The sequence below is a fragment of the Orussus abietinus genome, unplaced genomic scaffold (assembly GCF_000612105.2).
Source record: "Orussus abietinus isolate OABI.00-Male unplaced genomic scaffold, Oabi_2.0 scaffold121, whole genome shotgun sequence".
NCBI classification, from domain to species: Eukaryota; Metazoa; Arthropoda; class Insecta; order Hymenoptera; family Orussidae; genus Orussus; species Orussus abietinus.
This window is the reverse complement of record NW_019394278.1, coordinates 15,298-159,476: the sequence shown is the minus strand read 5'-3', so window position 1 is coordinate 159,476 and position 144,179 is coordinate 15,298. Positions and strand designations below refer to the sequence as shown.

The 144,179-nt window shown below is 40.2% G+C and overlaps 1 protein-coding gene across 2 annotated transcripts; it reads left to right on the top strand.

The window, feature by feature from the left end:
- The first annotated feature begins 32,508 nt into the window (after positions 1-32,508).
- Positions 32,509-113,949, top strand: LOC105703733 (mushroom body large-type Kenyon cell-specific protein 1). Of its 2 annotated transcripts, none has more exons than XM_012432333.1 (9): positions 32,509-32,715; positions 86,118-86,779; positions 87,268-87,579; positions 91,125-91,364; positions 93,387-93,466; positions 99,835-100,195; positions 108,234-108,474; positions 109,046-109,907; positions 110,056-113,949. In XM_012432333.1, the coding sequence occupies exons 1-9, from the start codon at positions 32,622-32,624 to the stop codon at positions 111,296-111,298; spliced, it is 4,095 nt and encodes a 1,364-aa protein (XP_012287756.1). In that variant the 5' UTR covers positions 32,509-32,621; the 3' UTR covers positions 111,299-113,949. The 2 variants fall into 2 exon arrangements, with proteins under 2 accessions (XP_012287756.1, XP_012287757.1); XM_012432334.2 differs by lacking the exon at positions 32,509-32,715 and adding an exon at positions 49,735-49,965.
- Positions 113,950-144,179: the final 30,230 nt, after the last annotated feature.

Genomic DNA, 144,179 nt, shown 5'->3' with positions numbered 1-144,179 from the left:
ATTGGGGAAGGTATTCCCCGCATTGGGTGTACCGATTCGTTTGAAATTTTACCACGGGAATATGAAGGGCCTAAAGTAGGTTCTAAAACTCAGGAAATTTCATTTTTCATGGAAAATTTATTTGTTTATTATGGACTAGGACCAATATGGCGTGGGCTGGGCACGTTTTCGGTGTTTTACGCTTCTTGAACAAATTTAACAAGTAAAATTTCCTTATGGGTGATGTCGCCTTCCAAAGAGCGTGGAGTTGATGATCCTTTTTGAAAATCGCATTGAAAATCCGTATTTTGCACGTGTACTTGATTGATACGTCGTGCCAATTTAAGAAGAAAATAACATTTCTACAATCACGAAAAAGTACGGTGTTGGACAGACCCAACGAGCAAAATTTCCTCATGGGCAATGTCGCTTGCCAAAGAGCGTGGAGATGATCCCTTTTGAAAATCGCATTAAAAAAACGTATCTGGCACATGATCCCGATTGACATGTGCCAATTTAGGAAGTAAATAACATTTCTACAATCACAAAAAAGTACGGTGTTGGACAGAACCAACGAGCAAAATTTCTTCATAGGCGATGTCGCTTGCCAAAGAGCGTGGAGATGATCCCTTTTGAAAATCGCATTAAAAAACCGTATCTCGCACATGATCCCGATTGACATGTGTCAATTTAAGAAGTAAATAACATTTCCACAATCACGAAAAGTACGGTGTTGGACAGACCCAACGAGGAAAATTTCCTCATGGGCGATGTCGCCTACCAAAGAGCGTGGAGATGATCCTTTTTGAAAATCGTATTGAAAATACGTATCTCGCACATGATCCCGATTGACATGTCGTGGCAATTTAAGAAGTAAATAACATTTCCACAATCACGAAAAGTACGGTGTTGGACAGACCCAACGAGGAAAATTTCCTCATGGGCGATGTCGCCTACCAAAGAGCGTGGAGATGATCCTTTTTGAAAATCGTATTGAAAATACGTATCTCGCACATGATCCCGATTGACATGTCGTGGCAATTTAAGAAGTAAATAACATTTCCACAATCACGAAAAGTACGGTGTTGGACAGACCCAACGAGGAAAATTTCCTCATGGGCGATGTCGCCTACCAAAGAGCGTGGAGATGATCCTTTTTGAAAATCGTATTGAAAATACGTATCTCGCACATGATCCCGATTGACATGTCGTGGCAATTTAAGAAGTAAATAACATTTCCACAATCACGAAAAGTACGGTGTTGGACAGACCCAACGAGGAAAATTTCCTCATGGGCGATGTCGCCTACCAAAGAGCGTGGAGATGATCCTTTTTGAAAATCGCATTGAAAATACGTATCTCGCACATGATCCCGATTGACATGTCGTGGCAATTTAAGAAGTAAATAACATTTCCACAATCACGAAAAGTACGGTGTTGGACAGACCCAACGAGGAAAATTTCCTCATGGGCGATGTCGCTTGCCAAAGAGCGTGGAGTTGATGATCCTTTTTGAAAATCGCATTGAAAATCCGTACCTTCCACCCGTCCTCGATTGACACGTCGTGCCAGTCCGAGGGGTGGATAACATTTTCGCGGGAGCGAAGGGGGAGGATGTAGGAGAACAAAACCAACGTCGGCGTCGGGCCGCGCAGGGCGGGCGGGCGCGGGGGCGGGTTGCTTTTCGACAAAGAGGGGTGGCGACGCTTTTTTATAATTGCGTTTTTAATTTGATGGATTCTTTGATGCATTTCGCCTGTGCTTTCGAGAGCGCGGGGGCTTTTCTGGCCGGGAGACGGCGACCACCCCCCGCGGGAGGACTTGGCCCTTTCTCTCTCCCTCTCGGCCTCTCTCCGTCTCTTGCCGGGTATTTTGGACGGGCACGTACCCTCTCTTTTCTATGGCAACCCTTTTCCAACCCCTTTACCCCGTCTCGGTCTCTCGCCCCTTTTTGCATTCCCGTAGTGCGTCACGCCGACGAGAGATCGACTCCTACGTGTCTGCTCTGCGTGACTAATTTCGCCCCCAAAGACGCATTTCCGCTTCCGCTGGCGCATAAACGACCGACAAGCTGCAAAAACCGACGCGGGGTTCGACAAATCGAATTTCCGAATTCCTCTTGGCAGTCCTGCAGTTCCTTCAATTCTCTGCGTACCGCGAGGTTGGAAATCAGCGCGACTGATTTCCTTCCAAAAAAGGATCTTTATCATCAGAATTTATAAGAAAATAAGCTAGATTTACCAAATCGAATTTTTTAATTTATTTGGCACCGTTGCAAGGATTCTTTCTTATGCAGCATGAGGTCAGAAATCGATACAACAGATTTCGTTCCAAAATCAGATTTTTATAATCGCCATCAAAGAAACTACTGATATCTTCCAAAAATCAAAAGTTAAGGTAACGATTTGAATTTTGGAATTTATTTGGCACTGTTGCAAGTATTATATCGTATGCAACAAGAGGTCAGAATTCGGTACGACAGATTCCGTTCCAAAATTTGATTTTTACAATCGCCATCAAAGTGATATTGCCGAAAAATCAAAATTTAATGTAACAATTTGAATTTTGAAATTTATTTGGCACTGTTGCAAGTATTCTTTCCTACGCAACTAGAGGTCAGAATTCGATACGACAGATTCCATTCCAAAATTTGATTTTTTAAAGCCTATCAAAGAAACTACCGATGTCGCACAAAAATCAAAATTGAATGAAACGAATCAAATTTTGAAATTTACTTGACACTGTTGCAAGTATTCTTTCCTACGCAACGAGAGGTCAGAAATCGATACTACAGATTTCGTTCCAAAATCAAAATTTTATAAACGCCATCAAACAAACTACTGATATCATCCAAAAATAAAAAATTAAGGTAACGATTTAAATTTTGCAATTTATTTGGGACTGTTGCAAGTATTCTTTTCCATGCAGCATGAGGTCAGAATTCGATAAGACAGATTTCGTTCCAGAATCAAAATTTTATAAACGCCATCAAAGAAACTACTGATATCGTTAAAAAATCAAAAGTTAAGGTAACTATTTTAATTTTGGAATTTATTAGGCACCGTTGCGAGTTTTCTTTCCTACGCAACGAGAGGTCAAAAATCGATGCGACAAATTCCCTTGTGACCCTTGCATATCGCCTTAAAATCGCCGGCAACCATTAAACATGACCAGATTGCCGAAAACCTGAATGTCCTCCATTTTCCATATAAAATAATAACTTTATCGCCCAGGCCCATAGTCATTCCGCTGTCCGGACTATTTCTGCGTCCTTTCAGAAAGGGCCGAAGTTATCGACATTCGAGACGCGGCTCTTATCCATTTAACGGGGCCCCATTTATCGCGAATGTCGCGATTGTCGTCTAACCCCATCCCCGGCTCTCTTGTACACGCGTGTACGCGTATACACGTACACGTAAAAGCAAAATCTAAATCTCGACGGACAGGACGCCGATGGCCGTCACCGGGGCTCTTGCAGATTTTATCGGCCGTAACCGCGCTCGGAATTGCGGGTTTCGAGGTTATGTCGACCCGCCGCGGAATTTCAAGGTGATCGAAAGTGTTAAAACTACGCTCGCACCGTAAACGTGTATACAAAGCGCGTATTCGCGTCACCCTGCCCAATGTTGCATTAAGGTTCCTCGTAAATAAAAGGCCGAGGACGGGGAAAAATTCCCGATTCGGAGAAACAATGGTCTACTAATGATCCGCCATTGTTGTAGTTTATTAAGCAGGGGTCAGATGGCGCGAAGAGCTTCCCACCCTTAGGCCGAGGGTTGCTCGAAAAAACTCTGCAAATCTCCCGGAAATTCCTACGACGGCGGACATCTTATTTGTTGTTAATCCCTTGCTTGAAAAATTTCCTCCGATTAGGCTGTTGCCATTAAAAAACAATGGAAAGTTTCGACAGGTTTCTATGTGATTTTCGAAGTCGATTTCAAGGTATAGAATTCCTTTAGATGGTTTTTCTTGTGGTGCTGTTCATTCCAAATTCTTTCTTATTTCTTGGTTATTTCCTTTAATATTGTTTTCCTATTTTAATTTTGGTAATTTTTCTGGTTGTATATTCATGTGATTTATTACATGCTATGAACTAATTGTATTTATTCCAATTAAAGTGATTGCTCATGAAATACTTGATAATCTTTTCATATGTACTAATTCTCCCTCTTTATTTTATTCATGTTATTATATTATATAAAATTACATTACATTATATAAAAATATATGTTTGTTGTAAATATGTTTATTAAGCATTTTAAGCATTTCCGCGAGCATCAGGGGAAACCCAAAACGAAAGACATATATCTTCCCGAAACACGAATTTTTGCTTAAAAAATTAAGCTTCTCCCTGTGTGATATCTCCTTAATCAGCTGTGATAACGTGACGTTTGCCCACGACTTTTGGCATGTATATATGCCACTTTGATATCACCTTAAGATGCATTTCCGCCAGCATCAGGGGAACCCAAAACGAAAGATACATCTTCCCGAAACACGAATTATTGCTTAAAAAATATGCTTTTCCCAGTTAATCATCTGTGATAACGAGACGTTTGTCCTGGTAAAAATCCGCGAGGGAGTCGATGGTCGAAAAAGAGAAGAGCAGGTCGAAGAGGAGAGACAGGAGGCGACGAATGGGCAACAGTATACACTCGACTGATGGCCCGGCAGAGGTCGCGCTTTAATTAAAAAATCACGCTAGACTATAAAACGCACGCGGTCTTTAACCCGGTTATCCGTTTTCGAGGGCCGGATTTCGCGCGTGAAACGAAGCGATTTTATTGCATTTTGTTACTCGACCCTCGCGCCCCTCGCCCCCGACTTCTGCCGCAGACCTGGGGGCGAAATTGCCCCGAAACGGCGAGCGAGCACCCGGCTATATGTACAGAGGCGTCCGAATGCGTGCAAACCTTGTCAAACCCGACCAGGGCGGTGCAAACGCGTGGCAAACGCGTGTACGCTGGTGTAAAAGCGTGAAAAAACGCGGCACTCCTCTATTTTGGTCTCTTTTTACGGATTACCAGATTCGATAGCTGGTCGCGTCGGCTAGTTGAAGATTTTGCAACAAAATTAAAATAATATATAAATAAAATGAAATATATGTATTTATGTATATAAGTAAAATGAAATTGGTCTGCACTGATAGGAACGTTTAGTTGCAGTTACTAAGAAAAATTATGTCAATTGATAATGGTAGATGAAATCATGGTTTACAGCTCCTACTCTCCAAACACGGTTACGTGACAATTACATTCGGTATTCTGTTCTTCAACATTGTGTACTTTGTTACATCTTGTGATTACTATAACTATATTAAGGTGATGGGAATTTGGCGTCAAAGAGTTCATGAAACTTTTCTCCAAACTGGGTGTATGGAATCGTCTCAAAACTTTACTGTATAAATATGGAGGGTCTAGGGAAGGGCCTGAAACTCGTGAAATTTCAGTTTTTTAAATTTCTTGATAGATATTTTTATGATTTGTTAGAAAAAATGAAGTTTTATGAGTGCCGGGACCTTCTTTATAGTCTCCGTAATCAGGTCCTAAAATATGAAACGATTCAGCACACTCAGTTCGGAGAAAAGTTTCATGAAGGATTGACTCTTCGGATGCCACTTTCACATCCCCTTAAGATTGTTAAAGATTTCGTTGACATGTTTTCTACTGTTCTTGCGAGAAAAGATCCGTTTTCACCGTGACTGGGAAAATTTAATTCATGTATTTCAATAAATAGTAGGTTTCTAGTGGTGGCAACAACAAATTTTACACTGTGTGGGTGAGGGTGGAGATGGGACTTTGAGAAGTTGACGGATCTCTGCTGGTCGTCTTGAAGTTGGAGGGTGCCAAGAATGAAGATGAGAGTGTTAGGGCGGTTTTCTCTACCGTGCATGAACTCTTTCGCATCTCATTCAGCGAAGGAAGTGTCGTCTGAAGTGTCTCTGACGTAGTGCACCCCTTTTCCGGTAGCAAAAAGCCCAAGACATTAAAATGGAACTTCAAAAAAATACCAACATTGTGCGGGTTGAAACGTTGATTGCGATGTTTTGCATCTAATCAATCCCGTTGGTATTTTTTCATCAGTGGCAACTACAAATTTTATTCTGTGTGGGTGAGGGTGTGGAGATGGGACATTGGTTGGAATAGAACAGGAGAAACGTGGGAAACGTAGCTGATGGGACTTTGAAAAGGTGACGGATCTCTTCTGGTCGTTTTGAAGTTGGAGGGTGCCAAGAATGAAGATGAGAGTGTTAGGGCGGTTTTCTCTACCGTGCATGAACTCTTTCGCATCTCATTCAGCGAAGGAAGTGTCGTCTGAAGTGTCTCTGACGTAGTGCACTCCTTTTCCGGTAGCAAAAAGCCCAAGACATTAAAATGGAACTTCAAAAAGACGCCAACGTTGTGCGGAATTGAAACGTCCATTGTGATGTTTTGCATCTAATCAATCCCGTTGGTATTTTTTTAGTAGTGGCAACTACAAATTTTACACTGTGTGCGTGAGGGTGGAGATGAAACTTTCGAAACGTAGCTGATGGGACTTTGAGAAGTTGACGGATCTCTACTGGTCGTCTTGAAGTTGGAGGGTGCCAAGAATGAAGATGAGAGTGTTAGGGCGGTTTTCTCTACCGTGCATGAACTCTTTCACATCTCATTCAGCGAAGGAAGTGTCGTCTGAAGTGTCTCTGACGTAGTGCACCCCTTTTCCGGTAGCAAAAAGCCCAAGACATTAAAATGGAACTTCAAAAAGACGCTAACATTGTGCGGAGTTGAAACATCCATTGCGATGTTTTGCGTCTAATCAGTCCCGTTTCTATTTTTCATAAAACGAAGAGAAACGTGGGAGAATGGGGATGATTGAAAAAGGGAATAGCTTTTGTTCCCCCCATGAGATCATTCAGCAAAAGAAATCCTGTCTAGAGTGTTGGGGATGTTGGATACTCCTTCGGCTCTCAGAAACTTAAAACTCCATCTTGAAGCAATGGCCTGCATTATAGGAAATGAGAACATCAGTCTCGATATTTCACAAAAGTGTAACAAATTCTAAAAAAGAGTCCTTCTTAGTAACGCAAAATTAGTAGTTACAGTGAGTACAGTAAAAGTATGAAGATGATGGCAGAAGGGTCTGCATGGTTTCCGTTCTTGGCACGTATATTCATTCTTAACAAGAGTTCTAACCAATTTTTGCAGAGGTAGTATAGCTCTTTTACTCTCGATATGAGACATTAGAACACAGCTTCAAGAAATCGGAATGAGAACGACAGGTTTAATAATTCACAAACGTGTAATTAGTCCCACCACTTCAGTCTAAGACCGGCGAAAATAACAAAAGGGTAAAGACGGTAGAATAAGGGTCTAATTAGTTTTCATTCCTGGTACGTGTTCATTCACGAAAAGAAGTCCTACCTACTTGTTAGGACCGTCGCGTATCACTTTTGCTCTCAACGGGAGACTTGAAAATCCAACTTGAAGAAACAATCACCTTCGCGGATAACGAGACCGTCAGTTTTAATAATCCGTAAACATCTAACTAGTCCCATCACTCCTTTCGCTAAAATCGGCAAAAATGACAGGAACAACAGAGGAAGGGTTCAGTTAGTTTCAAAAGGGTCTAGTTTGTTCCTGGCGCATGTTCATTCACTAAAAGAAGCACTATTGGCTGCGCCATGTATCTCTTTTGCTCTGAACACCAACATTGTGGAGATTGCGAACATCGGACTTAATAATTAGCCAAGGACTAACTAGTCCCACCACTCCTTTCGCTAAGACCGACGAAATGACAAAAACGACAGAGGAAGGGTTCAGTTAGTTTCAAAAGGGTCTAGTTTGTTCTTGGCGCGTGTTCATTCCCTAAACCAAGCTCTATTTGTCGACGACGTGACATATCTGTTTTGCTCTCAACACCAGACCGGAACATCCACCTTGACGAAATCACCAGCCTTGCGGAGAATGAGAACATAGGGTTTAATAATTCACCAAGGTCTAACTAGTCCCAACACTGCTGTTGCTAAGTCCGGGAAAAATGAGAAAAGGACGAAGACGGTAGCAAAAGGGTCCGGGTAGTTTTCGTTCCGGCCACGCGCTCATTCACCGTAGGAAGTGCCGTCTGAAGTGCTAGGGACGTTCCCCTTTATTGTCGGCAGGTGGCGCTCGGCGAGTCGGGAGGGCCGGGAGTCAGTCGGCGGAGTGGGACGGAGAGGGACGGAGCGAGGGAGCGGGCGAAAGGGAGAGTGAGAAGCAGGAGCCTAAATTTAGTAGACATTCAGACTATAGTTGAGCGGAGAGGAGCGCCGTGCTTCGGTTAGCGGTGGTTTAGGGTGGCAAAAGGAGGACACTAGTGGCGGCCGAGGTTTCCGAGAGGGAGGTCGGAGGTTGGAGGTGGTGGGTATGGTTGGAGGGGGTCTCCGGGGGTCTCCCGGGGGTGGGAACTGGGGGCGGATGAGGCGGTGGCATGGGGCAGAACGAACTGTTGCTTCACCGAGAGCATGCCGCAACCGGGCGTCTAACGCAGGATTTTCGAGAGCCTCCAAACAGGATTTAAACGTTTCCATGCTCCGCGAGTCTTTGACCCTCGGTTTTCTGCAATTTCCTCTTCTAAAGGCTCGAGAAGGGCCTCTCGCAGGCCGGAAACACTCTGTTCGGTGTTGATCCCGAGCTCTCGAACGCCTCTGGTTCTGGTGCTTTTCAGACCACGGGTCTGGGGAAACCGAGTTGTGTGGTGATTCTTCAACGTCTTGGTTAGAAATCATCTCAAAGTCCAGCAAAACATGACTGGTTTGGGATGGACCAAGTATTTGAGGATGATTGAATTAAGGTGATGTGAAAATGGCGTCGAAGAGGTTTTGTTTATAAAACTTCTCTCCCAACTCGGTTTACCAAATAGTTTGAAACGTTACAACGTGAATAAGGAGACTATAAGGAAGGTCCTGAAACTCACGAAATTTCATTTTTTATCAAAAATTTATTTATTTATCATGGAGTAGAACCAACATGACGTGGTCTGGGCACGTTTCCGATGTTTTACGCTTCTTGGAGGCTTAGAATTGAAAATGACATATTGAAATCACATATGGAACGCTTCAGTTTGTATAATTATCAACTTGAAAAGGAAGAAGTACCTTGATTCTGGAGAAACTGGAGCACGTCCGGTAATTAGGTGGTATTTCTGGCACAGATCACCCATGCACCAAGAGAATATCGATTAGAGTGAGTTGAAGATGGAAGTGGAAGGTGTTTGACCTAAAACTGATGATGAACAAAATTGGGGGAACATTTTATAGCGCTAGACCTAAGTCAAGGACCAAAGTACAATAGTTAATCAATCCGTAATACTTGATCTTACCCTGTAAGAACTGATAGGCAATGCTCAGGTTGTTATTCAGGTGCGCAATTCTTTTATTCCTTTTCCTTAACTCGTCTTTGGGAAAGGTCGAACATCCAGTTATCACTTAACACCTCCAATAGAAATCAGCTTTGCGGCTAGGAAATCTCGGCCAGGATGGGTTCCTATCTCCTGATGAAGATCCGGTATCATTTACCCAATACAGATGTGGAATGGAACTGGAGAAACGATTGCTTCTGTGTCAGGGTCGGGAGTCAGTTCTGGTACGGTAGGTCAGGGAACCAACCTCCAGTAAAAGGTGGAAAGAGAATGTTCCAATGGCGAGGAACGTAAACGCAACAAATTCTTACCAGCCGTCCCGATTAATCAAATGACATATAAAATTCTTCGCCAATGGTGAGGCGTAAGAGAAACAAAAGTTATTGGTTAGTTGTTGATCACCATAGGGACCCCACTCTTAGGACTCAATCCATACGTGACATATAATTGAAGCAGAAAATTCACTTTTATAGAAGTGCATGGAATGTATTAATTCACAAGAAACCCGTAACATCTCTATCACGAATCACCTCTAAATCCAGATAATCGGATAATGACGCTGATGTTAAGGTGATGTGAAACGCGACGAGGAACTTTTTTTAAGGGGGTTTCACTTCACCTTAAAGACTTAGAAACAGAATTAAGAACATGATATCCAGTAGCAACTCATTACCAGTGAATAGTTAATATCGCCCCTCCGATCTGAGATTAAAAAGTTCCATCAGCACAAAAGCTGGCAATACATATTGACTTGCTTTTTTATTAACTAGTAATAAGTAGCTGGTCAAAAATAGATTCACGACGCATCTTGATATCTGAGTTTCCAGAACCTCTTCGTCAAACTTCGCTACTAAGTATCCTTCAGTTTGTTTCCCGGAAACGCCGAGCTGGGAAATTTCCTGATCACTTAACACCGCTAGTGGAGACTGCCCCCTCAAGCTGGGTAATCTTGGATGGGTAGAGAAGGGATGGAAATCGGGGATGATCGACCTAAGCTGATGGAGAGTTGGGTTGAAAGGGGTGTTGGAGTGATGGCAACTGTTGCAAGCTGCAACTCAGGGCTGGGGGATATTACGATGTGGTTAGGCTGATGATAGCGTTGGAAAGTTCAGAATCTTCCTGAACAATTCCTTGCCAAAAATCATTTTTAGACCCTGTTGACTGATTACCATGGAATCAAATAGTTACCACTCTCAAGTGGAACCATCTCTGCTTACTCGCAGAGAGTGGTAACGATTTGATCCCAACTATCATTCTCGTTGCTGCACGAAAAAAAAATAAGTGTTAGGGAAACCACAATTGTGGTAATCGTAACCATATTACAAGGCATCGTATGGGACTACCTTGGGAGGAGGTTGCATTAATCAGCGTAACATAGTAAGGGTTACTCCATGATTTAGTCAATGTGATTAGGCTGATGATGGCGATGATAGTGATGGTGACGATGATGCTGATGATACTTACGATGTGGTTAGGCTGATGATAGCGTTGGAAAGTTTAAAATCTTCCTGAACAATTCCATGCCAAAAATCATTTTTAGACCCTGTAAACTGATTACTATGGAATCAAATAGTTACCACTCTCAAGTGTAACCGTTTCTGCTTAATCGCAGATAGTGGTAACGATTTGATCCCAACTATCATCCTTGTTGCCGCACGGAAAAAAATAATGGTTAGGGAAACCACAATTGTGGTAATCGTAACCCTATTACAAGGCATCGTATGGGACTACCTTGGGAGGAGGTTGCATTAATAAACTTAACATATTAAGGGTTACTTCACGATTTGGTCAATGTAACTACAAGGAACGAGTTGTTCCAACATTGTGCATAGTTGGGAATATCCACTTAAAAATTTACCGTCGACATAAAAGAAATTCAATTATTACGATTACGAACACTGTACTTACGTTTCTGTCAGTGTTCTCACACATTTCTACCTCAAGGAGTAAAATATCGTTTGATGCTCAACAATGTGGTTTCTTGACGATCACTTCACTTTTCCCTCTTCTTCGGGAATGGGTAGAGTCATTGTATCGTAAACATAAGGGATAGTAACGGGCCTTATATGCACCCGAGCAGTCTACATCGCCTGCGAGAAGTTTCGCCACCTGGCGGCGCTGTCGAAACTAATGGGGCCAAACCGTTGTTTTTGCAATCACATAGGCAAGTTTAGAATAACCTTGCAACGGATGTAACCTTACTATAATATGTGGTTACAGCTCCTAGATAAACCATCCATTTTGCTGTGCGTTATTGTAACCTCTTCGTGTAGTTAATATTAACATTGCAAATAATGGTCACTCTTGCACCTTTTAGACGCAACGCCATGGATACAATACTTATTCGCAAGATTAAATTTCCCATTCCATGTGGTCAATTTCACCACACAAGTGGTGGTTTCACTTCCCACAGTATTGTAACCATGTCTCTACAGTAATTGTTGGCAAATTATTTATTTACGTGCGTCTAACGCAGTAATAAAAGAGGAGACTCTCCAACGTGCTCGTATGATCTACGATTAGTTAATTGAAACAAAAATCATTTTTTAACCTCAGTTACGCGTTTCAGACTAGGATTACTTTGAACAAACGAAAGGGATAACAATTACGCTCTTTTTAAAATCACTACTGGATGTTTGCGAAGCTTCTCAATTTTTACTCACAACTGCCTCAGTGAAACTGTAATGGTAGTAATGTTCGCAATTGCTGTTGATCAGGTTCTTTTGGAATTCATTAAACTAAACGCATGCTGAGTGCGCAGACTTGTCGGCCTGTGAGACCTGAATGTAAAAATTGACAACTAGTACCAACTAGTTGCGAGTAGATGAACGTCTTTCTATCTTGATGACCTTTTGCTGGAAACTAGGAACGTTACACAATAATGTAATGGTGGCCATAGTCGTTGCTTCGCCGTGAAAACGTTTGCGAGACAAAATTTATAGCCGGACAATCAAGGACCAGTCACTTTTATGATATGTCACTGCGTAAAAAGAGGATTTCGTCGTTGTAGTAGATTCTGAAGACCCAGAAACAGGGAGTTGAACTGGGACAGCAAAATATTCAGTTCATCCAACAAAACTACTTAACTGGAGTGGCAAGTTTTCCTTTGCAGTTGCGCTGCTTACCTCAGCACATTTTGTTCATAAAGGAGCAGGTATTTTCCTGGGTTTGTTAGGTCTACTTGTTACTTTTATATTAGCCTATATGGGTTTTTCTTTTATACGGCTTATCGCATTTTCTAATACCGAGACCATTGAGCGGTATGTAAATTTAAAATTAATAAATCCCATTGTTCCCTTTAAATGGGCATCAGAATTAACTGCATGTACCACCAATTTTTTATTACTGACAAGGAATACATTTTAGGTGTACCTCACCGATTTTGGTAATTCCGTCGTATGACGGAAAATCGAAAAATATTAGAAAGTCATCTTTTTATATGTGCCTATTCATGAATTTAAGAAATGGAAACTACTCTCAAAGTTCAGCTCCAAAATTAATTTATTGTTGACGGAATTAGCTGGACAAAATCTGGACAAATCGTGAATCGGTACCCTTGTAGTCATCAACTCCAACGTCCAGAACCCAACCCAACCACCAGATTGCATCCAGACAGGAATCATTGCAAACTAAAAGCCGTACAAGTATCCAACTGTGGATATTAGGAATCAAGTTCACTCGAATGATACCAGTACTCTCAAAGTTGAGTCCCAAAATTCATTTATCGTAAACAGAATTAAATGCAATACATTTTTGGAACTGCTGCACAAAATCTGGACAAATCGTGAATCGGTACCCTTGTAGTCTTCAACTCCAACTTCTAGAACCCAACCCAACCACTAGATTGCATCCAGGCAGGAATCACCACAAACTAAAAGTCAACCAGCCGTACAAGTATTCAACTGCAGATATTAGCAATCAACTTCACTCGAATGATGCCAGTACTCTTAAAGTTGAGTCCCAAAATTCATTTATCGTAAACAGAATTAAATGCAATACATTTTTGGAACTGCTGCACAAAATCTGGACAAATCGTGAATCGGTACCCTTGTAGTCTTCAACTCCAACTTCTAGAACCCAACTCAACCACCAGATTGCATCCAGACAGGAATCATTACAAACTAAAAGCCGTACAAGTATTCAACTGCGGATATTAGGAATCAAGTTCACTCGAATGATGCCAGTACTCTCAAAGTTGAGCCCCAAAATTCATTTATCGTAAACAGAATTAAATGCAATTCATTTTTGGTACTGCTGGGCAAGATCTGGACAAATCGTGAATCGGTACCCTTGTAGTCTTCAACTCCAACTTCTAGAACCCAACCCAACCACTAGATTGCATCCAGGCAGGAATCACTACAAACTAAAAGTCAACCAGCCGTACAAGTATTCAACTGTGGATATTAGGAATCAAGTTCACTCGAATGATGCCAGTAGCCGGTTTGGGCTGTCGGCCTGCAAGTTTTCCAGCTCCCGCGAATAGCCGAGTTTGGACGTTGGTCAGTGGGGTTTATCCACGAAGCGAGAGTCCATGTTCGGATAGTCGGGCTTGGAATCTTGCAGCCGGTTTCGGATCGGCAAGTGCAAGTTTTTCCTAGGGCACTTATCGAGCTACCTTTTGCCAAAGGAACGCAGGCTGAGACATTCAGGGGCAAGGTTCGTCCTGTGTCAGGAAGATGCATTCGGCAGCCCAGCAAAGAGTTGGTGGCTGGCTAAAATCTAGACTGTAACTACGAGAGATCTGCTGGAAGTGTACCCACTGCATGAAACTCCCGTAATCTTGCTAGTCATGTGTATTCATGTACGCGAAGTCGTATGTAGACAGACATGTAATCACATATGGGTCATGGATGCGTGGCAACGTACGTGGAATCAATAGGACGCAGTGGAGAAGGGTTAGAGCTATACAGCCTATAAAGGTGTATACTCTAGACTCTAAGATCAAGAAGGGTGATTGGGATGCTTGGAAATGTTACTTCAAAGCATAGCTTCCTATTGTTCAGTGAAATATTAGGCTGTTCCAAACGTTCCGTTGTTTTCTGGCAACCTCTTTTTCCGTTTTACTGACTTGATTGACATTGCTTACATTACTAACTGATTAGTGGCTGACGTTACCCTACTAACTTTCAGTCCTCTGCTTGTGACGTGACCTCAAAGTTCACTTATAAAAGCGACAGAACATTTGGAACGACCAAATAACTGAAAGTACCCTGAAAAGAGGAGAACAAAAGACAAACACCAAATCTCCCTCGTACTTCATCCTTGGACCAGATAGGAACTACATGTAGATTGTGAATGACGTTCTTTTGTCAGAGCTTGTTCTTTCCAAAAGGGAGTGTAACCATTAATGGAACATTAAATCGTTCCCAAGAAGTTGTCATCGTCCAGTTTATCGCTCATCACCACGTCGTCCCTTTTTGATAGAAGAACACGGTTTCTAGACGGGAGAAAATTTAAGTGTTCCAAATTCTTATCGCGTCTCCTAGCTATCCTTGGTTCAACAATTTTTCTGCCCTCAATGCCTCCACCACGCTCATCCCGAGGACGATGAAATTACTTTCCTTGGCTCAATATGGCGTTATTGCCCGCCAGGACCTACTCGTGTCAACGGAGCCGCGTTTGGCGGAATTGCAATCAGATCTAAAAACGTGTCAACGGCCACGGTGATCTTGTACGGAAGGCTGTGCGTTCTTTCGCAACGGCTACGGGAAGGCGTAACACTGGCATCAACCACATAAAAACTCTACATATAGATGAATAACGTTCTTTTGTCAAGTCCCGTTCTTTTCGAAAAGGAATTAACCATTAATGGAACGCGTTATTGCCCGCCAGGACCTCCTCGTGTCAACGGAGCCGCATTTGGCGAAATTGCGATCAGATCCGAGATCGTTGTACCAACGCATACAAATTCTACATCCAGATCGTGAATTACGTTCTTTTGTCAGGTCTCGTTCTTTTCGAAAAAGAATTAACCATTAATGGAACGCGTTATTGCCCGCCAGGACCTCCTCGTGTCGACTGAGCCGCATTTGGCGGATTTGCGATCAGATCCGAGATCGTTGTATCAACGCATACAAACTCTACATACAGACGTTCTTTTGTCAAGCCTCGTTCTTTTCAAAAGGGAGTTAATCATTAATGAATCGCGTTATTGCCCGCCAGGACCTCCTCGTGTCGACGGAGCTACATTTGGCGGAATTGCGATCAGATCCGAGATCGTTGTATCAACGCATACAAATTCTACATCCAGATCGTGAATAACGTTCTTTTGTCAGGCCTCGTTCTTTTCGAAAGGAAGTTAACCATTAATGGAACGCGTTATTGCCCGCCAGGACCTCCTCGTGTCGACTGAGCCGCGTTTGGAGGATTTGCAATCAGATCTAAGAACGTTGTGTCAACGGCCACGGTGATCTTGTACGGAAGGCTGTGCGTTCTTTCGCAATGGCATCGGGAAGGGAACGGGAACGGCGTAACACTGACATCAACCGTTGGTCGGTCAACTGGCATCAACTAGGCTAGTCAGTTGCTGGAATCATGCGAGCGAGAAAGACCACGACCCTGATGGCGCTGCTTGCCTTTCGATCCCCTCCACTCGTTTCCATTCCCCTCCTCGTCTCTTGTTAGATTGCACTGGCCGATGCGTACAGAGCCAAGCAATGCACGCGACTCTCGGTGCAATCGATCTCTCGGTGCGCCTCGGCCCTCCCCACCGATCCATGGATCTGAACCAGCACTTTTCATAAGTTTGAGTTAAATGCAACGTTGTACGACGTTTGAGGACGACTATGTTTTTTCTGTGGTGCCTGGACATCAGCTTCAACAACATTTATTGGCAATAATCATGTTCTGTATCAAATTTTAAGTAGTTTGAGTTAAACGCAACGTTTTACGACGTTTAGGGACGACTATGCTTTTTCTGTGAGGTTCAGCTAAGCCAAAATGTTGATAACACCCTGACTTCATTGATTGTGGCCTTCGGTTCTTGTATCGGCTTTAACAACATTTATTGGCAACAATTATGTTTTGTATCAAATTTTAAGTAGTTTGAGTTAAATCCAAGGTTTTATACACGTGGAACGGAAAATCCGCGTAAATTGTGGGACGACTATTTTTTTTTCTGCGGGGCCTAGATAAGCCAAAATGTTGATAACACCCTGACTTCATTGATTGTGGCCTTCAGTTCTTGTATCGGCTTTAACAACTTTTTTTGGCAATAATCATGTTCTGTATCAAATTTTAAGTAGTTTGAGTTAAATGCAACGTTTTACGACGTTCAGGGACGACTATGATTTTTCTATGGTGCCTAGACATCAGCTTCAACAACATTTATTGGCAATAATCATGTTCTGTATCAAATTTTAAGTAGTTTGAGTTAAATGCAACGTTTCACGACGTTTAGAGACGACTATGCTTTTTCTGTTGGGCCCAGCTAAGCCAAAATGTTGATAACACCCTGACTTCATTGATTGTGCTCTTCAGTTCTTGTATCGACTTTAACAACATTTATTGGCAATAATCACGTTCTGTATCAAATTTTAAGTAGTTTGAGTTAAATGCAAGGTTTTATACACGTGGAACGGAAAATCCGCGTAAATTGAGGGATGACTGTGTTTTTTCTGTGGGGTCTAGATAAGCCAAAATGTTGATAACACCCTGACTTCATTGATTGTGGCCTTCAGTTCTTGTATCGGCTTTAACAACATTTATTGGCAATAATCATGTTCTGTATTAAATTTTAAGTAGTTTGAGTTAAATGCAACGTTTCACGACGTTTAGGAACGACTATGCTTTTTCTGTGGTGCCCAGCTAAGCCAAAATGTTGATAACACCCTGACTTCATTGATTGTGGCCTTCGGTTCTTTTATCGGCTTTAACAACATTTATTGGCAATAATAATGTTCTCTATCAAATTTTAAGTAATTTGAGTTAAATACAAGGTTTTACAACGTTTGGGAACGACTATGTTTTTTCTGTGGTGTCCAGCTAAGCCAAAATGTTGATAACACCCTGACTTCATTGATTGTGGCCTTCAGTTCTTGTATCGGCTTTAACAACATTTATTGGCAATAATCATGTTCTGTATCAAATTTGAAGTAATTTGAGTTAAATGCAAGGTTTTATACACGTGGAACGGAAAATCCGCGTAAATTGTGGGACGACTATGTTTTTTTCTGTGGGGCCTAGAAAAGCCAAAATGTTGATAACACCCTGACTTCATTGATTGTGGCCTTCGGTTCTTTTATCGGGTTTAACAACATTTATTGGCAATAATAATGTTCTCTATCAAATTTTAAGTAATTTGAGTTAAATACAAGGTTTTACGACGTTTGGGAACGACTATGCTTTTTCTGTGGGGTTCAGCTAAGCCAAAATGTTGATAACACCCTGACTTCATTGATTGTGGCCTTCAGTTCTTGTATCGGCTTTAACAACATTTATTGGTAATAATCATGTTCTGTATCAAATTTGAAGTAATTTGAGTTAAATGCAAGGTTTTATACACGTGGAACGGAAAATCTGCGTAAATTGTGGGACGACTATTTTTTTTCTGTGGGGCCTAGAAAAGCCAAAATGTTGATAACACCCTAACTTCATTGATTGTGGCCTTCAGTCTCTTCTAATGAAAAGTGTTCCGTAACTTGAGGAAGGTTAGGGAAGACTGCCGTCGTAATGCATAGTGTGTTAACACGTTATGAACACGGACTATTAACCCGTTATGACAGCATATAGGTTGTGAAGGGTGGAAAGGTGACTGTACACGTAATTGGAATACAGCTTGTAATGAAGAAGATAGATTGACAAGTGCAATAAATACACGATATTCGTCAAGTTGAATGGCGATGATTGTAATAGGGCATGCCTCTTTAGAACGACCATTACTGAACTAAAAAGCCCATTTGTTTCCAGAACCTGCTGTTGACGTAAATGAATTTGACAGACATACAGGTGCATTTGGCGTTATTGTCAGCGGTTGCATGATTTTCGTATAAGATGTAACTCATCTGCAATGCATTCGAAACATTCCGTATTATACAATATTAAGTACACAGTCCCATTCTTAAGATTTTCGAAACACTCTCTCGGTATTATTCGCAAGTACCTATTGTGGTATTATACGTCTGCAATCCATTGTTGGAGGTACATGACGATATATTATCTTCAGGCACTTGGGAAAGTTCCTAAACTTTGTGAAGAAGAAATCGGTGGAAGATGTTAATGATCAGTAAAGGTTTAATAAACTAGAAAAAAAGAATGGTATATAAACTAGTAATGTCTAGTTGAATGCATTGTTGCGGTGCGATCAAAGGCCGGGGTTGCAAAATATTAAAAAGTGATATTGTACCAAGGGGGTTTAATGGAAAGGTAGAAAAAATAATAGGTAAATTAGTGAGTGAATAAATCAGTAAATTAATATAAAATCTGTGAACTGTTTTATAGTCTTAGAGAGGCAGGGGGAATTGTCCTGAAATATATAAGACGTACACAGTTGAAAAAATGAGATAATTTTAAAACACTTTTGTTGAACGACATCTTGATATGGTGTACTAATTTTCTAAGACATTTTTATTAAAAATGTATAACTTACAAAATTTGGTGTATACATTCAGTAAATTCAGTACATTGGTGTCTGAATTTCCCAATACAATTTCCTGAAATTATAACGTGACGATATAAAATTGTAAATTTAGGAATCTATAATAAATATGTACTAATTCTCTGGTAAGACGTCGAATTTATAATTAGGGTATTCACTCAGAAAATCATGGATTTAAATGCTCAAATTCGTGGGGAGATCAGCTGGAAATCGCAAGCAGAAATCGCTGGAAATCTTTGGAAATCACCGAAACAATGTCACAATTTTAAGGCCGAACGTCACCAGTTATCTAATTACATTGTTATTTATCATATGAAACCAAAGGCAATCGGCTCTCAAAGAAGGTTTCCATTATCAATATGACACAAATATTTCTTCCTTGTCGAAATAACAAAAATGTTTCAGCACAGAAACGTTGCTGACCCATTTTCAGGTGTTCACCCCTCGGTCTATTCGTTATCAATATGACAAAAATGTTTCTTCCTTGACGAAATAGCAAAAATGTTTCTGCACAGAAACGTTGCTGGTCCATTTTCAGGTGTTCACCCCTCGGTCTTTTCGTTATCAATATGACAAAAGTGTTTCTTCCTCGTCGATGTAACAAAAATGTTTCAGCACAGAAACGTTGCTGACCCATTTTCAGGTGTTCATCTCTCGTCTTTTTTCGCTATCAACATGACAAAAATGCATCTTCCTCCTCGACATAACAAAACAGTCACTGCACAGAAATGTTGCTGGCCCATTTTCCGATCTTCACGTTTTTACCAACAAGTAAAATTTCTTACCAAGCCGAAGAATCCCTCTTCCGCGGGAAGCACCATTCCCAAATCGGGCGGCACCATCGGGACGACGCTACCTCCCCTCGTGGCGCCGCGGCGCCTCTAAGAGATCGCAGCGCGCCTCCACCACGCGTCCCATACAGAAGTAGTTACTAAGCTAACAAGCTACTTGTTTCGCGAATCCGCGAGCTTGGAAAGTGCCCTCGACAGACGCTCCGGCAATAGCGCCCTTAATAATAGGGGTTGTTCCACAAGCGCGGGGGGTAAACCCCCAAACCGAAGAATCCCTCCCCCCCACCCCGCCGCCAATTAAACGAGCCCCGACCCCCGCGGACACCTTCGAAAAGCGGCCCCACCCCGAAAAACCGAGCCCCAAAAGCCTAATTAACCGGGTGGAGAACAAAGAGACTCCGAGAAAAGGTAACCGCCTTTTCCCAAGCGCCGCTCTCGGTGTACCCCCGCCCACTTAACCCCCCCGGGGGGTCCCAATCCCAACATTTACCCACAAACTCCCGAAAAGCGCTTTTTCTTTCACCCCCATGTCCCGCCTCGCCCAGCGGACGCGCACTTCATGGGGTGGAATCTTGGCGGGGGGAGGATAAATCGGAAACCGGGAGAGAGCGCGAAGTGGGAGGGGGGGGGTACGTACGTACACGCCGGGGGCCCCGGGGGGGTGGACGCGCAAAAGGTGGAGGCGGCGGAGGCGGCCGTAAGGGAGGAAGCACGTAAAACAAAGTAACGACGAAATGCACTCCCCCCGCCGCCGCCCTCTCCTCCTCCTCCCTACCCCCCTCCCGGTTATTANGCCAACCCCCCCAACCCCCTCCGCGAGCTCGAAATTAAACGCGGCAAGGACCTACGCCCGGGATCGCCCTTTGTCTCCGGATGCGGTTCCGCTTCCGGCCGCCCCGCCCGACCTGCCGAGACTGCCCGGAAAATAGCTGACGAAGGGAGAAGGGCGAGATTACCCGGAGAGATTTTTGGAGTTTTGAGGAGGGGGGGTGGTTTCTTGTACTTTTGGATGGACGATGTGAGGGGGGCTGGTGGGGTTCGGAGGGATATTTAGACTTCTTAGGGAAGGATTCGGAAACCGACTTTTAGGTGTTTGAGTGATATAAGGTCCTGCGATGGATTCGACGTTTTCTCCGGATGCGGTTCCGCTTCCAGCCGCCCCACCCGACATGCCGTGACTGCCCGGAAAATAACTCATGGCGCGAGATTTTTGGAGTTTTCTGGAGAGAGGGAGGGAGGTCTCTTATGATGATCGAATTGAGGGTGGGACTGGTGGGGTTCAAATGAATTTTTGGATTGCTTAGGAAGAGATTCGAATTTTGAAGGGTTTCTTATACTTTTGGAAGATTGAATCGAGAGTGGGACTGATGGGGTTCAAATGAATTTCTAGATTTCTGAGGAAGAGAATTTCGAATAGTTTCTTAAACTTTTGGATGATTGAATTCAGAGTGGGACTGGTGGGGTTCAAATGAATGTCTAGACTTCTTAGGAAGGGATTCGAATTTCGAAAGGTCTCTTACAATTTTAGATAATTGAATCGAGAGTAAGACTGGTGGGGTTCAAATGAATTTCTGGGGTCCAAATTCTAGGCTTCTTAGGAAGGGATTCGAATTTCGAAGGGTTTCTCATACTTTTGAATGAATGAATTCAGAGTGGGACTGGTGGGATTCAAATGAAATTCTAGGCTCCTTAGGAAGGGATTCGAATTTCGAATGGTTTCTCATACTTTTGAACGATTGAATTCAGAGTGGGACTGGTGGGATTCAAATGAATTACTAGGCTTCTTAGGAAGGGATTCGAATTTCGAAGGGTTTCTCATACTTTTGAATGATTGAATTCAGAGTGGGACTCATGGAGTTCAAACGAATTTCTAGATTTCTTAGGATGGAATGCATAACCTACTTTCCGATAATTTGAATCATAAAAAATGAAATTGGCTTTATATGTGTTAAACAGCCTGTAGAACTTTTTTCAAGCAGACGAGTTCCATTTGTCTTAAAGCTCACATTGACTCCCCATTGTTTTAAGTTTCTTCAAGCGAATATATCGCTTTCAACACAACGCTATGAACTTATCCAATATTCTGTGTCTTTTCACGTTACAAATAGTCTTGAGAAAGTTCTATATTCTATTAGTGAACTCGGAAGACATATAATAATTAAATTAATGAACTTCCCATAAAGTGGGAGTGGAGGTAGGAAAATAATTTGGAAAAATTACAATTTCTCTTTAATCCGAATAAACGAGGAAAGAAAATCTGGCCCGACTAGTGTCTTAACAAATGAAGGGTACATAAACAAAATTTTTGTTGCACTTCTGATGTTTATTCAAAGTCCATTGTTCCTATCGGTGGACCCGGGAAGAGACGTAATTATTATGTAAATGAAGTTTGCGCAAAAGGAGAGTACAGGAAAAGTATTAATTTTTCAAAATTACTGTTTCCGCTTAATCTCAATAAACGAGAGGACAAAGAAAATCCGGCTCGGCAAACTAGGGAAATAATTTTTTTTTCGACCTCCCGGAGCTTCGAGCTGAACACGAGTGACTTTTATGAACTGTTGTTTTCTGCTGATATTAATAAGCAAGCTCTTTGCACCTGCCCGACATTTTTTCCCTTCACCCCCGGAGCTTGAAATTAAACGTGGTGGGAAACAGCACTCTCAGCACCGGTCTTGGAACCTTTTCTTTCCGGTGATGGTTCCGCTTCCGGTTCCTTCCTAAAGTCCAACTCCACGTCTGGAACCTCTTTCAACATTCATGTATTAACTAAACAGCTGAAACATCCCAAGAGTGCATTTAACAAATTTATAACAAATAAAAAGAGTCGAGAAACTTATATTAAATCCTCAGAAACCACGACACAAAGTCAAAATCGAATAACAAAGAGACATTAACATCCCAAGAGTGCATTTAAAAAATTCATAACAAATAAAAAGTGTCGAGAAACTTATATTAAGTCCTCAGAAACCACGACACAAAGTCAAAATTGAATAACAAAGAGACATTAACATCCCAAGAATGCATTTAACAAATTTATAACAAATAAAAAGAGTCGATAAACTTATATTAAATCCTCACAAACCACGACACAAAGTCAAAATCGAATAACAAAGTACTTGTGTAAATATCGTGACAAATTCATTGTACATAAATCGTGTAAAAGTGCTAATTCCTCAAAATGTCGTTGGTTTTCATAACATGCAATTATAAATAAATAAATTTAAAAAAACCTTCACCCCTTGAATGTGGACCATATTGAGGATTGATATTAACATTATAAAAATACATTATTAAGCGCAACGGAACTAATACACCGGAATAATTTATCGATGGCGTCAATAAATTTCGACAGAGTCAAAAAACAAAATCTCCAAGTTTATGAAAATTTCGGAGAACTCAGACCCTGAGAAAATCGTACTTCTTTTAAGTGAATGTCGGCGCTCAGAGTTTGATCCCATTAGGCGTGCCAGAAAATTCGAAATTGGGGGAGAAATTGGAATTTCCCTCGTCTAGTAAACCCCGAAAAGGAACGCTTCGAGTATTTCGAGAGTTCGTTCCTTTGAAAACCGCGTGATTTCGAAATTAAACGCGAAAATGTCCTTCAGAAATCCCGCTCCACTTCGGATCAAAGTTAATTAGCAATTCGGCCAAGTCATTTAAAATAAAATCTTCAAAAAACTGCTTGGCGTAAGCAACGAAATTATGGGTTCAATATTTCCTAAATATTCCCCACTATTTTCCTAAATAATCGATTTTTATTTCGCATTACTTAGTTGAATTTCTTCCCCTTCGGAGGTGGAAATTTCTTTCTATTTCCGCATAATTCGCAGCGGCGGAAACGTTAGTTAATAAAACGAAAGTTAATTAGCAATTCCACCAAGTCGTTTAAAAATAAAATCTTCAAAAAAGAAATTTCTTTCAATTTCCGCATTATTCGCCGCGCCGGAAACGTTAGTTAATAAAACGAAAGATAATTAGCAATTCCAGCAAGTCGTTTAAAAATAAAATCTTGAAAAACCTCTCGGCGTAAACAACGAAATTATGGGTTCAATATTTCCTAAATATTCCCTAATATTTTCCTAAATAGTGGATTTTTATTCCGCGTTACTTAGTTAAATTTCTTCCCCTTCGGAGGTGGAAATTTCTTTCAATTTCCGCATTATTCGCCGCGCCGGAAACGTTAGTTAATGAAACGAAAATTAATTAGCAATTCCAGCAAGTCGTTTAAAAATAAAATCTTCATAAAACTTCCCGGCGTAAGCAGCTAAATTATGGGTTCAATATTTCCTAAATATTCCCCAATATTTTCCTAAATAGTGGATTTTTATTCCGCGTTACTTAGTTGAATTTCTTCCCCTTCGGAGGTGGAAATTTCTTTCAATTTCCGCATTATTCGCCGCGGCGGAAACGCTCAAAGACGGAGCTGAAGCCGGGACTTTTTGTGTTTACGGCTCGAAATAAAAATCGGGCGTAAAAGTGCGCTTAAAGCATTTTACAGTTTGTTTTCTTCAACGCCTGGCGCTCTCGAAATTAAACGCGGCGAAGACCGCTCCGGATTCCGCTTTGTTTCCGCCCAGGCCGATGTTGGCTCGCAATTCCGCCCACTCGCGTAAAAAAATAGTACATTAAGGAAACCACCCTAAAGAAGCAATATTACTGCCGGGAAAAAATTAAACATCCAGCGTTTTCTAAATCTCGTTTCCACGGTGTCCTCTGTGAAGGAGCACTCACGGAAACTTGAGTGATTAATTCAAGTTTCATTCAGGCTGGGTGTTTCCTTTTTCCAAAAAATCTCCTGAATGGAGGTAAAATGTTTGAGTAAGAGACACTTTCAAAAGGAAATTTCCCAGCACGACTGTAATATAGCTGGTTGAGAAATTAAATGTTTCATAATTTCGAAAATTTCTTGAAATATCGATTTCTTAGCATTGTTTATTTCTATTCAATGTTTTGCCCAATTTCAATTAGAAAAGAGCTGGTCATATGTCCGGACATCTAGCCTTTGAGTGGATATACAATAAACTTCATAGATATCTATATATATCTTACATACGTTCTGTAAACATTTGTATACGTTTAATTTACGGATATTCCACGTTCGGCGGTGCCTGAGTAACAAAAATTTGTCTGCATTAACAATATCAATGACGAAGCCTGATCCCTAATTTCTTGATGCACAGAAAATATATAATAGCCTTTGAATGTATCTAAAATAGAGTTCATAAATATCTATATATATCTTACATACGTTCAGTAAACATTTGTATACGTTTAATTTACGGATATTCCACGTTCGGCGATGCCTGAGTAACAAAAATTTGTCTGCATTAACAATATCAATGACGAAGCCTGATCCCTANGTAGACTATCTATTGTAGATATTTACGACATATATATTACAAATACATATAAATATCTATAGACCATCTATTGTAGATATGTACGATATACATATTACGTACCATGTCCGGGCATCTAGCCTTTGAGTGGATCTACAATAGAATTCATAGATATCTACATAAATCTTACATACGTTCAGTAAACATTTGTATACGTTCAATTTACGTATATTCCACGTTCCGCGGTACTTGGGCTATTACGAACTCTTTGTTGCCGCCTGGGTGGAAGTTCACCTATTCTCTTTGAAATCTCAACTTCCTAAAATCTTTCGACCAGAACCACTAACGAGGGGATTCCGAGCGGGGAGGTATTTATTTATCCCCCGTTCGGTGCAATTTTCAAATTGTAATGCGAGTGCGAAGTCGGCCAGCGAGAGAAAATTACGCCTGGAGTGTCTCTACAGAGACTTGTATCCAGTTTCATTGACTCAGCAGCACAAGGAATCCAGAAAAGAAGGGTTTCCCTCTTTTCCTTTTCCTTCCTCCCTGCATGTTTCACACAATCTAGCACACGGACCCGGCCAAAGCAATGGTTACGGAACTAATTTGAATATTAAAGTGGACATTAAAGGTGGAGCACCCGGAGATCCAGCGCACCCCATTTGACGTTATTAAGATCTGAATTAATGTTTTGAGACGTCCCGTCCTCCGAAGTAGGTACCTTGTCATTTTGCAAATTGTTGCTGCACTTGTCCAGCATTGCTTGTCGTCGCTAAATAGAGGTGAGGTACCCCAGCATCCCTGCATCTTGAATAAATTTCTCACCAGTGGTTAAACAGGTTACATTAATTTATTTAAATGATACCTCGAGCAAAAATAGAAGATGAGGTACTCCAATGTTCCAGAATCTTGAATTCTAATGATTAAACAGGATGGGTTTATTTGTTTAAAGGATAGTTAAGAAACTAGGGGAAAATAATGACAGGATAGTAAGTTCCGTTCTAGGATTGGCCTAATAAGATCATCATTCTTCGTCATCTAGTTTCCTAAAATAACCACTTATAATCTAAGAGTACAAACTGCAATCTATTCCAGGATTGGCATATTAAGAACATCAATTCGTGTCATCAAGTATTTATAAACTATTCATGACTTCCAAATAGAAAACAATTACAGTCTAATTCAGAATTGACCTAATAAAATCATTCTGCATCATCAACAAGTTACCCAAAACTGTTCATGACCTACAAGTAAAAGAAAAATGCACTCATTATCCCAAGATTGGCCTAATAAAGTCATTCTGCATCATCAACAAGTTGCCTAAAACTGTTCAGAACAATGCACTCACTATTCCAAGATTGGCCTTATAAAATCATTAACAAGTTGCCTGAAACTGTTCATGACCTACAAGTAAAAGAACAATGCACTCGGTATTCCAAGATTGGTCTAATAAGATCATTCTGCATCATCAAGTTGCTTAAAACTGTTCATGACCTACAAATAAAAGAACAATGCACTCACTATTCCAAGATTGGTCTAACAAAATAATTCTGCATCATCAACAAGTTCCCTGAGACCGTTTAAGAATAAAAAACAAACGCTGCCTATCCCAAGACTGGTCTAATATGAACATTATCTCGCAACATCAACAAGTTGCCTAAAACTGTTCATGACCTACAAGTAAAAGAATAATGCACTCACTACTCCAAGATTGGCCTAATAAGATCATCATCCCGCCTCATCAACAAGTTCCCTGAAGCCATCCAGCACTTTCCGAGGTCTAACAAAGAGGCCAACTCTTGCAGTAGCCGAAAGAGGTCACAGAATGTAGCCATAACCTAAAAGTAGAAGTAAGGAGTGGAAGGTGGAGTCGGGGGAGGGTTGTTTTCTGACGGAAATGCAGACTGTATGTGGAGAGTCAGAAACGAGTGTGCAGTTCCAGGGTTGGTGTAATGGGAAAATCGATTAGGGTGGGGGTTCGCAGGGGGTGGCGGTCGAGTGGAAGATGGCGGAATGGGACGGGGTGGAAGTTGGAGGTGTAAGTATATAGGTATGTGGTGAAATGCGGATAACGGTCGAGTGACGCCACTTCGAGAACGTCGCACGTTCTTCCTCCCCTAGGTGCAGCGTTCAACCCCCAAACCCACCCTCCACCCCTTCCGGAGCTTCTTTGGCTGCGATCCACAGATTTAAATGGAATTATTAAGAAGTAATTAAAAAATGATGACACTTCCCAGTCCAAGACTTTGGTCTTCAAATGGCATTTTCAACCTCTTACTCTGGAGGTGATCAGAGACCATGACTATTAGCACATCATCCTCACTGAAAACATTATTAGGACAAGTAAAATTAATCTAAATATCAAATTTATATCACAAACAATTAACAAAGGATTCTTACTTAAAAGGAAACGGACTCTTGCCAAAGTGTGACCTAGTAGATGACCAGCACGAATTAGGGGTAGCGTAACTTCGGTGGGTGGAAAATGGGTGGTGCAGCCCAAGTACAAGAGCTACGTTAACTTTTCGGATTATTACCATGAAAGTTTAACGTCGAACCTTCGGCATCCGAACTTCAGATGCAACGTACAAGTAATTAAAAAATGATGACACATTTCCCAGTCCAAGACTTTTGCCTTGAAATGGCATTTTGAACCTCTTACTCTGGAGGTGATCAGAGACCATGACTATTAGCACATCATCCTCACTGAAAACATTATTAGGACAAGTAAAATTAATCTAAATATCAAATTTAAATCACAAACAATTAACAAAGGATTCTTACTTAAAAGGAAACGGACTCTTGCCAAAGTGTGACCTAGTAGATGACCAGCACGAATCAGGGGTAGCCTAACTTCGGCGGGAGGAAAGTGGGTGGTGCAGCCCAAGTTCAAGAGCGACATTAACTTTTCGGATTATTACCGTGAAAGTTTAACGTCGAAGCGACGGCATCCGAACTTCGGATGCGACGTTCACGTACTTGGCCTGGTCTGATGTGTGCCATCGAGAGGGAGAGGCCAGAACGCCCTCGCGTGCATGGAATCAGTATGCGTACGTGTACGTACCAAAGCACCGCCGGGGGTGTACACACCCTCGCACCTCCATACGGAGGACCTTACATGTACGAAACATTCGACAGAATCGATCTGTGCCGAGCCATCGCGTTCGCGCGTCCTATTTACAGAGCAGACACTGCGTAGGTGTGATATTAATTGGAAAGAGAGTCGAATCGTTTTCGGCGGACATGTTCTTTTCGAGGGACATCCGGCCGTATCGAAAGCGTTCGCTCGAAAAAATCCATCGTTGTTTCCGACAGGAGATGGCGAAAGCGAAACGCAATCCCAACCTGGGGAAAGTGGAGTTCACGTCCTATCAATTTGCGAATCAATTTTCGGATTTACTTTGAAATGCCTTAACCAAATCCCAACGCCAGCTGAGTTCCTATTATTAATGTCAGGAGATGATATTAGATAATAGATGATGTCAAAAAATTCAATCGACCCAGGGATGAGTTCCCATCATACCCGTCCATCTAAATCGTCTTCTCCAACTTTTGGAAGACTATTTAAACCAATTACAATGAAATAAAATAACCATCCTAAACACGCGTCTCTAAAGTCGTCCTCGAATCCACCCTGAACATATACATATCAAATTTGTGTGTTAGCGGAAAAACCATACAATATGAAGTACCGATCAACACAAATTTACATTATAAATCTATTACACATAGGATCTAAATTTCCAATATATGTTACACATTTTATTTGAAAATATGTTATAAAATTAGTATAACATTGAATGAAACCCCCAACTAATGTGTTATAAAATGATCATATTCTTTGTTTAACAGTGTAGGAAATACATAAGGAACATTTTGTGCTACTAGGGTAGGTCCGCGAAAGTCGCAGCAGGTTTCCGTAGTCGGCAGGTGGGCGGGAGTAACCCGGGGGGTGGCGGCGCTGGCGTCGGCGTCCGTCCCGGTGGACGAAGGTGACGGCGTCGGCGGCGCGGAGATTCCACGTCGGACTAAGGGTCGTCCGCGTGGGGCGTCGGTGGGTGGTCGGGGGTGGTAGATGCGCGGCGCCAGTGGTTTGGGTCGCTGCAGGTGAAGGCGCGAGGGGAAGGGCAGGTGGAAAGGACGACGGGGGTGGGTGGGTCGCGGGGTGGATGAAAGGACGCTTACCAGCTACTACCTATTGATCGCCAATTCTTTTTCTCTTGTTGCATATTAGGGGCACTCTGCTCCTCTTTCCCTCGGCCTCCTTCCGCCACCCCCTTACCCCGGCGGCGCCCACCCGCCCCCCGCGGCCACGCGAAACCACCCCTACCGCCCCCACCCCCGCGGGCCGCGGACCCGCGAGAGTACCCACCACCACCGCCGCGACGCCACCTCCACCCTCACCTTCGCCACCCCCCACCCACCGACGGACGCTCTTCTTACCGGCAATGTTTCATTTGAGGAAGTACCATTCCGTTTCGGGGACGCTGGACCGGGGTGGGGGACGCGCCCCCGTGGGGGTGCACCCCCCGGAGGGTGGGGCGTCGCGGCGCGTCCAGGAGAGAGGAATAGCTGGTAAACTGGACTGTTTCAACCTGCTGACACTTTTTCGGGACAGGCATTCGAGCTATTGTTCGACTCCTTTGATAAATATACTATCTAAAAAAGTCATACATTTTTAGTGCATAAGGTTGTAATACAGTTATACATTTTATGTCTTAATAGTGAATAGATATACATTTGTTGCGAACTTGTAAATTAATTTACTATTTTATGACATTACGTTATGATTTTGTGAAATTGCGAGGGTAAATTATGTAGTTTATATTCGGAGGTCCCTTAGTACACGTTGTTTATAATTTTCTGGGATGAGTTTTTTTTATTCTATACCAATTTATAGATTTGTAAATGTGGCTTCTGGAATTATTATAAAATTATAATACACGTATTATGTGAAAAAAATGTATTTTTATTATCATTGAGTCATTGAGATTTTCAAGAAATATTTCAAATATCTTCGAATGAAATCTACAAGAGATCTTGAGAAATCTGTCGCTTGAGATTTTTGCAAAGATTACAAAGAAATATTTAGAAATTATTCTATGCTACTAGGGAAGGTACGCAAAGCGATACGATAATCTGCGCATGATTTACAGAATGTGATGTTTGTGGCGTAATAAAGACCAGCAGACGATAATTTTTAATTGCAAAATTTCATCAAGGAGGCGCTCTCGGTACCAGACCATTAAATTGTGGACGATTTCAATACATGGCGTTGTATCTCTTAATATTACTCCATGGTCACAATATAAAGATCGAATGAAGTTAGTAATTAGTCACGCACTTTTTATTTAGCGTGATCCAACATTTATTACTGAAGGTTAAATATTGATTCATGTTCAGTTCAGCAAAATTGAGTTGAATCTCGCGCCAAATATGTATCGAACCGCGGCTTCTTATCTGTGTCGAAAGTTCTGATCGTATTTTTCTGTTCAAGAAAATACGTTTCTGCTCCCCAACGGGTGTCGTATGGATGAGACACCCCTTTAGTACTCTGCCTCTGGTTGCACACCCCTGATGGGGTGGGGGACTCAAAGAAAGATCCTCCACCCACTTACCCTCCCATCCCTTACATGAATGTACTCTCCCCTAACTGGCCGTGAGAATTTAATATACAGAAAGGGGTCCCTAACTAAGGAAATAACTTTCCATGAACAGCTTATCACCCTTCCTTAACAATACGCATTTAGGAATATATTTAAATATTTGCAATCCAGTGTTTTAATTTCTTTTTTTCCCCCCGTAAATGTCTGACATCTCATCCGATTAGGGAATTGTTTATTTAAATCTGACTAATGAGTCGGTAATTATGTAATCGCGTTCAATTAGATTGTGCAAAACGGAGACCTTTTCGTCTGTGACCTTTTTCAGAAGAGGGTGGGTGGGTGGGCGGTGGGTGGTATATAGAGCGAATTAGTGCGGCTTTGCTAGTCTGTATTCGGTGGTGGTAGGTTTGTGCAGCCAACTAAAGCACCTCTAACCAGTTGCGGACGTTAGGAATATGTTTAAATATTGCAATCCAATGTTTTAACTTTTTTATTTCCCTCTGTAAATGTCTGACATCTCAGCCGATTAGTGAATTGTTTATTTAAATCTGACTAATGAGTCGGTAATTATGTAATCGCGTTCAATTAGATTGTGCAAAACGGAGACCTTTTCGTCTGCGACCTTTTTCAGAAGAGGGTGGGTGGGTGGGTGGGCGGTGGGTGGTATATAGAGCGAATTAGTGCGGCTTTGCTAGTCTGTATTCGGTGGTGGTAGGTTTGTGCAGCCAACTAAAGCACCTCTAACCAGTTGCGGACGTTAGGAATATGTTTAAATATTGCAATCCAATGTTTTAACTTTTTTATTTCCCTCTGTAAATGTCTGACATCTCAGCCGATTAGTGAATTGTTTATTTAAATCTGACTAATGAGTCGGTAATTATGTAATCGCGTTCAATTAGATTGTGCAAAACGGAGACCTTTTCGTCTGTGACCTTTTTCAGAAGAGGGTGGGTGGGTGGGTGGGCGGTGGGTGGTATATAGAGCGAATTAGTGCGGCTTTGCTAGTCTGTATTCGGTGGTGGTAGGTTTATGCAACCAACTAAAGCACCTCTAACCAGTTGCGGACGTTAGGAATATGTTTAAATATTGCAATCCAATGTTTTAACTTTTTTATTTCCCTCCGTAAATGTCTGACATCTCAACTGGGTATACCGAATTGTATGAAACTTTACAACGTGAACATGAAGACTAAAAGGAAGGTCTCGACACTCATTCAATTTTATTTCCTTCGAACAATTTTGTAAAATAAGTATAAACAAATTTATAAAAAAATTGAAATTTCATAGGTGTCAGGACTTTCCTTATAGCCTCTATGAAACGAACGTCGGCAACGTATGTACTTAGAAAAACCTTCTTTACCGACGTCGATCAAGTTCCTCGACGTGTATCACTTCACCTTAACTAAAAAAGAAACCACCCGTTGACTGTTCCAGGTGGCGGCTCGACAGAAGGTCCCTCGAAATCGGCGCCATTCGCAGAGGGGTAGCGCGCCAGGCCGGAAGAAGGAGACAGAGGGCGCCACCAGAAGCTCGCGGGACGGAGAAGGACGAGGGCCTTGGAGCGAGCTCGAGCGAGTGCGGGTAGGCGCGCGTGCGCATACGCCCTAACCCACCCGGCCGCGCGCGCGCTCACCGACACGCGCCGCCACCCCTCTCGGCGACACGGCGACGCTCCGCGCCCCCCCACCGCCCGGGCGCACGTTACGTCACGCGTGACGTCACGAGTGGCGCGCGCGCGCGCGAACACGCGCCGGGCACGCGGCCGGCCCCGGACCGAGGGCGAGCGCGGGGGAGGGAGAGGGGCGCGCTGCACTTCCTGCCTCGGCGCCGCGCGCGCGCACTCGCGCGCCAGACGCGGCCACGCACGCCACGCGGGAACACCAGGCACCACCCGGCCCGCACCCCCGCACACATCCTAAGATGTGATTTCAAAAATGGCGGATTGCCCCTATGCCCGCTGCATACAGGAACGCAGACACATTCGACGGGAGCTGCTGCGATGGACAAAGAATATGGTCTTCGTAGTCGGTGAGTAGACGCACCGCCTGGGGTGGGGGCGAGTTATGCAACCCCTGTACCCCGGGGATGTCACGTAAGTGCGAGCACTGACGAAATCGATGCTACCCACGCAGATTGGGCTTGCCTAGGGAATCTGGGGTACCAGTTGATGCGGGGATGCGCGACTGGACGGAGCACTTCTTCGGGGATGGAGTCACGCCGGTTGGGGAGAAGTTATGGGGATCCGCATCCGTGGGGATGGTTGTCATCGGCACTTTTTATCGTGCCGTTGATGGAGCCTCGTGAGGACGTAGGGAACGAATTCCGAGGGTCGGGGGTTGAACACTTGGTGAGCGGATATTAAAAAATGTCTGACGTTATTTGGGGCCGTGGATTTCGGACGTGGGCATGGTAGTGGTTTTTGGATTACTGGGGTGATTCGACGAGGTTAGAGTTTTGCTATTGCTGAAGGACTAATTTCAACGTTTTGGACAAACGGGGGAGAAATTGGACTTTGCGGGTTTTCGACTGCGCTGATGGTGAATTTGATGTTGGTGTTATTTGTGTGTCTTTTCGTTGTCTTAAGAATGTATGATGGCTCACTCTGCCGGTTTAGGGACTACGCCTTTCTAGTTTTGTTGGTATTACCGTCCCAAGTATTTTAAGCAACGTCAGTATTAATAGAATGAATCGAGAGGATCGGGGGTTTAACACTTGATGAGCAGATGTTAAAAAACGTCTCAAATTGCTCGAGGTCGTGGATTTCGGACGTGGGCATGTTAGTGGTTTTCGGATCACTAGGCTGGCCCAACGAATTTAAAGTTTTGCTATTGCTGGCGAATCAATTTCAACATTTTGGCCAAACCGGGGAGAAATTGGACTTCGCGGGTTGTAGACTGCGCTGATGGTGAATTTGATGTTGGTGTTATTTGTATGTCTTTTCGTTGTCTTAATAATGTATGACGGCTCACTCTGCCGGTTTAGGGACTACGCCTTTCTAGTTTTGTTGGTATTACCGTCCCAAGTATTTTAAGCAATGTCAGTTTTAGTATCGAGAGGGTCGGGGGTAGAGCAGTTGATGAGCGAATATTAAAAAACGTTTCAAATTATTTGAAGTCGTGGATTTCGGACGTGGGCATGTTAGTGGTTTTTGGATCACTGGGCTGGCCCAACGACTTTAAATTTTTGCTGATTGTTGATTAAGAGTAATTAATAATATTTTGTACAATTTCATTGACTCGGGTCCAGTTTCCTCGTTGAAGAAGTGATTCCTTTATTGCAACAATTCCATCCTGAAATATCTTTAAGGTGATATGAAAGTGGCATCTATGAGGTCAATAGTTTACATCGCTTTCCTTCAAACTGGATATCCGAATCGTTTGAAATTTTACCACGAGAATATGAAGACCCGAAGGAAAATCCTGGCGTCCATGAAATGTAATGTTTTCAATTTATTTATTAGAATTTTATAAACTCTTGATAAAGAATGAAATTCCATGAGTCTCAGGACCTTCCCTAGGGCCCCATATTCACATGGGAAATTCTTTAATACTTCCCCGGGTCATTTTCGACGTAAAAAATATATTTCCCCGTGTTGCGCATTGCGACGTAAGATCTTACCCGCCATGCGGCACACAAAGGACGAATTTCCCGTGGCGGAGGGATTAGGGGGGAAAAAAGGAGAGACGCGTGCACGGCAATTGTGAAAACGCGTGGCGAGCATGTGAGTCGGCATCGGTGGCGCTGGTGTTGGTGCATCGGCCGGGAGTGGTGGTGGGGGTAAGGGAGATGCACCCTGCCCCGCGCCTCAGTCGACGCGCGCGCGCCCTTGCGCGTGCACGTGTCGATGTAGGTTCCTCCCGGTCGCGGGTCGGTGGGACCTGTTGCGAACCGGGAAACGCCGGATCCTGGCTGACTGCTCGCCGGCCGTATCTCCTGCGGATCACAGCTGTATCCCGCATCGCGCGCTCCACTTGGCGCGGCGTCAACGCGGAAAGGCACTACTGTTACCGTTTCCGCGCCGGGGTAGGAGAGATGTTTGGCAACGTTAATATTACACCGGGGATTCTAACTTGTCTACCGTGATTACATTGTACGTATGGAATATTATCCCACCGATAAAAGGTTACTTATACAGAGATTAAAATCCTACGTCAGGTACCCAGGCAACCCATGAAGTGGAATATACGTAAATTAATCGTCTAAATTAGGTCTATAGGTATAGCAAATGTATATCGTCTATCATCCACCTAAAGAAATATCTAAGGGATGTATATAAATATATGCATATTGTAGATGAAAATTATATATCCACTAATGATTTACAAATATCTACATATCTCTTGACGCATACAAAATATGTAATAGCTCTAGTAGACGTCTACCAAAGGTTAATGAACATCGTTGAAAATATGTTTAGAAATATAAAAATACACCTCATGTGACCTGACATTTTTCGTACATACTTAATGTTTATATCCAAATTCCAACTTGATAAAACTGTACTGAACAAGTTCTCAAACAGACTCTGCTCGAAAAGTGTTATGAATTTAATTTTTTTTACAAATACGTATGAATATCTATGGACCATCTATTGAAGATTTCTATGATATATATATATTACGTACCATGTCCGGACATCTAGACTTTGAGTGTATATAAAATAGATACCCGAAATCGAGCAATAAACTCTAATCGCGGATTAAATTAACCCTTAATTTTAAGGGTAACCACCCAAAATCGATCAACTAACTTTAATCACCATTAGGGATTTTTTAAGGGTAACCACTCGAAATCGATCGACTAACTTTAATGACGCGTTAAATAATCCTCGATTAAGGATTTTATAAGGGTAACCACCCTAAATCGAGCGGTTAACTTCAATCACGCGTTAAGTAATCCGCGATTAAGGATTTTTTAAGGGTAACCCCTCGAAATCGAGCGATTAACTCTAATGACGCGTTAAATAATCCTCGATTAAGGATTTTATAAGGATAACCACCCTAAATCGAGCGGTTAACTTCAATCACGCGTTAAATAATCCTCGATTAAGGATTTTTTAAGGGTAACCACCCTAAATCGAGCGGTTAGCTTCAATCACGCGTTAAGTAATCCGCGATTAAGGATTTTTTAAGGGTAACCCCTCGAAATCGAGCGATTAACTCTAATCACGTGTTAAATAATTCTTGATTAAGGATTTTAACCCGAGTATTGGAGCAACCGGTCCTTAATGTCTGAAAGATGGAATTTTTATTTTACTGAATTCGTATTAAACTTCTCTTAGATTCTATTAAATTTATTTTGGTCCTACTGTTATATGTTATTGAAAATTATTATTTAGAACATTATTATTTGAACTTTAGAGGTAGTGGCAGTATTAATCCTCCGTGGCTTAGACCTGTTGCAAAGCGGGAAACACTTAATCCTGGCTGACCATACATCAATCGTATCTCCTGATAAGCGTAACCACGCCGCATGCTGATACTNGATGTACAAAACATTTCGTTTCATTTTAATACAAGTATTTTTTAAATATTATCTGCCGAATACATTATAAACGTTTCAAAAATATTTAAAATCAAAATCACACGGTTTGCTCCCACAATGAAATAGCGGAACGAATATTGAACTTTTTATTATTTTCCAATGCTTTGATTGTATGTATAAGTGCGAATCTAACATCCTCCACAAAGTGCTTATAATTACTTATGCACGTACTGAATTATTCGTCATGATTCTTTTGCACAACCCATGCACCTAAATCGCAAAAATGTGTGAACTTTTTATTATATTCCAATGCTTTGATTGTATGTATAAATGCGAATCTAACATCCTCCACAAATTGTTTATAATTACTTATGCACGTACTGTCTGAATTTCGACGGTAGAGCGGAATCATGAAAAAAGGTTAAAAGGGAGGGTCGAAATGGGAAACTTCCTTCTGCATATTTAAAGTAGATTACTTCACAATCTTATCATGACGTAGACAACTGTTGAAATTCTCTTGAATAAACTTTGCGGGACCTCACTCGAGAGACGGAACCTGTTGCAAATCGGGAAACGCTGAATCCTGGCTGACTATATGTCGACCTTATCTACTGAAATCCACAGCCGTATCCTAATCCGTGTGTTACTACTGAATGTCAATTGAACTTATCCCTCGAAAAAGTAAAGCTGTTTATAAATAAAGAAATGTTGAAAATAAGGGAACGTAAGACAATAGAAAAAATTGTTGCTAATCTATTGACGGTTAACTACGTCTTTCTCGGTTGTTTATTGATACGTATGAGATGCAAAATGGGGAACTAAATGTTTTAAAAAAGTGAAAATGTCACAAAAACGTATGAATGTATGAGTGTTAGTATATACATACTAAAAAGTTAAAATATTTATAAAACTTTTCTCCAAAATGGGTGCACCGAATCATTTGAAATTTCATCACGAGATTACGCACGAACTTATCATGCCAAAAAGGAAAGCTATTTATAAATAAATAAATATTGAAAATAAGAGAATGTAAGACAACAGACAAAATTGTTACTAATCTTTTGTAACACGATGCTCGTGAAATTTAATTTTTCGCACCAAAAAAAAAAGCGTATTTATCTCGGACAAGAATTAAGAAAACTATTTTGGTCCAAAAAAATGAAATTCCACGAGCATCGCGTTCTTCCTTAGGACCTTCGCAATCTCGTGAAATTTCATTTTTTTGGAGAAAAATAATTTTTTTTTCGCGGACAAGAATAAAAAAATCTATTTCTGTCCAAAAAATGATTTTCGCGAGCATCGCGTTCTTCCTTAGGGCCTTCGCAATCTCATGAAATTTCATTTTTTTGGACAAAAATAGTTTTTTTTCGCGGACAAGAATAAAAAAAAATATTTCTGTCCAAAAAATGAATTTCGCGAACATCGCGTTTTTCCTTAGGGCCTCTACAATCTCGTGATGAAGTTTCAAATGATTTGATGCATCCTATTTGGAAAAAAGTCTTATCGTTTCACGTCTTGATATATATAGAATAACCCTTTCATATCGCCTTAATGCAGGGAGCTCAATTATGCTTGAAGCGGATGGTTCGGAAAGTTGAACGTAATGGAGACTGCGATTTGAACTTCACTAAATAAAGTTTGCGAGGGGTCCCCCGGTCGATGAAACCTGTTGCGAACCGGGAAACACTGAATCCTGGCTGACTGACACGTCGACCGTATCTCTTACAGATAACAGCTGTATCCCTCGCAATATATTGCACTTAACGAGGAGTAAACGACAGAAGACGGGACAACATTATCGATGTTAAATTTATACTTGACGAAACTTGGCATAAAAAGCCCTGCTATTTTAATTTTATTAATACTATCAGGACTGCATCAACATCAAATGGAATCATATTGTTAATAAAATCGCTTTAGTCGCTAGGACAATGATTGTTTAATTTTGGCTGCCTATATGCACACTTTATCTCCTGGAGGTAACAATTGTATCATGGGTTGTATATTGCATTTAAGGATGCTAATAGTTATAGTAATAACATAAATAATAATAGTATTAACAGTTTTAAAACTACCCTTTTTTCGAACAAGTACAGGGAAATATGAAATACCACATTTAAGTACAATTTAAGACGGTACATCATTATCGATGTTAAATTTATACTTGACGAATCTTGACATAAGAAGCCCTGCTATTTCAATTTTATTAATACTTTGAGAACTGCATTAACATCAAATGGAATGATATTGTTAATAAAATCCCTTTAGTCGCTGTGACAAGAACTATTTAATTTTGGCTGCCTATATGCACACCTTATCTCCTGTAAATAACACTTGTATTATTCGTTATATATTGCATCGAAGGATGCTCATAGTTATGAACAATTTAAAAACCACTCTTTTTCTGAGCAAAACCAGTGTAATGTTTTCCAGCTGATGTTGGGCACCCTTTCATAACTCTCTCCCATCCAAAAATCGAACTTTGGGGGTCAAGACTGATCGTAAATTCTTCACCGCGTATCACAGAGATTCTATATAACGAATTCTGCAATTCCAACTCCACTGAATAGAGTTTATGAAGTTTCTCCTGGCTGGTGAGACCTGTTGCAAACCTGGAAGCACCAATCCCTTGGCTGACTGCATCCCGACTGCACCTCCTGCGGATAGTAGTTGCATTATACACTCAATAGAGAATAGCTCTAACCGAATCAATCCGGTTCACCTGATTGAATTAACGAATATTGCTCTTTATTCACCTGAAAGTATCTACAATAAATACAGTTGAATCCCAACCTCACAATTTAAAATTGATTTTTCAATTTTAATTTCGTTTTTAAATTCGGACACTTGACTCTACCATTAAATAATTTAACCAAAGCCCAGAAATTAAGCCAATTACGTGGTATAACAATATTCCACGGCAAAGTGGTCGATTGCCCAATAAATAAAATAACTTGGCGTAAACGACTTAATTTAACGGACCATTTTTTTTTTTTATTTACATACATTTAATGGAATTTATTCACCTAAATGTATATACGACAAATAAAGTCGAATTCCAACCTCGCGATTTAAAATTGATTATTCAATTTAACCCTTCGCTTTCAAATTCGGACACTTGACTCTATCATTAAATAATTTAACTAAAGCCCAGAATTTGAGCTAATTACTTGATATAACAATATTCCGCGGCAAAGTGGTCGATTGCCCAATAAATAAAATAATTTGGCATAAACGACTTAATTTAACGAACCAATTTTTCTTTTTAATTGCATACATTTAATGGAATTTATTCACCTGAACGTATATACGACAAATAAAGTCCCAACCTCACGATTTAAAATTGATTTTTCAATTTTAATTTCGCTTTCAAATTCGGACACTTGACTCTATCATTAAATAATTTAACTAAAGCCCAGAATTTGAGCTAATTACTTGATATAACAATATTCCGCGGCAAAGTGGTCGATCGCCCAATAAATAAACTAATTTGGCATAAACGACTTAATTTAACGAAGCAATTTTTCTTTTCAATCGCATACATTTAATAAAATTCAATTAAAATCCGTATCGCGGGTATGATGCTCAATTTGCGTTTAACGACCGATACGATGTTATTAATAATTAAGTGGATTTAATAATGTATGTGATTTTAGGATAATAAATATGTGTTATAGAATTGTATCACCGATGTGGAACGAAGGGTAATATTTACGGATGGACCCTCGAAGGACTCGCCGTGATAACGAGTGCATTGTTTAATAATTGCGAAAGATCATTTTATCGTAAACGAAAGTGCCAGGCAAAACCGAAAATAATTATATGCGGACCGAATATTCTGTACAGTTGTACTCATCACGTCGGGCCGTTTCAAACAGGGTTTATTTTAATCCAGGCTGATTTTCATTCCGTTGGGAAAACGTTGACAATTGGATTTGAAGGGTATGGGTAAATCATGTTCGGGATGACAATGGCAACCTGTTGAGCACGAAAGTGCTCTCAGGAAACGCCGATACAAATACAACCAGCGATTCTGTCGTTTCATTGCAAAACATATCGCTTCACCCCGAAATAATTATAGCCAAATTATTAATATTATTTCCGGCGAACGAAAAACACGGATATTAAAAAATAATGATCAAATAAGCACCCACCATAATATCTGGAAACAGTTTAACCCTAACGAATTCATTGACGTTTCAGATCCTGGTTATATTTTTTTATTTCAATGCAGGCGATTGTTTAAATTTCAGATATGTTAATTCCAGGGCTAGGAGAACGTTGAGTTAATTTGCGGAATTTTATTTAACTGCAGAATATTAGCTTGAACAATTTTTTCTCTGGTTATTATCAACAAGACAATTTGCGTAAACGTTTTAGTTGGGGTTGGTGCGTTCTTCTCTCGGTTAATTATTAAAATGTAAAGTGGAATGAAAGAAATGAAAGTGAGAAGTAATAATAATTACGTTCGAAACTGCTGCTACCGAATAAGGAAGTGCATTTAGTGACAGAATGATTAGGAGTAATTAATAATATTTTTTATAGTTTAATTGACTCGGGGCCAATTACCTCGTTGAAGAAGTTTTCATACAATACAGTACATTCAATTCATAGAAATGTTTCATAAACAATTGACTCCGCGGATGCCACTTTCACATCATCCTGTTACCCATTAAATTGAATGATTTTTAATTTGTTTATTAGCATTTTATAAATTTTTGTTAAGAATGAAATTCCATGGATGTCAGGACCTTCCCTAGGACCTCCATAATCACGTGAAAAATTTCATACAATTCGGTACATTCAGTTCACAGAAATGTTTCATAAACGATTGACTCTTCGAATGCCACTTTCAAGCCATGTTGATTCTAGTCCATGATAAATAAATAAATTTTCGATGTAAAATTAAATTTCGCGAGTTTCAAGGCCTACTTTAGGGTCTCCATATTCCCGTGGTAAAATTTCAAACGAATCGGTACACCATATAAACCGTAAACCCGACTTCTTCCTGCACCCCTGAATTTTTCTTTCGTATTCTAAATTATTCGAGCTAGGTCCTAAAACTCTTCATTTTCGATCCTAAGCCTCCAAGAAGCGTAAAACATCAGAAACGTACCCGGACCACGCCATGTTGGTTCTAGTCCATGATAAATAAATAAATTTTCGATGAGAAATGAATTTTCGTGAGTTTCAACACCTACTGTAGGGCCTCTACATTCCCGTGGTAAAATTTCAAATGAATCGGTACACGATATAAACCGTAAATCCTACACCGTGTAAACCCGACTTCTTCCTGCACCCCCGAATTTTTCTTTCGTATTCTAAATTATTCGAGCTAGGTCCTAAAACTCTTCATTTTCGATCCTAAGCCTCCAAAAGCGTAAAACATTCCTGTGGTAAAATTTCAAACGAATCTGTACACCATATAAACCGTAAACCCGACTTCTTCCTGCACCCCCGAATTTTTCTTTCGCGATCGGCGAATTCTTCCCCAAAGTGCAGCCTTCCATTCGCGAGACAATGGGACTCGCCCTTCGTAATATACGAATGGGGTGCAAAATAGAAGAAAAAGGAAAGATTCGGGGCTGCACAAAGACGAGTTGGGCTTTTGTCAGCTGCTCTTAGCTTCCCCCCTTGGTTCCGACTTTCGAAATTTCATTTTAAAATGTGTGTACGCTCTTATGCTGACGGAAAAGTTGACATCGTAATGAGGTTAGAGAGGTGAATTCATTTCTTTTTTTTTTTTCATGGAAATGTTTTGCATGAAAAAATCATTTTGTAGGAAAAAAAGAGAAATCCTTGTGCCTACTAGATCTTTACTGGCTGCTGTCAACAAAATGAAGTTAATTGAAAATAAGGCAAATTACAGGGAATGATAAATTTTCTTATACTTAGTTTTGCCAAGTTTCACTCATTATCGTTACATTTTGTGGGCATGAACGTGGTAGGAAGAAAAGTCCTTCTCTTCAAAGAGGGAGAAACTTTGAAAGAATTAATAATATCCTTGTAACAAACTAGAACTTAATGGAATTATTCATTTGCGGGATGTATTTTTTTATACTTTTATTACCGGTGAATTCCCTTTTGCATCAACTTCAAACGACATTTATTCGCCATTAATCATTGTTTATATCAATTACTAGGTCGTTGAAGTTCAATATAACATTATATCCAAAATGTGTTTTAATTTTCGTTAATATCACTAATACTTCAAACCAATTATATACGAAAAATTCTTTTCGTAAAATTATTTCCACTTAATATTAACACTGATGATTTTTGACAAAATTCATTTTACTGGAGCAAAGAAATTTCTTCAGTAAGGATTATTTTGTTTGACGCAAGTAATTAAATTCCTCTAGAAAGGAAATTTTTTACTCCGTATATGTTGATGAAAAAAAAATATCACCGTAAAGAGGTTAAAATATTAAATTAGTAATTTAATAAAAGTATTTATGTTGAAGATACAAATGATTGAACAATATAATGATGTTAGAGATGGAAAGGCATTTCGAATTTATGAAACATTTTTTTCTTTAATGGAAGGTTGCCGTGGAAATCCAGAAACGTGTTTGCAGGTCACTTTTGAAAATGTATTCTTGACATTGCGCCTCATATGGTATGATAAGGTATCTCCTATTACGTGACGACTTGACATTACGTGGAGTTCGGCCGATATTACTCACTGATAATTCATATATTTTCATATATTTTCTTCATTGTATCCTGCCGGAAAAGGATTTACACGTGCGTTTGATAATTCCACGTGGTTAACCCATTGGCTATTAAGAGCGCGACATTTAGTCCAATATTGTCTGCACGGTCAGACGAATTTCGCCCATATGTCGAAATAGCTCCGTATCCAAAGGGTTAATACTTTCTGTAAGTAAAGAAGCTCTTCGAAATTAATTACGTATAAAATATGATCGTTGTACCAATTCAAACATTTTTCCGCATTCTTTTATACAATGATATTTATTAAAAATATTATTCCTATATTGAACATAACTCTTGTTCAGTTCAATAGTTCATATATTTTAAATTATTCATATATTTTCTGCATTGTATCCTGCCGGAAAAGGATTTACACGTGTGTTTGATAATTCCACGTGGTTAATCCACTGGCTATTAAGAGCGCCTAAAGGCGCCCGACGTTTAGTCCAATATTGTCTGCACGGTCAGACGAATTTCGCCCATATGTCGAAATGAGTCCGTGTTCAAAGGGTTAATACTTTCTGTAAATGAAAAACCAATTCGAAATTAATTACGTATAAAATATGATCGTTGTTCCAATTCATTTTTTCGCGTTGTTTTACACAATGATATTTGTTAAAAATATTATTCAATATAACCCTTCTAAAGTTCAATTACCAGATCCTGGAGTTTAGCTGATGGTTTCTAAAATATGCTTTAAGTCCTTACGGAAAATATAAATACCTACAAAATAGAAAAAGTTCAGACGCATTTTCTACCTCCTTTTGTTAAAGCTTAACTTTCATCCCTTAACAACATCGTGGACAAAGTCCCACCCATAAGGACACTTCGGAGACGCAGGAAAAAATGCAAGGACTAAAAACTTGTCGATTCCTTTGGAAACCCTCCACAGATAAGTTTGAGCTTCGGCGGTATCACAGGATCTCCTCCAAACTTGGTTGAAGCTTCAATCTCAGGAACTTCGTCAATTCCCCCGACAAGGCTTGCCAAAAAAGTGTCAAACCATGCGAAGGCTTCTTGGTGTGCGAAAACGAATCGACACCAGGACGATAAAAGACCCTATTAAAACTTCGATGTGAATAATACAAAATGGGAAAAGGCTACATGGTCATTTAAAAAATATAAGTTCTGTCTAGAACATAAAACAAAAAATGGTAACTTCATAGTAACAGCAGGTAGATCATTTTGCGAAAATCGACACCAGTACGACAAAAGACTATCAAAACTTTGATGTGAATAATACAAAATGGGAAAAAGCTACATTGTCATTTAAAAAATAAAAGTTCTGTCTAGGACATGAAACAAAAAATAGTAACTTCATAGTAACAGCAGGTAGATCATTTTGCGAAAATCGACACCAGGACGATAAAACACCCTATCAAAACTGCAATGTGAATAGTACAAAATGGGAAAAGGATACATGGTCATTTAAAAAATAAATGTTCTGTCTAGGACATGAAACAAATAATGGTAACATCGTAGTAACAGCAGGTAGATCATTTTGCGAAAATCGACACCAGTACCACAAGAGACTATCAAAACTTCGATGTGAATAATACAAAATGGGAAAAGGCTACAAGATCATTTAAAAAATAAAAGTTCTGTCTAGGACATGAAACAAAAAATGGTAACATCGTGGTAACAGCAGATAGATCATTTTGCGAAAATTAACTTCAGTACGACAAAAGACTCTATCAAAACTTTAATGTGAATAATACAAAATGGGAAAAGGCTACAAGATCATTTAAAAAATAAAAGTTCTGTCTAGGACATGAAACAAAAAAATGGTAGCATCATAGTAATAGCAGGTAGATCATTTTGCCCCAGGAAATGTATAATCTAAGAAATTTAATTCGGAACAGAAAATAAAAAATGATAGCATCTTAGTAACACCACATAAATAATTTCATTCTTTTAGAATTGTATGATGTGGAAAATTGAATTCAGGATTTTTTAGTGGCTCCTCAATACCACGCAGATCATATACATATCATATACGCATTATATACGTGTGTATTGTTTATAGACATCTTATAGATCTCTACAAATATACATATATCAAACCTAAACATCTGCGATTATCCGGAACATATCTAATGAGTGCATATACGTAATATAGATTTCATATAGATGTATGGATATTCCATATATATCTAATATACGTATATTGTACTTATCGTTCAATGTGGGATGGAAAATATCTAATGAGCGCATATACGTAGTATAGATTTCATATAGATGTATGGATATTCCATATATATCTAGTATACGTATATTGTACTTATCGTTCAGTGTGGGATGGCACGTGTAGATAGTATTCTATCTAAATCTTTACGTGGATAGGAGATAGGCGTCTCTTCCTGAAAGTTCCTCCACTTCCGATTCGAGTAGTCCTCTTATGACTGATCCAGTTCACCGAATTCTCAAGTCTCAAGTAAACCTGAAAAGCAGCGGTTTCCTCAATGCATCAGTCGAACTCGGTGGAAGCGTCTTCAGGATACTCCACTCAAAGGGATGTGTCCTGGGTAAGGAATATATCTCAAGGAGTGCCCACTTACGTGTGTAGGTGCTAGTAAGAAGTGTTTCGAAACTCCAAATCATGATTTAGAGGGTTTTAGGTTTATGTTTCACCAATTTCTAATTAATTTCCTGAGTTCGAATTAACCTAGAAAACATTTATTGCTCACGCCTAAATTTTAAACATAAAATATTACTACTTGGAATAGACTTATTGTGCGTAAAGGATGAGATAATCTCATATAAAATGGATCAAGTGAGATTTTGGCATAAGAAGTGTTTCGAAACTCCAAATCATGATTTAGAGGGTTTTAGGTTTATGTTTCACCAATNCTAACAAGGAAGGTATCCCAGGTCGATCTCTCCGATTTGATTTCTTTTATAATATGTTACAGTAGACTAAAAACTAAGCGACACGTATTTTTTTTTATCTGCCATTAAACACTTTAAGGGGGTGAAACCTCCATCCAAAGTAAAGCATGTCAAGGGGCGATTTGGCAGTTTCACCACAAGAACATAATATTTTTTAACCAATCCACTTGGAAAAGCTTTCTCATAACGAGAAATGAAAAATATAATTTTTTCAATTAAAAAAAAATGAAGGGGTGAGCCACGCCTCACAAGCTTTACTTTGGATGGTGGTTTCACCCCCTTAAAGTGTTTAATGGCAGATAATCAAAAATACGTGTCGCTTAGTTTTTAGTCTACTATAACATATTATAAAAGAAATGAAATCGGAGAGATCGACCTGAGATACCTTCCTTGTTAGCGAGACGTGACTTTATAAAACTGTTATCAGTGCCTTTTAAAAATGGGATTTTTATTCCTGTCGGGATGCATTTTATTCGGAGGTTTAAGCAGTGCTTTCACGCGCGTTCTACTTCTATTCCGCAAGTCTTCGGGTCCAACGAACCCCGAAAGCTGCACTTTCCTGAGCTGATCCAACCAGCTTTACACAAGATGCCCCTCACATCCCAGATCCGAGTACTTGCATCTTTAATTCGAAAGGGTGGGATCGAAAAGGGGTAAAAAATGTTTGGGAATCAGGTTTACGTGGCAGGCGATCTGCCCCGCAAAAGTGCCCTCCACCAACAAAACAATTCTCTATCTTCACAATACAAATATCATGAATTCACATTATGTTATAATTTTCTGAAATTACGTGGGAAAATGAATACACTTATGTCCTAAATTTATAACACATTTCATATATTTTCTTCAAATATTTTATAAAATTGGTTTACCATGTTCGAATAATACTTCGAAAAAAAATATTATAAAATTATAATATTCGTTTTTTAATAGTGTACATAACCTCTGACACCTTATGAAACGTCAGATGAAGCATTTCCGTGGCAATGATAATTCTACAATTTCCGAGGAAAATTAGAAATAGGAATCCTGGACAATTCCCTAGTAGCACAAAATATTTGTCCTAAATTTTCTATATATTTAACGAATATCCTACAAGTATATTAACTAAAAATGAGATTTTACATGCAAAGATGCTCGAATCTGAAATACTTCCAGGTGTTTTACGATTTAAAAAGTATATTAACATAGAGCCTAGGTTCCACCTAAAAGCAGCCGTGTTCAGATCTTTTGTTTAACTAAAAATGAGATTTTACAAGCAAAGATGCTCGAATCTTGAATACTTCCAGGTGTTTCACGATTTAAAAAGTGTATCAACATAGAGCCCAGATACCACTTAAAGGCAGCCGTTTTCACATCTTTTGTTTAACTAAAAATGAGATTTGACATGTTAAGATACGCCAATCTGGAATACTTCCAGGTGTTTTACAATTTAAAAACTATATTAACATAGAGCCCAGGTACCACCTAAGGCAGCCAGCCGTCATCCGCATCAGCAGTAGGCAGAAAAAGCCTCCACCTCCCAAGATCCCCAATTTCCTGAAAATCGCGTCCAACCCTCAGGATTCCCCGAGCCATTTCCCGTGAAAGTGCTCCGCCACTTCCTAACCTCGGGTAGTCCGGCGAGGGCCGAAAGCACCGTCTCCCCCTCGCGAGTAGAAGCCAGGTCGTCCCGGTCGGGCGAAGTAGTCGCGTCTCTAATTCGCGAAGGGGCGCGTGTTTCCGCGTGTAGAGGTGGCAGGAAGAAGGGTTGGGAAATCAGGCTTCGGCGGCAGCGTCGCCCCCTCCCCTGGCGCCCCCCACCCGGGGGCAGTCGCCCCGGTGGGGCGTCGGCGCGCCTCGTCGGGGGTGGGGGCGCAAGAATACTGCACAAGCTGCGTGCCTTGACCACAGACAACCGGCGGCGTCCCGGCCACCGCCCGAAGCCTTCTTTTCTTCTTCTTACCGCACCCCCACTCCTAGTCCGCCCCACCAGAGGGCGCCACACTCGGAGGGGGGGACGCCGGCGGCGCCCCCTCCGTCGGCTCTAAGGGCCGCTCTGGCGGAAAGTTAGTTGGGGAACCTTTTTCCGCGTACCCGCCGCGACCTTTTTCTCGATTCGACCGTCCTCGGGGGTCAGGTGACCGACCCCCCATCCCCGGGGGTGGGGCTGCCCCACCCCGGCCTCCCCCTCGCCGGATTCGGCCTCGGGTACTTAAGGACAAAGGAGTGGGGGTGTCCTGCGGCCCCAAATCAGGTGGGATCCTTTTTTCTGCCCCTTCCCCCCTTTCCCCACCCCCGGGGATCGCCCGGGGGTGGGGAAAGAGTTTCGCGCAAAGTCGTGGAATCGGGCGCGGGGTGGGAGGCAGCCGTGGCGGAAGGTGCGCGCCAAGAGCGGGCGCACCGAGGGTGCTCGCTGCAGTTTGGAGTCGTCGCTCGGTGCGGATTGGTGTGCGGTGGCACCGTACCTTGGGATCGGGGAAAAATCTGCGGGGGCGCCAAGGGACTGGGTGGGCCCCGGACCGGGGGAGGGATGGGACCCCTTGGGCCTGACGGCGCGCGTTTTGGGACCCTTTGGACCCTTTCGCGCGGATGAGGTAAGGATCGACTCTCGTGGAGGTGGTGTGGCAAATGCGGTACAAGTGGCGAGGAGGACCGCGAAGTGGGAAACCGAATCGATCGGATATATAGGCGCCTTGATGTTGGAGGGTTGTATGTTGACCGGGTGCCGGGAGTGGAAAAATGCTCGAGAGTGGACTCCATTGTCCGGACCCGTGTTCTTCGTCGATGATTTTGACACGGGGGATAGCCGGAGAATCGCCGTGTCTCCTCGATTGGACGTTGTTTGGATAGGCCTCCTTCAAGCTGATGGGGCGCGGTTTAAAGGGAATCATTAGAACCTCTTATCGTGGTTTTTGGCATTTTGTTACCTCGCCGGAGGTGGGTGGATTACGACTTTGACTGTGTTACCGTTTTGTTTGGGGACTCGATCTTGATTTACAGCCCTGTTCTGGTTTTGGTATGAGTTAAGGCGATTGACAAGATCCAGGTGAATCAATCCTAGAACGCGGAGACGCGACGTGTAACCTTGCAGCATCGAGGCGGGGACGTGAGGGGTGAAATGTAGGGTGTTGTATTGGTCTAGTTTCCCCCTTCGATTCCTTGGCATGGTGAGACTTCTCGTTTGACGTCTTTTCGTTCGTGCCACTTCTTCCTCAGACATCTGGTGACCCTGCCGAGTAAAAGTTTCGAAGCTAACTTAGTGACGTGGTTCTTTATGTACGCGGTGTTGGGCTAATTACTCGTAACATCGTCGTGGGGTGCATGTTTGACGTTGACGTTAAGATTAGTGTTCCGATCACTTATGATCAACGGGAAGTCCTACCAGACCCGACCGTATTTTGTTAAGTTGCTATGCAATATCAGAAATCACCACTCCAAGGCTAGTCCGCAAATAGGATCATTCACGTAAGATCTTTGCCCCTTTGGCAGTTGTCTGGGATCGGCATCCCAATCTCAAGAAGACACGACTAGAAGCCTGACCTCACCCAAGTGAATCGCTATGAAAATCCGAAAGACCCGCCGAAAGTCCTGAAAGTGTCGCGGAGAACGAAAGAGGCCTCCGCAGGCCTCTGAAAATAAAAACACCAGAAACCCTCCAAAGAGCATCCGCAGCGTAGGCATCAATCAAAACCAAGGAACACCAACAAAGACCCCAAAAAAGGGCAGAAGGAAATATCAAAGCCTGAAACCCAGGAAAGTCCGAGGACCCAGTTACATTGAGACCTGCAGAGCCTTTGAAACCCCTGAAGACCCCGAGGACTCCCCCAAGGAGGTGGCCATCCCAACCTCGTCCCTAGCATCCCGGACAGGCGTTTGACCCCGCAGAGGACCGGATGCCTCATCCCGGCAGCGACCGGTCAAAGTGCCGATGAGAAGATGTCGCGTCCTGGGGAAGCGTCGCGGCTGGTGGAAGCCCCCGAGGCAAGGGTGGCGTCGCGACGCATGACCACCCCAAGAGGCGTCCGTCCGCCCCCAAGTTTCGGACTCCAAAAGGACGGGGAGCCGCAATCTCGGGGTCACCTCGCCCCCGGCTGGCCAGGAACTCGACCAGGAACAGCACCCGCGGGGTGGGTTGCCGGCGCCCCGGCCCACTGGGGCAACCAGGACACACGTGGCGCCCCCCGATTTCGAAAAGCGTCCCCGTAACAGGTGAGTCACGTGTGGACGCTGCACGCCGCCCAATCGGCGCCCAGCGACGCGATTTTCTATTTTCTCCCACTGCCCCACCCGCCACCCACCACCCGCCACCCAACAACCACCACCCACCGGCCACTCCACTACTCGTGGCGTCTAGGGGAAGCGATGTACGCCCACGCTTGCGAACCTCGTCGAGACAGTGCTGGATGTGTTTTCAAAATCCTCTTCATCTTTTTCAAACTTAATTAGAGATTAATTGGTGGAATGCTGATAACGATTTCGGTGGTGTCGGACTCGAGGGTGGGGAATTTAGACAGAATATGGGAAGTGCTAAGCGCGCTTTCGAAATTCTCTTAATTTGCTGGTAATTGAGTGGAGGTTCATTGTTGAACCTTTTTGAGGCTTTCCAGGGTTTTTGGTTTGCTGACGGAAGTATGCTAGTTGAGGAAGATGAATTTCGATGAAAATTGCGTTTCCGAAAATTCTCTCTGATTTCTGGGAGAATAATTGATGATGAACCGTGATTCTCTCAATCTGTTAATAATTGAGTGGAGGTCCATTGTTGGCCTTTTTAAGGCTTTCCGGTGTTTTTGGCTTGCTGACGGAAGTATGCTAGTGAAGGTTGATGAATTTCCACAAAAATTGCGTTTGCGAAAATTTTTTCGGATTTCTGAGTAAATAATTGATGATGAACCGTGATTCTCTTAACCCTTTGGCTACTAAGAGCGCCTAAAGGCGCCCGACGTTTGGTCCAATATTGCCTGCACGGTCAGACGAATTTCGCCCATATGTCGAAATGGCTCCGTGTTCAAAGGGTTAATTTGCTAATTGAGAGGAGGTTCATTGTTGGCCTTTTTAAGGCTTTCCGGTGTGATGATTTGATGTCTGATTTCTGGGAGAATAATTGATGATGAACCGTGAAATGTTTTTAGGACCTTTAAAGTATTTTCTGTTTGATGATTGATTGGGCCGTTTCGTGCTTGAATATGAAAAATTAGATGATGGTAAATCATGTTGTATGTGTTCATGAGGGTCGCGAAAAGCCAGTTAACAGCAGTTTGTTGGATGAATTATTGTAACAAATGACTTGGAGACAAAATGGATTACCGTATCCGCACAAACTTCGCGAAGTAATGATGTAAATTAATTGAAAACCTGTGCGTATCGTTTTTTACATGCATAATAAAGTTTAAAGGTTAGGGGAGCGGCGGTTGACAAATTAAGGCTGAGCGAGATTAATGGTTATTTTGTGGGAATTGTTTATTGTTGGGGTTTACTTTACGTGACATGAAGAAGATTTAGGGACGGAAGGGTTGCATTTTATCATACTTAATGTCTGCTTGTTTTTCTTAGACAGTGAAAAATGAAAATAGTAAGTCGACGTGAGAAATTCTGACACTATCGGAATGTTTATTAATGCCAAAATTATACTAATAACGTAGTCAAGGGTTTTAATTATTACGAAAGAAGATGATTGATAGTACGAAATGTGGGCTACGATCGTGGTAAAATTTTTAAGATTTTGCAATCATACAGCATAAATTATACGTGTCAGATTTAACAACGTCAATCGATATCTTATCGAGATATCAAATGTCATATAGTTATTAGTGTCGATACTAAAATGATGGTTTCGTAAAAATTTATGAAAGCACCATTTGGCATTATAAAACATATAACAGAATTGCAAAAAGTAAGAACAAGTCTGCTTAAAACAGTAAGAGCATTAATTTAAAAATATCACCTCATAAATTTTTGGTAACCGTAAATTTTGACTAATACAAGGTTGAATTCAGGGGTGTTGCAAAATTATTAACAGACTAAATAAAAACATTTAAAGGAATTAGTTATAATAGAATCGTTCCTATAATTAGCAAATCCACGATAAAAATAATCTTTAAACAAGGAAGAAGTAATCAACAAGAACGTAGTCATAAGAAAAAATTTTACTTGCAACAAATGTGAACACTTGACCATGGGCCAGCAACATTATTGTCCATTCATAGTTGCAACATTCCTTTCTAGCAAATTGTACATCGCTCATTCGTTTAAGTACACCGATAAAAACCGATGGAAATTTAGAAAGATTTTTAAACACTAGGTAACTTAAGTTTCATATAAAAAACCGTGAAATGGAAGAATTACAAATTAGAAAATGTATAAATACATCTAACACAACATTTACCGTGTTGGTGCATTTTTACTTAAATTTAATGTAACATTACGTGATATTTTTTTTTCGCTTGGCGTCTAAGAGGTCTCAAAGAGGCAATACATTATAATTATCTATAATTTAGCTCAGATGCAGAATGTGATGTCACAGAGACAACGTAATTTATTAATTTATTAATTTATCATGGCATCAAAATAACCAATGATAGAGTATGTAAATTCACCTGGTCATTTTTATCAGGGAAGAGATAATATTTCCCCCCACACCCGCGACTCCTTCGACCTTCCCTCTCGCTTTCGCAAGATTTAACCAAAGCCCCCGAAAAATTCAAAGTTTCCCCTACATCCTCCTAGGAACGGTCCAACCCCAATTCGGACATGACTCTCTTCCCCAGCATCCAAATCTGAAACAGAAAAGAGGAAACGGATCAGCCATAAAAAAAAGTGTGGCCGAAGTGCATCCCTCTCTTCAGCACCCTGTTCCAAATCCTGGCGCGATAAATCGACCCATAAGACATACACCCATTACCCATCAGAAGTTGTTCTTGCTCGCGGAAGTGTTCAAACCCTAAACAGAAAAAAGAAACCGGATCAGCCATAAAAAGGGTGTGGTCGAAGTGCATCCTTCTTCTTGGCACCCCATACCAAAATTTGGTGCGATACGCCGACCAACAGGACATACATCCATTACCCATCAAAAGTTGCTCTTGCTCGGGAGAGCATCCAAATCTGAAACAGAAAAGAGGAAACGGATCAGCCATAAAAAAGGTGTGGCCGAAGTGCATCCCTCTCTTCAGCACCCTGTTCCAAATCCTGGCGCGATAAATCGACCCAAATGCATCCCTCTCCTTGGGGACCCATTCCATGGCTTGACGGGATAAGTCGACCCATAAGGCATGCACCCATGACCCATGAAAAGTTTCTCTTGCTCGCGGAAGCATCCAAATCGTAAAAATCGATAAAAAGGGTATGGTCGAAGTGCATCCCCCTCGTCGACACGCCATACCAAACCTTGGAGCGATATGCTGATCAACAGGACATACGCACATGACTCATGAAAAGTTGCTCTTGCTCGGGAGAGCATCCAAATCATAAACAGAAAAAAGAAACCGGATCAGCCATAAAAAGGGTGTGGTCGAAGTGCATCCTTCTCCTCGGCATGCCATACCAAACCTTGGAGCGATATGCTGATCAACATGACATACACCCATGACCCATGAAAAGTTGCTCTTGCCCGGGAGAGTATCCAAATCCTAAACAAAAAAAAGAAACCGGATCAACCATAAAAAGGGTGTGGTCGAAATACATCCTTCACCTCGGCATGCCATACTAAACCTTCGAACGATATGCTGATCAACATGACATACACCCATTGCCCATGAAAAGTTGATCTTGCTCGCGGAAAGTTGCAAATCCACAACAGAAATAATAAACTGGATCAGTCATAAAAACCAAGGGTGTGGTCAAAGTGCATCCCTCTCCTCAGCCGCCCATTCCTAAACTTGGTACCATACATCGACCCCCAGGACACGTGCCCATTATCCATCAGCGTTACCCACGCATCATCCACCAAACGTTGCTCTAGCTCGCAGAAGCANATAGTCATTACACAAGGGAAATTCTACGGTGGCATTGCGCGTTGCAATACACGATAATTTTACCCCATAACTTGAAATTACCAAAATTCCTTCTAAAATATTCCTTTTTAGCTTCAAATTGGACTATTTGAGATCATCTGAATTTTTTAAATGGACGAATTCGTGCCATAAATAATAGTCATTACACAAGGGAAATTCTATGGTGGCATTGTGCGTTGCAATGTGCGATAATTTTTCCCCATAACTTCGAATTAACAAAATTCCTTCTAAAATATTCCTTTTTAGCTTCAAATTGGAGTGTTTCATCTGAATTTTTAAAATGGATTGATTCATTTTAAAATGAGTTTTTAAATGGACGAATCTAGGCCATAAATAATAGTCATTACACAAGGGAAATTCTACGGTGGCATTGCGCGTTGCAATACACGATAATTTTACCCCATAACTTGAAATTACCAAAATTCCTTCTAAAATATTCCTTTTTAGCTTCAAATTGGACTATTTGAGATCATCTGAATTTTTTAAATGGACGAATTAGTGCCATAAACAATAGTCATTACACGGGGAGGGGAAGCTGCTAGGGTGGGGGGTCGTCTTCGGCCCCCTCCGTCGATTGACCTCGCTTCGGCGGGGGGAGGGTGGTGGCGTCGCGGGAGGGGAGGAAGACGCCGCCGGAGGGGGTTGACGAAAATGACGCGCGAGACGCGAAGCAACCCCTCGGAAAAAGGGCGACCCGAAAAAGCGCGACCGACGCCCTGCGTCGGGGGGCGGGGGGCGTTCGACTACCTCCCACCCCTGGTTTGAGGAAGGTAATGAATTCCTGGGTGACTTTCTCTCTCTCTCGCTCTCTCCCCCTCCCGGTGACGTTTCAACCCTCACGGGGGTACGTTTCCTTCCAAGTTTCCGTCTCCGATCTGGTTCGGTCTAATGTTTGCTGAGGGGCATGAAAATCTTGGAATTATGTATTCCTTTTGAGAGGAGTCCCTCGATTTACGCGGAGTATCCGTTCCACGTGGATTCGGTTTAAGGTGGTATAGAAGTGTGATGTATATCGTGTAAGTGTGATTTATAAGTGTGATATATATATATTAAAATCGTTCATTTTCAANAGAAAAAGTGAAAATTTTTATAAAACTTTTGTCCTGACTAGGTTCACCGAATTATCTGAAACTTTAACACGTGATTATGGAGGCTCTAAGGAAGAACGCGCTGCTCGTGAAATTTAACTTTGACTATTGTCGATATGAATAAAAATATGTGTCTTCGGTTTTAACGCTCTTATTAAAGTTCATTCTTCATTCTCCTTCATTTTAATAAAAAGTGAAAATATTTATAAAACTTTTCTCCTGACTGGGTTCACCGAATTATCTGAAACTTTAACACGTGATTATGGAGGCTCTAAGGAAGGACGCGCTGCTCGTGAAATTTAACTTTGACTATTGTCGATATGAATAAAAATATGTGTCTTCGGTTTTAACGCTCTTATTAAAGTTCATTCTTCATTCTCCTTCATTTTAATATATACTATATTAAAATGTAATTTAATTATAGTACATTTTAATATATATTATATTAAAATGAACGTTGCAAATGAACGATTTTAATATATACTATATTAAAATGAAAGCGTATCGATAATGTACTCTTCGATTACGGTTACTTGATAGTCATTGTGCGGGCTGGATTTTAACTATAAAGCGAGATTATGAATGGGACGGGATCTGCATTACCGACTGCTCCGAGCTTGATAGGGATCTTGTTTGCAGAGAGGTCGTTTGGCAAGGATTATCTAGAATTTACGGGAATATTTGAGCTTTGCCGGCAACACGTATGCCTCGCAAAACGTGACCGAAAGGGGTGAGGAGGGATAGATGAATTGCTGAAAGTAGTCCAGTTGCGGAGAATTTCCCGACACGAGTAAATAAACAAATGAACTCGGGTTCCGCATTTCATTTTCCGGACGATTAAACGTACCATTTGAAAAGATTAATGCCTTTTTTTAACAGGGAAAAATAGCGAAATACAAAGCCCACAATATTTGACAAAGGAAATATGCACTATCCGCGTAAATAATGCAAAATACTACGAAATATTGCATAAATATAGGGTAAGTACAAGTGAGAAGTACACTTACGAGGAGTCATAGAAATGAAAGAATTGCGCACAACAGAGCAAAAGTACATTGAGGTTGCTAAAAGGAGAAGTATTTATTTAATACGTTTGAGTCGATGCAGGTAAATCATTTAAAATGGAGGTGAATAGGTCTTTATGAGGATATGTACTATCCGTGTAAATAAAAAGCGTGTACTCGTGCACACATAATGGCGTAGCCATGCACGTCCGGCGTATCTAAATATCCTTTTTCCGTACAGCAAGTGTTTTTCTGTATATCGCCCTGCCAGGAAAACGTCGGGTATTCACACAGGAAGATAATGAAATAATTGCGGGAATGTGTAAAAACCGTGCTAGAAGCCGCGGCCGGTAAATTGCGAGTAAAAGCTCGGTCTAATTTTCCAAAGAAGTGCAAATATTTAGCGAAAAACCGGACCGGCTCCGGTGTCCGTCGTTGCTTTTAAAACTGTCTGTATAATTAGCATTTTATTGCCGCCTGAGTCATTTCTGGCCTGTATGTCATTACACGAGGGAAATTCTACAGTGGCATTGCGCGTTGCAATGCGCGATAATTTTTCCCCATAACTTGAAATTACCAAAATTCCTTCTGAAATATTCCTTTTTAGCTTCAAATTGGACTGTTTGAGATCATCTGAATTTTTTAAATAGACGAGTCAGTGCCATAAACAATAGTCATTACACAAGAGAAATTCTATGGTCGCATTGCGCGTTGCAATGCGCGATAATTTTTCCCCATAACTTGAAATTACCAAAATTCCTTCTAAAATATTCCTTTTTAGCTTCAAATTGGACTATTTGAGATCATCTGAATTTTTTAAATGGACGAATTCGTGCCATAAATAATAGTCATTACACAAGGGAAATTCTATGGTGGCATTGTGCGTTGCAATGTGCGATAATTTTTCCCCATAACTTCGAATTAACAAAATTCCTTCTAAAATATTCCTTTTTAGCTTCAAATTGGAGTGTTTCATCTGAATTTTTAAAATGGATTGATTCATTTTAAAATGAGTTTTTAGATGGACGAATCTAGGCCATAAATAATAGTCATTACACAAGGGAAATTCTACGGTGGCATTGCGCGTTGCAATACACGATAATTTTACCCCATAACTTGAAATTACCAAAATTCCTTCTAAAATATTCCTTTTTAGCTTCAAATTGGACTGTTTGAGATCACCTGAATTTTCAAAATGAAAGAATCCATGCCATTAATAATTTATTCGGTCTTGGAATAATTAGACCGATTTACAGGTTATTAGTTAATAGTTTAGGAGCTCGAAAGTTAAACAAATGTGGTTTAGAGGTTTCTTACAAAAGGATTTAGTTCTGCCTCTGACAAGGGAAACCGAATGTCGGCGGGAGATTTAAATACTATTTGCTCTAAATAATTTATACGGTCCATGCCATTAATAATTTATTCGGTCTCGGAGTAATTAGGCCGATTTACAGGTTATTAGTTAATAGTTTAAGAGCTCGTTTCGAAGTTAAACAAACGTGGTTTAGAGATTTCTTACAAAAAGATTCAGTTCTGTCACTGACAAGGGAAACTGAATGTCGGCGGGAGATTTAAATACTATTTGCCATAAATAATTTATTCGGTCTCGGAGTAATTAGACCGATTTACAGATTATTAGTTAATAGTTTAAGAGCTCGTTTCGAAGTTAAACAAACGTGGTTTAGAGGTTTCTTGCGGCAAAATTCAGTTCTGCCTCGGATAAGGGAAACCGAATGTCGGCGGGAGATTTAAATACTATTTGCAGGTAGAGAAGGATTTTCAGCATTAAATATTACACAGACTGCACACGCATAAGGATTTCTCAGAGATCATAATCCGCCTATGTGGTTCCAAAAACGGCGAAGCGGAGTTCTGATTCAGTAGCCAGATATTGTATTCATAATGCCTGCCTCTTGAATCTGCAAACTTAATTTGCATTAAATGTTCTATAAACAACGGTTTAAGATTTTCGGACTTTCACGCTATTTATAAATTATTAACCGCATCACCCCTTTCGGGATTAGAGTACTCTTTTGGTACATAAGATTGTAATAGAATTATACATTTAACGTCCTAAAAATAAATTAGTATACATTTATTAGAAATTTCTAAATAAACTTATAATTTGACGACGTCACGTTATAGTTTTATGAAATTCCAAGGCAAAATTAATACACCTGTATATTGAATTTATAACACATTTTACAAATTCATTACAAATATATTATAAAATGATATATTTTTTAACAGTGTTACATAATAATTTATCTCTATATTTTGCACAAGTACGAGAGTAAAATATCATGAACTGTTACTCGTAATAGTCATTTTTAACTAATAATATCCTAACCAATTTTAATGAACATCAATTACCGTTCAATGATTTTTACACGAAGTATACAGGTACGATTTCGTAGCACATTAAAGTCATTAAAATCATCTCCGCATATCGGATATTTTTTACTTTTCATTTTTAAGCTCCGCGAGTAACACTTCCCCGTACACGAGAGTATAATTAGGAAGATAATTGCACGGGAAAATGAGTACACCTATGTACTGAACATATGACACATTTTACAAATTCATTGCAAATATATTATAAAATGATATCTTATTTAACAATGTTACATAATAATTTATCTCTATATTTTGCACAAGTACGAGAGTAAAATATCATGAACTGTTACTCGTAATAGTCATTTTTAACTAATAATATCCTAACCAATTTTAATGAACATCAATTACCGTTCAATGATTTTTACACGAAGTATACAGGTACGATTTCGTAGCACATTAAAGTCATTAAAATCATCTCCGCATATCGGATATTTTTTACTTTTCATTTTTAAGCTCCGCGAGTAACACTTCCCCGTACACGAGAGTATAATTAGGAAGATAATTGCACGGGAAAATGAGTACACCTATGTACTGAACATATGACACATTTTACAAATTCATTGCAAATATATTATAAAATGATATCTTATTTAACAATGTTACATAATAATTTATCTCTATATCTTGCATAATTACGAGAGTAAAATTTCATGAACTGTTCCTCATAATAGTAATTTTTAATTAATAACATACTTTTTACTTTTCATTTTTAAGCTCCGCGAGTAACACTTGCCTGTACACGGGAGTATAATTAGGAAGATAATTGCAGGACTTAAACGTTACATGTACGCTGCGCATAGGTGACAAAATTATGCTAAAGAGCGTAACTCGGATGATTAGAGGAGCGCACGCGTATGTAAGGGCTGCACTTACGTAGGTACGTAAAGCCGCTCTTGGCATTGTGAGACAAGCCTTTCTCTCCTTACCCCTTTCACTCCTTCGCTCCTTCACTCTCGTAGTACGCGCGGCCGTCTCTGTCTCCCATTCATGTTCGCTCTCTGCCATTCTTGCCTGTTCCGTGCACTACAGTGCTACGGATCTCACGCTAACTTTAACCCTTTCGTTACCTTGGACGAGATATCTCGCGACCCGANGTAAATCCTAATACAATTTTTTATATAATATAAGTTGCATACTTCATACATGAACGCGAAAAGAGATTTGCACTTACATGAGTACGTAAATCCATGAAAATACAATTATTGATATAAAAAAGTTGCACAATTCCTACATGAACGCGATAAGAGAATCGCACTTAAGTAAGTACGTAAATCCGCGAAAATGCAATTAATGATATAAAAAATGTTGCATAATTCATGCATGAACGCGATAAGAGAATCGCACTTACATGACTACGTAAATCCATGAAAATACGATTATTGATATAAAAAAAAAGTTACATAATTCATACATGAACACAAAGAGAGATTCGCACTTACGTGGGTACGTGAATCCGTGAAAGTATGATTATTGTCTGAAATATGTAAAAATACAATTTTAGATATATAAAGAGTTGCATAATTCCTAGATGAACGCAAAGAGAGAATCGCACTTACGTGGGTATGTAAATCCATGCTCGCCATTGTAATACGAGCCTTTCGCTCTTTACCCCTTTCACTCCTCTCCTCCAGGAATACACACGACCGTCTCACTCCCTCTCTTCCATTCATGCTAGCTTTCTCCCTTTCTTACCCCCTCCGGCTGCTGCAAGTAACTGCATCTCTCTACGTAGATAACATGTACCCATAATGTATTCGTTCCAGATTCAGTACTGTGCTCTCTACATTTTAAAACAATGTCATCGATGATTTGGGTTCTTATCAACAAATACTCACTTTTTCTTCATAATTGCAAATATTGGGCTGTCGGAAAAGTCATGATGCGTTTTTTTTATGCCGTCTGTTACGAAAATGAATTTCTCATTCATTCAAGTTGAATACATTGATATAATTGCACATGGCAATTGTTGAAAAAAAAAAATAGCAGAAGGACATGTCGAGCCATTCTAGAAGTTCTATCGTTTTCTGGCAACCTTTTTTGCGGTTTTACTAACTTTACTGACGTTACTTACATTACCGACTTTCTTAATTATTATGGATTAGTAATTCTCAATGCTACATTTGTGACATTTTAAACTTCGTCTGTAAAAGCGACAACTTTGAAATATTCGAATACCACAGGATCCTACTTCCATAAATCATAAAGAATGCAGTATTGCATATTTTGGTAAAATACGCAACATAATATATATCTTAATAAGACAAAGTTGCATAAGACATGAACTTCGTAATGTCGGAATACCGCATAATCTTACTTTCATAAATCAAGATAGAATACTTGCATTAAAAATGCAGTATTGCATATTTTGATAAAATACGCAACAAAATACATATGTCTTGATAAGACAAAGTTGCATGATTCATGAACTTCGTAATTTCTGAATAACGCAGAATTTTACTTTCATAAATCAAGATAGAATACTCGCATGAAAAATGCAGTATTGCATATTTTAATAAAATTCGCAACATAATGCATATGTCTTGATAAGACAAAGTTGCGTAATATATGAACTTCGTAATGTCCGAATACCATAGAATCCTCCATAAATCAATACAGAACACTCGCAGGAAAAATGCAGTATTGCATATTTTGATAAAATACGCAACATGACATATATCTTGATAAAACAAAGTTGCATAATATATGAATTTCGTAATATTCGAATACAGCAGAATCTTACTTTCATAAATCAAGATAGAATACTCGCATAAAAAGTGCAGTATTGCATATTTTGATAAAATACGCAACATAACATATATATTGCTAAAACAAAGTTGCATAATACATGAATTTCGTAATATTCGAATACAGCAGAATCTTACTTCTATAAATCAATACAGAACACTCGCATAAAAAATGCAGTATTGCATATATTGATAAAACACGCAACATGACATGTATCTTGATAAAACAAAGTTGCATAATACGTGAACTTGAAGAGAGTTTTGCACTTACGCGGGTACGTAAAGCCGTTTTCGCCATTGTAAAACGAGCCTTTCGCTCCTTACCCCTTTCACTCCCTCTCTATAGGAGAACAAGCGGCCGTCTCGCTCTGTCTCTCTCCCACCCATTCACGGTCGCTCTCGCCCTCTCTCTCCCTCTCTCCTCCCGCCGGCTGGTGCACGTAAATGCATCTCTCCGCAAGAAGCTCATGTACGCGGGACATGTTCGTTCCGCGTTCGGTACCATTACGGCCACCGGATTTCCCGAGCGGGTTCGGGGGAGGATATGCATAATAAATCGGTAAGCTAATGTGCAAAGAGGAAAGGAGAAATGTTGGGGAAGAAAGCTCGTTGTCTCGTGTGTACTTGTACCGATGTCAGTCGAGAAAGTCAATATACGGATGATAACGCAACTGTTGATGAAACTGGCTCGGATGATGTACTTATGAATTTGTGATACAGGGACGATGAATGTTTCTTTTCGGGGTGGGGCATAATTAATACCACACTTTGCTACTTTTTATTTACCCTGCAGTGTGACGATAAACATTCTGCAACTTAATAGTAATTAATTTATCCTGTTCGGTGTAGGTAAATCAATTACACCGTGAAAAAGGAAATATTGTAATTCTTTTTGTTACACACTTCATGACTTAGGTTTCACATTAAAATATTTAAAATTGAAGAATTACAAATCAGGAAATCGGAAAAATACTCCTAACATTGTAGATTTACCGTATTGTGGCACTGTTACTTGAATTTAATGTAATATTACATTGCAATCTTCTATAATTGGTGGGGCATAATTAATACCACACTTTGCTACTTTTTATTTACCCTGCAGTGTGACTATAGTCATTCAGCAACTTAATAGTAATTAATTTATCCTCTTCGGTGTAGGTAAATCAACTACACCGTGGAAAATAAAAGATTATAATTCTTTTTTCTTTAAACATTTCATGACTTATGTTTCACATTGAAAAACGTAAAATGGAAGAATTAAAAATCAGGAAGTCGATAAATACGCCTAACATTGTAGCTTTACCGTATTGTGGCACTGTTACTTGAATTTAATGTAACATTACATTGTAATTTTCTATAATTGGTGGTGTATAATTAATACCACATTTCGCTACTTCTTATTTACACTGCAGTGTGACAATAATCATTCAGCAACATAATAGTAATTAATTTATCCTCTTCGGTGTAGGTAAATCAATTACACCGTGTGAAAGGAAATATTGTAATTCTTTTTGTTACACACATCAGGACTTAAGATTCACATGAAAATACGGGAAAAACGGGAGACTAAAAATCTAAATTGAAGAGTTTCAGGACTTAGCTCGAACAATTTAGAACACCGTATAAATGAAATATTACAGAATCAGATGGGAAAATATGGAAAATACTTTCCCGAACGATTGCAAGAACAAGGCTTGTCTCGGGGCTAATGCGTGTTTCTAGAGAAAAAAAAATTTAGTTGCAGCTAAACGTCACAGATGGCGGCGCTGGTCCTAAACAGTCGTTAGAATAATGAATTCCCGGGATTTCGACAGTTTAACGTCGATCTCTTTGTCATTACTTTACCGAAATGACATATGGAATATAATAAAAAATCATTTCATATAATTCTCACCGTAGACTGTAAAAGACTTAAATATAAAACTAAATGCCGGTAACGTGACGCGGCAGCTTATGTTCCCACTTGAGTATTCAAAATGACGTTTCCACCAAAAAGGGTATTAATGAATTTGAATTTGTGAATTTGTCGACCTCGTTTAAATTTCTCAGAGCCTTTCATATCGTCTTAACGAACGAAGTCGCAAATGTCATCACGGTTATTGTCACCCTGTCCCGCGGGGTAACATTATAAGGTGTGATAAGTGGGTGATCATCGTCGGTGTCCTCTTACTGCTTATCAGCTGACTCGACGAAGATGGCATTCCTCCCAGAAAGAGAGAGACGAGAAATTTGCGAGTCGGACCGTCAGCAAAAAATCCGCAAATAGGATCCCAACTGTTAAACATTGCCGCATTAAGTTTCAAACAGTTGTAAATGAGACATGAGATTTGTTAAACTTTGAAGAACACTTGCAAACGCATTTGCAATTTCTTTGGGTCGCGACAATGACTTCGGTATGACGGAATTTTTTGCAACGGGTATCGTAGTCAATGAAAATGCCATTAGGAGATTGTTTTAAAATAGGCTTTTTAATTACTTCTGGGTATCTTTTATTAATATCGTTATGGAGAAAGCGTGGGATTTTGTTTTACACCTTCTATTGTCTTCAAGTCCGATTCGGAACATGTAATGACGAAGCTTGATTTCTACTCATTGCTTATTAAAATGCATGGATGGCTAAGAGAAAGTAATAAATAATACTCGGGAAAATTGAATTCTCGTGAAATCGGAATTAAATATCAAGATTGATAACATCAAGGAAATTTGTTCAATTTGCTTTGTTGTAAAACACAAGGTCTTGTTCCTGAACTTAAACTCGTGTATTCTCGATAGTACTTAAATATGATCGAGAGAAAATGGTATTAAATATGGCCGCTTTTTCGAGAATAGAATTAATAATTCGATATCAATTCTCGTTTGCTGATTGATATATTAGGTAAAGGAGGGAAGATATCTACACTTAAAACATCATCATGTATAAAGAAACTTTCGCAGTAGTTTTGTCCGATTTCATTTTCAAAAACCTGACACCCATGAAATTTCAATTTTTTAAACATTTACTCATAGGTGTTCTTAACATTTTTTATGAAAAATGAAACTTCATGGGTGTCAGGATCTTCTTTACGTAATTAAAAATGATCGTTTTCTAGCGGGTCTGCTAGTCTTTATTACATTAAAATCATCACATTCTATATATCATCCGTGAATCACCGTTTCGCTGTAAAAATTAAAAGCATTTTAGGTAATTTACGTCGGTAGGAAATGTTTCGCTCTTGTAGAATTGAAGTTCCCTTATTTTCCACAAGTGGCGCTCGCGTCGTTAAGATCAGCGAAAATCTGAGATCCTGGGTCCCGATTCTGGAACTACTTTCTGAGGAACCGATCAAAGTCGTTAATTCTCCTTATATTGCTTCATGATAAGGAGAACCAACGCTATGGATTGAAATCATTCCCACTTTAGGCATCCAAGATCTTTAAATCTATTCCAATCTACTGCCGACAGCGCCTCCTCGATGAAATTTTGCGATTAAAAATTATGGTCTTCTAGCGGGTCTGCTAGTCTTTATCACTTTAAAATCATCACATTCTATATATAATCCGCGAATGATTGTTAAACTACACAGAGCGAACGTTAGTTACAAAATTAAAAGCATTTTAGGTCATTTACGTCGGCAGGAAATGTTTCGCTCTCGTAGAATTGAAGTTCCCTTATTTTCCACAAGTGGCGCTCGCGTCGTTAGATGAGCGAAACTCTGAAATGCTGGGTCCCAATTCTAGAACTTCTTTCTGTGGAACCGATCAAAGTCGTTAATTCTCATTATATTGCTTCATGGTTTAAAGAAATGAACAAATTTCTAAAATTGACTATTACGGCCATGACTCTCGGTCGGAGTTCGTCGTTCTCGATCGTTGGGACGCGACGAGGAAGCAGCAAAGAAACGGAAGTAGACGCAGCCTTCGATCACTCGTCCATAGAGAATCGTTCGCATAGACTCATCCTTATTACTATGATTAAACTCGGTATACTCGATTCGTCATTATTGTACCCGGTCATGACAACGAGGAAGGGTACGTGTCTTCGCCAGGGTATCGGACTTGGCGAAACCGAACTTCCGCGTAGGTATAGTTACTCGGAGAGTTCGTCGCTCTTCAGGATCGACCAACTATAAAGGAGAACCGGAAGTGACCACATTCCTCGACCGCTTCTCCCTTTACCGAGGAAAGTACTTGTTGAATTTGTCGCTCAAAGCCTGTAGCCAAATTTCGGGAACCATCCCAAAACTGATTTCTTCTTAACGTGATATGAAAGGGTCATTCTATATACCTAAAACATTAAAATATTTATAAAACTTTTCTGTTATGAATATGATTTTCGATATGGATATATTTGGTAAGGAAAACGTGGTGTTTATGAAATTTGATTTTTTTTTAAATATGTATTCTTGGTTCCAGTCTGGGATGAATACCAAATTGTGTTTATTAAAAATGAAATTTCATGAACATCAGATTTCGGGAACCCATCCCAAAACTGATCTCGAAGTCTGAAATGGAAGTTTCTATCACTATACCGAAGCATTCTAAAAAGAAACACAGGTTATGGAATGTCTAAATTAATAAACAGATAATTTTAAAAATTCACAAAAGACATTTTTTAAATGATAACATAATGATGCGATCCCACCAATTTTGCAGCCATTTTATGTTCGTAATGAAATAATGAAGTACAACCTTTCAGAAAGTTTGTGAAAGAAACGCCAGTTATCACTTGTTTAAATCAATTATCAACATTAATTTTGAGTACTCGAAACGTGTTTGTGGAAATTCAAAATTCCTGGAAGTTTCTATTACCCTCCTCGAGGACAAGCTCTCTAGTTTTAGGTGCGCAAGTTTTGATTGGTGCTTGTTAGAAATTCGGGTCATCACGCTTGCCTGGGCCTTGAATGATTATCCTCGTATCTTACATGAACTTCCGGTTTTGAAGCAAACCCCTGAAAGTTCAGTAATTAGTTCAGTTTCCGATTATTTCGCCACGTTTTTGTCATCTCAAGACAACGTTAGATTACTTTAATCTTACTATTAATTATACAACTAATTCCTTTCATAACATGTAGATCATTCAAACATAATTGTCTATACCAGTACATAAATTCTTTTAAACAAATAAGCATCATTCTAACTTTAAACAATATGTTGCAATACTTGTATTTAGAAAACAAGAAGACAAGTAATGTAGTGATAAGCTTGTGTAATCAATTTTCAGTCGTTTTTTAATTTATTTAATGATTCTTCTCCATGCGGATAAATACGTCTAATATACGTCTAATATACGTTGTTACGGCTTTTAGTAAGTGATCAAAGGCAGAAACAATGGCGACAATGCCACGAGCCAGAATATCATTTAAATAAGACACCATAATGCATGTGGAATATTCAATGCAGCACCTATTTAGTACTACTACTAACTGAATAGAAAACTATTTAGTATTCCGGTACTGGATCTACAAACATGTTCGGTCAGACATGCAATGCGTTGGATTACCGTGATAGGTGATGATTGTTGAACAAATAAAATCTATGGCATTGTCTGACAAGCCCATAAATATTTCACTATGCATATCATTCTAAATGCGTTAAAGTGATATGAAAGTGTGATATATATATACATGGTATATACCAAAAAGTCAAAATATTTAGAAAACTTTTCATTATCAAGAAATCCTGCTCCATTGAATTTATGATTGTAAATATAGAAAGAGGATATCTATATCTTACTTACAATATCTTACTATATCTTACAATTACCATTAACTCATTTTTTTTTAAAGTGGACTTATACCACATTAAAGAAAAAAATATTTTTGCGATAACATTTTATAGTTTAAATTCTTTTGATTACTTTATCGAGAACACGTGCTCCATCGGATTTATGATTATAAATATAGAAAGAGGATATCTATATCTTACTACATTTACCATTAACTCATTTTTTTTTTTAAGTGGACTTATACCACATTATAGAAAAATATTTTTGCGATAACATTTTATAGCTAAAATTCTTTTGATTACTTTATCAAGGAATCGTGCTCCATTGAATTTATGATTATAAATATAAAAAGAGGATATCTATATCTCACTAAAATTACTATTAACTCATTTTCTTCCAAAAGTGGACTTACACCAGTTTAAAAAAAAATGGCTTATATATGAGTACCAAAATGGCAAAATATTTATAAAACTTTTCTCCAAACTGGGTGCACCGAATTATCTGAAACTTTAATACGCGATTATAGAGGCTCTAAGGAAAAACGCGCTGCTCATGAAATTTCATTTTTTGAAAAAAACTTTTATCAGAGTATCTGGGAGGTACTAATACGGTAAATATACAAAGTTACGTGTATATATACATTTCTCAATTTGTAATGTTTCAATATCACGTGTTTCCATGTAAACCTTCAATTACAAGGTACATAAAAATCCGTGTAAATTCCTATGGATTCTTACCATGGTATCTGTTAGGTACTGATACGGTAAACATACAAAAGTATATATATATATATATATATATGTTATTGTTGTATATTTAAATATTACATTTGCATATGTACATATGTAGTTTTGTATGTTTACCGTATTAATCCATTTTCCAATTTGTAACGTTTCAATATCACGTGTTTCCATGTAAACCTTCACTTACGATGTACATAAAAATCTCCGTAAATTCCATAGATCCTTATCAGGACATCCGTGCATTCTTCGGTTATCAACGAATTTTCTACACACGTTGCTCCCGGGGCGAGTCCTTATCATGCGTGGGGCACGTGAAGGCGAGCGCGTCGCATATCTGCGACACGTGGCGTCATCTGCCGGCTAATTGGCCGATTCGGGCACATATCCTAAGCGCGCATGCGCGGATGATTCACCTTCCCCGCGGGGCAGCTCGGCGAGAACAAAAGCGGGTTCCTCGTCGCGAGGCCTCGAGGCGGCCGATTCGGCGCACGGCTGCAAGATGGCGGCCCTTTCGGCGCGGCGGCTTAGGTCAGGTTAGGCGAGCGCGGGCCCGAGCGCGCACGCGCGGAGGAGCGCGCGAGTTTGGGACAAAGGATAGCCTTGCGGCGCGGCATATGTTGCCGGGACGTCGGCGAGGGCGGTCGAGGGGGGCGCGCGGGGAGCGGTCCCCACCATGCGGGCCTCCGTTTCCTAACCGTCTAGTCTAAACCGGCGCCCGATTGGTCGGCGCCGCGATTAGAGTCCTTCGTCAGCGTCACCTCCGCTCTGGCGGTGCGGGGCGAGGGGGCGAAAAATCCCCGCTCTCCCATTGGCCCTGGCCGACTAGGCCGCTGCCGGTTTAGATTCTAAATGCCGGCCTACTTGCCGAATCTTCGGCCGACCCATTGCGGACCCGACGAGCTATGGACGAGGACGTCGTTCTTGCGGGGAGGGCTCTGCCTTCTTTTCCTACTCCGATCCGACCTTCCCTGGATTTTGGACATGTAACGAGATTACTTGTTTTTAACCAGGAAGTTGTGTAAGGAGATCTAACGCCATGCATTGAAATAGGCAATACTTTAAGGTTAAGTGAAACCCCCTTCACATCAGTCGATTCGAATATATTACTTTTTTTTAAGGGTATGGGACTAAACTGTCCGAAACTTTGATCCACTACTCCTGATTGTCTAAGAATTGTCTGGACACATTCAAGATTTGGATTTTTCAGTTTGGATCTTTCAATCAGGACGGTTAAATCGACCTAACGATATAATTGTACCGTTTATTAAAATTGATTATGACCTTTATTCTTCAATTGGACTTAAGGCATGAAAGGCTTATGATCCCGTTCAGCCTAGAGAGCAGTCGTCATTTTTAATTTTATAAATATTTTGACGTTTCATATACATGGAATGATCGTTTCATATACACAGAATGATCGTTTCATATCACCTTAAATGATCAATTACCAGAATGTACTGCATATGCATATTGGGCTGAATATTCAAACTGAATTAACCGAGCGTAATTCGGATATATTTCGGGTTAAATCGACCTACCGATCTAATTATTCCGTTCATTAAAATTGATTATGACCTTTATTTTTCAATTGGACTTAAGGCATGAAATGCTTATGATCCCGTTTACCCTCGGGGGCGGTCTCCATTTTTAATTTTATAAATATTTTGACGTTTCATACATATACTTATATCATACATATATACACATAATGACTAGATAGAATATAGAGAATGATCGTTTCATATCACCTTAAATGATCAATAACCAGAACGTACTGCACATGCATATCAGGCTGAACATTGAAATCGAATTAAGCTCGCTTGATTCGGAAATATTCCGCGTTAAATCGACCTAACGATCTAATTACAGCATTCATTTAAATTGATTATGACCTTTATTTTTCAATTGGACTTAAGGCATGAAATGCTTATGATCCCGTTTACCCTGGAGGGCGGTCGCCATTTTTAATAAAGGCGCATCCCCGATAATCGTGACCACGGATCGTATATAATGAATTCCGGCATCGCGAAACTTCCCTTCAAGGAATACCACCACCCACACACCCTTATTGGAATTTTATTTAAAGGCAAGGCACGTCTAATTGTTTGTGGAATTAATGACGTGCCCGGACTCTGGCATAGGGCTTGCCCTATGCGTTATCAGCTGCGCGTATTCCTATTTCGAATATCGGAAATTATGGATGAAAATTGCGCCGCGAGATTAGGGGGCTTCCGAGACCACAATTGAATTTCCAGTATCGTAACTCCTAGGTGAAATGTATACCAGAATTAATTCCTCAACTGTATTAAAATCGGAATCTAACCTGAAAGTCTGGAGAGAAATTTTTTAAAGGTGCTCTCGCTTATCAGGTCATTTCAAAGGTTGTGACGTTTTCTGGAAATTTGTTTAACCCTTTGCACTTTTTTGTAGAGTGGACTTGACATCAACAATCGACATCTCAGTAATTAGGAGGGCAAAGAGTTAAATGTTTACCCTTTATTAAGATGGTCCAAAAATTTTCAAATTGACATACTCAATCATTCTTTATTTTGATACCAAGGTAAATTCCCCAATGGAGCACATATGTAAAAACAACGTCAAATTGACGTGCAATTCTTTCTTAATACCGTAGAAATGGAATATTACAGAGTCAGATGGGAAAATATGGAGAATATTTTCACAAACGATTGCGAGAGAATGCTGGCTTGTCTCGGGGCTAACGCGGGTTTTTAAAGGAAAAATTTAGTTGCAGCTAAACGTCACAGATGGCGACACTGGTCCTAAACAGTCGTTGGAATAATGGATTCCCGGGATTTCGACAGTTTTACGTCCTTCTATTTATCATTACTTTACCGAAATGACATGCGGATCGCTTCAGTTTGTATAATTCTCAACGTAGACCGTAAAAAACTTCAATATAAATATAAATGTCGGGAACGTGACGCCCCCCAGTTTGGAGAAAAGTTTTATAAATATGTTGACTTTTTGGTACGTATATATCACGCTTTCATATCACCTTAAGGCCGAAAGATACAATGTATCGAGAATATTTCCGATCGACGTCGATCACCGATATGGAATCTAATTGGCCGGAATTCTTGGTAAATGGTCGGTCAAAGAAAATACAGATTTCCTCTGGCTGACTCTTTGGTAATCGGTCGAATCACGTCATGGTGACGATAGAGGATCCGGGTGGGTTACTCGTTAAGCCAATTACACAATTGGTCGTCGTAAAACTCGCGATTCAAGGCGGAAGATAATTGGCCAATCGCGAAGTGCCATCGCGGACTGGAATCCGCGGATATTGTTCTTCGAAAACCTTTTAAGGTGGAGTGAAACCCCCTCAAATCCGTCGATTCGAATGAGACACATTTCTCTTTAACACTAGGTTTACGGGCGTTTTATATATACCTGTTTCTACGAGCATCCGTCAAATTGACGGGTAAACGAAAACACGCATTTTCTTGAAAAAATCGATATATTCAAATTAAGTCTGAATTAAACAACACTAGGCTTGACGTTTAAATGAATTATTAATAAGTAAAAAGGCCTTTTTTAAAAATTATCACGGAAATGATTGGAATGCTCGTCCTCTCATCCTCGGAGTCGGAACTAGAAAGAATGCGCATCCTTTTCTTGCTACGACACCCTTTCAAGAAGCTTTCCTCTTCACTATCCGAAGATCCTTCTATTTCTCCACTTTCAATGCAAACTTTCACTCTCATCTTCGCCTTACACTCCCTGCTACGAAGCAAATATATATGGATTGTTTATGAAATTAGCTAGTCCGTCAATTTGACGGGTTTCGTAGAGATAGGTATACTACGTACAGATTTTAATAATTGGAAGGCTTAGGAAAAAATAATTGTGTGTACAAATTCTTTGGATGAAATGATTAATTTACGATACAAAAATGGTTAAAATTAATGCTATGGTTTTTTCGGTATTTCTTTTCGAAGTTTGAATTCCGTTAAATTGACGGGTCCCGTAAAACTAGTGTTAAGGGTGTTGAATCGAACCTCCCGACATTTTGACACATGACTCGTGAGCACTTAGGAATTATCCTGACACTTTGAAAATTTGGATTTTCGAAAGAAATTCTTCAACTCAGCCCAGACGAGAATCAAAATGGCGTCGAGCTCTCGTATTTCGATCGATATACAATTATTGAAGGCTCTGATATGAGAAACGAAAGGGTCAGGACAATTGTACGACAATTTAGAACACTCTGCTAATCGAGAAACTCGCATTTGAACGGGATAAACGCAAAAAAGTGCCTTCTGCGCTGCTATGCTATAGCAAATAGAACTCTCCAGGAAAAATATAGTAAAATTATATATATATATATTTTCTTTTATCAGTGCAGCTTTGCCTTTTATCTCGGAAAAATCTCTCCGACGTGGTTTTTATTCTGAAACTTTTGAATGCGTTCCTTTTTTCGTGGAATGCGCAAGCAGAAGGAAACGTTCGTTTCGAGTCCGAATGTGCGGTGATAATGAAATTTCCCGAGGAAAATACTCCTCCGAGTGGACAGAATTCACTGACTCATTACAAGACCTTGAAGTTTGCACGTTATTCGCGACGATGACTCGTCGAAGACTCCGTCAGGCTCGATGACGTTTTTCATCTCTCTTTCTCTCCCGTGTAAGAATTTCTCCCAATCTATTCGACGATTCGAAATTCATCCGCCGCATTCCTTTTTGCGATTTCGAAGGCTGCATCGAAAATCGTTTACGCAAAAGGTTCCTATCTTAGGGGCTCGCGTCATTCTACGAAAATATCCAGGATGGGTGACTTCGATGAGTGGTCGCCATGTTCCGGAATAAAAGCAATATATTAACTAGCATTATTAAAAAAATTCATACACTTTTAGTACATGAGGTTGTAATGTAATTATACTGATGACTCGTCACCATGTTCCGGAATAAAAGAAATATATTAACTAGCATTGTTAAAAAAATTCATACACTTTTAGTACCTAAAGTTATAATATAATTATACTGATGACTCGTCGCCATGTTCCGGAATAAAAGCAATATATTAACAAGCACTGTTAAAAAGATTCATAAAATTCATACACTTTTTGTACATAAGGTTGTAATATAATTATACTGATGACTCGTCGCCATATTCCGGAATAAAAGTAACATATTAACAAGCACTGTTAAAAAGATTCATAAAATTCATACACTTTTAGTACCTAAGGTTATAATATAAAATTAGTATATCATGTCTGAATAAAACTTCCAACAAAAATCTTGTAAAATTATCATTTTTTTTTTTTTAACAGTGTATAGCAAGTTAAATACTTTTAAGATATTAAGATGATATGAAATGCGCTGAGAAATTTAATCGAGGTCGATAAATTAAAATTCATCTATACCCTTTTTGATGGTAATGCCATTCCGAATATTTATGTGGCAACATAAGCTGGCGCGTTCCGTTATCAACATTTATAATTATATTGAAGTCTTTTACAGTCCACATTAAGAATTATACAAACTGAAGCATTCCATATGTCATTTCAGTAAAGTAATTATGAAATTAACGCCCTAAAACTGTCGAAATCCCGTGAATTCATTATTCTGACGACTGTTTAGGATTAGCGTCGACATCTGTGACGTTTAGCTGCAACTAAATTTGTTTTTCTCTAAAAACACGCGTTAGCCCCGAGACAAGCCTTGCTCTTGCAATCGTTCGGGAAAGTATTTTCTATGTTTTCCCATCTGATTCTGTAATATTTCATTAATACGGTGTTCTAAATTGTTCGAGCTAGGTCCTGAAACTCTTCATTTTCGATTATAAGCCTCGAAGAAGCGTAAAACATCGAAAGCGTGCTCGGATCACGCCATGTTGGTTCTGGTCCACTATAAATAAATTAATTTTCGAAGAAAAATGAAATTCCGTGATTTTTGGGATCTACTTTAGCGCCTCCATGTTCCCGTGGTGAAATTTGAAACGAATCCGGACACCCAATTCGGGGAATACTTTCACCGACGATTTGACTTCTCACATATATATAGGCTGACTCTTTCATATCACATTAAGCTGCCCCTCTGGCGGATTAGAAGACTCGATATCGGCGTGAAATTGGCGCAACGGTTTCACGGATCGCTAACGACTATTCATTTAACGTGCCGCCCCTGCTCGATGCGATTCGTAATCCTTTGAGTCGTCCTGATCGGCTCACGCTCATTCGATGGCCTGCCTCTGTCCGAAGATCAACTGGTCCACACAAACACAAAAAAACTCCAAAACGCCGCCATTCGTCGGGAATAATTGGCGTCGCGGCGCCATCAGAGGCGAAATTTCAGGGATTGGACTTCGCCATTGATATTGTTAATGCAGACAAATTGTTGTTACCCAGGCACCGCGGAACGTGGAATATCAGTAAATTAATCATATATAAATGTTTATTAACGTATGCAAGACATATCTATGAACTCTACTCAAAGGGTAGATGTTCGGACATAGTACGTAATGTACATATCGTAGATATCTACAATAGATGGTCTATGTATTTCTATTCATACGTATTCGTGAAAAAAATTTAATTCATAACACTTTTTGAGCAGAGTCTGTTTGAGAACTTGTTCAGTACAGTTATGCCTATAGACCTAATTTGGACGACTAATTTACGTATATTCCACTTCATCGGTTGCCTGGGTGGATAGGGCCGATTTGAAATAAATAGATATTTGTAGATCAATAGTGGATGTATAATTTTCATCTACAATAGACATAGATATTTATATATATACTTTAGATATTTTTTTTAGGTGGATGATAGACGATATACATTTGCTATGCTTATAGACCTAATTTAGACGATTAATTTACGCATATTCCACTTCATGGGTTGCCTGGGCATTGACTGCGATATGTTTGTTCGAAGATATCGCTTCCGAACTTCAAGTACAAGTGTCAGAAGAGAAGAGAACGAACGAGGTGAAGATTCTCATAAAACCAAAGCGAGGACTCATAAAAGCGTGGCCAATTGGCCGAAAGCCACCAACGTCTTGTACGAGTGACATCTCTCTTCGGAGACCTTCCTTTTTCCTCTACTTCCCGATTGCCGAATCCTGACCTCGGTTACTTTGCCAATCAGCAAACCATTGACCTTTTTGGCGTCCGCCACTTACAGGAATTTGGCAACTTCGTCCATTTCTGCAGTCTTTCGATTACTGGTGCCAAAAAGGGACTCTTCGTTCTAACCTCGTATCCTTGTTCTTTGTTCACAACTATGACATCGTTTACAACTATGTCATTCCGTCAAAACCATAAATCTCACGAGCAACTTTATCGGTTTTATCACCGCGATTATGCAAATAAAGGAAGGAAGTGGTATCGAAAATGCTCAGTTTTATCCACTTGACATTCCATTTTAACGATCTAAATATCAAGGAAAATTAATTCAAATTGTGAAACCAATCAGCAAACTGTTGACCTTTTTGGCGTCGGCCACTTCAAGGAATTTGGCAACTTCGTCCATTTCTGCAGTCTTTCGATTACTGGTGCCAAAAAGGGATTCTTCGTTCTAACTTCGTATCCTTACTCTGTAAAAAATGGTTCTCACGCCAAATGCGGAGGAACATTCTATCGTCAGATTTTTGAAATATTGCCAGACGCGAAGAAGCTTTTCCGTTTCTGTAATTAATGCCTGTTTTCACTGGACATTTTATAGATAAATGGAAGAGTAATAACGCTTGGGTATTGGGTTATCGGATAAGTCCGTTCGGTCTTCTTGATATTTTTAAATAGTTATTTGAAAAATAATCAACAACGAATTAATCAATTATGTATTATCCGTTATCATTTACGACTTTCTCCCGTCGTTCAATCATCCACCTAAAATAATATCTAAAGTATATACATAAATATCTATGTCTATTGTAGATGAAAATTATGCATCCACTATTTATCTACAAATATCCACCTATTTCTTGACGCATACAAAATATATAATAGCTCTAGTAGACGTCTACCGAAGGTTAATCGACATCGTTGAAAATACGTTTAGAAAAATAAAAAGACACTTCATGTAACCTAACATTTTGCATATATACTTAATGTTTATATCCACATTCCAACTTGATGAAAAATATATTGAACAAGTTCTCAAACTGACTCTGCTTCAATTTTATTATTTAAAATAGCCATAAAGGAGCATTCCCGTTTCTCTCTTGGGTTTCCACCCATCGGGAAATTTCATCGACCTCGGTAGAGTTTTAAGATTAAGTTCCCTTAATATTCAACATTAATACAAAAATAAAAAGAATGACGAAGAATCCACAACCGCTGAAATTCCTTACAAGGGCTCATTTACAGGATTAATTAAATGTAAAATGATGATAAAATGTCTAAAATGATAACAATTTTCCCGCATCTGGGTTTACCCAATCATTCAACGACATTGCGTCGCTTCCAACTTTTCATACAATTTTTCTTGCAAATGTTCAAGTGTAATAAGTGGTTGTCCATTTTTCCTGCGTAGCATTCCTTGAGTACACTGAAAACATATGTGGCACCAAAATACTCAACAATTTTCGCTTTCCACGGTCTTCGTTGGTCCCCGACTATTATCACGTCAACAGAAGTTATTTGATAAGCTGCAGAGAAGTGCACGCGTTTACACAGAGCATGCGCGAATCGCGAATGAGCTCTTTACTCGTGTATGTCTATCGACAATAGTAGTCTCCCTGCTGCTATCGAACATTTGACAAACAGTGTCATAATTTATTCAGATGTTTTGTCATAGGTACGCACGCGCGATGTGCTATGTCACATTGCATTAGGTCCCAGGAATCCGGGGCTAGTTCTGAAAAAAAATTCACCCATAACCCAATTTATAATCACGAATGCTTAATTAAGGTGATATGAAAGGTGACCCTTTCATATATATAGTCTGGCGCCTACCCTAGTAACACAGAATAATTTCTAAATATTTTTTGTAATCCTTGCTAAATATCTCAAGCGACAGGTTTTTTAAGATCTCTCGTAGATTTCATTCGGAGATATCTAAAATGTATATCTATAAATAATATATTCAACAGATAATATATTAGAAAATACTTATATTAAAATGAAAGGAAATGTTTTGTTTATCTGTAGGAAAGATACTACGAAACACATGGAAGCTAATAATATACAAATATTATGAAAATAATATTCTTAAGTCAATATTTTGCAAATATTTCAAATGTCTGCTAAATATTTAAAGAATGTACTATATTCGTTAAATATATAGAAAATATAAGACAAATATTTTGTGCTGGTAGGGTATATATATATATATCTGAGAAGTCAAATCTTTGGTGAAATTGTTCTCCAAATTGGGTGTACCAATTCCTTTCAAAGTTTACCACGGGAATATGGAGGCCCTCAAGTAGGTCCTAACACTCATGAAATTTCATTTTTCGTCTAACATTTATTTATCTATCATGGACTAGAACCAACATGGCGTGGTCCGGGGACGTTTTCGATGTTTTACACTTCTTAATGGCTTAGAATCGATAATGAAGAGTTTTAGGACCTAACTCGAACAATTTAGAACACTGTAGAAATGGAACAGTACAGAGTTAGGTGGAAAAATATGGAAAATACTTGCACCAACAATTGCAAGAGCTTGTCTCGGGGTTAACGCGTGTTTTTAGAGGAAACATTTAGTTGCAGCTAAACGTCACAGATGGCGACGCTGGTTCTAAACAGTCGTTAGAATAATGAATTCCCGGGATTTCGACAGTTTTACGTCGTTAATTTCATAATTACTTTACTGAAATGACATATGGAAAGCTTCAGTATGTATAATTCTGAACGTAGACTGTAAAAGACTTCAATATAATTATAAATGTTGCAGCTAAACGTCACAGATGGCGGCGCTGGTTCTAAACAGTCGTTAGAATAATGAATTCCCGGGATTTCGACAGTTTTACGTCGTTACTTTCATAATTACTTTACTGAAATGACGTATGGAAAGCTTCAGTATGTATAATTCTGAACGTAGACTGTAAAAGACTTCAACATAAATATAAATGTCGGTAACGGAACACGCTAACTTATGTTATGTTATGTATATTCCTGTTTAATGATTAAATTTCACAGCGCCTCTCATATCACGTTGATAACAAGATTTTGCGGGGGTGCTTTTTAATTACACGATGTATAGAATATTTTAGAATATCGAACGTATATCATGAGAAATGCAATTATTTTCGGCTGCACTTCGGCGCATTGCGCTCGCTTGTAGTTCGCGGTAGAGACAGAGATAGAGGGACTTTTTCACTTTCTTATCCAGAGGCCGAATACTTGGCTCTTATCGGAGCCGACATGACGTACCAGCAATCCTCACAAAAGCGCTTGTAAGCCCTGAATGGATTGCGCGAAAATGTGGTTCCCCGAAAGCCCGATATGGCAGGGAAGATATAATGGCTAAAAATGCGATTACATTTTTTCCGCCGATTTAACGGAGAAATTCCTGGTATACGGATAATCAGTTCGGTCAATTCTCGATTACCATTCATGGTTAGAATAAAATTGAAATTTTAATGCCCATGTTGAGTAGTACAGTTGCAGAAAGCATGGCAAATTTTAGATTACAACACATTTAAATCATGAATTATCAATAGTTGCAATTATGTAGAGCAAGGGATCCGCGTAAAAACATTTCGTCTTCTGACAATTACGATAATGTTTTTGGAATAAGTCTTTTGTGGAGCAGAAAGCTCGTTTGTAGGACTTCGATCGATTTTAGATTACGGTCTAATTGTTATCATTAAATTTTTTTACTTTGGATTTGCAATCAGCGACCACGAAATACTGAATTTCAAATAAATTCAATGTATTTTTAGATAACTATTCCGCCATATTGAATCCTCGGTTATATTTTTTTTAATGTTAACATCGGATTCGTAAGCAGCGAACCCGAAAACGCCCGAGTAGGGCGTTTCAACTTAATTGGAAAACGTTGTCTGCTTTTGCCCACCTTTTTGAGATTTGGCCCCACTGCGTGATGATCAAAGGTGTAAGAGAAGTACCATAACAATTGATGTTGTGTACAAAAAAAGAAATGGAAAAAATTAATTAGCATTATCAGCGGCAATAATTTCTTGAAAAGGACAATTTCATTGGACAAGAAGCTCGTTTGGAGGACGTCGATCGAATGTGTAAGAGAAGTACCATGAAAATTGGTGTGCAAAAAAAATGAAAAAAAATTAATTATCGTTATCAAATGCAATAAGTTTTTGAAAAGGACAATTTCACGAGACAACAGACTCATTTGAAGGACGTTGATCGATTCTCGATTACAGTCGAACTGACGGGGCGACGATCGAATGTATAAGTGAAGTACCATGACAATTTTTGTGTACAAAAAAATGGAAAAAATTAATTATCGTTATCAGATGCAATAATTTTTTGAAAAGGACTATTTCATGAGACAGGAGACTCATTGATGAACATCAATCGATTCTCGATTACGGTCAAACTGGCGGAGAGACGATCAAAGGTGTAAAGGAAGTACCATAACAATTCATGTGGCGTACAAAAAAAAATGGAAAAAATTAATTATCATTATCAGATGCAATAATTTTTTGAAAAGGACAATTTCATGAGACAGGAGATTCGTTTGGAGGACGTCGATCGATTCTCGATTACGGTTTAAATGGATGGGCAACGATCGGTCAGCATTCGGACAGCCGGCACATGGCGCGCTGCCATGTTCCTTGCAGTCACGCCAGTTCGTGTACGGTGCATAGTAATTTTTCATAAGCCTTCGCTTTATTTCGCACCGAATTGATTTTGTCGCACATCGGCCGACGATCATCAGAGGCGTCGTTGCGTTTCTGGGATAGAGGCCGTGCTGCACGGAAGGATGTTTACAAAATTGTATTAACAACCAGCTGCAGAAATCGATCGAACATTACGAACGATCTACCCCAGGGGAAAAAATAAGAAATACCACGACGTATCATTCAAGTCATGGAGTGCCCTACTTTGAACATCAATAGACGCGGTTATCGATAACAACAAATAAAAGAATGAAAATTCCGAATAAACAAGGGAAAGAATGATAAATTGTACACGAAAGCCTTTACCCGTCATTCGCTTTTGTTTATCATGAATTACACTTCATTTGTTAAATAACCTTATCCTCGCTTGATGGTTGAAATTAATAATATATCGTCAACAACAAGTGAAAGAATCAAAATTCCGAATATACAATGAAAGGAATGATAAATTGCGCAAGAAAGCCTTTACCCGTTATTCGCTTTTGTTTATCATGAATTACACTTCATTTGTTAAATAACCTTATCCTCACTTGATGGTTTAAAATAATAATATATCGATAACAACAAATAAAAGAATAAGAATTCCGAATAAACAAGGAAAGAAGTGATAAAATGTGCAAGAAAGCCTTTACCCGTCATTCGCTTTTGTTTATCATGAATTACACTGCATTTGTTAAATAAGCTTCTCCTCGCTTGATGGTTGAAATTAATAATATATCGATAACAACAAATAAAAGAATAAAAATGCCGAGTAAACAAGGGAAAGGAATGATAAAATGTGCAAGAAAGCCTTTACCCGTCATTCGCTTTTGTTTATCATGAATTACACTTCATTTGTTAAATAAACTTCTCCTCGCTTGAACTTTTCCCGAACAACTAGAACTTCTGACAATTTCATAAATGAAATGAAATTCCAGAGAATGTAGCGGGAAACAATGACGGCTAATAATTCTCCCGGGAATCATTATCAAGCATGTAACGTAGTACTTTTCTAACATTCGTATGCAAAACATTACGACAAAGAAGTCATACGCCGTATGGAATCTTAACTTCACTTGTAGCGTACAAGACAATGTATGGACATACACTCGTAAACGCAGCAATAAAGGGAAATTGCTTACCAGCAAGGAATTAGAAGCAGGAGCAGCAATCATCACGTAAACAATAAAATGGTGCTCCGAAAGAATTTAAGTGCGTTTACTTTGCGTTCATAATCCGCTAGACTTTTTTTCTTCTTCACTCGAGGGAATACTCAGGCGCCATTTTTACAGTTTATGAAATTACGGATTTCCTAGCTAATTTGCATACGCGCGTTAAACCTTTCGGCTCATTATTTGACTTTCCTGTCCAAATTGTGATAATCCTTTCCATATGGGTGTAGAGAGATTTTTATTAATTTATATTTTATTAATTTATTATTATATTTTATTAATTGATTAATATAAATAAGAAATTCTCTCAATTTTTTACGCTCAGCGCCATCTGTGATTCCCGTATCAACTAAATTTCAAACAAACAATGTATCCTGTATGTATTGATGTAAGCAAACAATTAATCCTGTTTGCTCCGTTTGTTATTATTTCCGTAACGCACACTTGAATAATAATCTAGATTTTCCTACGTAGTAAACATTACTTATGGTTCATTTAAAATATGTTCTTTTGGTATTATATAATTTCATGATCGAATGAAAGATGTAAGTGGAAGTGTCGAAAGGAATATTTTATGATAAAAGTAATTACTTTACCTCGGTACGTTGTTGCATTGTATTCTTCATGGTTGAGGGTGCACTTCCATATTGTCGATGTTCTAAGGTGTTATTTTTTAATAATCGCCGTCATGTAAGGGGTCTTTATGGTATTCTATGCGAAGGGGCAACTTTTTCTCACGACTCGGAATGTAAACTACGGAAACTGTACTTTTTCTTACTAATTGCTAATTTACAATTACAACCGACGGTAATAAGTAGGTACGTCTCTCGTCCCTCTTGCGGGTTCGAGCTTAAAGCTCTCGCCTGAGAAAAAAAGGGATCAATTTAATTATATTTCAGTGAGAAACGTGGTTAATTAGAATTAAATCGCACCGCGATGTAGTTCTTCAGTGGTTTACGCAAAAATTGACAAAGTTGATTTAACCAGGATTTTACGGATGTGAGTTTAGAAACAATTGCGCGGAAACATACAAGGTGTATCTTGAAGCAACTTTTAATGTGCAAGAACCGGCTTTGCATTGTTATGGTGTCAGAAACAATGCAAAATGACCGTGAAACAATAAAATGAAGTTATGAAAGGTTTTGTTGCAATTAATGAATTATTATACAAAATTAAATTATATTTAATCGTATTACGCAAAAATTGGTAAAGTTGTTAAAATTGGTAAAATTTAACCAGGATTTTACGGATGTAAGTTTAGAAACAATTGCGCGAAAACATACAAGGTATATCTTGAAACAACTTTTAATGTGCAAAAACCGGCTATGCATTGTTGTGGCATCAAAAACATTACAAAATGACCATGAAACAATTAAATGAAGTTATGAAAGGTTTTGTTGAAATGAATGAATTATTATACAAAATTAAATCACATTTAATCATATTAATTGTAAAAGTTATCAAATAATTCTAAACATTCTAAACAATAATATTCAAAAACTTGTCACAGTCATACAAAAAGTAACTCTGAGCCTCTTTCTATAAATAAATGTAATAGTGATTTTATTGTTTCCAATTATTAAATTTACTGCTGCGAGATTAGTTTCAATTTGAGGTTAAATCTAATTTCTAATCAATCGATTATTATTTTAGAGAACCTTTTCCCGTGTCGAATTATTTACTTCGATGTCAGTGACTCGATAGTTTTATTTTATCGTTTGAAAAATAATTAACAAATAATGAGTAAAAGGTTTCCCTCTCGTGGACTGAATCTCTCCTGATTCCTGATTTGGGAGCCGCATCTTTGAGAATAAAAAAAAAATATCTTTTCGGCTCTTTATTTCATGTTTTCAAAATTTAAGGTCTTTGAGCCAAATATAGAATTTGAAGATGAATCCTTTGAGCTATTCGGTAAGTATAAGCTTTGAGCTTTTTTTAATGAGGTTCCCGGCATCGCGAAAAAAAAAGTATCGCGAAATTAGTTACTGCGACGAAATAACATGATTTTCGCAACAATTTTTAAAAGCCATCTATAGCCCTGTGATTACCACTATAACGTAATGTGATCTATCCAGAGTACAAAAATTAAACGCCCCTTAGTAGCACAATGATATAATATAACATATGATATAAAATTTATAATTCCACTATAACCTTATGTACTAAAAGTGCATGAATAATATGGATATTTCTATAAAAGTAATATTCAGAAATTTTAAAACTCTGTTCCGTGCCTGAAACAATTATTTACGAAATTTACAGAGGAATGGATTACGAATACGGTTATTCCGAAATTGTTTGAATAATTACTCTGCGTCGTTAATTTCGAAGCGGATACAATAAATGTATAAAATATGTTATAAATTTGTGTTTAACGATATTTGATTACAAACGTTTTCTCTGTCAGCAGACAAACAAATTTGACAAATGTCCTGGGTATGTCCGAGTACGCCTTTGTAGTCTTAAGGCGATNTGTAATAAATGTGTACTAATTCACTTTTATGACATAAAATTTATAATTTCACTATAACCTTATGTACTAAAAGTGCATGAATAATATGGATATTTCTATAAAAACAATATTCAGAAATTTTCAAACTTTGTTTCGTGCCTGAAACAATTATTTACGAGATTTACAGAGGAATGGATTTCGAATGCGATATTCCGAAATTGTTTGAATAATTACTCCGCGTCGTTAATTTCGAAGCGGAGCTTTACACCTGGAATTTCGTGTCGATAAATTGCACAAGGTGTTTTTTTTTATCGCCACCAAGGCTAAGGAGGATAATTTTCTGAGACAAAAAGGAGATATAGGAACTGCTTCTGGCAACTTATATCATCTCTGTACTTGAAATTCTCACGAGCTGTCTACTAGCTGTATAAAACGGCAACGCGTTGATTGTCTTTTACGGCCGTGTCTTTAAAAAGAAATACATTAAACTGCTTTCGCGCAAACAAGACCTTGGGTGTTTACTTAATGCTCCTCTAAGTGCAACGGTGCATCTCCGCCTAAGTAAACCTTATTTAACTGTGAATGATGACGGCATTTAAGTGTCAACGCACGACGTATAATCAGCCCCGACACATCGGCAAGAAATGAAATCATAAACTCCTAGAAATTTTATTATTAATAAAAAAGACATATTTGTCCTTCAGGTTCGTTTCCTTGTCATGGCCACTAGATGGCAGGAAAAATTAACGTCAATCGCAATTGTGTCATGCAGGTCTATGCATTAACCCTTTGGCTACTAAGAGCGTCTAAAGGCGCCCGACGTTTGGTTCAATATTGCCTGCACGGTCAGGCGAATTTCGCCCATATGTCGAAATGGCTCCGTGTTCAATGGGTTAACGACGACTTCTATGCGATACAAAAAAAAGAAACACCTCGTAATCAAGATTTAACGGAGGTTTTCCTCTACACTGCGAAAATAAACATTCACTCAACCGAAGAAATATATTATTTAACCCTTTGGCTACTAAGAGCGCCTAAAGACGCCCGACGTTTGGTCCAATATTGCCTGCACGGTCAGACGAATTTCGCCCATATGTCGCAATGGCTCCGTATTCAACGGGTTAACGGCGACTTCTATGCGATACAAAAAAAGAAACTCCTCGTAATCGAGATTTAACGGAGGTTTTCCTCTACAGTGCGAAAATAAACATTCATTTAACCGAAGAATTATATTATTTAACCCTTTGGCTACTAAGAGCGCCTAAAGACGCCCGACGTTTGGTTCAATATTGCCTGCACGGTCAAGCGAATTTCGCCCATATGTCGAAATGGCTCCGTGTTCAACGGGTTAACGGCGACTTCTATGCGATAGAAAAAAAGAAACACCTCGTAATCGAGATTCAACGGAGGTTTTCCTCTACACTGCGAAAATAAACATTCATTTAACCGAAAAAATATATTATTTAACCCTTTGGCTACTAAGAGCGCTCTAAAGGCGCCCGACGTTTGGTCCGATCTCGCCTGCACGGTCAGACGAATTTCGCCCATATGTTGAAATGGCTCCGGGTTCAACGAGTTAAACTATTCGCTATTTCCAATTCTTTCGTCATAGAGACGGCCTTAAAGAGTTTGACATTTTGAAGTAACAAGAAAGGAGAATCAAAAAACTTAATTCAGATCGATAAAAACAAATTCTTCTAACTGATATGTCATCTGAAGCGCCAAATTCCCGACGTTTATATTTTTCATCGATGTCGCCGATTGGCACAACGGCAGGAAAGACTCGATCCCGGCTCAAAATCGATTTTATAGTCGGAATTAAATGTTTATGAGCACCCATTGCAACCTCGGGGACCTTAATAAGGTCCTTAGAGTCCAATATCGCGCGATATAAAGTCCAGTTAGGCGTTACATCTGTCGATCCTCTCAGCGATAGGTGACGTAACCTCTTCAACCGGATCCTAACCTCTCCGGGGCAGCGATAAAGTCCATTCCGATCTTTCGTCTTCCTCGATTCTTTCCTCTCGCAGTTACGTTGTCCTCGCTTGCCGGATCCGTCACTTCCCTCTTGTGGAAAACGCCATTTAGGTTTATTGAACGTATCGTTGACTCTTACACGGCGATTGCATCATCCCCTTATTCTAGATTGTAATAGGATCGCTATTGTGTTACATTTCAACGTTTTTAGGTTAGTATTTGAAAAGACGCTTTGGATCAAATTTTGATACGATTTCGCTAATTTAAAATGACTTCCATATTACTTTTTGACATCTTTTGTACTAGATTGTAACACGGTTCCGTAGACTGCATTTCGATGATTTTAGGTTAGAACGTGTTGTTTCTAATTCTCATTTGTGGAAGAGAACATGTAGGTTTATTGAATGTATCGTTGATTCTTACACGGCGATTTCATCATCCCCTTATTCTAGATTGTAATAGGATCGCTATTGTGTGTTACATTTCAACGTTTTTAGGTTAGTATTTGAAAAGACGCTTTGGATCAAATTTTGATACGATTTCGCTAATTTAAAATGACTTCCATATTATTTTTTGACATCTTTCGTACTAGATTGTAACACGGTTCCGTAGACTATATTTCGATGATTTTAGGTTAGAACGTGTGATTTCTTTTTCTCAGTTATGGAAGAGGACATTTAGATTTATTGAACGTATGCGACGTTTTTTGGTATTTACAGTTTTACAAAATGACGGCAAATGCTTTTCTTTTAATCTTAATGGGTGGTCTGCAGTAGAGTTATTACGATTGCTATAATTATTGTCTAACGTCTTATGTTTTTTGACTATTTCTTTTATCAATTGAACTGAATGCTACACATATCTATAGACAGAGTGAGCCACTTCAGCGGCATACCCTTAAAAGACATCATACCCTCGAAAGCCACTATAGTAGCGTACCGTTCGAATGGGTAGCATGCGCGAAAGCCACTATAGTAGCTAAAAGGTTAAGAACATTCTTGCTCACTAAAGTCACTATAGTGGCTGAAAGGTTAAGAACATTCATCCCCACGAATGCGCTCAATCCTAAGCCACTTCAGCGACATACCCTTAAAAGTCATGACATCCACGAAAGTCACTATAGTGGCGTACCGTTCGAATGGGTAGCATGCGCGAAAGCCACTATAGTAGCTAAAGGGTTAAGAACATTCTTGTCCACCAATGCTCTCAATCCCAAACCCTGGACCCTTCCCGGTGGAGCGACTCCCGAGTCGCCGCTCCCCAGATGAGCCGCTCATCATTGTTTGATGTAGTTGCGGTGGTGTCGCAGGTCTGGAACGGGTAGCGGAAGAGTTGATGGGCCGTAGGAGATGGAAGCAATACCAGGACACCCTGTACAGCAGCACTCGCAGCGAATCGGCAACGCAACCGCAGCAGCACCGGCTCTACCCGGTGGGCCTGCCCGCCTGCAACCAGCTCCCGAACCAGGGCACCGCCGGTGGAGCCGGTGGTCCCGGCGGTCCCCAAGGCCACCGGCCGCGGCCCCCGGGGCCCGTGCCGGTCAAGCAGGAGACCCAGGAGATCCAGGAGCCCCGGGAGACCCAGGAGACCCAGGAGCCTCCCCGGGTGCCGAACCACGTGGAGGAAGAGCTGCGCCGGCTGAGGCCGGAGGAGATCAAGGTCGAGGTCGGCTCGGAGGCTGCGGAAGGGGGCCGGGACGCCCAGACCCAAGTCCAGGGGGAGAGCCAGGGGGGCGACCAGGGGGAGAACCAGGGGGAGGACCAGGAGGGGGCCGAGAGGACGGTGGCGGGACCCGTTGCCCTCGCGGGGGACCCCAAGGAACCGGCGGAGGGGGAGGACGCCGTCGAGAGGAGGCTCAAGGTCACCGAGGACGTCGACGCCAGCCGGACGGTCAGTCCTGCCCGGGAACCGGACCAGCCGGCGAACCGGGACCGGGACCCGACCAACGCCACCGACACGGAAGGGACCAAGGTCAGTTGCCGGCGCCCCGACCGCCATTTTGGTACCGGAGAACCACGGAGCTCGTAAAGGTGGTGGAGACGTTCCTAACTGACACAATTTTTCTATGCCACTCCACCGCGCGGGTCTCCTTCGTGGAAGATAGATAAATAGATAGATAGATAGAATTTGTTATGCCCAAGAACACAGCTCCATATGGACAGGGCACACAGTGCATGGTATTTACAAAAAGGGTCCATTCCGTTAGTGACTGATACGCTATCTTCGGTGTTCTTAAAAGTTAAACGGGCTATTATGATAGATAAATGGGCGATGAAGATACATGTGCCAATCGTTTTGAATCATGGACGTAAGAATATAGGATGTAAACTTCAAACTGCTTCCATGAATTTCTATATTTGGAGGAAAAACTCGAAAAATTTGATGGTTTTATGGATCGATGGAAGCACATGTTCCTATCGTTTTGAATAAATTAAAACTTGGCTTTTCGGCGATTCCAGGGACGGATCGAGGAAGTCGCGTTGGAGCGGATACAGGTGACCGCAGGTTTGCTTCGGGTGAAGAAGGAGGAGGAACTGCAGGAGGCGCCGGTGACAGGGGGTGGCTCGGGGGCGGCGGAGCCCGAGGGCAGCAGGTCGGCGGAAACCACCCCCGTCGGCTCGCTGCCCCTGCCCCTGCCCCTGTCTGTGCCCCTGCCCCTGCCCCTTCACCCAGGTCGGCGATCGAGTCCACCTCCCGAGGACTGGAAGCCGCTGGATAAGTGTTACTTCTGCCTCGATGGCAAGCTGCCCCACGACGACCAGCCGCCCCTTGTAAGTTTCGCCAGAATTTTTATTCCCGTCTCCTACAACACCAACACCATTTGTATTTGTCTTTGGATTTCAGCCCTTACTATAAGTGCCCAATTTTTGTTTCCGACCAATACTATGCGAGGCCAACCTAATGAGCAGCCGTCTAAGTTTCACCAGAATCTTTATTCCCGTCTCCCACGACATCAACACCACTTGTAACCGTCTTTGGATTTCGGCCCTTACTATAAGTGCCCAATTTTTGTTTCCGACCAACACTATGCAAGACCAACCTAACGAGCAGCCGTCTAAGTTTCACCAGAATTTTTATTTCCGTCTCCCACGACACCAACACCACTTGTAGCCGTCTTTGGATTTCAGCCCTTACTATAAGTGCCCAATTTTTGTTTCCGACCAACACTACGCGAGGCTAATCTGACGAGCAGCTGTCTAAGTTTCACCAGAATCTCTATTCCCGTCTCCCACGACACCAACACCACTTGTATCCGTCTTTGGATTTCGGCCCTTACTATAAGTGCCAATTTTTGTTTCCGACCAACACTACGCGAGGCCAACCTAACGAGCCGCCGTCTAAGTTTCACCAGAATTTTTATTTCCATCTCCCACGACACCAACACCATTTGTAACCGTCTTTGGATTTCGGCCCTTACAATAAGTGCCCAATTTTTGTTTCTGACCAACACTACGCGATGGCAACTTAACAAGGACCCGTCTAAGTTTCACCAGAATCTTTATTCCCATCTCTCACAACACCAACACCATTTGTATCCGTCTTTGGATTTCGGTCCTTACTATAAGTGCTCAATTTTTGTTTCCGACCAACACTATGCGAGGCCAACCTAATCAGCAGCCGTTTAAGTTTCACCAGAATCTTTATTCCCATCTCTCACAACACCATAAATACTCTGGATTCATGGACATATACTTCGATTTCTTTATAATTATTGTACGAAAACGACAGATAGAGTATGTCATTTAGTGTAATACCCAATTTGAAGGCTCAGATATGAGAAATGAAAGGGTCAGGACAATTTAGAACACTCTGGTAATCGAGAAACTCGCATTTGAACGGGATAAAGGCAAAAAAAGTGTCTTATGGACTCCTAAGCGATAACGATGGTAACATAGGGTCTTGGAATGAAAATTTAGTTGACATGGAAATCACAGATGGCGCATGGGGTCCCTCTGCAGTCTATTAGTGCCTCAGAAAGCATGAATCCAGAGGATTTCTGGAGTTTTACTTGGATTTCTTTACAATTATTGTACGAAAACGACAGGTGGAGTATGCCATTTCGTACAGTACTCGATATAATTCGACACAGCAGTCGATATAAAAACAAACTTCGGCAACGTAGGTATTTATAAAAACCTCTTTCACAGACGTCGGTCAAGTTCCTCGACGTGTTTCACTTAACCTTAAAAGCACCGCGAATTGCACAATTTCCCAGGTAACAGTATATCAGCAATAGTCAGTTTAAAAATGGCAAAGGAAACAAGATTTGCACATTGTAATTACTTTGTTAGGTCTATCTCGAAAGTGCATCTAGTGGTCTCGGCCGGGCCAGATAACAACTGATTCATGTAGCTATCTGTCGGAGGGCGAATAGCTGACAATGTAACAGAATCGCACGCCTTTTGTACGACTCTTTGTCTAGCGAGCCTTTGTCTTACGCGCCTAAGCGTGACAATAACTGCAATCTGCATGGCCGTATTCTAATGCATCAACCGGTGAATGCACTTATCGCATGCATTAGGATTAGAAAAGGCCACATCGATCACTCCGTTTCACCTATTTGCGGCAGGGTCCGGCTCCGGAGAACATGTGTCACCACACGGTTCAACTGAACCGTGATTGCAATGTGTGTACTTACTTGCGGGGTCAACCCTTTAAGCTCCAGGTTGGACTCTGTGTATGTTCACGCCCTTCCGAATCGAGTTAGGAAAAGTATCATGCCGCGAACGAGACAAGGCCAAATAAATCTACAGATCATTTGCGATCGCGCGAACAGCTGGGGAAACACTTCGGCTTGTTCAACACTCTGTCTATCCGTTCCTGGAGGGAATTTGATACATGATATTCCGACACAATGCATACCTTTTGATTTAGTTTTGCCTTGGAACGGGTATAACCTTCCTATAATATGTGGTTAGAGCTCCTAGATAAACCTTCCATTTTTCTGGGCGTATTGTAATCCCTTCGTGTGGTTAATATTACCATTACAAATGGTGATCATTACCGCACCTTTTTGGTGCAGCGCCATGGATACAGTATATACATAGATAGAGTTCCCACTGCATGTGGTAAATTTCACCATTTATGTGGTTTCACTTCCCACAGTATTTTAACCATGTCCCTGTAGTAATTCTAACCAAATTATTCTTTTCCGTGCAATATCGCAAAGCACTGAGGCGACCACCTTCCACAACCAGGTTTCTCAGTGCACTTTTGGTCCCCTAACCCCATGAGTAGTTGCCACCCAAATCCTATCAAGAAACCTCTAACCCGCCCCCAAAGAAAGTTCCAAAGGGACCACAACCAGTAGAAAACTACCACCGAACACCATTAAGCAGGGTTCTTTGAGTTTCCGGTTAAAGATTCATGAGGGATGTATCCGATAAGAACCACCGAGATGCGATTCGATCTCGAAAGCGGAAGTCCCATCGATGTGGCCAGGACTGGAACTTCCGTTCCTGGACCTCATGAATGGTCCGTCTCTGATTGGGAAGGACCCGATCATGTTGGCTCTTCTTGGTCTATGTCGTTGGGTCTTACCCAAGAAAAGAGGTGAAACTGATGAGAGACGTTTCTCGGTGGCTGATTACAGAGGGCCAAACCATTGTTTTTGCAATCACATAGGCAAATGTAGAATAACCTTGCAACGGGTATAACCTTTCTATAATATGTGGTTACAGCTCCCAGATGAACCTTCCATCTTCCTGTGCGTCTTGTAACTTCTTAGTGTAGTTAATATTACCATTACAAATGATAATCATTCCTGCACCTTTTGGTGCAGCGCCATGGATACAGTATATACATAGATAGAGTTCCCACTGCATGTGGTAAATTTCACCATTTATGTGGTTTCACTTCCCACAGTATTTTAACCATGTCCCTGTAGTAATTCTAACCAAATTATTCTTTTCCGTGCAATATCGCAAAGCACTGAGGCGACCACCTTCCACAACCAGGTTTCTCAGTGCACTTTTGGTCCCCTAACCCCATGAGTAGTTGCCACCCAAATCCTATCAAGAAACCTCTAACCCGCCCCCAAAGAAAGTTCCAAAGGGACCACAACCAGTAGAAAACTACCACCAAACACCATTAAGCAGCGTTCTTTGAGTTTCCGGTTAAAGATTCATGAGGGATGTATCCGATAAGAACCACCGAGATGCGATTCGATCTCGAAAGCGGAAGTCCCATCGACGTGGCCAGGACAGGAACTTCCATTTCTGGACCTCATGAATGGTCCTCTTGGTCCATGTCGTTGGGTCTTGCCCAAGAAAAGAGGTGAAACTGATGAGAGACGTTTCTCGGTGGCTGATTACAGAGTCCCCAGAGCGACAGCAGCAGCAGCTCTCGATCGGCGGAGTCTCCGATGTCGGTCCAGGTCGACCCCATGGCTGCTTCCGTGGTGGCGGCCGCCCTCAGCGGCACTTACCCCACGCTGCTGCCCCAATGGTGTCTGCCCCCGAGGGAGGCGCCCCTTGTTGGCGCCCAGGCGCACCAGGACACCAACGCGGTCGTCGATCAGCCGCTCGATCTCTCGGCCAAGCCCAAGAATTCTCAGGTATTCGCTGCTCCACCTAAAATCAAACATGAGTGCTTACCAAAGGACCCAGCTGGCAACAAAGTCCCATAAATCTGTGCAATGTCTGTGTAATGAGATATGGTGATGATCGGATGATTTGAGATGATATGAAAGGGGCTGAGACATTTAATCTACGTCGACAAATTAAAATTCATTTATACCCTTTTTGATGGTTCAATCTCTCGGCCAAGCCCAAGAATTCTCAGGTATTCGCTGCTCCACCTAAAATCAAACATGAGTGCTTACCAAAGGATCCAGCTGGAAACAAAGTCCTATAAATCTGTGCAATGTCTGTGTAATGAGATATGGTGATGATCGGATGATTTGAGATGATATGAAAGGGGCTGAGACATTTAATCCACGTCGACAAATTAAAATTCATTTATACCCTTTTTGGTGGTAACGACATTTTGAATACTCAAGTGGCGACATAACCTGGCGCGTTCCGTTACCGACATTTATATTTATGTTGAAGTCTTTTACAGTCTACGTTGAGAATTATACGAAATGAACCGTTTCATATGTCATTTCGGTAAAGTAATGATGAAGAGGTCGATGTAAAACTGTGAAATCCCGGGAATTCATTGTTCTAACGACTGTTTAGGACCAACGTCGCCATCTGTGACGTTTAGTCGCAACTAAATTTCTTCTCTAAGAACATGTCTTAGCCCCGAGACAAGCCAAGCTCTTTCAATCGTTGGGCAATGTATTTTCCATATTTTCCCATCTGACTCTGTAATATTTCATTTCTACGGTGTTCTAAATTGTTCGAGCTAGGTCCTGAAACTCTTAAATTTCGATTCTAAGCCTCCAAGAAGCGTAAAACATCGAAAATGCGTCCGGACTACGGCATGCTGGTTCTAGTCCATGATGAATAAATATATTTTATATGAAAAATGAAGTTTCATGAGTTTTAGGACCTACTTTAGGGTCTCTAAATTCCCGTGGTCAAATTTGAAACAAATCAGTACCCCCAATTCGGGGAATACCATCATCGACGATTTAACTTCTCAGATACATATAGGCTGACTCTTTCATATCACCTTAAAGGCTCCTGTTGGCACCTGTGTGTGTGTGTGTTTTAAAAGTTGCCAATGTTCTTATTAAGGTAAACGCAGGGTCTAAGCAAGGCACTTTTCTAGAGTTCGGGAAATACTATCACCGACGATTTGACTTCTCAGATACATATGGGCTGTCTCTTTCATATCACCTTAAAGGCTCCTGTTGGCACCTGTGTGTGTGTGTGTGTGTGTGTTTTAAAAGTTGCCAAAGTTCTCATTAAGGTAAACGTAGGGTCGAAGCAAGGCACTTTTCTATAATTGTTGTACACACAATTGTGGTGTAAATAGTTGCATGCATGTTGAGAGCAATTTTGAAAAGTTAGGTAATCAGGGTATGAATTGTTGGAGGAGTACGAGTTTTATATGAATTTCAAGACTCTCGTACTAGATTGTTTTTCAATTCTGCCGAGTTTTCCAATTTCCTGTTATTACGTTACGAAGGCATGTACTAGCGATTAACCTAATAGTGATTGAATCCTATCTGCTGATAGTCGAGAAAGCGATGGTACTCTATACGCTAAAAAGTACCCATTGAGCAGACAGTACAGGGTGCAATCCATCATCGAAGTTTGCATCCTTCAATTTTTTATTATACATAGCATGGTATTGCGGACACTTTTCAACCTCTTTATAGATTATTCCATATTTTCCCTTTGTTATTCTACCGTAATAGATTTTTAGTAGGATGTGTAAAGTAGTTCGTGCCCCGTATGATAATTTGCACGATGAAATAATTAATAAATCGCTGCAAGGATATGATTAAATAATTATTTATGTTCTCACGTAAAGTCGAATTCTATTTGAAAGTTCCCATGTGCAAGAAATTATTTTTCTGCGTAGGTTTTAGAAATTATTTTCCTGCATATTAGGTTTAAAAAGAAAAAATAAGAATTAGACATTTGTTTCTCTTGTCTATAATTGCGTTTACATTTGGTTACAGGACAACAACATATCCCTATTGGAGCAACAAAAAATACCTCTTAGGATGCCCGCAGGCATTGACCCGAAGAGCATCTTCAAGTAAGTAAGACCCTTTGAAGGTGCTTAATATTTAGAATTATTTTCTTTTCTTAGAAATATTTAGAAATTATTTTCTTTGAAGGTACTTATTGTTAAACGGAATTGCGCGAGTTTAGCCTGAGTACCGATATCTAGAAATGTATTTTTATTATATGTTCATACATTAAAATATATAATCTGTATATATGTTTATAAATTATTGAAACTAAATATGCCATTGAGATTTTCAAGCAATATTTCATATATCTTCGAATGAATTCTACAAGAAATCCCTTCAAATCAGTCCATTCGACTACAACACTTTTTTTAAGGGTATTATACCAAACTATCCGAAACTTTGACACATCACTCCTGATCATCTAAGAATTGTCCTGACACATTCAACATTTGGATTTTTTAACAAAATTTTTTAACTCAACCCAGACCAGAACCAAAATGGCGTCAAGCTCTCATATTTCGATCAATATACAATTATCGAAGGCTCTGATATGAGACTCGAAAGGGTCAGGACAATTTTACAACAATTTAGAACACTCTGGTAATCGATAAACTCGTATTTTTACGGGATAAAGGCAAAAAAAGTGTTGTATGCGCTTGTATGCCAAAACGATGGTAATACGAGGTCTCGGAGTGAAAATTTAATTGACCTGGAAATCACAGGATGGCGCAGGGGGTCCCTCTGCAGTCAATTAGGGCCTCAGAAACCATCAACCCAGAGAATTTCTGGAGTTTGACTTCGATTTTTTTATAATTATTGTACGGAAACGACATATGGTGTACGCCATTTGGTACAATATCCAATATAATTCGACCCAGCTGTCCATATACAAACGAACGTAGGCATTTAGAAAAATCTTCTTTATCGACGTCGATCAAGTTCCTCGACGTGTTTCACTTCACCTTAATTGACATGGAAATCACAGATGGCGCAGGGGGTCCCTCTGCAGTCAATTAGGGCCTCAGAAACCATGAATCCAGAGGATTTCTGGAGTTTTACTTCGATTTCTTTATATTTATTGTACGAAAACGACAGGTGGAGTATGCCATTTGGTACAATATCCAATATAATTCGATCCAGCTGTCAATATAAAAACCAACGTCGGCAACGTAGACATTTAGAAAAATCTTCTTTATTGACATTGACCAAGATCCTCGACGTGTTTCACTTCACCTTAAGTATTGATATTTTAGTGTTAGGAATCGATACTAATCGCGAGGTATTATTTCCACCACTACCGATATCGCGTCTCATGGTCGCGCGACCAGGAAACGAATCGCAAATCAACGTTCCTCGAAGACGATAATGGCCGATGATTAGTACAAGACAAGTACGAACAATTTAATGGCCGTCCGCGATCATGTCGGCTTAATTTACACCGCATTCCGCAGTTGAAGGAACTCGAGAAACGAGAAATACATCGACGGTTATGTGTCCTACAGAAAACAAGTAAAGAGACACATTCGCTCATGAAATAGTAGAGGGTGTCCCGCACTTAAAGCAAGAAGGAATTTTGATAGGAATCACAGGTTTATTATTCAAAATTGTAAGTTTTTTATTCGTTCATAAAGTATACCGCTGATGAAATGAAATGCTGCGTAACTTCAAAAAATTTCAACTTCCGAAATGATAGTCAAATTTCAAGCTTTATTTCCGCCATGTTGGATCTAATCCTCCGGCATGAGTTCTTTATTTTTTAATGTTATATGTCAAATATAAATTACTCTTCACAGAAAATGTTCAGATTTCTCATTTATCCACATTTCACGATGACTTTAACTCCCGCGCAATTTATAAATAAAGAAAATTTCCCACGTATGGAACATCAGAATTTTTCGTCGAGGAACATTACGGAAGAATCGCAATTGGCACACAGCCAACATATATTATATATGTACACATGAAAAGAGAGTATTGAATGTAAAGACAGGTATGAAAGATTGAGAGAGACATCTATTTTAAGCGTGTCTCATATTAAATAAATAATAAATACTGCGTAGCTTTAAACAATTTCAACTTTCGAAATAGTAGTCAAATTTCAAGCTTTACTTCCGCCATGTTGGATCTAATCCTCCGGCGTGAGTTTTTTATTTTTTAATGTTATATATGATATATAAATTACACTTCACATAAAATGTCCGGATTTCTCGTTTTTCCACATTTCTCGATGACTTTTACTCCGCGCTATTTCCAAATCGAGAAAATTTCCCACGTCTGGAACATCACAATTTTTCGTCGCGACTTCTTCGGACTGCTCCACAAGTTTTCGGGATTCTTAATCCGACAAGGATTTATCGTTGACCTGTACGTGTGTAACCCTACGGCTTCTCCAAGAGTACCTTATCACGCTGATGTATGCTGCCAACACGTAATATCCATTCCTATGGCACTTTAAAAAAGAAAAGAAAAACAACTAATATGAATTATGATGCGCTAATTTAATACATGCCGAAGTCCGCATTTAGAACTTCAATGATTCTTTCGTAATGTTCCTCTGCATCAAATCCGCCATTGTCATTGATTCAATTTTTTCGTCAAATTCAAGACGCAAAATGTGTTCTCGATGTAACCAACGTCAGTGATTAGGAATTGCAATTACTTATATGCCGAAGTCCGCATTTAGAACTTCAATGATTCTTTCGTAATGTTCCTCTACATAAACTCCGCCATTGTCATTGATTAAATTTTTTCCGCCAATTTCAAGACGCAAAATGTGTTCTCGATGTAACCAACGTCAGTGATTAGGAATTGCAATTACTTATATGCCGAAGTCCGCATTTAGAACTTCAATGATTCTTTCGTAATGTTCCTCTACATAAACTCCGCCATTGTCATTGATTCAATTTTTTCCGTCAATTTCAAGCGATTTCTCGCTGATTCTTCATAACATTGGCAATGAATTGGAAAAAAGGAATGAATTTTTGCAGTCAAAATTTATCAATAATAGATTCATTTTCGCCCCTGCCGACTTTTCACGCTATCAGGCACTTCGAAAAAGGTCTCAGATATTTATATATATTCATAGATATCTATATATATTTCACATACGTTAAATAAACATTTATATACGTTAAATTTACGTATATTCCACGTTCGGCGGTGCTTGGGCTTCGGAAAAAGGTCTCGATTTTTCTCCCCAAGTTCTCCGGTCAGCTCGGCGAGTTTTCACGGCTCTCCTTTAATCCGACAGGGATTTATCGTTAGCCCGTCCGTGTGTAACGCTATGGCTTCCACATGTAAACGCCCACACACTGTTCGGTAACCAGATAGAGAGAGCACTCTCTCCAGGAGAGGAGGAGAGGCGAGCGTTGCCCTCGTGTTTTCGCTCTTTTCCCGCGGCGCATTTTGCGCGTCAAATTTTTATCGTCGTCTATTATTAGTGCACCGCAATCTGCACCTCCCGACGCATCCAAGCGAAGTACCCCGGAATACCCCGGAATGCCCCCGAGTACCCCAGGGTGCACTCTGGAATGCACCAAATCGAACAGCAAGCTCGAATGCGCGCATTCCTCCTTGCGATTCAATTAGACGCCCATTAAAACCACCGGAACCCTGCAAATTCAATTCAAGGAAAGTACAAAGTGCAACAAGCACCGACCAGTGATTCAGCCGCAATTCTTTTTTTTTTCACTCCGCGTTAATTAATTTTATTTCTTAAGGTGAAGTGAAACACGTCGAAGAACTTCATCGACGTTGATAAGAAGAGTTTTTTAAATGGCTACGTTGCCGACGTTGGTTTTTATATTGACAGCTGTGTCGAATTATATTGGGTGCTGTACGGAGGGGAATACTCCACCTGTCGTTTTCGTACAATAATTATAAAGAAATCGAAATAAAACTCCAGAATACCTGTGGATTCATGCTTTCTGAGGCCCTAATTGACTGCAGAGGGACCCCCGGCGCCATCTGTGATTTCCGTGTCAACTAAATTTTCACTCCGAGACCTCGTATTACCATCGTTTTAGCATAGGAGCGCATAAAACACTTTTTTTGCTTTTATCCCGATTAAATGCGAGTTTCTCGATTACCAGAGTGTTCTAAATTGTCGTAAAATTGTCTTAACTCTTTCGTTTCTCACATCAAAGCCATCAAATTGGGTATTATACTAAATGACGTACTCCACCTGTCGTTTTCGTACAATAATTATAAAGAAATCGATGTAAAACTCCACAAATCCTCCGGATTCATGGTTTTTGAGGCCCTAATTGACTGCAGAGGGACACCCGGCGCCATCTGTGATTTCCGTGTCAACTAAATTTTCACTCCGAGACCTCGTATTCCCGTCATTTTACAATAGCAGCGCAAAGACACTTTTTTTTTGCTTTTATCCCGTTCAAATGCGAGTTTCACGATCTCGAAATACAATCACGTAAGGTGATAAGAAATCTATTATATAATTAATAAATGATTAAATGTGCCCATAATTATGAAAGTGGTCTAAGTCAAAATTAAAAAAAAAATGAGTTCATCAGTTGTTTCACGCCACATTATTTTAAACTAAATGAATTCAATGTAATTTCGAAACAAAAAATACATGACTTAGACCACTTTCATAATTATGGGCACAAATGAGTCAAGAGATAAATGAAATTGTAATCAATCAATATAACCGAAACGTACATAACAACAATTAATAGTGATTAAAATTCAGGGATTTACTCGTAACAACACGAGCGATCAACTGTTAAACCTTAAACCAACAAATAAATAAAACATTTACTTTCACCGCGGTCAAGCTGCGATGTACATGACGGCACTTTATGATAATTACGTTGAAATGATTTATTGATGACGGGACGAGCAATTGCTCGTTAAACCTTAAGTAAACAACTGAGAATAAAATATTCACTTTCACGACACCGGAAGTGGAATTTATATCTGGATAATTTGCAGTAATTACGGGAAAAGGATTTATCGGTGACGAGGCGAAGACTCGTTCGCGTATCCCGAGGGCGTAGAAAAATAATAAAAATTGGGGGAAAAACCGGTAGAATCGAAAATGCATTATACATGCGAAGTGCAATCAACTGGCGGGAAATTCTGCCGCATTGTGATAAGCATCGAACCGATTTAAATCTCGCTAAATGGTCACGCGTGCTGCAAAACAGACGTCGCAGCGTGATAAACGAGTGCCAATATTGATTGTCCGTCTCCGTGTTTGAATTCTGCTGCTTTAAACAATTGATCACTTTTATGTGAAGCGAGCCAGCAACGGAGCCCACGACTTAAAACCTAAAATTCAACTATCCCTCGTTCGCCGATATCAAGGTGAAGTGAAACACGTCGAGGAACTTGATCGACGTCGATAAAGAAGATTTTTCTAAATGCCTAGGTTGCCGACGTTGGTTTTTATATTGACAGCTGTGTCGAGTTATATTGGGTATTGTACTAAATGGCATACTCCACCTGTCGTTTTCATACAATAATTATAAAGAAATCGAAATAAAACTCCAGAAAACCTGTGGATTCATGCTTTCTGAGGCCCTAATTGACTGCAAAGGGACACCTGGCGCCATCTTTGATTTCCGTGTTAACTAAATTTTCATTCCGAGACCTCGTATTACCATTGTTTTAGAATAGCAGGGGAAAGACACTTTGTTTTACTTTATCTCGTTCAAATGCGAGTTTCTCGATTACCAGAGTGTTCTAAATTGTCGTAAAATTGTCTTAACTCTTTCGTTTCTCATATCAGAGCCTTCAAATTGGGTATTATACTAAATGACATACTCCACCTATCGTTTTCGTACAATAATTGTAAAGAAATCGAAGTAAAACTCCAGAAATCCTCTGGATTCGTGGTTTCCGAGGCCCTAATTAACTGCAGAGGGACCCCCTGCGCCATCTGTGATTTCCATGTCAATTAAATTTTCACTCCGAGACCTCGTATTACCATCGTTTTAGAATAGCAACGCAAAGACACTTTTTTTTTCCTTTATCTCGTTCAAATGCGAGTTTCTCGATCTCGAAATACAATCACGTAAGGTTAGGAGAAACCTATAATTAATAAATGATTAAATGAGTCAAGAGATAAATGAAATTGTAATCGATTTGTAGTACCGAAACGTACATAACAACAATTAATAATAATTAAAATTCAGGGATTTACTCGTAACAACACCGTATGTGTACCAAGTACACTGTGTACCAATCATGTGTACCAACTACACGTACGGAACATTCCGTATGTGTACTTGGTATGGAATGTTCCGTATGTGTACCAAGTACACATACGGAATGTTCCGTATGTGTACCAAGTACACATACGGAATGTTCCGTATGTGTACCAAGTACACATACGGAATGTTCCGTACGTGTTCCGAGATGTTCCGTATGTGTACCAAGAGATTTGAAAAACTAACCTCTGTTGCAGCTCGTCGTACCGCGCGAAGCCGCGTATTGGAGGCCCAGGGTCCGTGGCGGGTGTAGCTGGTGTGGCGGGCGTGCCCGTGGTGGGCGCCGGCGGTGGGCGCAGGACCTACACCGAGGAGGAGCTGCAAGCCGCCCTGAGGGACATCCAGAGCGGCAAGCTCGGGACCCGCAGGGCCGCCGTCATCTACGGCATCCCCAGGAGCACCCTGCGCAACAAGGTCTACAAGCTCGCGATGGAGCGCGAAAGGGACGCGTCCCTGACTAGCACCCATTCACACCCTCACGAGTCCGGCGCCCCAGCCACAACACCAAATACGACCCAAAACGCCTCCGCAACCAGTCCGCCCCCGCAAGTGGATGAGGTAGGTTTTGGGGACGAAAACGAGCGAGCCAAGGAGTACGCACTAACTGCCAAACGTCTACCGAGAAACTAGTACCTCGCGACTACCGACGGACATCCTCGACTCGATCGCCGGAACGCGCCCGATCCTCGGACTCCTTATGACTGGACGGAATGTGTCCGGGATTCGGAACCGGAACTGAAGGCACTTCGGTTTTGTCGTTGGACCCTTGGAAGACCTTCGGAATTGACTGATCGAATGACGGACTGACTGAGAGTTAGGGTGCGTGGCGTTGGTCTACGTCGTTCTGTTGTAGGGTGCTGGTCTTCTGGAAGAACTTAGATCCTGGGGTTTCTGCCAGCTTCCTAACAGTCTAGGATAAAGTTGTAGGCAGAGTAAAGATGGTTCCTGTGCTGGTTGAAGCAACTAAATGGATCTGGAAAAATTAGGCTAGGAAATGGATAGTGCTCTGGTTCTTCTAGATGGTCTCAAGATTGCAGTTTCCTAGTCCATGTTTGGGGGGAACTGTTGTAGCGGTATACAGACGATTGGGTCCTTTTTGGTGGACAGTTAGGGAAGGTATAGAGATGTTTTCATGAGCTTTCTGAACCCTATACGCAATGAGTTGCATTTGTCTAACCAGAGTTGTCTAGACACTATTCTCGGCTCCCAGCTAGAAGGTGCTCACATGGAATTGGGAACAATCCCTGGTTCTTTTTATCTTCACACAGTGCACTCCATATAATTTTCGCAACCCCTTAAAGTTGACTAGGAAATATAGAGTAGATGATGCCATAAGCACATCTTATGTTGAGTTAAAGAAATATTAAGAATCATTCTTACATTTCTCTGATTGCATAGGATCCCCTACACATCGACGTAGGATTCTACTCGTATATACGTAATCCGAAGTATACTGATAGTGTATATTGACAAGTTGTCGATTTCGTAAAGTTCCTCAATCCTACTATAGAACCAAAAACTTACTGGTAATCAGTAGAAAGTTCATTTTACTACCATTGCCAGCTTTCTGCCTGGTTAAAATTCATAAGCAAACTTTGAAACAGAGTGTCATTTTCGATCACTTCCTAAAAAACGTGAAATTTCAGTATATATTTCTAATTTCTAGTGCGAAGAAAGAGAGTAGTCCACAAACCTCCCTCATCAAAAGCACCAACAGCTTTAACAGGGGTTTATTTATCCATCTGTTTTTTAAAACGTGATGATCTGTTCTTCATGGAAAATCCTCTGGCGTTAGGAATACATTTAATGAACGAAAAGGAGTGGAACTTATTTCCTACTTAGGTAGGATAAGATTTTCACGGATGTTGCTTTTCGTCACGAACGTCATCACGTCCTCGCAACAGAACTTGACTCGGGATGCAACACTTGAAGTGGACAAGACGCGATTAGCGACTTCCGAAAGACGGACTTGGACTCGAAACCGATGGCGCGATTCACCGTCGTGGACTTGGACGCCGCGGAAAGAGAGAGTCATCCTTTTGTATCTAAGTGTGGTTTTGGTTAGGAAGAACGAATGAAGCTTCCCCAAAACATACCTCTGGCATGGTGATAGCGAGAACACGTGTAGACGGTGACTTCGCGACGCGTTGCGCGCGTATCCACGTCATGGATCGTTCCGCTGGTGACAACTTGCGATTGGTGCTGGTTTAACGGGATCATTGAAGAGAAGGATGATCCCAAAGACGCCCCTCATAAACCCATCCTGTATCAAAGTCAACACCATCAGAATTCGCCATTCAAATCATCAGAGTGAAAGATAATCGTAAAAACCCAACACCCCAACAATGATTGGTCAACGTGGTTCCTATATTTGACTGTTTGTCTGTTCATACCGAACAAAAAGAGATTGCCGGCAACAATTCCACCTTCAGTGCTGATCCTGACAACTGGTCACTTCCAATGTCTTGGGAGGTTTTTGAAGTAGACACGGTGGATGGTGGAGTGTCGAATGATCACCCTGGCGATTTGGGCACGTCCCTTGGATCCTTCTCTTCAGTGGAGTCCTTTTCACTAAGCGTTTCTCTGTTTCTCTGTCTTCCTACACTTCTACGTTGTCTTCTCTCTCCTCTGACTGTCCTTCTTTCTTTGTCTTTGAACGTGTCCAGAAAGAGATCGACGTCTACACGGTTCTTGCATTGCCGTGATGCTGAGTAGTGTCCTGTGTCTTTTGCATGGGCTGTTTAACTCTTTTATCACTATTTGTAGTTTAACACTTGGCCACTTGGCGCCCGTGAAGTTCCAAGACTCGAGGTAAGTTTTGGGAGGAGTAGAAAACGTGTTGATGACTTTGGGACTTGAGTGGAACTGCATTGCGTGGATTATGGCGACCGGCTATTTTACGTGAATCATTGGTGGATACTTACCGCTCGTCCGTGATTCTCCTTCGAATAATTCAACAATCGTGATAGCCGATTAAAGCTGATAAGGTTATTTCCTGAAATTATTACGTAGAAATGAAATTCTATAGCAGCGATACCACCATTTATTTACTATCTGGTAGAAGCAACGTAACTGTTTATTGCTACTGGATTATGCTTGCCGAATTAATATTTTCATTTAATTGGCCATCATCTTTCTGACGCGGGAGAAAATGTTTCGGTATGATCACCCTAAAGATTTTTATTCTCCTATGTTCTGGTATGTTGAATTCTTGGGTATGGCCGTATGCATTTCCCATACATTTCAAAAATTAAGATGATATGAAAGACGCTGAGAAATTTAATCGACGTCGATAAATTAAAATTCATCTATACGCTTTTTGGTGGTAATGTCATTTTGAATACTCAAGTAACATACGCTGGCGCGTCCCGTTTCCGACATTTATATTTATGTTGAAGTCTTTTACAGTCTACGTTGAGAATTATACGAACTGAAGCGTTCCACATGTCATCTCGGTAAAGTAATGATAAAGAGATCGACGTAAAACTGTCGAAATCCCGAGAATTCATTATTCTAACAACTGTTTAGGACCAACGTCGCCATCTGTGACATTTAGCTGCAACTAAATTTTTGCTTTAAAAGCACGCGTTAGCCCCGAGACAAGCCAGCATTCTCTTGCAATCTGCTCAGCATTCTACATTGATAGTCATGTCATTGATAATCATTGATAGTCACGGTAAAATAGTAAATAATACAATTCGAAAAGGTTAAACGAAATCTTGTCCCACGTATGACATGTGTAGGTTATTTTAATCAGCCCTTTTTAATTTGCTCAGCATTCTACATCGATAGTCATGACATTGATAATCATTGACAGTCACGGTGAAATAATAAATAATAAAATTCGAAAAGGTTAAACAAAATCTTATACCACGTATGACATGTGTAGGTCATTTTAATCAGCACTTTTCAATTTGCTCAGCATTCTATATCGATAGTCATGACATTGATAATCATTGAGAGTCACGATGAAATAATAAATAATAAAATTCGAAAAGGTTAAACAAAATCTTATACCGCAAATGACATATGCAGGTCATTTTAATCAGCACTTTTCATTTTGCTCAGCATTCTACATTGATAGTCATGACATTGATAATCATTGATAGTCACGGTGAAATAATAAATAATGCAATTCGAAAAGATTAAACAAAATCTTATACCGCAAATGACATGTGTAGATCATTTTAATCAGCACTTTTCAATTTGCTCAGCATTCTACATAATAGTCATGACAGCAAAGATAATGATTTCTCACTCTTCAGAATTCGGACCCTTAATCTACCCAATGCTCAAAGACTCCAGTCCCCACTTCCGAAATTTGTGCAAAAGTTCTTTCAAATCGAAAATAACGAGCCCTAGACTGCTTAAACTTTCAGCCTCAAAGTCCTAATGATTTCGAGTGCGAAAGAAACTTTGGCATAAGTGGGTAACGAATTCCAAATGACTGTTTGTGTCCGCGACAAAGAACACACGTCTTATACCGCGGACATTGAGTTGCTTGATTGTTCGCTTGAATGCATGATACCTGAATGTCATTAGCGAGGTAAGTTTTGGTGTCAATTCGTAAAGACCGATGCCCAAATCCAGGGACCAATCGATCGATCAGCCAAGGAACCTGGATTCGATGCTGATCATTGAATCGATCCCTGGATGAGTGTTCTGACCTAATACAAGACCGACTTGGAAGTCATGTCCATCAGTTTCAAATCTTCCAACTCCTGCGGATCAATCATGAAAGTCCCTTTGTCATTGGTTTAAATCTCATTAACTTCTTACCGGGATTTCCTGAAACCTCGGGCTCAGTTTTCTCCTGGACTTCACGATTGCTGCCCAGTTGGACGTCTTGTTGCTGATGCTCGTTGCGACGCAACCTTTATTTTTTCCTAGCAGTCCCTGCATGGCGCTTGGTCATTCTGCATTCAATGAAACATGACCACGTCACATCTACACGTGCATGCGTAACAGATCAGCCATTAAAACCACACACACGTTCTACACGCAGGACTAAACTATTGGAATTCTAAACAGCTACTATTGGATCTGTATACGAGCATCTGAACTGCATGTGAAGGCAAACTCGATGTCTCTGCTCGGGCCGCCATTTTGTCTTCGGTTTTTGGAGACCTAAACTCCGCTCGACTTGTTAAGGCAGAAAATCTAAAGACTAGGCTTTTGTTTGCCTTTGTCGGCAGTTCTTAATTCTGCTTTTAAATAATAAAAAGCTACATTTTCCACATCGTTGGAACCAAAATTCTGCTATCAGATTATTAAATGTGTGATAAGAAGGTATACGAGCATCTGAAATGCATGTGAAGGCAAACTCGATGTCTCTGCTCGGGCCGCCATTTTGTCTTCGGTTTTTGGAGACCTAAACTCCGCTCGACTTGTTAAGGCAGAAAATCTAAAGACTAGGCTTCCGTTTGCCTTTGTCGGCAGTTCTTAATTCTGCTTTTAAATAGAAAGCATCATTTTCCACATAGTTGAAACCAAAATTCTGCTATCGCATTATTAAATGTGTGATAAGAAGGAATGCCATTGTTCAGGGACTTCGAAATAGACTTTATATCGGGTTAACTTATGAGTATCGTAGTTCTTCAATGATTTTCAAGGATAATGCAAGAAATTATGGAAAACTGATCATCTTGATGATGAACTTTTCTTACATCTTTATGAAATTGATCATGTTGATGGTGAACATTTCATAAATCTTTTGGGAACTGGCAATGTTGATAGTGAACATTTCATAATTATTTGTGAAACTGATCATGTTGATGATTAACTTTTCTTACATCTTTATGAAACTGATCATGTTGATGGTGAACATTTCATAAATCTTTGTGGAGCTGGTCATGTTGATAAGGAACATTTCATAATTATCCGTGGAACTGATCATGTTGATGGTGAACATTTCAGAAATCTTTCATACATGAAGTTCCAAGGAACAACTAGAGCAAGGAAACAAATTGCTGACACAAACAAAAACATTTAATTCTATGAAGTTTGATGAAGAAATGGCGTTTCTTATTTTTGCATATCATCTGAAAAAATTAAGTGGTATTACATTTAAAAAATCTAATAACATTATCAGATGACTATTTCATGATTCACTTGTCCACAAATTTTAAATAACTTAGATTACAAAAACAATAAGAAACTGGGAAGATGAAAAATCATCTGGTAGCAGACAAAACACTTAGAAAAATGATTCGTTAACTGAAACAAATATATATTGTTGCCTAAATCATATATAATTGCAAGAAACAATTATTTTGTTGAGAAGAAAAATTATGATGTTTTAAACGAATTTTGTCTACTTAATCTGACATTTCTTTGGACATATTTAATCCCAGGATTTTATATAGAATAAATCATATATAATTGCAAGAAACAATTATTTTGTTCTGAAGAAAACAATAATATTTGTATGCAAGTAAACCTATGGAATGAGTAATCACATAATAACTATAAATGGATCTCAGAATCTTGAAACTATTATTGAAACACGCTACACGCGTTTCAGGTTTTCGTATACAGTTCAATAGTGATCGTAAATTTTTAATCGAAACGGATGTGTTCATCCTTGATTTTTTGATTCTTCTTTATCTTGAATAAAACAAACACAATATTGCTGTACAGACAAGATTTAAAAAAGGACCACATTCAATAACAAATACTCACAAAAGCGACAACAATATGTAATACAGACACATTGATGAAGCATGATACAGTACAATCTCTATGAAAGGATTTCATATATTCCGCGTATATATTCAAAAGAAGTGCAGAAGAATTTTATGGGGATTAGTGAAGTTTATTCTGTTAGGAAACATTTTACTGACCAAGCAATTTAGTTTCATTAAACGAAAGTATTTAATAATCGTTGACTTTGTTACTTGAGATTTTCTGACAAAAATATGCATTTCGAGAATTACTTTTGCTCCAGTATTGAATTAGGCTCATCATTTTAATTCTTGAACCCAGACACATACGTAGTAATTAAAAATATACTGTAATGTTCAAATAATGTGCAGAAACATTATTTTATCAATTCGGAACTTCAAATAACACTAAGGCCTTTTTTCAATTGAAAGTACAAATTTTCTTTTCAAAAAATTCATTAATTACGCTTCATAATAGCAAATAAATAAAGAAATATGTGGTTGACGGCAAATACATATATGTACATCTGTTATTATTTTAAATCTACAAAGTTAGCATTTATATTATTATTAAAAAAAACATGAAATACATATTTGACAGAAAATTCCAACAAGTTTCTTGAAAAAAACTATATCTAAGTATTGCTAAAAATTGCTCAGCTTCAATAATACACAACTACGTTAACACTCAGTAACCACACATTTTATGATATCAAAACGTTAACGCAATCTCGCAAACTCTTGAACAACGATCATTCCAAAAATCAAGATAGTACTGTATGATAATGCATACAAGTTTCAACCCAACCACCATTCATTTCTGTCAACAATGACTTCACTTCCTACACAGTCCTCAACGGACTACATGATATTTAGGCACGACAAAAACATGTCCACAGGCTCAAAATCTATATCAAGACACACAGGAATACCACACATGATCTACATGATATCTAGGCGCGACATATCAATATCCAAACCACACAAATTCAACATCAATGTCCAAACACACAAGAACACCCCATGACCCATGATCTACATGATATTTAGGCGCGACAAAAACACGTCCACAGGCCCAAAATCAATATCAAGACACACAGGAATACCACACATAATCTACATGATATCTAGGCGCGACATATCAATATCCAAACCACACAAATTCAACATCAATGTCCAAACACACAAGAACACCCCATGACCCATGATCTACATGATATTTAGGCGCGACAAAAACACGTCCACAGGCCCAAAATCAATATCAAGACACACAGGAATACCACACATAATCTACATGATATCTAGGCGCGACATATCAATATCCAAACCACACAAATTCAACATCAATGTCCAAACACACAAGAACACCCCATGACCCATGATCTACATGATATTTAGGCGCGACAAAAACACGTCCACACAGACTTAAGATCAATATCCAGACACACAGGAATACCACACATGATCTACATGATATCTAGGCGCGACATATCAATATCCAAACCACACCAATTCGACATCAATGTCCAAACACACAAGAACACCCCATGACCCATGATCTACATGATATTTAGGCGCGGCAAACACATGTCCACAGGGTCAAAATCAATATCAAGACACACAGGAATACCACATAACCCATGATCTACACGATATCTAGGCGCGACACAACATCAATATCGAAACCACACAAACTCAACATCAATATCCAAACACACAAGAACACCCCATGACCCATGATCAACATAATATTTAGGCGCGACAAAAACATGTCCACACAGACTGAAGATAACCATCCAGACACACAAGACACCTCATGACCCATAAAACGTCGAGAAACGGAAGTTGCACCGTAACGAGAGGGCAAACAATCTTGTACATCCACGCTCATGCGGGGATGTACAGAAGACGCTAGAAGGGAACATTTTTGACAGGTGGATGACAAGGAGCTGTCGGGCACGGAAGAGGAAAAAGAGGTAGAGAAGGCTTTAATGAAGCCGCTGCTCTCGCTGGAGGACCTGGTCAGGTTTTCGGCCTTGGAAGGAACGGGAGGGGACTCCCTGAGGACGTTGCTTCAACGTGGTCAGGAAACTGGAACCGAGTGGCCAGGGTTCGAGCACGCGAACATCGGACCCTACATCCAGAAGATGCTCGCTGCAGCGGCGCCATTCAAAGGTAAGACCCGCCAACTCCTACGTCACAGACCCAGGCATAAAGATGACATGAAAGGCGCTGAGAAATTTAACCTAGGTGAAGAAATAAAAATTCGTCTATCCACTTTTTGATGGTGCCGTCACTTTGGATCCTCAACTGGCAACATAAGCTGGCGCGTCTCGTTACTGACATTTATATTTATGTTGAAGTCCTTTACAGTCTACGTTGAGAATTATACGAAATGAAGCGTTTTACATGCCATTTTAGTAAAGTAATAATGAAGAGATATTCTCTAACTAACCAGAAGTGCTGGTATCTATTAGCAAAATGAGCAGAGAAACTCAAAACGTTAAAGAAAACTTATTAAGACTTCAGGATTAATCGAAGCTTGGCTCTATCCGCTTGATGTCTTCAGCATCCTCCGAGCCGTTTGGATCTTATCTGACGTTTGAGCGCCTTGGAGAGGTTAATCCGCGATTGAAGGAATGCTTCCCGACACGATGAGCCAAATTCCCACAATATGTCGCTAATTCTATTCAGAAACGTCGAAACGAATCCAGGATCCAATAAGATCCAAGTGCTGTGATTTCAGGTTTGGAGACGCAGGACTACAGAATTCCGGAGGTCATGAGAAGGCTGATGAGCGAGGACAAGAGGCTCAGCAAAGACGTGAACGGCGACCAACAGCAACACCAACACCACCATCCCCAGCAGCAACAGCAGCAGGGACAACAACAGCAGCCGCAACAGCAGCCTCAACCACCGACGCCGACGCAGCAACAACAGCAGCGTGGTCCAATGACGAACGAGGATTTCAATCCCAGTATAGAAGAGGAGGCGAGCGACAGTGCCCAGAGTAGAGCCATACTCAAAATTCCGTCCTACAAACCCGCGAGCACGCCGGGTTCCAGCAAAAATGGCGAACCCAGCCCGGCAGCTTTCGCCCAAAGTTTCGCAGCGGCGTCCAGCGCTGCCGGAAGTCCGGGCCTCCTGGAGCGGGCGAGTCCCGCGTTCTCCGGCACTAGCAGTCCTACAAACTCACTCGTCGGCAAAGGCGTAGGCGTCAACTTCCGGGACGTTATCGCCAAGAGCATCAGCATCAAGTTCCAGGAGGGCCAGGGCATGCCGCAGGCGGTTGTGCAGTCGCCGATGATGTCGGAGCCCAGTCCCTTCAAACGGGGAAGATATACGCCGCCTCAACCGACGCAACAGCAGATGCAACAGCCACCCAAATCCAGCCAGGAGAACAAGCCCAAGCCTGGTACTGGAGGCAAGGGCACTAGGCCAAAACGTGGCAAATACCGGAACTACGACAGGGACAGCTTGGTAGAGGCCGTCAGAGCCGTGCAACGAGGGGAGATGAGCGTCCATAGAGCGGGGAGCTATTATGGGGTACCACATTCCACGTTGGAGTACAAAGTCAAGGAACGACATTTGATGAGACCGCGAAAGAGGTAAGTCCATGGAAAATGTTGAATTAAACCTGTTCTTTTGATCCGCTGATGATAAGAACAATGGTAGATTCATTGCTCTTTGAAAATTGTTGCAGTCCGAAATGAAGAGTGTGACACCTAATTCCGACAATGTTACTCCTTTGTCTAGGGACCAGAAGCAGCCAGACGACAAGGCCAAGGAGGCAGCAGCTACGGTCGCAGCTATGAGGCAGGGAGGGCCTGACAAGAAACCTCAGTTGAAGCCACAGAAGCCCTTTACACCTCCTGGGCCAATCGCAGGCCCGAATGGCCTGAAAATGCCTCCCTTTATCGAGGGAATGCCCCACTTGCCGTTCGCCCATCCCTTCAACTTTTGGGGTCCAACGCCGTTCATGCCATCACCTTTCATGGCAGGCGCTCCCAATGTGCCCACCATGCTGCCAGAACAGTACTTCGCGACTCAAAGGATGCGAGGGCTGCAAGAACAGCAAAGAAACGCGATAGTTCAACAGCAACAACAACAGCAGCAACGCGATCGGGAGGGTATAAACGTTCCGGCCGAGCCTGGAACTTCCAATTCCCGGAACTCGTCAATAGCGAAATCAATTAGGGAGATGGCGGAGAGCCAGTACGACGGAACGGGAGCGAATGGCAACTTCCTGGACAACTTGATCAGGTCGAGCCTGGAGACGGGCGTTTCTAGGGACCAGCGAGCGATCGCCGAAGCGAGGGGCCAGCAGCAAACGCAGCAACACCATCCAGAATCAGTGAACAGTAAAGCCCTGATCGACCAGCTTTGCAGGAACTCGCGGAGGACGCCCCTCCCGAGAATGGCTCAGGACAGCAGTGAGGACGAGAGTTACCGGGGATCGGGAAGACCGCTTCTGGAGAGGCCTGAACGTGTGCCCACGGTAGATTTAAGTCCGTCGCCTTCGGAGCGAGGTCGAGCGGACGATGGCAGCGATAGGCTGACTTCGCCACCGACTCCCATGTCAGTCTCTAGGACCGGCAGCAGGGACGAGGAGACTCGCGATTCGAGGATCGACCTGGGCAGCAGGGAACGGGAGGTTCATAACGGGCAGGAGGACCGGGAGCGCGATAGAAAGACTCTGACCTTGCAGCAGCAGCTGAACCACTACCCGGACTTACACAACCTCTATGCCGTATCAACTGACAAAAAAAGTGCCTGTGATAGTAAGCTTATAGTAGATCATTCGAGCCAGAAGACTCAGCAGCAGCAACAGCAGCAGAAGGAGTACGCGGCCGTGAGCGGCCTGGTGGTGCAACTGCAGAGAGGCTACAACACCGGTACCGCAAGGTCTGGCGAGCAGCCCCAACCCTCTGTGCCGAACAGCCAGCCACCCCAGGAACACGGCGCTGTCCTCACCATGGAAGACTCCGTAGAGCAGTAGACGAAAGTCAGTATCTTCAAAGTAAAGTTAGACAGTTACGGTAACGGTAACGTTTACAAGTAACGCCCGTGTTCCCGACCCTCCGAAGCACTCGACCCGCGCACCTATCCCTTACGGGCACTATCGACGAGTCGGCACCACGTGCGAGCGTCTCCAAACCAACCCGTGTACTCGGTAGCAGTGGATCGGGTGGCTCGGGTGGATCTACGGACCTCTAGAATTCCAGTTGACGTACGTGGTTCGAGCCTAGGTTAGAAACGTTAGATCCGCCAGCGCCGATGGTCGTCCGATCGCCATCGGCTGATCGCGAAACCATCGACGCCCTCCGAGGTCGGTTCTCGACGCGTTAGGCTGGTCCTCGCGCGTGGTCCCGAAATCGGTAGAGCTCCAGCCAATCCCCGACCTGCCCACCTTGACCGTTGTGGGGAATCCAAGTTGCGAAACGCAAAGAAGCTAGACCCAAGGGAATGAAAAAGCACGCAAAAGCTTACACCGGTAACCGTGAACCATTGCGATCCCAGCAGTAATCCACTGCGCGCGCGCGCGCCCTAGTGGCGGCCACGCGCGGTACGACTCTTTCGACTATGGCGATTTAAAGGACAAAAATATGGAAATGAAATACGGAAACGTTGAAATACCCACAGGCGACACACCGTAGGTAGAGAAACAGTGCAGACACGCGTTAGGACACGCATCGGTAGACACGCGCTCACACCGACATGACTTTCCACACACGTACACACACATATACGCGCGATACCATCCCTTCCCACACGGAGACTCACGAGCACACGTATACACGAGTACATAAACGCAAGCGCGCGACGTTGACCGTACTACGAAGGGCAGATGAAAAATTAACACAACGTATTTTTTCTCTATCAATGTAAAACTACCTAATATTACCTACTTACTATTAACATTACCTAACTTGTAAGGAGCAACATATTATATAAGAATAATATATATATACATATATTTTTGGTCATTACAAATGCGACGAGGAAGCGAGCCAAGACTTTTGTTGGCGCGTCAGAAGGCGTTTTCACAAGGCGACAATATTCTCTATCTCAGTTTTATTCAGGCCGGCGTTATATACACTAGGGAAACGCGCGTCCCGCGTTTACGTTTTAGTGGGAGCTCCGCGTCGCCGCCCTCTGCTTTACCGACCGTCCCGCGACGCCGGGACGAACCACAAGGGCATTCCCGACGGCCTCTGTAAGGGAGAGCTCCGTGGATTTCTTCGGGTTTCCTCCGTTCCCCTCTCTCTAAACCAATCGCGTTCGTGGTTTTGCTTTTTCTCGCTGCTAAGAAACAATTTGTAAAGGAGAGAAAAGCCAAGACCACTCCAGGAACAGTGCGAGCGTTTGCACGGTGACCTACGCGCCGGAGGAAACCCGGAGGACGGGCCCGGAGGAAGCCGAATGTGGCGGGGCTCTTCCTTACCGACCGAGCTCGTCGTTTACATGGTTCGCCCGCTGACCGCGGAACTCCCGGCGGCGCTGGACGACCGTGCCGGTGGCGACACGCGGATCTTAGACGGGATTAACGGGACTTCACCCTGTCGCGCTGTGTGTGGCGAGGAGCAAAACCTACGTAGAGGGGAAAGACAAATGTTCACGGCGCGCTCTCCATTCGGGTCTCTTCTTGAAGCAGTTGTTTATTAGGCGTTGAAGCCCTTTTTGATACGAATGCAAATTTTCTACCATAGCGGAGAAGCGTAGCAGTACGAGAGACTATAGATTTTTTCACCGCGAACGAAAGATGTGGCGCGAGACCCCGGGAGAAGGGACGCTCAAGTCGTGGGGAGGAAAGTCAAGATCGAGGTTAGATAGCTTTGGCTTTCGCCCTCGAAGATGTGATATATACGAAGGGACAAAGTAAAACGAGGTACAAAATGGAGGCGACCGGAAATGGAAATCTCATTGTTTGGCCTCGTTCCGCATCCGCATATCCTTAAGTAATCGCTGGAATATATCCTTAATGTATACCTATGGGGATTCATTTCAAAATCACAACAAAATGGCCGCCCTGGTATCGCATTTATCGGGACCTCTGTTCTGTACCTGCTTTATCTTCGCGGATAGAGGTAGTGTGGGCCCGATGACGTTAAGAATGAAGAGAATTCGCGTTTTGGGATGGGTCGGTGAAGAAATCGGATGTTTCGGGAAGGGAAAAAAAAATAACTCTCTTTAGATTTTAGATATACCGCGCCCGTTGAGATTAGAGTGCCGGCATGAGGTCTCAGGACCTGGTTGTCGGGGTCGTGCGTGTCGCTCGTGCACGAATGCGCCACTGGCGGCGCTGTCGTCGTTTCTTCGCCCGGACGACCTGTAGGTAGAAGCCGACCGCCATATTGGACCGCAATGAAAGAAAACCCGATTTAAATGGGATAGACACCATTTTTCAATGATTGTGTTATATCCCACGGTGTAAAAATGTCCATTATAAAACACTGATATTCCTTAACAGTTTTCATAATCGGAAATAATCCAACACTGTCAATAAATTCTTTCGTAACGGCGAATACAATTTTCTAAAGCATTAATCCATTCTATCAATACTCAGTGTTGGAAGAAATCTTCCTGAGATAAATAAATAAAATATTCAGCGTTCTTAAGGGGATGTGAAAGTGACATCCGAGCGTTTAATCGTTCGTGTAACTTTACTCCAAATTGGGGGTATCGAATCGTTTCAAACTTTACAACATGAATGTGAAGGCTGTAAGGAAGGTTCCGACACCCATTAAAATTTCATTTTTTATAAAAAATCTTAAAATATCTAGGAAGAAATTTTTTTAAAAATTGAAATTTCATGAGTTTCAGGACCTTCCTTATATCCTTTATATTTATATTGTAAAGTTTGAATCGATTTAGTACACCCAGTTTGGAGAAAAGTTTCATGAACGAGTACTCTTTGATGGCACTTTCGCATCCCCTTAAAAGTCATTTAAGACCGACTCGTTACGAACATTAAACGTTTTCAAAGTGTACCTAGAGTGTCTAGACATCTGAAAAACACTGAAAAAAATGTAACGAAATTATTGTCTCTAAGAATTGTAAACATCAGTGCCGTTTCTGAGTTGTTGGCCGTCCAAGTGCAAAAACAATAACGCCGCTCTTATCAATTTAATTAAATATTATTTAATTAAGAATTTTACATGCAGCGTTTACGTGTATATTTATATGTAGATTGTTTTAAACAGTTATGCGAGAGAAATGTTTTTCTTATATTGTTTCTTCATTACCAACAATTTTACGTTTAATGACGAGGGAGCACTTTTCAGGAACGGCTCTGGTAAAAACATTTTCTATCAACTGAAGATACTCGGATAATATCTGGACTCGAGATTTTCAATCCAAAACACCTGGAAAACATATATCTGGATTAATTTTGAAGGTGACAAAAGCGTTCTCAAGGAATATTCCTGTCTTTAGCTCATCCGATGCTTTTTACACTGTGGGAAGGATCGCAAACATTTGAAAAGGCCTCGGGCGAATGTTTAAACAAGAAAAACTGCAAAGGGTCCTAAAATCAGCCGATTGGCTTGTATACGATATTTATAAATGAAAATCTCTATAGACATCTATCTACAGGGTTTCCATGGTAACGAGGACGCTCCGACGTCCCTCCACCCGACTGAAAATTTCCTATCCGTGAGAAATGAAAGGAACCATTCGTTCTAATTTTTTCCCTCCCATCGGGAGCTTTCTCTAGATCTTTGGAGGGACCCTCATCGACGACCTCGTTTACCGGGGGGGAAAGAAAAAAAAAGAAATCCGTCGAAGCGACGACGACGACGACGCACGAGGACGTTGGCAAGCGTTCGCTCGTCCGAGATTTCACTTTTCCGTTCCGAGATGCCTCGAGAATGAGAAATTCCCGAGAATTGGCAGACTCTCATTATCACTCGAAGCTGCCTGATAAGCTCTCTGGTGAGATTCGGGAATTCTGGGCGGAAACGATGCCGGTGAATGCGGATCTTATCCGACCGCTTTGGTGGACCTGATCGAGAGACGGATGTGTTTCCACTTCTTATCATCTCTGAGGAGAGAAATCGTATCTTATCCCTCCCACCCTAAGGACCCACCCCGCAAATTGTCGGTAGACGCGCGTTCGAATTAAAATTGAAGGCTGACCAGTCGACTTATTTCCGCTGGACCAAAATGGAGGCGGTGGTGCCCCCTGGCGGGCGCAAGGCCTGACGGGAAGGCAAGATGGCCGACCACTTCAGCCAGGGCGAAACGTCGACTCGACTTTTTGGCCCCTCGTGGCAGAGCGATAGTCGACCGGATTTAGAAGGAACGATGATAACATTGATACCGATATGGGAAGGTTTCATTTTTTTACACATAGTCAAAAGCACGCACTCATCATGACTCTTATACGACTGAAAAGAACTCTAGGCTGTACATAACGTAAGGCATGTATGTTCGGTGTTAAAAGACATTCCTTATAAAGAAAAAAAAATTATAATACGAAAAATCACATGTAAGCGAAGCTACTCTCTCGGTGTTTTGGAACTAAACTAAATTTACGTATTTAAAGTGGGGAAGAAAGAAAAAAAAGAAAGATAAGAAATGCGCGCCCAAGTTATTGAGTGTACACGTTAAGGTCTCTTTAGGGTTATACGAGACGCGCGAAGGGAGCACCTAATCATTGATTGTGTGTAAACGTTATTTAAAGGGAAACAAAAAAAAAACAACTCGTTCGGTGTAATCTTAACCTCGTAATACCTTCGAACTCTTCATTCTAAATGTTTACCTGGCATTTTTCGCGAGATCAAGTATACCACCCCTTGTCTTATCATATCTAGCCCTCTCTAACCTCCCTCACGTTTCCAAGCCCTTCTCCCCCCACGGCCCACCGTTTGCATAAATCTTAAGGAAAGGAATTATCGTTAGATGTGAAAACTCGTATTATTGTATGAAAGATATATTGATTGTCGTTATCGTTGCAATTACGATTCCTTGCAATTTTCCACTCACCCGGAATCATTGATAAGCATTTCTTCCGCTGGGGAACGAACGCTAAAGTGACGATCATCGAAATAATTCATATCTCCCTTATCATCTTTTGTAATTACCTATTGTGTACGTTAATTCAGAAATATCCCCACAAACACAACACCCAAGTGACATAATTTATATTCCGTGAAAAAGACATTTAAAACTCCAATTAGCAAAAATGAAAAAAGTCAAGCCCACATTCCGCCGAGGTGTTTAATTTAATTTAAATTAAATAAGTTAATCGACTGTTAATTAAACGATAAATTTGTCGCTATCCGTTGCTTATATAGTTCTTTTACCACGACTTCATTTGCAAATCAGATGATAAGAGCGTTTGATAATACAAATTCGGTGTACAAGTTGTTAATATTGCTTGTATTTGCTAACGGATAAGTAATATGCCTGATTTCGATTATTCAGCCATAAATCATTCTAGGTTAACCTTTCAACAGTTTACTGTTGACTGTTACAATAACAGCTGATTTACGGCTGCCTATACATTCCTTAAATGCTATACATTCTGCCATAAAGCTGACTCTTTGCCATAATTTATTGTACTTAGACATACTCTAACTAAACCTTGAAACTCCAACAATTAAGTGATACAACTAACCATGCACTTTAATTATAAATTTTCATTTCTACTTTTAAATCTCAATTACGGACTCTAACTAATCAGCTACTCTTTACATTCGCATCGGTACATTCATATTTATACTTTACTACATTCCCAGAAAAAAAAAGAAGAGAAGAATAATTATACCACGTTGCATTACCAAATCTCCAGTACCAACATTGCATTTATTCAATTTTCAATTACATAACTATTCCCAACAACCAAACCAAGTACACTCTCCAGAAACACTGTTACATGATCATTGTCGTTAAAAACGATGTACTTTCATGATACCAAATCTATTAACGTTAATTACAATTTCAACATTTAAAAACAATTTCCTTCATTCATCTAAAACATCATAACAAATCATCGGTTAAATTTAACGACGCTGCATTGCAACGAAAAAAAAAGAAAAAAAATTAAAGAAAAAATACGCGCAAAATTTCAAGGCCACTCCACCCCAACGGAACAAAAAACAAGAACATTGCAAGGAATCAGTCTCTTTTGTTTCGCGAATTTCGATCGGTCATTCGCAGCGACTGATGCGGTGAAAATTATATCCCCCCCCTTCTCCCTTTCCCACCCCCTCCGAGATACTATTGTCTAATTTCTAAAAAGAAAAAAGATCAAGTACCACCTCCCCCTCCCCCCACCTACCCACCCACTTTCCCCACCCCCACGTCGCGAGCGATGCGCTAACGATCCGGCGAAATGAATTAGTTGAAAAAAAAAAAAAGGGAAAAAAAAGAAGGAGAAGGAAGAAGGGAAAATTTTTAAGATTAAATGAAGATATATTATATTAAAATATCTGTGATGTAAAAAAGTAACAAAATTTTGATGTATATTTTTCACAAAATATTGTAACCAGCTAGTGTATATGTATAAGATATTACGATACTATTGTAATACGATATATGAGAGGAAATAGTTAAACGATTACGAGATACGGGGTCCATACCGGTGGTCGGACGGGACCAAGATGGCGGACACCGCGCAAAGAGGGCCGGGCACTTCCGGTTCCGGGAGGCCGCTATGGCAACCTCGCTTCCGACGGAGGATGGAACTAAAGACTCGAATCGTATACGCCGAGGGAGAAAAACGTGGCTTTTTCGAAATCGGGGAATGGGAATCGCAGGGTGCACGCCGAGCGGCCATTTTGGACGCCGGATGCTGCGAAGAACCGGAAGTCTCGGCCCTAATGGCCCTGAAACGGCTCAATGCCAGCTACCTCACTATGTCGTCACGTTTGGTATGGTTCGAACATGACGCCCGGGTGCTGGGGGGGAACATGTCGGAAGATACGCTTTTAAGATACTGGAAAGTATTTTGATAAGGTGATTAGGAGTCGGTAGGATCTTTGAAATGCAGAATACAGGGGTTAATGAGATTTGCGAATAGGGGGAAATCTTTCGTTTTGTTCTCTGGGTCTCTTTCGATGTGATTGGAGTACTTTATGTTGCATTTCACAATTGCTTACAGATTCAAGGTGCACGTACAAAGTACTAGTTCAACATCAGTGGTGAAGGTTTTTCTTTGTTTTGGGGGGGTATTTTGTTATTAGATACTTGGTACCTTGGTTGGAAAATTAATGAGGAGTTGTAGCGAATTTTTGGATTTACATCTCTGGTAGGTTAGGTTAGGTTAGGTTAGGTTAGGTTAGGTTAGGTTCATTTTAAAATAACTAAATTCACATTTTGTCGGTTTAGACACATTGATTACGGGTTAAAGGTGCACGTATATGATACTAAATTTGAATACCTAAATGATGAAGATTTTTTTTTGATATTTTGTTATTAGATACTTGGTACCTTAGTAGCAAAATTAATAAGGAGTTGTAGTGAATTGTTGGACTTACACTTCTGGTAGGTTTCTTCATTTTCCATTAGCTAAATCCAAATTTTGTCGCTTTAGACACATTTTTTACGGATTCAAGATACTAAATTTGAACAACTAAACGATGAAGATTTTTTCTGTGCATTTTGTTATTAGATACCGTAGTAGCAAAATTAATAAGGAGTTGTAGTGAATGGTTGGATTTACATATCTGGTAGTTTTGTTCATTTTCCATTAGCTAAATCCAAATTTTCTCGCTTTAGACACATTGTTCCGAATGGATTCACGTATCGTTAACTTTTTCCTAAATTATAATACAGTTTTCCACCCGTACATCGACATATTTTGGAAACTTAAGATCTTACTAATTTAATACGGAGATAGTACTTTGTACCTGTGCCACAGAAATGGTGTAAACTGAACGAAAATTCAATAATAAATTCATATTCATTCGATAGTTTTGCCTCGCCGATCAAAGATGGCGGCGCGAGCGTGCAGACATCTTCCGGCACCCGGGCTTCGATGGAAAAGGTCTAAACAGTTCCAAATTGTGCCTAAGTTTCGAGGTTACGTTTTTGCAACTCAGCCAGAACGACCAACAATTGAGGGGTTTAGTTCGAGGACGCTTATTGATAGAACGATGGGGTTATACACGGCAGCAAGAAGAAAATAATAGAGAAACGATTAACGGAAGAATATCTTCGCGTTCCAGGGCCGGCCGACCGCCATCTTGCGTTCAATTTTACGTTCCGTTTTGTCGAATAAGTGCAATTAGGTACACACACATACACACGTTGAAAACGAACTGTTACGCGCTAGGTTACCGTTTTTTAAATTCTATTTTCAATTCTCACGTATTCTCGAATGTTGGGATTTTCGTGATCAACGAAGAGCTGGCCTGTCGTTCATACACATACACCCACACGAAGACGCACCCCCGACGCGAATTTGATGACGAAACTCTCAGGCTTCGATCACTCGCGACTGATTTCTTCGACCTGCTCGGAAATTGACGTAAAAATGATCCCCAGTCACTGTTTTATTATAACATTTTACCGGCACGGAGAAAAATGTTAGGAGAAATTCATTAGGAAAATGGCCGCCATTTTCGCGGCGCATATATAAATCCTGACGGATTAAATGAAATTGAATTTCCACTTAGGTAATTAGCGATTAGTGATATCTATCGCTAGTAGAAATTGACGTAAAAATGATCCCCAGTCACTGTTTTATTATAACATTTTACCGGCACGGAGAAAAATGTTAGAAGAAATTCATTAGGAAAATGGCCGCCATTTTCGCGGCGCATATATAAATCCTGACAGATTAAATTAAATTGAATTTGCACTTAGGTAATTAGCGATTAGTGATATCTATCGCTAGTAGAAATTGACGTAAAAATGATCCCCAGTCACTGTTTTATTATAACGTTTCACCGGCACGGAGAAAAACGTTAGGAGAAATTCATTAGGAAAATGGCCGCCATTTTCGCGGCTCATATATAAATCCTGACGGATTAAATGAAATTGAATTTCCACTTAGGTAATTAGCGATTAGTGATATCTATTGTTAAAAAGGCACTTTTGCTCCCAGTGAGAAGTCACGTGATTAGTAATTATAAAATTGTGCAATTTAGTGGAAATTGGTAGAGAGTTCGCCATTAGGGTGACATCGGTTATATTTCCCCAGTGAAATGATACCAATTCAGGGTTTACTAAATCAAAAGCTATGTAATCAGAGGAGTTGCACTTTTGTGTTACATAAGACTTTAAAAGTTAACTTCTAACATTATGACTTATTGTTACAGTAGAGTCTTTTGATCGTAGGATTAGTTGCTTGTTTTACGCGCGATAAGACAATTCTAATTAGGTAACGAGTGTTCTTATTTTATAATCGGCTAATCTACCTTGTTGATATAATTCACTACTTATATTAGCGAAATCGATTGTAAGAGCAAAATTTATGCAACATTGCAATACAAAAAGGTGCTATTAGGTATATTTGATGGTACACTACAATTGTTCACTTCAATTGAATTAAGCTTTATTAACGTATAAACTAGTGACCTCGGGTACGAAGAGTTTAACGATAAGTTAAAAGACGTCCAAAAGAATTGAATTACAAAAAGAAGAGAGTACTGAAAAAAAAATATATATATGGAAAAGAAAAATGAAAGAGCCAATTCTATTTCATGTATCTTAATGTTTATGCAAATTGTTTCATATTAATTCATTATATCTCATTTATGTTGGCTTAGCTTACGCTCTATTATCAAATACGAGCAGCGTCAAGAAATCATCGCCGCGAGTGTAAGAGTGCGTTTACTTCTGCATTAGAATGACTCGCGTCTGAATTGATTCGATCGTTTACTATATTAATCAAAAATCTCGGTACCTTCCAATTGGCTTTAATTCGTATCTAAGATCAAGTCATTAAATGACTCTAAAAGAGGCCCTCGAGTGCCCGAGGCGCCGAGGGTTCGCCATTGTGCTCATGGGGTATTCATCAAATTGGTGTCGAGAAATCGCGAGAGATTAGTGAGAAATCGCGAGAATGGCAACATAGGGAAGCCACCGTGCGGCCATTTCACTCGGGCGACATTTTGGATCCCAGGCGAAAGTTCCCTTTAACCCATTTGCATATCATAAGGAGTATGAAGAAGAGAGTCCTTACCATCAAATTTTGAGGCTGAATGGAAAATTGAGCGTATAAATGCGCTAATGATACAAATGGGCTAATTGGGCCCAAAAGTTCAAGGCTAACCAATCTCACCGATTGCTCTTTCACGGGCTAGATTAGGCCCTTTAACCAATTTGCATGTCATAAGGAGTTTGAAGAAGAGGGTCCTTACCACCAAATTTTGAGGCTGAATGGTAGTGACCAGGAAAACTGAACGTATAAATGCGCTAATGATGCAAATGGGCTAATTGGGCCCGAAAGTTCGAGGTCAATCAGTTTCTCCGAATGCTCTTTCATGGGTTAGGTCAGGCCCTTTAACCCATTTGCACATCATAAGAAAGTATGAAGAAGAGGGTCCTTACCACCAAATCTTGAGGCTGAATGGTAGTGACCAGGAAAATTGAGCGTATAAATGCGCTAATGATGCAAATGGGCTAATTGGGCCCAACAGTTCGAGGCTAATCGGTCTCACCGAATGCTCTTTCGCGAGTTAGGTTAGGCCCTTTGACCCATTTGCATATCATAAGGAAGTATGAAGAAGAGGGTCCTTATCACCAAATCTTGAGGCTGAATAGTAGTGACCAGGACAATTGAGCGTAAAAATGCGCTAATGATGCAAATGGGCTAATTGGGCCCAAACGTTCGAGGCAAATCGGTCTCGCCGAATGTTCTTTCGCGGGTTAGGGCGCAACTTCCGGTCGCAGGTCGCGGAAGTGGGTACCAAAATGGCGGCCGCCTTACGAGAAGAGGGCCCGCGGTGGCTCAGCCTAGTTTGTGTAGAGTTAGGTTATGAAATGAGACAAAATACGGCGCTGGTACTACGTAGTTAGCACTGGTAGTACTCGTAGAGTGGCGCTTTAGTTGTTTGTATCGTGTTTTCTATACTGTCACTTTGTCCTCCTGACTTTGCTGCCGAGCTTCCGGAGCCCGCGAAGGGACGCCTTCGCGAAAGCCGACTTTTAGGTTAGGACGACCTAACCTAATCCCCGCACTAATTCGCCGATCGTTCACCAGATGGTTTTCGGACGTGATAATCGACGCTAGTCTCAACGACTATCACGAGGCTTCAAAAGTGATTATAGTATTAAATGATATTACTATATCTTCTTTAAATTTTATTTCATAGGTACTGATTTACTTATTTCTTTGTTTACTAGGTTCATAAAATGTGTTGACCTGGTATTTAAGTCATGAGAAAATCAGGAAACTGGGGAATAAACGAAAGAATGATTAATTAACTTGGTGAGATGAAGATTTTTAGGTTTTCTTTTTATTTCTAATTAGTTGTTTATATTTTATTGTTTCTTGAGGAGTGACATTTATGCCTCTGGATGTCGGGTGGGACTATGTATGACGCTAGATGAGAATTCAGAGTAACACATAGCTGAAAACGGACCAAGTACTCTGTATTCCCGCACTATTAGTGATTGCTTCAGTGAGATAGTTAACGATCGACGGAATATTGCGCAATTATTTAGTAATGTCGCGCGGTCTGGAACCTAAGCATGCATTATGACAATGTTATAGCACTTCGACGGCACGGGACCCGATTTGTCACTGAAAGCTATATTATTATAATTAAAACTCATTAAGAAGTAATAATCAGAGAATTGCCTTCATTTTTTATTAAATTCTTGAACCAGTTGTCGCATTCAAAATTAGTGAAAATTCATTTGCAACGAAGAAAATGTCAGAAAATATCATCTTATCGGCCAATAATAATTGGAACCAAATATTAATCTAGAACATGTAACAAAATTAAATTAAAACAATAATCTAATTACAACTGATTAAGAATTAATAATCAGAGAATTGCCTTCATTTTTTATTAAATTGTTGAACCAGTTGTCGCATTCAAAATTAGTGAAAATTCATTTTTAACGAAGAAAATGTCAGAAAATATCATCTTATCGGCCAGTACTAACCAAATATTAATCTAGAACATGTAACAAAATTAAATTAAAACAATTAGCGATATGATATAAATTCAACGATACAACTTATATATTAGAAAACATTATTCCATTTTCTTTTATCAATGTCACTGCGACATTTGGAATCAAATATTGACGATTTACGAATTCGACATGGAAATACCAATATAGCACTGATCTGTAAAAACAATGTTGATTGTACATTTTTATTTAAACACGTTTCAATATTTACAAACATATGCATCAAACATTCATCTATATATTGAAATAACTATAGGTGACAGAAATTTATTTTTGCATGTGTAATACATGCATTTCTTTTTTTTAATATCTCTTAGACATTGTTTTTCTTAAAACTGTTCAATGTTCAAATATGCATATTGGTATAATTTTCCAAAATGTTCGGAAATTTTATAGGGTAAATATTCGAATTCGTTATACAACCAACATTTATACGTACGAAAACCAATGTTTAAGCAATATTGTTTTTCTACTTGGGTTAGTGATACGGCTGCTTTTATTAGATGAACAAAATTGGTCTGTTATGACCATCACTAGAGCTGGCGAACAGAAAATGAAAAAAATGTTAAAAATCAATTTGTAGGGAATTTTACAGAAGTCATTATTGCTATCTTGAGTAAATTGTGTCTCGTGCCATTAGAAGTGCTGAAAATCCCAATAAATGGTGCTAGAAAGCTTATCTCCGTATATTTACCTCGGCGCGATGTTGGGATGCCGCACCCCTCACGGGCCCCAGTCGCCAAGAAAGTCAGGACCTGCATTACAAAACTACCTATATACTACTACGAAATGAAAGGGTGAAACTAGGAACTTACAAAACCGGACTCCCCCGAACCCTGCCCCCGAATCGCCACGACACAACCGCCCCACCGCGCATCTCCTCCGAACTTTCCGCAGCATCCTTGCCCAAGAATAAGCTCACACACAAGGCACACACACGGCAAACGCACCGTACGGTCTGCTCTGCAGTAAACAATTACAACATCCAAACAACAGTCGTCTCCTTACAGTTAACGCGGAAAGCCTACGGCTGAAGCCTAGGAGCTTGATGATGGCCAGCCCAACAACAGACATCATCGAAGATTTGGGATGCCCAGACCCGACGTTGCTGCCAGACGCTAAACATCTTCCAGGAAAAGAGCCAGGGTCTCCAAAAGGAAACTAGAAGTCCGCGTCCTAAGGGTCTCTCGATTCCCTTTAGCAGCGGGAGTAGCGCGACAAAGGTTTCCACCGTGAAACATGACCAATGACAGAGCATATCACAAAGAACCAATAGTGTACCTACTATTAGGACTGGGAAGATCGAGACGGTTTGCAAGGGAAGGACTCTAGTTCTCCACGGAAGATACCGAGATCAAGCCTTTTCCGGATGGTGGAACGCTGCACCAACGTCTCTGGTCAGACCGTCTGTCAGTGTGCAACGTTAGGATGTAGGAACTGCACTTTGCGATAGACATACCTGAATCTAAGATGTCCGCGAGCTGCACGGAATGCATCCAACGTTTGAATCCATTGAAACAGGGTCTGGACCCCATTCCGCGTCGAAGTAGCACTCCAGCTGATCAGCACAGGACTTTGTTAGGTACGCCTCCAGCACTCATAAGCACGGCAAATGAGTGCTGGAAAGGGTTGATAACTACGCCATCTTCCCACCAATATGCTCCTTTCTGGTTGCGTTTTAATGCAACTGAAATAGCCAGTGGGACGTAGTCAAATAGTTGTTGAAAAACAACCACAAGGGAGCATGGAAGCTTCCGACAGAAGTGCAAAGGTGATGATCAGTTGAAGGGCTCTCGAGCAATGATTCGTTGTTAGCGGGATTTAACGGCCTTAAGTCCCTTAGCCATCAGCTAGTGGCAATCTGCTCCCGTGGGCTGTATACTCGCCTCGGGAATCAACAACCGGCAACAACACACACCAACAATAGGCAACTATACGTCTTGCACGTCGGCGCGGACACTCCCGCCGACTGCGATGATCACAATGATTAAAAAGCTCTACAAACTTCTACATCATATCCAGCAGTGATTAAGTAAAGCAACAAAAGTAAATAAGTAAAGTAAACGAATCGCCCCGTATTCGAGCGCCACTTCGTGGAGGCGTGGGTGAACTACGAGGACCCCAAGCGACCGGAACGCCGAGGAGGCGACCAGTCGTTTCGGAGATTCTCTAAAAAGCGACCCAAGCTCGTAACCATTGGTGAATCAACATCCGGGGTATTGAATGACGAGCTGGGAGTTTTTCGGAATAAAAATCCCCGCTCGTCAACGGATGGAACGCGTCGCTAGGACGAGGTGGACGCAAGAAAAAGGGGCGAAGATCCCTTCAAATCAAAACCTGCAGTCAACACAGAATAAACAATAAGTGCAGAAAAAACAAACTACTATAATATACAGAAAAGGTATATATATATTATATATTATTAACATACATAAAAGTATATTATTAATGAACAAAAGTACTATATTATTAAATTTAAAGAAACAAAATAACATTCCAACCGTCAATGTGCCACACGATTTTTTATATTCTCTAAACAAACAATATTCGTATAATTGTCGTAAAAGCAGCGAGGAGCGAAGCAGAAGCGATAGGCGAGTCGAGGGAAGCTTAGGGAGAAATTTTCAAGTCGACACCCATCCGCGACTAGGGAATAAAGAAGGAACGCTCAGCAGCGTCTGGTAACATTAGCGAGAGCCGGATGTGCAGTTAGCGCGCTCTTCTAGATCTCCGGAAGTTGACCCGATGGTTCATCCGGATTTGCCTTCTTCTGCTGTCAGGATCTTTCGTTGCTTCTTTCGGAATTCGCCGTACGAATATACATATATATATATATATATACATCTATCTCTAACTCTCTCTATCTCTTCCTCTCTGTCTCTCTCTATCTCTTTTCACACTTCGTGATTCCTAACTCCGTTCTACGGTACCCCGAATCCCGTTCACACATTTACAAGGCATTTTTGGCTTCTAGCACGGAGACCAGTTCCAACGTGTGATAGGGCCCCGTAAGAGGGCTCAAATTCTCGAAAACAATAGTTTTGCCCAAGCTTGTGCCGACATTAGTCCAAAGGAACGATCTGGAGGAGATTGGTAGGAGATTTCAATGCCTCTCCGCTTGCACAGACGATGACCTCTCTTGTGGTATCCATGGAGAACGGTCCTCGTCGGGGTAAGCTTGGGATCTTCTAGCTGCTTTTGTTGAGCTCACCCTGGATTGGGTTTTGCTCTACAATCGCTAAAGGGCGTTTAGTTGTACGCGGAAATATTTCGTGGCGTTGGGTTTGGTCTCATGCGGAAAAAAGACGGTATTAGCGTTCTCCAAGCAACGCATTTGCATGGGTGAACCTGATGTACCCAACACTCTCTCGGGAGCCAACTCTCTTCTAGCTTAGGAAGTCCCCGTTTGGCGGCGATGGAAGCTTTCTCATTGAACCTCGCAGCAGTGCGTGGTCTAACCTCTTCTGAACATTCCACTTCTAATCGCTGCATACGGATACGAAGACTGGTGTCCGTAGCAAGTGTACATATATGCCGGAACAGCGCAGGACTTCTCTCAGGCTTCCTTGGAAGTGTTTTAGGGTGGATGGTTCATCCGGCCCCGGACTCTTGTCACCCAGAAATCGTATAATCGATCTCCCGCAATCGTGACGTGCAACTGGGAGACGTAAAGTCCCGATCCGAACTTTTGGCTGATCGTGCTCGTCGTGCTCTACCTAGGATTTCAGATCGTGGACTTAATCTCTCGAGATGCACTGATTTGAGCGGATCGAAAAATGTGTTCCGCTTTCGGCTGAATCCTCGGACACATCCGTGCTAGTCAACGAAGATATTCGGATCTGTTAGATACTTCAAAGAGCTGAAAAACGTTGATGAGAGCGGATAAATGATGATTGAAGTGGACTTCGCGAGACAGTTTTTGGAGAGACTCTTAAAGCATTCGGTCTGAAGTGCTGATGAATGTCTTCAGTTTAAGGGATTAAGAAATGCAGGGGATTGGCATCTTCTGATAGGAACAAATCTTTGCAACGTTAGCAGTCCATCATCGTTAATGGCTGAATACCCATACTTCGACAAGTCAGAGATTGAATGATCAGAACGTTAGTGTCGTATGACATGCTACCTTGCCATTTGGGCTGACAGGAGAAGATCACCATGATCACGCATAACAACTAAGCTATTCGAAATTGGCGAATATTCCCTGCTCGAAGTCGGACTTCGATAATGGGAGGAATCACAATGGCGGAATTAACATAACAATAGCGGTATCCTTTCGTCATCCATCAGCATTGGCCGTTTTAAAGGGTTGCCAATTACAGATGATCGATATCTCCTCTAATTGGATAGGCTGATAGCCACAGTTCTAGTAACCGGTCACTAATGGAAGGCGTTTATTTAACGTGGAAATAACGAATACCACGTGGCATAGTTTCAATTGACGGAGGTTTCGCTGCTGGGAATCAAATCCTAACATGACCCACTAGTCAATACCTTCCACCGTGTTTTGAAACGTTTAATTGATCAATCAATCCCACCTGTTCTTAGGGTTAGATTTAACATAAGATGCTAATAGAAGTGACCAGTCCTCTGCATGTAGCCATTAAACCAGGTACAACTTCAAATCCCAATCAGACCAGCCTGTCCATTCTTTCAAAGTGTACAAAGTCTTCATCATAGATTTGTGAACTACCAACCAATGCATCTGTTGTAATCAGCCAACACACAACATCCTCGCAAGTCTCGGTTGCCGAAAAGCTTCCCCAAACTCTCTCTGACCAGCAAGTAAAAATGATTCTAAGGATCCGAATATCTCCTCGACCAGCACATTCACGTTGGCGCGATGTGTTCCCTAGGGACTCCCCAAAAGATCCCGAATTCGGCCACCATGGGTCCAGATTCTGGGTTTAGAGACCCGGTAGGGACTCCACCGCGCTGACGAAAACGCTACCCTCTCGTCCAGCTATCAGTAATCGATAGGAAAAGTAGAAAAACGCGCCTCGGGCGCGTCGAATCTGCCCAATCCGATCGCGTAGGGAAACGGTACGGGTTAAGTGTATCACACGTAGGTAAATAAAAGAAAGAAAAAAATGAGGAAGGCATGCATAAGGACTAGTTATTCGGGAGCCATAACTCGGTACGTACTTGTACGAGAGGGAGGAAACTAACTATCGTACGGAATAGCACGGAGCGGAAGCGAAAGAAACCGTAGCGGGCGTTTCAGATTTCTAGATATACTTGCAGAGAAGCGAAAAGAAACCCATACGACTCCTAGAATACTTAGAGCGCTCTACCTTACCGGCCGAGGGCCGGTTCCACGACGATTGATCGAAAGAAGGATATATTATTACTGTATTATTAAGTACATTAAGCCGTAAGTACATTTACTAACGATACTGGTTCATTATTGCATATATTATTACTACTACCGATCATCATTACTAATTAAGGTCAGGCAGCGCGTGAGTTTTGCCGAACGAGTGCGAGTTGAGTGCGTGTACAAAAACTAGCGAGAGTATGAGAGAGTGGTCGCTAGAGGCAACACACACGACAGTGATATATGTATATATACACACACACACACCCACATACACAAATATATATATATATATACATTATTATTGCTATCATAACGTTATACCGTTGGAGTNTATATATATACACATACATATATGGCGGCGACGAACGAGGACGATGAGCGCGACCGCGACTTCGACGGAGGTGACGAGAGTGATGCGGATGCGGCTCTGTATTGTGTAACATATAAGTGTAAGACTATTCGCATACCTATCACACAGGGACATGAGGAAACACACGGGGAATCCGCAGTCACCCATTCGCGCGCAAAACTGTTCTCTCTCTTACTCCGGCATGCACACACACACGGTACACTGTTGGTGAGACGGGTTGCTAACAACACCGCACCCATTGCCGAGTAGGGGGCTCGTCGAGGCAATTATCATTACTACGGTTAGGATTAATGGTAGAAGGGTCTGGTCTGCGGCTGCTAAGGAGGTTGGTACGATCCCCGACCTACTGCTGAAGAAATCGAAGCCCTTTATCGGCTCCGAAGACTCCGGAGCTGGTCGAGATGGCCGACCCAGTTTGGGAGCTGATGGCACCGGACTCGCGTCGGGCTTGATTTAGCTGCGTGTGGCGATCTTTCTCCTTGATTTTCTAGGCACACGCCCGGAACCGATTGTGCAATTCGTAGAGTTACGTTTAATCGGGATCGTATACGTTTTTCATGAGCTAGGCCACTGTTCCCGTTTTGTTGTGGTCTCCGCTTGGCTGGTATCCCACCGGTGGTCGGGCGGAGGTTCACGCCAGCGTTTCCGGCACGGGAATTTGCCTTCCTTGGTCGACTTCCTTGCTTCGGGATGTTCCCTCCGACCCCCTTCAACTTTTTAGAGAGTACTTAAGCACTCGGAAGCGTAATTGTAATCATACACGGGATATACGAGTCGGGATCCCCGCGGGCTCGAGGCCGCTCGGTCGGCCCCGGGATGACACCTTAATTAGGAGATACGACATTATGTATACGCGATGACACGTGGAACAACGTTTTTTCGAGGGCGGGAACTGACGTTACAAATGGCTAGGAGACCAATTTTTTCAAACGGAGGACGAGGGGGAAATTATTCTTGAAATTAAAATTCGGGAGACGTGGTGATGGGCATGGGTGGGTCAAGGCACTGCCAAGGAACGGGGAAACCTGCCGCTGAGGACTGTTGGCAATACTCAGAGGAAACATGGTATTGGTGTACGTTGCTAATTGAATGCTACATTGAATTTCAGAAAATCAGATGTGCACTTTCAAAGTGCGGATCTTTCTTTCAAAGGTGTTGGTAAATATCAAAATAATTCCTCTTACGCTTGGAGAAATTCTGGAATTCTTCTTACTGTACTGAATAGCAATGACTGTTGTTTCATTGCATCTTAAATGTGTGGATGCTGCTCTACGTTTTGTGGCTCAAGGACAAAAAATGATGCAGCCGGTGAAATTCTCATGACGTTTACGTGCCATTTCGGTGCGACCGGAAGTAGAGTAACATGTGTCCATGTGATTGCCATATGTATTGCTGACAGGCCGTGGGAAATTGTGTTCCGTGGATATATTTTTCCATGTGGAATCGAGGTACCTTCCGCTTGTAAAGCGCAGACTCGAGGTTAGGGCTATTTTCGAAATGGTCGGATTTCTTCGTCATTACCCTTTCTTTGACCCCCGAATGAAGAAAATCTTGAATATTGTTAGGAACTTCTAATGGTCCCGTTTAAGAGTTTTCTGTTTGGAGTAAATCCTGGAATCAGAACTCAAGATTGCACAGATCAGAAACGGCATGGAACCATCTCCTTTCCAGGAATATCGTGGATGCCTACTTTCGATTTGGATAGTGGAAATTGAATTCCAGTCCTCTTTCAGGAAAATATCACGTAATTTGTTTAAACTATTCACCTGTTACATTGATTTCACTTTACTCTTCGTGCTTCAGAGCACTTCGACCTCACTTTGAGATTTTTCAAGCCCGACCCAGGAATTTTTTTAGCACATCGTAAAGGTGAACTGTGCAACATGTTACAACAAATTATGACCTACTTGATTATTAGCAGATTCGTGTAAAACATTTGAATGAAGCTTTCTTCAATACATCAATATACTTGTACATGACATTAAAAATTACAATCAAAAGTGAACGTGTTCATATTTATAAAGGACGATTAATTAAATACTCCGTGCGGTTGAAGAAGTTAAGAAAATTACTTTAACCTTTGCTAAAGATTATTTCGTAATCATGAAAAAATCAAACGTTACGTCAACCCCATAGTCGTCGCCGATAAGGTTCTATTAATTACTATATGATAATTTAATCGAGCAGAAATTGCTTATCAGCTGGTTACCAAAAAGATCGACTCAAACTTTTCGCAGAATTCATTCCATCGCCAAATACAAGTCTCACTTGAGTACAAGAAACAAGGTAACAAAATGATCAATGTCATCAGTGATAGCCCGGAAAATTTTCCAGGATTTTCATCCTGGAGTGCACTGTGTACATATGTACATTCTGCATCATGTACGGAGGATATATCAATGATAATGACTACTCACTGGCTCTAATCCACATTACACAATTTCAATATCGCGCAATCATCAAATCGTCGTCATCAAGACTTACGTAAACCATCTCACCCTTATTAAACTCATTTCTTTAGAAATTAATACCTAATTAATTATACATACTTATTAATTCTTACTAATAATTTTAGTGACACTTCAATAAGGCCGGAATTCCTAATCAGCTGATCATTAGAAATATCGATTGAACATTATCGCAGAGTTCATTCCATCCCCAACGGAGTGCACATACTTTTTCCACGTATGTGGAAAGTAGATAATATAAATAATCCTCTATGTACGATCACAATATCGTTAGCATCAATGATTACATACGTGAACCATTTCACCTTCGTGAATCATTATAATTTCTGTATAAATGAATTACCTTTCATCATTGACATCGGTAGGAATTCATTTTTTCTTCGTCCGTTCAATTTCACTAAATTAATATTAATATTGTATCGAGTTGAAATTCATTATTAGTTGATTACCAACCATGTCGATTCTCAATACTCATTCTAGTATTACTAGAGTGCATATAGGGTTTACACATATGTGCACGTAAGGTACATAATGTGCATACATGTACACATATGTGCACGTACAGATGAGCACATACGATATATACATATGCGCACAGAAGATACATAATGTGCATATATGTGCACATTAGATCACGTACAGAAGAGCACATACGATATATACATATGCACACGTAAGATACATAATGTGCATATATGTGCACATTAGTTCACGTACAGATGAGCACATACGATATATACATATGCACACGTAAGATACATAATGTGCATATATGTGCACATTAGTTCAGAGCACATACGATATATACATATGCGCACGTAAGTATACATATGCGCACGTAAGATACATAATGTGCATATATGTGCACATTAGTTCACGTATAGACGAGCACATACGATATATACATATGCGCACGTAAGGTACATAATTTGCATATATGTGCACATTAGATCACGTAACGACGAGCACATACAATATACTCATATGCGCACGTAAGGTACATAATATGCATATATGTGCACACTAGATCACGTACACCATGCAGATACGACATACACATATGCGCACGTAAGGTACATAATATGCATACATGTGCACATTAGATCACGTACAGACATGCAGATACGACATGCACATATACGCACGTAAGGTACATAATGTGCATATATGTGCACACTAGATCACGTACACCATGCAGATACGATATACACATATGCGCACGTAAGGTACATAATTTGCATACATGTGCACACTAGATCACGTACACATGCAGATACGACATACACATATACGCATGTAAGATACATAATGTGCATATATGTGCACATTAGATCACGTACAGACGAGCACATATCAGAGGTGAGACGACTCACAGGTCCTAATCCGCTTTGGCGGATAAAACAAGAGCACTCCTGGACCTCTCTTTTAAATCGCTCTCAGGGTGAATATAAAATAGGTCTTTTTTACCGCGCCCATTCCAAAAGCCTTTTTTATCGTTTTCAGGTGCCACAAGAGGGCACAGAGACTGTTATATCGTATAACATGTGTAATTCCAGTCTTACATATTTTTCTGCCATTCTGTAAATACATTCCGATGTCCAGATTCGCTACTGTATCCTAATTCTTATCATTCCCATGCGCTAAGATAAGGAATATGTTCCCGCCGTTTTAATTACCTTACATTAAAGTGATATGAAAGGGTCATTCTATATACATAAAACGTCAAAATATTTATACAAATTTTCCCCAAACTGGGTGCACCGAGTAATAATTTGAATTGTTAACACGTGATTATAGAGGCCCTAAGGAAGAACGCGATGCTTGTGAAATTTCATTTTTCAAGAAAAATGTTTTTTTATTTAGATTAGACTAGAATCAAAATCACAACTTTTTGTGAAAAATGAAATTTCACGAACTTCGCGTCGTTTTTTAGGGTCTCCGTAATCACGTGTTTAAGTTGAAATTATTTGGTGCACTCAGTTTGGAGAAAAGTTTTATAAATATTTTGACATGTTTGATGTATATAGAATGACCCTTTCATATCACTTTAAAAATGGTAGGAATAAGGTCCTGTCGTTTTTAATGTTTGATTACGTTTTAACGTTTAATTACGTTTTAACCTTTAATTACGTTACGATAAATTAAAAACAGCAAGAACTTATTTCTCAAATTGATAGAATTTCAGCTCTGCTGATGATTTATAAAATCTGGTAGAAGGAAGTCCTATTGAAGTACGATAACAAAGACTTTATTAAAAAAATTGTTATCTTTTTATCTCACTTTGGTTACGATAAATTAAAAACGGCAAGAACTTATTTCTCAAACTAATAGAATTTCAGCTCTGCTGATGGTTTATACAATCTGGTAGAAGGAGATCTTATTAAAGTACGATAACAAAGACTTTGTTAAAAAAGATTCTTATCTTTTTATCTCACTTTGGTACGTCACAATAAATTAAAAAAGGCAAGAACTTATTTCTCAAACTAATAGAATTTCAACTCTGCTGATAGTTTATAAAATCTGATGGAAGGAGGTCTTATTGAAGTGCGATAACAAATACTTTGTTAAGCAAATTTGTTATCTTTTTATCTTACTTCGGTTTCTACTTATCCAGTCGAAATTAGGTGAGGTCCACGAAACCCAATTATTGTCATTAACGGTCGGATGTGCAACTTTGTTATTTTTTATCCCTGATTTGGGAAACATGCATTGTTTTAAACACTTTCGTGTTTGCCAGATGGTAGCAATGAATTTTGTACATAGCATAGGTACCAATATCGCGTTATCACTCGCTATCTCTTCTCGCTGTATCTCTATCTACCTAATCTCTGTCTATAACTGTACTTGTATAATACCGTAACCACCGATTGCATGAACACGATACTCTTTAAAGATGTCAGGATGACTTTTTTAGATGATTTTCCACGAGTTAATATCACTTATCAATATTAATCTCGGCGATTTTTATCTCTGCCGGATTCCCAGAAATTGACGGCATGGATTAAACAAAAATGTTGTTCTATATATATATTTTTTTTTGTGTGTGAAATTATATAAACAGAAACGTTGTAACTGTTATCAAAAGACATGAAAAATGGAAAACAATCGATTTAATATATACATACTGAAGAAAATCTGAAATTTTTTAAAGCCCGTTTAGGAAGACGGTTTAAAAAAAGGCACCCTACACGACATACTGCTGATAGTATATATTCCACTAGAATTATGAAATAATAATATTAATAATACAATTATACTCACAGATGTTTATCGAACTTAGCCTTATCTTTTTTTTCAATTGCAATGTTTCATACATGCATTTTATTTCACCCTTACTATCAATTTTGAGCACGCTGAAAAAAGGAAAAATTATATAAAAAATTGTTGAAAGATGTAAAATTGCCGAGGCAAAATTAATTAACTCGAGGGACTGTCTAAAAAGTTATTCCGACATATTTATGGACATCGGTATATAGGAGAAGTGGGAATTAGTGAGAATCCTTGTTCTACTTAACAGTCCGGGATTTTTGTTAATTTTTTTGTTCATTAATGGCGGTGTTTAGGATCTTTCTTCGATTGACAAAGACGCATCGACGTCTTGTTAAACAATTTCCGATCACCGCATCTCCTTTGTTCAGTTTCGAATAGTTAATTAAATATTCATTTCTCATTCGAGGGAATCTAAATACGTATACTAGCCCAGCTAAGTTTTCCACTGTTTGTTTGTTTTATNGAAAATATATACACTGGATCGCACGATAATAAATGTGCCGTATGTTTTGAAGGACTAAATGAATCTGTTTTTATATAAATATTTATAATGCGATAAGTCCTAGAACATTCGTACGTTATGTTCGTTCGTCAAGTACAATGCAAGCGAGACGTATGTACCTTTGTACCTTTTAACGCGCTTTATTAGTAAGAAGACGCCACCCATTCGCGTCTCCTTTATTATTAATTTCTTTTTTTTTTCTTCAATTTTTAATAGCGTCGAATATTTTCCTAGGTTTTAAGGATTCTTCAGAGTCGAGAATTTCGTCCACGGGAAAAACGCGAAGACGTTACAAATTTCATGGTAACGAGTATTTTGAATTTTTCTGGGGAAGACCATTCTTATTTCTTGAATTGTCGAACATGCAAAAACTGGATAAATTAAAATAACTCTGTAGTGTTTTTTAATTTCTCATTTTGGGCGCATTTCATGAATAATTTTCAGGTAGCTTTCCACGTGTACAGAAGAGTAAATTTGTGCATAAAGAATGAGTTTTTTTCATATTTCTTATTTAAAATGTTATGGAAACGGGTATTTTGAATTTTTCTGTGCAAGACGGCCATTTTCATTTCTTATATTGTCAAACATACAAAAACTGGATAAATTAAAATAATTCTGTAGTGTTTTTTAATTTCTTATTTTGGGCGAATTTCATGAATAATTTTCGGGTGGCTTTCCACGTGTACGAAATAGTAAATTTGTGCATAAAGAATGTGGAATTACGTTGGAGTACAGTCGTGCGCAGGGGTTTAGGTAATTAGAGAGAATCGTCGAGAGATATTTTTTATATTCCATTAACGAATTTACAATTATTTCATCCCGAGGAGGCTATTATTTGCTACGGATTGTTACCCTGCGTTATTCGCGAGCGGAGATGGACAGTTGTTAATTACTTTTGAAATCGATACACCTTTTTGCGCCGCCCTTGTGGGATGAAATGTCGTTTAAATTTAACGTTAAACATGCGAAATGCAGGAAAAATGCATTTTCCAGACAGAAAGTTGCAGGTGTATCAATACAATCACGATATTGAACACAGGTATTACATGTTTTCCCTGCAACACTATACCACTGTATAGTGTAAAATGCGGTAACTATACTAAAAGAAGAAAATTCATTTACTATAAAAAAATGTCAAATTCAATCTACAAGTTTTTGGCGAAAGTTAACAATTTAATTCGTCGCACTGGAATTTATGAAATTACGTTTACAACAAATAATTTTATTATGTAAATTGTTTGTCCTTTAAGAACGTTTTAGTACACATACCCCTAGTAGCACAGAATATTTTCTAATTATTTCTTGCAATCTTTGCTACATATCTCAGGCGACAGATTTTTTAAGATGCCTCGTAGATTTCATTTGAATATATATAAAATATTTCTTGAAAATCTCAATGACATATTTAGTTTCAAAAATTTTTTTCCACGTATCAAAGTTATATTCTTTAATTTGTAAACATATAATAAAAATACATTTTTTACTTTACGATTATTATCGGACCCTTTATTTGGTATAGGAAAAACACGACAAATTTTTGCAAAATTTTTGTTCCACTATTTCATTATGGGGGCAAAATATGTGATTTGCATTTAAGATATTTTTAAAACGTTCATAATATATTTGGCAGATAATATTTAAAATAATACTTATATTAAAATGAAACGAAATGTTTTGTGTATCTAGAAGAAAAATATCAGGAAAACACGTGGAGCTAATATTATACAAATATACAAATAATATTCAAAAGTAAATGTTTTACAAATATTTCAAATGTCTGCTAAATATTTACAAAATGTACGATATTGGTTAAATATATAGAAAATATAAGACAAATATTTTGTGCTACTAGGGACATAACATTCAATATCGCAGATTCCACGAAACAATAATTATTATACCCTTTTATAATGCAGTGACAAAAAATGTTAATATATTATTAAAAATCATTTGGTGAATATGACAAGAAAAACGCATGCACACAATTGCGCGGTTAATTGTTATACCTTAAAGTGCAGCGATGAAAGCATTCGAGTAAAAAGTAATTAAACAACCCACCCGTTATCGCAACGATAGTCTCCTAATGTTATTAAATTAACCTGGAGGCATTTTCTTTAATTATCTTTTTATTCGCCGGTATACAAGTGCGCGGAGTCTGATTCCACGTTTTTTATCTGGGTATTATTTATATATTCATGGTAATTCTTAATTTCGGCAGCCAATTAATTTGTAATAAAAAAAGGGCACTTCAGAGAATTTTACAAGAATATGTTTGTACATATAAACAAGAAATACAAAGTTTTTACAGGAATCATACCCCATTCCTTTTATGCATTAATACACTTTCATACACGCGGACTACACGCCACACTAACATACCCCACACAATAATAATTGCAAATTAATACATCAATATTAATAACATTTTGCCAAGGATAGATGTATTGGTAGGTTGTCTTTCCTCAAATCAATCTTACATACACGTACATGTACGTGTTAAAATGTTAGTCCGAGTTATATAAAATCAGTTGCGAGACAAGGAAACATAAAAAACACTCGACTAAGTTTCGCGCCAAATACATTTTGACCTGCAAACTTGACAAAGTTCTTCTGTCTTTGATTATTTCCCACTTTAGTGTTCTATACCTTTCGTTGACTCGGTTTCTTTACCTAATTCAGTTGCTGATCTCCTCCGAACACCCTGAAATATTAACAAGAAAATCAAAGATACAATTAACCGTCGACATTGAAAATATATACACTGGATCGCACGATAATAAATGTGCCGTATGTTTTGAAGGACTAAATGAATCTGTTTTTAATCACCGGTAGAAACCCAGTTAAAGCACATACGTACAACCTCGTGGAATGATAAGAAACTTGGCTGAGTTTCGCGCCAAATGCATCTTTAGGCGTTAACTCGACCGAAGTCTTACGCACTCCACTTTCTACACCACAGTGTCGTAAATATTTTACTTATCCGTTTCGCGAGATAACGCGGCTAATCACCTCGATAAATATTGAAATACTTATGGAAATATACGTACCAAGTGAACGAATGAGCATTATCTTTGCATTTTCTTTCCTCATTTTCCCGGCAGACAAGTGCGCGGAGCCTGATTCCATATTATTCATTTCACTTAACTCTTCTCTTTCTTTATCCCCATATACGAATAGTGAAGAAGGAAAAGAGCATTTCTATACGATAAGAGAAACGCGGTGGGAATTTTGCACCGATCAATCTGTACATACAGAGTTAAGTCGAAAGTACACTGGGAGACATCAATGCCCTCCCAAAACCTGCACAGGCGATGTCGTATCTGCAGGGGAGGCATTCGCGTCCGCCATTGTACATAGGGGGAATTTCAACAGGAATCGTACCTTACTCTTATCGATTACACACGACCCTCTTATCCGTTTACACAGACACACGCATACCCACAGACCCGCACCAGACCAAAATAATTGCAAATTAATATATTGATACATTTTGCCGAGAACGAATGTATATGGGAGGTGTCCTCCGCGCACGTTCAATCTAATGTATACGTACACGCACGTAACACGTACACGTACACGCACGTTAAGACGTAAGTACGCATTGTATAGATCCATTTAAAGTACGTAGATACGAAATAGCGAATCCTTTATTAACCTTATGAGCCGTAGGGTCGCAAAAAGTTTATTAATTCGCTTCATGACAACCAGTAATGGCGTCGTTGTTGATCACCTCTGGATTACGTCGATTACCCACAAAAGGAAATTTATCTTCTAATTGGTGTAATTATCTTTACATCGGGAGAAAATCCCCACAGAAAGGAATTTCAAAGTGTGTTCATTCCTCTCAATGATTTCATTTCTTATAAGACATAGGAAGGAAAATTCATATCGGAGTGGAAATTGTTAAGTGACATACTCGTAATTATGAATTTTGAAATTAATTAGTTACATTCAAGTGGGGTCATTGATTAATTATCGCGATTATAATGTGTCTCTTGAAGAGATTTACAAGTGAATGAAAATAATGAAGAGGTCATCCCGATAAAAAGAATTAATATGCAATCGATGTGTAATCCTTAGACACTTTCATTTGTTCATATATAATTAATACATAATATTTGGAGGCTTATAAGCATCGTATAATCTTTTTAGTAATGTTTTCCCTTATTTCAAGCATACGCTAATCGGCGTATTAAATTTAATCCCATTACTTAAATTATTTAATTAGTATTAAATTATTTTAAATTTTTCTCTCGATGTATGTACAAAGATACAAGACCCAGAGCTGATCATGAAATTCCCGCTTTTGTTTATGGCAGGTGCACATGCGCGGAAAAAACACATTTTTACATGCAAAAAGTCGAATTTCTGTTTATAAAACGTATACGAGTTAACGAGCTTGTTATACAACAGACACAATGCGAAATATTGTATTCATATTCCGCCTACATTGCGATATCAGCGTTATGGAAAACTGCAAACATGTTTTAACGAAAGAATTTCCAACATTGTACACGTAATGTTACAGGAAAATGTTTGTAATGTCATGTTACTATTTTGCACATTACACCGGCGAATGCGCAAGATTGTGATTGCGCGTTTTATTAATGGAAAACTGCACTATTAAAAATAAACATGGTTCACGTTACGATGCCTGATACAAAGAAACGATTGTTTCAGCTCTAAAATTCTTTACAATGATAAAGAAAAGAATTTTTAATTCAATTATTCTTTAATATCGCGCATCGTCATGGGAAAAGAAATAGGATTAGCTCCATCATTAAAGAATACAATGTAATGGGGTTTTCCATTAACGCGGCGTTATATTAAGGCTTATTTATTGGTCATCGATTGCGTAGGAATAACAGAGGCGCAACGCGCATGCGCACTCGCCACTTTTAATTACGCTAGTGATAATGGCAGAAGTCGATAGATGCGATACGAAAGACCATCTTACGAGAATGCAATCGGACGAGATCGTGAAGATGGCGCTAGTCTCATTAAGGCGAAATCCGAGGAATAAATTGAATTTCGAAGGCAAAGGGGCATCTTACATAAAGGCGCCCCCACAATGCGATTCGCAGTTGGACAGTGCTGGGAGAAGAATTAATCGAAATTAAAAGAAATTTCCAATTCAACTTATTTTACCGAACAGCCGTTTCATGTGCCCGTTGTCCATTATGAACTCTGTGATTAAGAATGGAAACCACTATTAGAAACTCCTTGAAGTATACTTAGAGGCTTAAGGTGATCTTAAAGTAGCGTTAAAAAAGTCTTGTTCATGAAACTTTTCTTAGAATAACGTGCACCGAATTGTTTCAAACGTTACAATGTGAATATGGAGGTTAGAAGGAAGGTCTTGACACTCATAACATTTCAATTTTCTTGAAATTTGTTTATTGATATTTTTAAAATATTTTATAAACAATGAAATTTCATGGGCGTCAGACCTTCCCCATAGCTTCCATATTTATATTGTAGTTTAAAACGATTCGGTACATACCTAAAGAATGAAAATCACTATTAGAAACTCCTTGAAGTATACGTTAGAGGCTTAAGGTGATCTTTAAGTAGCGTAAAAAAAGTCTTGTTCATGAAACTTTTCTTAGAATAACGTGCACCGAATTGTTTCAAACGTTACAATGTGAATATGGAGGCTAAAAGGAAGGTCCTGACACTCATAACATTTCAATTTTCTTGAAATTTGTTTATTGATATTTTAAAAATATTTTATAAACAATGAAATTTCATGGGCATCAGGATCTTCCCCATAGCTTCCATATTTATGTTGTACAGTTTGAAACGATTCGGTACATTCGGTACAAAGAACAGTTTCATGAACGATTGACTCCTGAAATGCCACTTTCATATCCCCTTAAAGTACATACCTTTCCAATGCTGGAAATAATCAGTTCAGTTGCGTATTTCGGAGCTTTCTTTTATAATAGCTGGTTTCATTCGTTATTTACATCCCTAGTAGCACAATAATTTCTAAACATTTCTTTCTCTAATATTTGTTAAATATCTCAAGCGACAAATTTTTCAAGATGTCCGCAGACTTCATTTGAAGTAATCTAAAATATTCGTTGAAAATCTCAATGACATATTTAGTTCTAATAATTTATAAACGTGTATCAAAATTGTATTTCTTTAATCTATAAACATAATAAAAAGACATTTTTTACTTTACGATTATTATCGGGCATCGAAAAACACGACAAAGTTTTGCAATACTTTCGTTCCGCCATTTCATAATGGTAGCAAAACGTTTTGATTTTAAACATTTTTAAAACGTTTACACTGTATTTGGCAGATAATATTTAAAAAGTACTTATATTGAAATGAAACGAAATACGTTTTGTATATCTGCGAGATAAATATTACGAAAACACGTGGAGCTAATACAAATATTATAAAAATAGTGTTTTAGAGTAAATGTGCTACTAGGGATATTCCATGTGGAGAATTGGATTTTTAAAATATATCATTGAATTATTAGGAATGTTCGAAATATGATATTGGATGATTTTGCTTAAAATTGTGCCCAGCACTGAATTTATGAACATGTGATACGTCCGCGGCGAGCGGGACGCCTCGCGACCGATGCGCCACCGGATCGGAGCGGCGGAAACTCGAAGCTCTGGCGCAGCGAACGCGATTAGTCCTCGACTCGCTCTTCTTAGCGGCGGGTTTTTAAAGCTTTTTGACGTGTAAGGCGCTCTTTTGTTGAGGGTTGATTGTTGTCAAAATGGTTGTGAGGTTATACATATTTGAAGTACGTTAGAGAGAACAAAACCGAGGGCCTGTTGGGCTCCTGGGAATTCGAGTACCCTGCATTCATCTAGTTCCACACCTCAGAGGTTACTACCAAATTGCAATTATTATTCACATCGCAGTCTTGATAACTAAGTAAAACTACGAATTGGAAAAAATTAAGCATTTCGATATATCAAATGGAATTCAAAGACACTACGAGATTTTCTTTCTATTCGAAAACGTTCGCCAATAGGAAATCAGTAATAAATTTTATCGATACTTCCTAGAGAAGCAAAATATGAAAGATTATTTATTAACGGTAATCTCATGAAGCGTTATTTCTTCACGCATAGACAAATTCTTAGCTCTTGGAATGACGTAAGTGCATGACGGAACAAGATACAAGAGAAGAAATAACGAACGGTCATTAGACCTGGCGTTCTTTAATTTCTAAGAGCCCGGCCGCGGAAAGACGGCGGAAAGAGCGCTCCCGTAGAATCAATATGGCGGCGGCCGCCAAATTCAAATCGACAAGCCCCGAACGGGGCGTATTTTCCGCTTTCTTTCCAACGAAGTATACAACTGGCATTACGTTACGTAGGGTTTGATTCCACGGGAGAGACGAGGAATCGTGGCGTCCCGTAGCCTCTAGACCGATAATCCGCATTAGCACCCGCGGAAAGAGAAACGACGCCACGCCTCAGCGCCGCGTCGCGGCGGCGCGTCGAAGTTCGTGCATCTCGGGTGTTGGGAACGATCAGACTAATGAAAATGAGACTGATAAAGCAGTATTCGAGAGAAAAAAAAAGCGATCACACACAAACACACCTACACATACACAGAATTGTAAAGCTAAAATTTACCTAGCCTTAATTAGGTTAACCTTAAAGGGGAGCGGCGGCTCCCGTGGCGAAATTCTCCCGATTGGCTATAAATAACCTTTGGAGTGGGGGTGCCTTCGGCGGCGATGGGTCCCCAAGGGACGCGGGGAATCCCGGAACTCCTCCGGCCGCCATCTTGTCTCTTCTAGCGAAGACGCCGCGGCCGACCCCCACCCCGGACTTAAGGGTAGTGAGAGTAATTTTATTAGGGTAACTTAGAGTAAAATCGGGGAAAAAGAAAAATGAAGAAAGGAATGCCAGTTGTAAGAGGAAATGCGAAGAGAGACACCGATAGCTAACTCGTCCCAGTGATTATTAGCAGTGGCGTAGGCACGCGGGGGGTAGGAAAAAAATGTAAACTACGTTAGAAGTATAATTGCGAAAGTAACGCGCAGGCTTAGCGGACCGGGGATGTTTTCACGTGGTGAAACTTAAAAAGCCATTGCCACGGTTAAGTGGCGTCTCCCGATACATAGCGAATACCTTTTTGCCCGTTTTCGAGTTAAATGTTAATTCGAGGGCGCGTCCCGAAAGGACGGGGCCGGAAACGCAAGATGGCGTAACGACCTACCCGTCTACCGTAATATATATTGTAAAACGATGATATGTGTATACGGAAATGACTAAAAGAAACAAAGTTAAGGGCGTTAGAGGGACGCACTTAGTAGGCCGCTAAGTTACAGGAAGATTATATAGTCCTCGAACACGTACACACCGAGATATACACCACGTAAGCGCGCGCGACCCATGCGACTAAATGAAATGTATGAATATAATGTTTGCAGTTAGGTGGGACCAAAAAGCGACTTTATATCTCTATGTGCATATCCAAGGAACGTGTAATTTAATTAATGAATTTATTCATTATGGATTATTAAGTGCTAGGCGGAAATCAATCGATAGCGAAACGAAAGCACGACGGCGAGACGTATCGCGATTTAATTAGCCCATTACGTTTGTCCATTGATGCATTATTCTATTATATATATAATTGATTATTATTATTAACTTTATTGTCTTTATTATTATTATATATTATTTTATTACGATCATTAATGCTGATGATAATATTATTATTTAAACGACCTTCTAAGACACGATTACTCTAGATACCGAGTAGAACAGTACGTATCGATAATTATTAATTATTTTTAATTATTATTATTATTAATTATTATGAGACATTTTGTTGTATTATTTTCAATAAAATCATTTGAAAACA

Coding starts and splice junctions, on each gene's coding strand:
- LOC105703733 (XM_012432333.1), top strand. CDS start 32,622: ATGGCGGATTGCCCCTATGCCCGCTGCATACAGGAACGCAGACACATT. Junction 93,467..99,834: donor GACCCGAAGAGCATCTTCAA/GTAAGTAAGACC, acceptor CCTCTGTTGCAG/CTCGTCGTACCGCGCGAAGC. Junction 100,196..108,233: donor CGCCCCCGCAAGTGGATGAG/GTAGGTTTTGGG, acceptor CATTTTTGACAG/GTGGATGACAAGGAGCTGTC.